This window comes from Vulpes lagopus, chromosome 20 (assembly GCF_018345385.1).
Source record: "Vulpes lagopus strain Blue_001 chromosome 20, ASM1834538v1, whole genome shotgun sequence".
Lineage (NCBI taxonomy): Eukaryota > Metazoa > Chordata > Mammalia > Carnivora > Canidae > Vulpes > Vulpes lagopus.
Window position 1 is genome coordinate 1,537,923 of NC_054843.1, and position 121,025 is coordinate 1,658,947.

The window sequence follows — 121,025 nt, forward strand, 5'->3', positions numbered from 1 at the left end:
CATGGGTCCAGAAGGAAACCCTGTCAATCACCAATCTGCTTCCTGTCTCTATGGACCTGCCTCGTCCACACACTGCCTGGAAGGGCTCACACAGTACGTGGCCCCATGTCTGACCTCTTTCACGGAGCGTGATGTTTGCCAGGCTCGTCCAGGTTGCAGCGTGTCCGCGCTTCACTCGTGCCACGGCCGAGTAATATTCCAGCAAATGGCCACCGCACATCTTATTTATCTGTTGTTCATCATCAGTCAGCGGACATTGGGGTTGTTACCACCTTTTGGCTGTTGTGAATAGCGCCGCCGTGGACGTTGTACACGGTTTTGTTCGAACACGTCTTTTCAGTTCGCCTGGGTGTCTACCTAGCAGTGGAGCTGCTGGATCAGATGGTGACTCTGCCTTTAACGTCCGAGGACCTGCCAGGCTGCCTTCCACAGCAGCTGCACTGTTTTGCATTTCCAACGGCAAGGTTCTTTCCACATGCTCCCCGACGTTGCTTCTGTTCTGGTTTATTTATTTATTTATTTATTTATTTATTTATTTATTTATTTATTTTTAAGGATTTATTTATTTATTTAATGATAGAGAGAGAGAGAGAGGCAGAGACACAGGAGGAGGGAGAAGCAGGCTCCATGCAGGGAGCCCGATGTGGGACTTGATCCTGGGACTCCAGGATCACGCCCTTGGCCGAAAGCAGGCGCTAAACCACTGAGCCACCCAGGGATCCCCTGTTCTGGTTAAAAAAAAAAATCATAGCCACCCTTGGCCACGATTGGCATTGTAATAAGACGCTGGCATCTTATTGCGGTTTTGACTTCCGTTTCCCTGACGACTGATACTCTTGGGCTTCCTTTCAAGTGCTTGTTGGCTGTCTGAATATTTTCTTTGGAGGAATGTCTGTCAAAGTGCTTTGCCCATTTTTAATTGGGTTATCTGTAGCTTTGTTGAGTTACAGGAGTACTTCATGTATTCTGGATATTAACTTATGCTTTGCAAATATTTTCTGTCATTCTGTGGGTTGCCTTTCACTCTCTCGATAGCATCCTTTGAAGCACAGAACTTTAACTTTCAATGAAATCCAACTCACCTGTTTCCTTTTGTTTAGTGTCATAACCAAAACAATCCCTTTGCCAAATCCAAGGTCATGCAGATTTTCCCCTGTTTCCTTCCAAGAGTTTTAGAGCATCAGCATGTATATTTACGTGTTTGATTGATGTTTGAGTTGATTTTTGTATATGGTGTGAGGTAGGGTCCAACTGTATTCTTTCACACGTGGATGTCCAGTTGTCCCAGCACCCTCTGTTGAAGAGACTGTTCTTTCCCCCACGAGATGATCTTGACGCCCTTGTTGAAAATCAATTGACCAGATAAGTATGGGTTTATTTCTACATTTTCAGTTTTATTCCACTGACTTCTACGTCTATCATTATGCCAGTACCACTGTTTCGATCACTGTAGCTTTGTAGTAACTTCTGTGTGTCCTTTCTAATTTGGACGTCTTTTGTTTGTTTTCCTTGCCAAATTGCTCTGGCTAGTGCTTGCAGCACAATGTTGAATAGAAGCGGTGAAAGAGGGCATCTTTGCCTGTTCCTGACTTAGGGGAAGGCTTTCTGTCCTACACTATGGAGGCTGATGTTCACTGTGGGGTTTTCATCTACTCTCTATTATGCTAGGGAAGTTCTCTTCTCATAGTTTGTTGATGGTTTTATTATGAGAGGGTGTTGGCTTTTGTCAGATGCTTTTTCTGCATCAGATAAGATCATCACGTTCCCCACCCCCCACCACACACACTTTATTCTATTAATGTGATGTATTAGTTTGATTGTTTTCCATATGTTGAATTACTCTTGCATTATTGGGATAAACCCACTTGGTCATGGTGTATAATTCTCTTAACATACTGCTAGATTTTGTTTGATAGTATTTGGGGGAAGTCTTAAAAATCTTTATCTATAAGGAATATTGGTCTGTAGTTTTCTTTTGTTTGTTTTTGCCTGGCTTTGATATCAGGATAATGCAGACTTCACAGAATGATTTAGGAAGTGTTCCCTCATCTTCCGTTTTTGGAAGAATTTGAGAACATTTAGTGTTAATTGTTCTATAAATGTTTAGCAAAACTCAGCATGAAACCATCTGGTCCTGGGGTTTACTTTTGGGGGAGGTTTTGGATTATATTGTAATCTCATTCCTTGTTTTATGTCTATTCAGTTTGCCTATTTCTTCTTGAGTCAGTTTACTCACTTGAGATTCAAAGACACAAAGAGATTGAAAGTGAAATGATAGAAAAAGATACTTCATGCAAATAATAACCAAACGAGAGCTGGATGGCTATAATAAAATCAGACAAAATAGACTTTGAGTCAAATTTGTTGTAAGAGACAAAAAAGGATATTAAGTATTGATAAGAGGGTCAACATATCAAGAAGAGATGACAATTATAAACACATATGCACCTACTAACAGACTTCCAAATATATAAGGCACAAATTACAGAATTAAAGAAATAATTTCAGTTCTATGATAATAGTTGGAGATTTCAATGTCTTTTCCACTAATAAAAAAAAATGACATAATAGAACAACTCGATCAAAGATCAAAATGAAACAGAGGCTTTGAAAAGCACTATAAACCAACTAAACCCAACATGTATACAAAATACTCAGCAACAGCAGAATGCATGTTCTTCTCAAGTCCCCATAGAATATTTTCCAGATTAGACTCTATGTTAGGCCACAAAACAAATCTCAGTAAATTTTAAAAGCTGAAATCGTACCAAGTATCTTCTCTGACCAAAATGAAAAGAAACCAATAACAGAAGAAAAATGGGAAAACTCACAAATAAATGGAAATTAAACACACAGTGAAACAACCAATGAGCCAAAGAAGAATTCACAAGAGAAGTTAGAAAATACTTTGATATGAAAGCAGATGACAACACAATGAGCCAGTACTTAGGGGATGGAGCAAAAACAGTGCTCAGAGGCAGATTCATAGTTGTCAACACTTGATTTAAAAAGAAGAAATATTTAAACCCACAACCTAACCCTTCATCTTAAGGAACTAGAAAAAGAAGAGCAGACCAAACCCAAAGCTGGGAGAGGAAGGAAACAGGGCACAGATTAATGAAACAGACACACTAGAACTACTACAGAGAGAATCGGTGAAACCAAAAGTTGGTTCTTTGAACAGAGCAACAGAATGGACAAACTTTTATCTAGACTAGGAAAAAAAAAGAGATAAGACTCAAATTAAATAAAAATGGGGACATCACTAGTGACCTTATGTATGTGAAAAAGGTTATATGAGAGTTCTAACTGGACACCAAAGACTTTGGTGTCCTGCAAAAATCCTTAGAAACACAGAAACTACCCAAACCAACGCCTTGAATGGAGTCCTTTATCTCCTACTATGGCTCCAAGTTACTGTTTAGTGTCCTTTTATTTCAGCCCAAATTATCATTTCTCCTAGGGCAGGTCTGTCCATGGGCAATGAAGCCTTTTAACTTTCATTTGCCTGGACGTATCTTAATCTTTGCTTCACTTGGCAGGTGCACATTTGTGGGGCATGGACTTCTTGGTTGGTGGTCCTTCTGCCAGGACTTTACACACGCCGTCCCACTGTCTCCCGCTCTCACATTTCTGATGAGGAGTTGGCTGCTAATCTTCCCTCTTACCGCTTTTAAGATTCTCTCTTTGTATAATTTGGTTATCATGTATTAGTGTGGTTGTCTCTAGGTTTATTCTATTTGGAGTTCACTGGGCTTCTTAGATGTGTAGACTCCTTTTTTAATTCAAAAAGGTTTTTTTGGCCATTATTTCTTCAACTTTTTTTTTTTCAGCCCCTCTTCTCTCCCCTCTCTTTAGGAGATTCCTGTCAAGTACATGTTGGTCTACTTGATGGCGTCCCACGGGTCTCGCAGCCTCTGTTCACTTATCCTTATTCCTTTTTCCCATCGACTCCTCAAACCAGAGTATTTCAACTGTCCTGTCTCCATATTTACTAATTCTTTCTTTTGCCTGCTCACATGTGCTATTGAACTCCTCTAGTAAAGTTATCGATTCAGTGATTGCAATTGGTTCAATAACCCTAGAATTTCTGTTTGGTTCCTTTTTTATACTTCTGTCTCTTTACTGATATTCTCAATTTCATGAACATTATGCTCTTGGTTTCTCTTAGTTCTTTGTTCATGATTTTTCTTGACTTTTAGAGTATATTAAGAGAGTTTGCTTAAAAGTTTTGTCTAGGGATGGCTGAGTGGCTCAGCGGTTGAATGTCTACCTTCGGCTCAGGGTGTGATCCCGGGATCTGGGATCTAGTCCCATATCAGTCTCCTTGCAGGAAGCCTACTTCTCCCTCTGCCTATGTCTCTGCCCTCTCCCTCTCTCTGTGTCTCTCATGAATAAATAAATAAAATCTTAAAAAAATAAAAGTTTTGTCTAGAGACGCCTGGGTGGCTCAGTTGGTGAAGCATCCTCCTTCTGTGTGTTAAATAAATAAATAAAATCTTTAAAAAAATAAAAGTTTTGTCTAGAAAGTTCAATCCCTGGGCTTTCTCAAGGGCATTTTCTGCTAATTGCTTTTTTTTTTTTTTTTACTTGTGAACGAGTCATCCTTTCTTCTTTCTTTACATTTTCTTTGCATCCTTCATATTTTTTGCTGAAAGCTGGACATTTTGAGTATCATCATGTGACAATTCTGGATATCAGATTCTCCCCTTCCCTATAGTTTTTGTTGCTGATTGCTGTGACCTGTCATTGTGTTTTTGTTCAGTGACCCTTCTAAACTATATTGTAATGACTGCACTCTTTGTCAGGTGTGCTCAGTGTTCCATTAGCCTAGTGGTCAGATACTGATTTGACAGAAACTTCCTTAAACACTTGGAGCCAAACAAGACTTTCCCCCAAGTCTTGGCGGCTGGGCTCTGCTTGTGTGTTGGGACGACGCCCACAGCCCTGGGCTGGACAGTTGACAGATCTGCCTTCACCTTCACATCATACCTGTCAGAGCTGGATGTGTAGCCAGTGGTGAGTGTCCAGGGCTTTCTCAGCTCCTTTCTGAGCATGGGCCCCTTGCGGGCATGTCTGGGGTCTTCTGGTCTCCCAGCCATCTGTGGAAGCCTGAAAACCTTATTCCTCCAAACATTTTATTCCCCAGCTTTCTGTCCTTGGCTTTTTGGGGTGTCTTCTGTTTGCCACAACTGATACCTTTTCCCCAGGCAGCAGTGGGTTCATTTGACAAACTCTCTCCATGTAGCTGCTTCTTTGCCTTGAAGTTATGAGAAATTAAGCCAAGCCCTTGGTGTGGGCATCTCCAGAGCCACTGCTCAGACAACCACACTTCTCATAGAATGGGGCTTGCTCTTGCCAGAACCAGGGCCCTCACTGGCACCCAGTCCACCAGGCTGCAACCACTTTGTTCTTGATGGAGCATTTCCTTGGTCGTTGTAACCCCTTGACCATTTGATTCTTTGCCAGTTTTTTTCAGTGTTTCTATGAGGGCATAGGGGTGGGCCCTTAGAGTTCCCTACTGCCCATCTTTTCTGATCACTCTTAGTAAGCACAACTTTTAAAAGTCCTTTAGAGAACATTTGTTGATATCTCTCAGAATTTAAAATCAGCAAACTCTGACCTGGAAGTCCCACTTCTGGGAATTTAGGCAAGGTGAAAACATACACCTGTGCACACAGGTAAGTGGTGAGGACCCTCATGGTGGCATTGTTTGTAATGATCAAAACTGGAGAGACTTCAGATGCCCATCCCCCTGTTTCTGCATAAACCCCTAACGGTGTATCACCCTTTGCGATTCTATGTGTCTAGGGACAAGGAGCAACCATAAGGTATTATTTCTCATCAAGTTGGCAAAGATAGAAAAAGGTAACCCCCATGCTGCTGTAAATCTATGCTCTTGCTTCCACCATTTGACCCATTGCTCTGCAGTTCCAGGACTTCATTCTCAGATTTGCTCAAGTATGTGGGAAGCTGCGTCTGGCTACATCTGGACATGTGACATTTGCTCCCACCCTCTGGTCTGGACATGTTTTCACACTGTTCTGGCCTTTCTCCACTATTGCTGTTTCCAGTCGTCCTTTCCCAGCTGCTCTCTGCCAACCCAGCCCAGTAGGTGGGAACCCCAGAGGCTGTGTCCTCTTCTCTGCTCTCTGCATTCCAGCAGCTGGCACGGTGCCCGAGCACACAGCATTCTGGTGTCTGTGAATGTAGGATGCCACCTGTCCCTAGAAGACTGTTTGGGCACCAGACAAGCCAAATGCCGGTCTTCCCTGTCCCTACTTCCCAACAGGACTGTGGCATGTGCTGATGTCGGGACAGGCCTCATCTGTGCGTGGGGAGGAGCTGCTTCTACTTACAGTGGGTTGGGGTCTTTGTTCTCAGCCCATTTGGTGCCCACAGGGTTTTCCTGGGAACAAAGTCTCAGACTATGATGGTGGCCAGACAGCAGAGCAACGACTGGAAGTAGACATGGCCCATGGCAGGCATCATGTGCAGGAGCTCCTGGTCCTCCAAAGATGACAATATAAGCCCCACAGAGGAGGGACAGAGGTCCTTGGGTGCTGGCTAATGATCACGTTGCTCCCCTGAGCTCCATGTTCCCAGATGAGTTGTGGGTCCCCTTTGTCAGTGAAACCACCACAGGAAACAGAAGGAAAGTGTGTGATACTCTAAAGTATTTGTTGGGGGTTATTCTGCAGGAAGCGAGTTGCATGGTTAGACTGGCCCAGGGGTCGTGTGGGGCTGAGGGAGTCGTCTGTTGCCTCTCTGGCCCAGAGGGGTCCCTGGGCTCTACCTTTCAGGGCATCCGGGTGTGCTTTGGGGCACTTTAGGCGGGGGGGATGCAGATGTGGGTGGGTCAGCCCTGGAAGGAGTCCACAGTGACAGACTCACTGGCTGTGAAAGGGAATGGTTGGCTGGGTGGCTTCCTCCTGAGTCAAGGGTGAGCTTGGGGAGGTTGGCTCCGCAGCAGGCAGGGGCCTTTAGGGGATAGTCTAGGTCAGGCAGGCAGGACCCTGAGGGGAAGCGCATGGAGTAGCCAGCTGGGCTGCAGGAGGAGGCGGGCTGCACAGGGGCCACCCCAGCAGAGCCCTGAGCCCCTGGGGGGCCCAGGAGCTCTCGTAGCCCAGAGGCGGGGGGTGGGAAGCAGGTGGCCCTGGGACACTCAGGCTGGAGGCCGTGAAGCAGGTGCTGTGGCACGTGGTGGCCTGGGGCTGGGTGGGGTCAGGGTGGAGGTCAGGGGTGCCCAGAGGAGCCTTTCCTGGGTGGCCTTTATGGCCTCCTGGCTACAGGCCCCATGGGTGTCTCTCTACTGTGTTTTCCCAACACTTCATCTCCCAGTAAAGAGGAGGTGAGGAGAGGATGAGGAGCTCAGACGTCAGAGAGCAGCTGTGAGTTTAAACCCCCGTCCTTTGGGTGCCTGCCGTAGTGCGAGCCCATGAGAACGGCTAGGGCTGGGTGAGGCCGGCGGTGTTTGTCACAAATAAATCAAAGGAATAACACATGGGCTCAGGGCACTCCACCCCACGGGCCCTCCGGAAGTGACACATGCCAGGCACAATCAGCAAAGCCCAGAGAGTCACAGGTCACTTGTGCAAACCACTGAGGACAAGCATTCCTGGGGTGAGGGCAGGGGCAGGGGCACGCTGGCGGGCAACATAGGGGGATGCCTCTGCCCTTGTCAACGAGTGTCAACCGTGACGCCAGTGCCATCCTGACATCAGAGCAGCGTTGTCCAGAGCACCAGGCATGTCCAGGGCTGACGGGGTTCCCAGCTTACTGGGGAGGCCCTGCCCCATAACTCCGTGTCCCTCCTGCTCCTAGGTGGAGTCCAGACCTACCAGCTGATGTCCTGAGTCCTGCCCAGGACGGGACCCTGGGGCTCCTGCCACCCACCCTGAAGATTGTGCTTCCAACCTAGTCGTTTCCTTTGGGGGCTTGGAGCAGTGCCTCCCCCAGCCCGCCACCTCTCCACGGGATGAGCAGAGCACACGGGAGGACCCCAGGGGGACCCCAGGAGGACCCCAGGCCCCAGGGGCTGTGTTGCCTGGGGCCCCCAGGCAGGCTTGGCTGGGCCGCTTTGCCCACCTGGGGCAGTGGGTGGAGATGGGCCTGGGGTGAGCCCCCTAGGCCGTGCCCCGTGTGCAGGTGGCCAGCCTCGGGAGCCCCAGAGACCCACTCGGGTGGGGCCCAGCAGCCCTGACCATCTCCGCCAGGGCATGAGTCCCACCCCGCGGCCCCGCCCAGAGCAGTTGGGCTGCGGCCCTTGGGGACCTCTCATCCCTCCTCCCAAAAATGTTCACGCGGGAAGGGACCACTGTTGGGTCCAAACCCCAGGACACCACCCCCGTGAGAGTCAGATGAAAGGAAGCAGGTCAGCGGGTGAAGTGAGTTTATTGGGGTGCCAGGGAGGTGCCCACAGGTCGGAGGGCGAGGTCAGGTGACCAAGCAGAGGAATTGGGAGGGAAGGCAGGTGACCCAGGGCAGGTGGAAGTGCATCCCTGGAGCAAGAGCCCCGGGGAGCCGCGGGGTCAGCGTTCTTGGGAGGGAGGAGGTGAAGGTCAGGTCAAGAGAGTGGATACCCGGGAGGACCCCATCGTGGGTGGGGGCAGCCACCTAGCACAGGTGAGGGCTGGGCTGAGGGGTGGTCGGGAGGCCCAGGGTCCCTGGGTGGGGCCTGAGCCCAGCAACGTGAGGGCACGTGCCCCATCAGTGGGAGCATACGGGGCGGCACAGCAGGGACACGCTGGAGGCCTGGGGGCAGCAGCTGGGCTGGCAGGGGGAGGGGGTGGTGCAGCAGGCGGGCCTGCACACGGGGCGGCAGAGGAGGGACATGCAGGAGGAGGGTCTGCAGGGGCTGGGCTGGCAGCAGGGGGAGGCCTGGCAGCAGATAGGCTTGCTGCAGACAGGGGTGCAGCAGACGGGCTTGCAGCAGACAGGGGTGCAGCAGACGGGCTTGCAGCAGACGGGGGTGCAGCAGACGGGCTTGCAGCAGACAGACATACAGCTGTCTTCCTGGCAGGGGGAGGAGCTGCAGCAGGAGGGCTGGCAGCTAGACTGCTGGCAGCAGGGGGAGGCTGAGCAAGGGGAGGCCTCACAGCAGACGGGCTTGCAGCAGACGGGGGTGCAGCACACGGGTTTGCAGCAGATGGGGGTGCAGCAGATGGGCTTGCAGCAGACAGACACACAGCTGTCTTCCTGGCAAGGGGAGGAGCTGCAGCAAGAGGGCTGACAGCTAGACTGCTGGCAGCAGGGGGAGGCTGAACAAGGGGAGGCCTCACAGCAGACGGGCTTGCAGCAGACAGGGGTGCAGCAGATGGGCTTGCAGCAGACAGGGGTGCAGCACACGGGCTTGCAGCAGACAGGGGTACAGCACACGGGCTTGCAGCAGACAGGGGTGCAGCACACGGGCTTGCAGCAGACAGGGGTGCAGCACACGGGCTTGCAGCAGACAGACACACAGCAGCCCTCCTGGCAGGGGGAGCAGCTGCCGCAAGAGGGCTGGCAGGAGCCGGGGCAGGCTGGTGGGCAGGGGCTGGACCCGCAGCTCGCAGGGGTGCAGAGGAGGGTCAGGCAGGAGGCGGGGGCGCAGCAGGGGGGCTCGCAGCAGGTCTCCTGGCAATCGTCCACCTGCCAGGAGGAGCTGGTGCAAGCGCTGGGCGAGCAGAGGCGGCCGCCGCAGCTCAGGTCGCTGGAGCAGACCGACAGGGTGGAGGCGGCAATAAGGCAGGTGCGGGAGCAGCAGGTGTCAGCCATGCTGGAGTTTTGTGCTGGGAGGTGAGCAGGACGGGGTGTGTGTGACAGGTGTGCGAGTGAGGTGCTCTGGGCGTCGGGGCTTTTATATCTGTCCCTGGGGTGCTGAGCCTCGCCTGAGCCTGCACCAGCCTTCCTTTTCCTTGTTGCTCAGCGTGTATTTCCTGACAACCCTTAGGGGTTTATTTGCGGTGCGATGTTTGTCCACCGTCCCCAAGGCTCTGAGTGTGTCCGGTGATGCCTGGTTGCTTGCGTGTGGAAACCCTGAGGTGCACAGTTCCTGTTGGTCGACCAGCTCAGGGTTGGGTGTGTCTGGACAGCCTGGGCTCCTCTTTCCATATTTGCTTGTGTGTCTTTGGTGTGAATTCTGGCCTCTGCAGATGCTCCACACGTGGCCGCAAACCCCTCACTGAATAAGAGTGTGTTGGCTCGGAGGAGCCCCCCCATCTCCTGCTCCACCTGCAGACTCTGGTGGGGTGACTCCCACAGTCCGCGCCCGACACTGTCCTTGTTCCGCTGTTTATTGCACGGTTCCCCAGTGATGTGCATATTCAGTACTCTCTTGAGTTTTCAGTTTTATTATTTATTTAAAATTTTAATTTTCAGAAGTCTTTATTTTAATCTTTTAATCGCACAGTGCTCATCATGACAAGTGCACCCCCTAGTCCCCATCACCTGTTTCCCCCAGGCCCCCACCCGCCTCCCCTCTGGTGACCATCAGTGTGTTCTCTAGAGTTATGAGTGTTTCTCGATTTGCCTCTCTTTCCTTCTATTTTTCCCCCCTTTGCTTCTTTGTTTTATTTCTTAAATTCCCCATATGAGGGAGGCCGTGCGATCATGTCTCTCCCTGGCCGACTCGCCCCCCTCGCATCACACCCTCCAGCTCCCCCCACGTCGGTGTAAATGGCGAGATCCCCCCCCCTCTGACGGCCGAGTGACACCTGGGGTGCACAAGGACCACGTCTCCTCCCTCCAGCATCTCTCCGTGGACGTCGAGGCTCCTCCCGGCACAGCCCCTGTGGACATCGGGGTGCAAATATCCCTTTGAATTAGTATTTTTATATCTTTGGGGTAAATACCCAATAGTACAATTGCTGGGTCGTAGGGTAGTTCTATTTTTAACCTTTTGAGGAACCTCCACAGTGTTTTCCAGGGCGGCTGCACCAGTTTGCGTTCCCACCAACATGCACAAGGGCTTCCTTCTCTGCACATCCTGGCCAACACCTGTTGTTTCTTGTGTTGTTGACGTTAGCCGTTCTGACAGGTGTGAGGTGGGATCTCATTATGGTTTGACGTGTGTTTCCTCCATGATGAGTCCTGCTGGGCATCTTTCATGGGCGCGTTGGCCATCTGGATGTCTTCTTCAGAAAAGTGCCTGTTCATGTCTTCTGCCCATTTTTGGATTGAATTATTTGGTTTTTGGGTATTGAGTAAATACAGACCCTTTATACATTTTGGAAACTAACCTTTTATCTGATATGTCACTTGGAAACTTGGAAATAGCCTCTTCCATTCTGCAGGTTGTCTTTTAGTTTTGTTGGTTGTTTCCTTGGCTGTGCAGAAGCTTTTTATCTCGGGGAAGTCCCAATAGTTCATTTTTACCTTTGTTTCTCTTGGCTTTGGAGACGTGTCTTGCAAGAAGTTACTGCAACCGAGGTCACAGAGGTTGCTGCCTGTGTTCTTCTCTAGGATTTTGATGGATTCCTGTCTCATTTAGGTCTTTCAACCATTTTGAGTCTATTTTTGTGTGTGGTGTAAGAAAATGGGCCAGTTCCATTCTCCTGCACGTGGCTGTCCAATTTCCCCAGCATCATTTATTGAAGAGACGTTTTTCCAGTGGATATTCTTTCCTGATTTGTCAAAGATGAGTTGACCATAGAGTTGAGGGTCCATTTCTAGGTTCTCTCTTCTGTTCCATTGATCTGTGTGTCTGTTTTTGTGCCAGTGCCAGACTGTCTTGATGATCACAACTTTGAAATGTAGCTTGAGGTCAGGCATTGTGATGCCCCCAGCTTTGCTTTGCTTTTTCAAGTTGCTTTGGCTATTTGGGGACTTTTGTGATTGCATATAAATGTTAGGACTGTTTGTTCCAGCTCTGTGAAAAATGCTGCTGGTACTTTGATAGGCATTGCATTGCTCTGGGTAATATGGACATTTAATGATGTTTGTTTTTCCAATCCACGAGCATGTCATCTTGAGTTCCTCACATCACCATTTTATAGTTTTCGGAATACGGGTCTTTCAACTCTTTGGTCAGGGTTATTTCTAAGTATCTTATCTTTTTTTTTTTTTAAGATTTATTTACTTATTTGAGAGAGAGAGAGCACGAGCAGTGAGGAGGGACAGAGGGAGAGAGAGTCTTAAGCAGACTCCGTGCTTAGTGAGGAGCCTGACTCAGGGCTTGATCTCATGACCCTGAGATCATGACCTGAGCCAAAATCAAGAGTTGGATCCTTAACTGACTGAGCCGCCCAAGCACCCCCGTATCTTATTATTTTTGATATAATTGTAAACGCGATCGGTTCCTTAACTTCTCTTTCTGCTGCTTCATTACTGATGCACAGAAATGGAACAGATTTCTCTACCTTGACTTTGTGTCCTGAGAGTTTCCCGAATTCCCGAATCAGTTCCAGCAGTTTTTTGGTGGAGACTTTCGGGTTTTCTGTATAGAGCGTCATGTCGTCTGCAAGTAGTGAAAGTTTGGCTTCTTCCTTGCCGATGTGGAGGACTTTTAGTTCTTTTTGTTGTCTGACTGCGGAGACTAGGACTTCCAGTTCTAGGTCGAACAACAGTGGTGAGAGTGGACGTGCCTGTCCTCCTCCTGACCTCAGGGGACAGGCTCTCAGTTCTTCCCCACTGAGGATGGTGTTCACTGTGGACTTTCTCATATGGCCTTTATTGGGTTGAGGTGGGTTCCCTCTAAACCTACCTTGTTGAGGGTTTTTATCATGAATGGATACTGTACTCTGTCAAATGCCTTTTCCGTGTCTACTGAAATGATCACATGGTTCTTCTCTTTTCTCTTATTGATGTGATGTATCACATGGATTGATTTGTGAATATTGAACTACGCTTTATATTGAATAAATCCCAGTTGATTATGATAAATTATTTTTTAAAAAGTGTTGGATTCAGTTTGCTAGTGTCTTATTGAGGATTTTTGCATCCATGTTCATCAGGGTTAATGGCCTGTAGTTCTCTTTTTTTAGCAGAGTCTTTTTTTTTTAAGATTTTATTTATTTATGAGAGAGAGAGAGAGAGGCAGAGACACAGGCAGAGGGAGAAGCAGGCGCCATGCAGGGACCCCGATGCGGGACTCGATCCCGGGTCTCCAGGATCACTCCCTGGGCTGAAGGCAGGTGCTAAACCACTGAGCCACCCAAGTTGCCCATTTAGTGTAGTCTTTATCTGGTTTTGGTATCAGGGTAGTGCTGGCCTCATAGAGTGAATTTGGAAGTTTTCCTTCCTTTTCTATTTTTTTGAAATAGTTTGAGAACAGGTATTAAATCTTCTTTAAATTTTTGGTGGAATTGCCCTGTGTCTGGTCTTTAACTTATGTTTGCTGGGAGATTCTTAATAACTGATTCAGTTTCTCTGCTGGTTATGGGTCTGTCCAGGTTTTCTATTTCTTCCTGTTTCAGTGTTGGTAGTTTGTACGTTTTCTGGATTAATCCATTTCTTCTAGGTTGTTACTGTTGGCATATAGTTTTTCATGATGTTCTCTTATTATTGTTTGGCTTTCTTGGGGGTTTGTTATTATTTCTCCTCTCTCAGCCGTGCTTTTATTTTTTGGATTCCTTTCTCTCTGTTTTTGCTGAGTCTGCCTAGGGATTTATCAGTATGTCAATTGTTGATTTTTGCAAAGAACCAGTTCCTCATTTCATTGATCTGTTCTCTGATTTTTTAGTTTCTATATCATTTATTTCTGCTCTAATCTTTATTATTTCCCTTCCTCTGCTGGCTTTAAGCTACATTTGTTGTTCTTTCTCCAGCTTCTTTAGGTGTAAGGTTAGGTTCTGTTGTTGAGATTTTCTTTCTTCTTGAGGTAGGCTTGTATTGCTATATACTTCCCTCTTGGGACACCCTTTGCTGCATCCCAAGATGCAAAGGTTCCGAACTGTCCCCCAGTTCCCCAAAGGTTCCGAAATGTTGTGTTTTCATTTTTATTTACTTCCATCTGTTTTACATTTCCTCCTTAATTTCCTGGTTGACCCATTCATTCTCTAGTAGGATGTCCTTTTTTTATTTTTTATTTTTTATGATGTCCTTTAACCTCCATGTATTTGAGGTCCTTCCAAATATTTCCTTGTGGCTGACTTCAAGTCTCACAGCACTGTGGTCTGAGAATATGCATGATATGATCTCAAGTTTTGTGTACATGTTGAGGGCTGATTTGTGACCCAGTGTGATCTATGCTGGAGACTGTTGCATGTGCCTCGAGAAGGATGTGTATTCTGCTGCTTTAGGATGGAATGTTCCTCATGTATCTGTGAAATCCACCTGGCCCAATGTGTCATCCAAAGCCCTTGTTTCCTTGTTGATTTTCTGCTTGGATGATCTGTCCATTGCTATGAATGGGGTGTTCAGTCCCCTACTATTATTGTGTTATTATCCACGAGTTCCTTTACATTTGTTATTAACTGTTTTATGTATTTGGCTGCTCCCAAGTTAGGGACATAAATATTTACAATTGTTAGATCTTCTGACCTTCTTGTTGGATTGTCCCCTTTATTATGACTTAACGTCCTTTTTTGGCTCTTGTTATGGTCTTTGGTTTAAAATCTAGTTTGTCTAGTATAAGTATGGCTACTCTGGCTTTCTTTTGACATCCATTTACATGGTAGATGTTTCTCCATCCCCTCACTTTCAATCTTCAGGTATCTTTATGTCTAAAATAAGTCTCTTGTAGGCAGAGTATGAATGGGTCTTTTTTTTTTTTCCCATTCTGACACCATATGTCTTTTGATTGTAGTGTTTAGTTCATTTACATTCAGAGTAATTATTGATAGGTATGTATTTAGTGCCATTTTAATGTTTTGTGATTGTTCCTGAAAATTTTCTGTGTTTTTTTAAATCTTCATATCTTTCATGGTTTGTTGGCTTTCTTTAGTGATATATTTGGATTCCTTTCTCTTTATTCTTTGCATATTTATTAATGGTTTTGATACATGGTTACCATTAGGCTTGTATATAACATCTTCTGCAAATAACAGTCCATATTAAGTTGATGGTCACTTAAGTTTGAAACCATTCTTTACTCCTCTCCTCCTCACATTTTAGGTATGTGTTGTTATATTTTACATCCTTTTATTTTCTAAGTTCCTTGACTGATTTTTTATAGAAATGTTTGTTTTTACTCCTTTTGTGTTTCCTGCCTTCATACTGTCATTTGGTCTTTCCCATTCAAAGAGTCCTCTTTAATATTTCCTGCAGGGCTAGTTTAGTTTTTCTTTGCCTGAAAAGCTCTTTATTTCTGCTTCTATTCTGAATGACAGCCTTACTGGACAGAGTATTCTTGGCTGAAGATTTTTCCTATTCAGCACTTTGAATACCTCATGCCCCTCTCTTCTGGCTTGCAAAGTTTGTGCTGAAAAGTCCCCTGCTAGCCTATGTGTTTTCCCTTACAATTTAATATTCAATGTCTTCTTTTGTCTTGCTGCTTTTAATATTTTTGTTGTCACTATGTTTCCTCATTTTAATTACAATATGTCTTGGTATTGAGTTGCTTTTTTGGTTTTGGTGGGAGTTCTCTACTTCCTGGATCGGAATGTCTGTTTCTTTCCTTAGATGAGAGAAGTTTTTGGCTATTCTATCTTTTTTTTAAAAAAAGATTTATTTATTAATTGATTGATTTGAGAGAGGGAGAGAGAGAGAATGAGCAGGGGTAGGAAGAGGGAGAAGCAGACCCCTCATTGTGCAGGAAGCCCAACACGGGCTCCATCCCAGGACCCTAGGATCATGACCTGAGTTGAAGGCAGCACTTAATCAACTGAGCCACCCAGGCATCCCTCAGCTATTATATTTTCAAATAAATTCTCTGGCCACTTTTCATCTTCTGGGACCCATTTAATATGAATGCTATTACATATGATGGAGTCACTGATTCCCTAAGTCTTTTTTTCTGTTTCATAATCCTTTTATCTCTCTTTTGTTCAGCTTCTTTATTTTCCAGAACTCTGTCTTCTAGGTCATTAATTTGTTCCTTTGCTTCTTCCAGCCTGTTGTTCATTTCATTTATTTCATTTATCCTTTATCTCTGTTGCTATTCCTTATCTCTGTGTTTATTGTCTCACTGATGCATTCCACTCTTCTATCTAGTTTAGTAAGTATCCTTATAATCACTGCTTTAAATTTTCCAACAGGTAGGGCACCTGGGTGGCTCAGTTAAGTGTGCAACTCTTGATTTCAGCTCACATCATGATCTCAGGGTCATGCTCAGCATGGAGCCTACTTATCCTTCTCCCTTTGCTCCTCCTCCCATGCATTCCCCCCCTCAATAAATAAATAAATATGTAAAAATATTTCTGTCAGGCATTTTTAGAAATATCTGTTTCACTTAGCTCTCCAGCTGTGGCCCTGTCTTTCATTTGGGACAAATTCCTCTGTCTTCTCATTTTGTCTAACTTTCTGTGCCTGTTTTCCTGTGTTAGGAAAGTCAGCTATATCTCCTGTTCTTATGAAGAAGAGGTCCTGTAGTCCCCTGCCACACAGTGTCCCCTATTCCCCAGGGCTCTGTGCTTCAAGGCCTGTCTCCTGTGTGTGTTGTGTGTGCTCTGCTCTTGTGTCCTGCCACTTTATCCTTCAGGCCAGTCGTCTCTAGGCTTTCTTTACCTGTTGTGGTTAGTGTTTGGTCCCTGGTCTGAATGTGGCATATTTTAATTAGTGTGTTCTGATCTGCTTGTGAAATGAGACCTATCACCACCACCACCAGAACTCAGCCTCCATGGAGTTCCTGAATTGGGAGGTGCAGTGTGAGCAGACATTTGGACTGGTCTTCTGGATGAGGGGGCCCACAGGACTGGAACTGAGATGAGCATGACTGGGAATGGTGATTCTTCAGGAGCACAGGGGATGTGGGGCTGGATGTGAGCAAGTTAGGTAGCCAGTGTCATCACTGGGCTGGTTTCTGCAGGTGGCTCTGTGCTTATACTGGAGGAGTGTGGAAGGGAAATGGTACTTGTCAGTTCCTTTGTTCACAGGCGCATCTTTCCATAAATGCTGCTTCTCCGGGTTGTGTTTCCAGATGAGCAAATAACCTCCCCACTGGTGCCCTAGGTGTTCTTCGGGTCACTGTTTCCGTGCTGTATGTCCAAGGGCTGTTTGCCCTGCATTTTCTCCACGAGGAGCAGCTCCAACTTCCTCCAGATTCCCCCAGAGCCAAGCACATTGATCATCCAAACTCCAGTCTCTAAGCTCTGCTGGTTGTAACAACTCATGAAATTCGGGCCCTCTCTCTTTCCATGCCAGTTGCCATGGGGATTCATCTTCCCCCTGTGCTCCCCTGTGTGCTAGTTTAGTCTGTTGCCCCTCTGCGTGGCCAGAGCTCCCTCCCCACTGTGGTGGCCATGGTCTGTTTCTCACCCAAGCCATGTCTCTGCACTTCTATCTTCTTTGGCTTCTTCTCTCCCATTAGTTGTGGAGTTTGTTTTGCCAGTCTTCAGATCAATTTCTGGGGGGTATTTAGGATGAATTATCTGATTATATTCATGGGATGAGGTGAGACTAGAGCTCTCCTACTCCACTGCCCTCTTTCCCCACCCCTTGAGTTTTCAGTTTTAAATAGGATGTGGTCTTGTGTCGTGAAGAAAGGCACTTTCTCTTGTCTGCCCCCCCAACCCCATGAAAAGTTCCTCTCCCCAGCCTCAGGAGATAGAAATATCCCAATATTTGGTTAAACCATTGTCAAATCTGTATCATTTAAACCAGAGCATGTTGCTCATAGGCAGGTCTACGTAGTGGAGCCAGATTTAATTTCCTCACTTGTACATGTTTTGTTTTTGCTTGTGTTTTTCCTTTTTTAGAGTTAACAATTGCTTCTTATGTTTATTTGCTTCTTTCTCTGTGTACCTATCATTAGATCATCACTAAATCCTCTAATTTATCTCCAAGCTCCACTCAAGAGGGTTGAACATATCAGGTAATCTACTGGCTCCCTTTATTTTGTGGAGATGTCTCTTCAAGAGCTCCATTTATGGGATGATGTCTGCTGTGTATTCCAGGAATCACCCATGGATCTCCTCTCATCACTGTCTTTGGATTTTCCTCCATCTCTCTCCTATAATGCGTCTCTTATTTCCTGAACATAGTGTCCTTTCCTTTCTGGGCTTATGTCTTTCTTTGGGTGGAGCACACCCTCTGGTAGCTTTCTGAAAATTGGTGCATAGGAGATAAATTTTGGAGCATAGAATAAGTAAAGATGACTTCATCCTGCTTTTATTCTTGATTGATAATTTAGCTGGGTATAATCTTCTGGATTGGAAAAATTATCCCTTAAGATATTTTGCTGAAGACATAAAATGTTCCCGGAATGTCAAATGTTCCCTTGTGCTGTGTCTCAGTTAACCCAACTCTCCCAAGGAATCACTAGTTCACCTTATTTCCCTATGGATTGGTTTCACCTGTTCTGTCTACTTCTTAGTTTATGGCCCCTTTTGCTCAACAGAGTGTCTGTGATAAGCAGCCACATGGGTGATGCATTATTGATCCACTCTCTTTTCCTGATGATACAAATTTAGACTACAGATTTTGGCTAATATTAATAATGCTGCTATAAGAATTATTGTACATTTTGAGGTTTTTTTTGGTGGATGTATTTAGCAATCTCTCTTCAGTGTGCACCCATGAGTGGAATTTCTGTGTCGAACGATAGGCACATGTGCTGTTTAGCATATATCTTGTCCCAACGGCTTTCTAAACAATTTGCATCCCTATTGGCCAATCTTATGACTTGTATAATGACTTGTCATTCTATATCCTTTGTAAAATGAGGTATTGTCAATCTTTTAAAATTTTATCCATTTTGGAAAGGGTGTAAGGATACCACATCATTGCATTAATTTGCATTCCCTGATGACTAAAGCTGCTCATTGAGCACCTGAATATATTTTCTTCTGAGGTTGCATGTTTAAGTCATTTGTGTGGCTTTTAAAAGTAGGATTATTTGTATTTCTCATTGGCTTATGCAAATTTATTATATTTTCCAAATATGAGTTAATTGTTGCATGTATACAGTGGTGTGTGATAAATGTTTGATAACTGGGAACCCTGGGTGGCACAGCGGTTTAGCGCCTGCCTTTGGCCCAGGGCGCAATCCTGGAGACCCAGGATCAAATCCCACATCAGGCTCCCGGTGCATGGAGCCTGCTTCTCCCTCTGCCTGTGTCTCTGCCTCTCTCTCTCTCTTTCTGTGACTATCATAAATAAATAAAAATTAAAAAAAATAAATAAATGTTTGATAACTGGCTGTCTGTAAAATGAAACCAAAAATCCCTAATTTATTGCATGTACCAGTTCCCATGATATAAATACACCACAGCTCTCATTGTGATGTTTTGAACGCAGAACTGGGAAGAAGTGGTACAAGCGTGCTTCAGCACTCCACCGGGTATAAGCGTTACACACGTCTCTTCCAAGTCAGGGACTTGTTTCTCTCATCCTCTGGATGGTATCCTTTTTAAAAAGTCAACTTGTTGAGGTGTGATTTGCATACTGTAACATGTACCTGTCTAAAGTTTCTATTTGCTTAGTTTTGAAAAAAATATGCACCAGAGTCACCACTGCCACAAGGAACGTATAGAACTTCTCCATCATCCTGAAAATTTCACGTGTGTTCTTAATCCCACCCTGTCACACCCTGGCCTCAGGAAACTACAGAACTCCTTCCCATCTAGGTTAGCTTTGTGTTCTCTACAGGTTCACGTAAATTATGTAATATGAATTCGTTTGGCTTCTTCTCCTGAGTGTATTGAGATATATGAGTATATATGTGGCTGCCTTCTTTTTGTGCTGCATAATTTTCCATTGTGTGGATATAATACAATTTATTCATCTGCTGAGCTGTTGATGCACACACAACTGGTATGAACGTTCATGAACAATTCCTCGTGTGGACTTATGTTGCCACTTGTCTTGGGTAAACAGCCAGGAGTGGGATGTCTGGGCCACATGATTGGTGTATGATTGACAGACTGCCCAACCGGTTCCCAAGTGACCACACGTGTTTACATTCCCTCCAGCAAATGTGTATGTTCTTTTCCATCTTTGCTGACACTCACGGTGGTTAGACTTTCTAACTTGAGGTGTCCTGACGGATGTGTTGTGATGTTCATGGTGTCCTTGATGAATAGAAGCTCCTAATTTTAATGAAGTCCAGTGTAATGACACTTTCTTTTGAAAAAGAAAAAATACATTTATTTATTTACTTTTGAGAGAGAGAGAGAGAGAAAGCGAGCAAGAGCGTGTGAGTGTGGGGAAGGGGCAGAGGGCCAGAACCTCCACACAGACTCTCTGCTGAGCAAGGAGCCCTACCAGGGGCTCAATCCCAGACCCATAAGATCATGACCTGAGCAGAAACCAAGCGTTAGATGCTGAACTGATTGAGCCACTCAGGCACCCCTGACTCTTGCCTTTTTTGTTTGTTTCTTTTTTTCTTTTTTCTTTTCATTTTTTCCCTCCTTTTTCTTTTTTACTTTTTTATAAACCCTTGTGTCGAGGGCTGATAACTCTTGCCTTTTGTGTTTAGTGTTCTTGGCATCCCATTGCCAGACTTTGCGTACCGCACGTTGTGAAGATACCCTCCCATGTATCCTTCTGGACCTCCACCATTTCGCCTTCTGCATTCAGTTCTGATATCCTTGTCCTCCCCTCGTTAATTGTGTACATGAAGTGAGGTAGACGGCAAAGTTTACTTTTTTGCCCTCGCATACAGACACCAGCTGGCCGGTCTCGTCACTACCCTACTAAGCTGTAGCGGCGCCCTGATTGGGAATCAGGGAATCAGTGACACTGAGGGCAAGGGTTGTTACTGGACCCCTGGGGCCTCTTGTTCTGCGCATCTGCTCTTGTGTCATCATCTGGATCTCGTACTTTTTGTGACGGAAAGTGTCACCCTGACCTTTCAAGTTCTCCCATGATTGCTGGCCTCCTCAAGGGTTTTACCTTTCCTTATATTTATTTCAGTGATACTTTCCTAGAAAATTGTTCTCTTAGTGCACAAAATCTGACTGTATTGATTGAAAGATGTATATTTCTTTCCATAATTTAAAATTTTCTCCATCTTTGGTCATGTGTCTGTTTTTATATTTAATATCCATTATTATCTCTTTTTTTTTAGGTTTTCCAACATTGTTCTCCTTTTATAGACTTAAAGAAAATAAATGCTTGGTTTCTTTGATTATATCTACTGCTGCTTTTTCTGCTTTAATTCATTAATTTTATTAATTTATTTCTTTTATTTCCTTTGGAAGTTTCTGAATTGAAATCTTATTTATTCTCAATTTTGCTTGTATTCTACTGTATATCCTTGAGGATTTTGTCACCCCTGAGTCCTGCTTCACCCAAGCCCCTGTGCTCTGAGGACCAGTACTTGCTTCATTTATTTCCTGGGAACTTGTAATTGTGCTTTGGTTTACTCCCCAGTTTGGAAGCACCTTAAATTTTCCAAACAAAACTTCCTTTTTATTTTTATAAGTTCATCTTAATGAATCTGTCACAGAAACTGGTTTGTATATAACATTTTTTACCTTTCTAGATAGTATTTTTATTATAAAATATTTCAGGAAACATAGAAAATAGTAGAATAAACATCCAAATATCTATGAGTTAACAGAAACCTTAACATTTTGCCATATTTGCAGAATATTCCACATGTTGTTGACACGCCATGTGTCCCCCCCCCTTGGGGTAGCCCCCTGTTTGGAGGCTGGCATTCACATTCCTGCACATGCTTTTGTAGTTTTTGTAGAGAAGTTTATAGTCATGAAGGCAAAGTATCACTTTGTGGTTTTAACCTTCCAGTGTGGGCTTTTCTGCACATATCAATCTGCAATGTGATTTTTATTTTTATTCGATGTTATGTTTCTGCCATTCATCTGTACTGCTGTGTTTCTCCCGGTTCAGTCACGCTAACTACCGCATGGTCTTTTCTTGTGTGCATAGACTGTGGTCTAGTTGTTCATTCTCCCACTAAAGGTGGTATTTAACTTTTAGGCTTTTCAGACTCCATTGTACAATAATCTATGTGGGCATCAAGTGCACATACATAAGTCTTCTCCAGGAGAGCTGCTCGGGGTATAGGATGTGCACAAGTTTCGCTTTTCCAGATGTTACCAACTTGCTTTGAAACATGACTCTCACCTGCAGCATAAGCAGACCTTGTTTCTACACTTCGGGCGATGCTTGTTGTCATCAGACTTGAACATTTCTGCATTGGGGTCCCCAGGATTTTGGTGATTTGCTGGGGGACCTCCCAGGACTCAGTATGTAGAGCGAAGTCAGCCCAGGGGAAAGGTGCGTGGGGAGACCCCAGTGATACTGGACACATTTCCAGAGCCCTTCCCAGTGGGATCACCCAGGACATGCTTAACTCCCCTGCTAGGAGCTGTGACAACATGTATGATGTATCACTCCCCAGGGAGCTCATCAGAGATTAGCACCTATGGTTTTTATCAGGGCCAGATCACATGGGCACCGTCTGCCTGGCTTGTACCAAAATTCCAGGCCTCCAGGAAGAGTGACTACTCAACACAAGCCATAGTATTTGTACAGTTTATGCCAGTGAGGCCCTCCTATCACATGGGTGGAAACTCTCCCAAAGTCTACATTCCCAGGCACCCCCTAAGGGCCTACCTTATGAGCAGGCCTAAAGACAGCTGCCCAAGGCCTGCGGTGCTGACTCTTAACTGCACAGGGCCTGTGGAGTCCATCCTTCTGGAGCGGGGGCTGGAGACAGTCTGGGTTCAGGGAAGTCGCCCCTGATGGGTGGCTCTTCCCCAGGGTAGGCACTGCCATCAGACTATTTAGCCTTTATGTCCTTGAAAATGTGTCCACAACCTGGACATACATGTAGCCAAAGGCACTTCTTGGACACTACTAAAGACAGGACATGGTGGTCCTAGGGCACAACCCGGACCATCCTTACGTGGGGGGTGTTAGGTGGGGATCTTTGTTGGAAACCACAGAAATGAATTCTGCTTAACTTGATCAAAAAGAGAATTTATTGGAGGGACTGACAGCTACAGAATGAGGGTTGGTGAAGAAATAAGCTCAGGAATCAGTGGAGGAGCCAGGGCCATACCGGGTCCAGGGGCAATAGTGAGAATCCAGCTCTGGAAAAGATACTTTATCTTGTCTCCTTTCGCTCCACGAGGTTCAAAGGCTTCGGGGAGCCCAGCTGGCCTTGCTGAAGTCACTGCCAATCCAGGTGGAGGAGGCAGGGCATATTGACTTGGGGAAAGTTAGTACCTGAAGAAAGTCAGTGGGACAAATGCACCATGGGAAACAGGTGACCAGTGTCCACTGCAGGAGCCCAGGAAAGAGGACTGGATACTTGACTTGGTGCTTAGTAAAGAATCCAGGGTGTGCAGGTGGGCTCTCGAGCTTTGGGTGCTCTTATGAAGATCACTTAGCAGCAGGACTTCTGGGCCGAGGAGGGGCCGCAGCAGGCCTGGCGGGAGCACACGGGGCGGCACAGCAGGGACACACTGGAGGCCTGGCGGCAGCAGCTGGGCTGACAGGGGGAGGGGGTGGCACAGCAGGTGGGCCTGCACACGGGGCGGCAGAGGAGGGACACGCAGGAGGAGGGTCTGCAGGGGCTGGGCTGGCAGCAGGGGGAGGCCTGGCAGCAGACAGGGGTGCAGCAGACGGGCTTGCAGCAGACAGGGGTGCAGCACATGGGCTTGCAGCAGACAGGGGTGCAGCAGACGGGCTTGCAGCAGACAGGGGTGCAGCAGACAGGCTTGCAGCAGATAGACACACAGCTGTCTTCCTGGCAGGGGGAGGAGCTGCAGCAGGAGGGCTGGCAGCTAGACTGCTGGCAGCAGGGGGAAGCTGAGCAAGGGGAGGCCTGGCAGCAGACAGGCTTGCAGCAGACAGGGGTGCAACAGACGGGCTTGCAGCAGACGGGCTTGCAGCAGACAGGGGTGCAGCACATGGGCTTGCAGCAGACAGACACACAGCTGTCTTCCTGGCAGGGGGAGGAGCTGCAGCAGGAGGGCTGGCAGCTAGACTGCTGGCAGCAGGGGGAGGCTGAGCAAGGGGATGCCTCACAGCAGACAGGCTTGCAGCAGACAGGGGTGCAGCAGACGGGCTTGCAGCAGACAGGGGTGCAGCAGACGGGCTTGCAGCAGACAGACACACAGCTGTCCTCCTGGCAGGGGGAGGAGCTGCTGCATGAGGGCTGGCAGCTAGACTGCTGGCAGCAAGGGGAGGACTCACAGCACATGGGCTTGCAGCAGACGGGGGTGCAACAGACAGGCTTGCAGCAGACAGACACACAGCTGTCTTCCTGGCAGGGGGAGGAGCTGCAGCAGGAGGGCTGGCAGCTAGACTGCTGGCAGCAGGGGGAGGCTGAGCAAGGGGATGCCTCACAGCAGACAGGCTTGCAGCAGACAGGGGTGCAGCACACGGGCTTGCAGCAGACGGGGGTGCAGCACACGGGCTTGCAGCAGACAGACACACAGCAGCCCTCCTGGCAGGGGGAGCAGCTGCCGCACGAGGGCTGGCAGGAGCTGAGGGAGGCTGGTGGGCAGGGGCTGGACCCGCAGCTCGCGGGGGTGCAGAGGAGGGTCAGGCAGGAGGCCGGGGTGCAGCAGGGGGGCTCGCAGTAGCTCTCGGGACAGTCGTCCAGCTGCCAGGAGGGGTCGGGGCAGGAGTCGCCGGAGCCGGGCAGGCAGACGCGGCCGCTGTAGCTCAGGTCGCTGGAGCAGACAGACAGGGTGGAGGCGGCCATGGTGTGGGTGCTGGGGCGGGGTGTGGGTGCGGGTGAGTGTGTGGGTGCGGGTGTGGCTGTGAGTGTGCGAGGTGCTGGGCCGGCGGCTTTTATACCCCTCCTGGTGCGTGCTGTCCAGCGACAGGCCCCGCATCCCTGCCTTCCTTGTTGGTGTTTGGAGCCCGGGACTCTCATTAGTGCCGGCTTTATGTTTGGTTCTATGAGGTGTTGCTTAGCTATAAAACTAGTATATTTTGGGATCTGTTAACACATCCTCTGTTTCCTTTGGTGCAGCACAGACGTTGAGCTAGTAAAGGTGTGAGTCTGCAAAAAGCATGTCCTGGGGCCAGGTTGGCTGCATAAGAAATCCATCCCTTGGAATCCTAAGTGCCCTTTGTTGACACCGGGGTGGATCTCGTACACACCAGTGGGGTGGGGTGGGGAGGGGTCTCTGCTAGCCAGGGTGGTGCAGCTTCCGGAGTGCCAGGCTGGAGAAGCCAGGGTCAAAGAAGCTGTGGGGCAAGAAGTGTTCTAGTTGTGACGCCCTGGTGCGGAGGGCTCCCCTGACGGCACCTGCAGGTGGGAAGCAGGTAACGGGACAGTCGGGTGGCCACTTCCATGTCCTTAGGTGGCCACCAGGCCTCTTATGCCTGACCACTCACTGAGGCCGTGGGTTCTGCATCTGCGCACAGCTTCTTATGCCCCAAACACCGCAAACCTGGAGTACAAACAGGCGTGCAGAAGGCGCAGCTCCGGCAAAGCCTCCATGTGGAAAACAGTGATCGCCTTTGTCTTTCTTATTGATTTTCTTGTTAGCTGAAAAATTCCTTGGGTCACCCCAGCCAGGAACCTGAATGTCATCCGAACCCCTTCCTTCCTTTCTTCTGGAAGTAATATCCAAGTGGCCACCAAGTGGTTTTGGTTTCCTCTGCTAAATAAATTTCCATCATCTCTGGTCCTTCTACCTTCCAAGTGTGAACTTACTCACTGGGGAGCCAGTCCCCCCACCATGTGCTGGGATGGTGCCAAGCTCGAGAATGCATGGGTGCCCAGGGCCTGGTGCATGGAGCCCCTGGGGGAGGGCTCTGGGGGCACTCAGGCAGCGTGTGGTGCCCCTGCTATGTCTGTGAGCTCCAGTCCTTGCCCTTACTGGCCATTCTGTTTGCAGCAGTGGTTCTCACCCCAGGCCCCTCAGCCACGAGGAAGTTCATGATGGGGCAGAGGGGTTCTAGGAATTCAATTAAACTGCAGACTGAGTTTCTTTATATCTTTTATTTATTTATTTTATTTTTTAAAAGATTTTATCTAGTCATGAAGACAGAAAGAGAGAGAGGCAGAGACACAGGCAGAGGGAGAAGCAGGCTCCACACAAGGAGCCTGATGCAGGACTGGATCCCTGGACCCGGGATCATGCCCTGAGCCGAAGGCAGATGCTCAACTGCTCAGCGACCCAGGTGTCCCTCTATATCTCTTTAAAAGGATTCTACTTATTTATTTGACAGAGAGAGAGAGAGAGAGAGAGAGAGAGAGAGAGAATGAGCAAGAGGCAGAGAAATAGAGAGAGAAGCAGACTCCACGCAAGGATCCCAGTGTAGGACTCGATCCCAGGACCCCAGGATCATGACCTGAGCTGAAGGCAGATGCTCAACCCACTGAGCCCCCCAGGCGCCCTTTCTTTATGTCTTGAGTTACAAAAATAGTACAGGTTGAGCCTGGCCTCCCGTGCTCAGGTCCCGGTCCCTCTGGAGGCACGGGAAGCGATCTGTCGGCTGGAAGTGCCTGGCAGAGACGGGGAGAGGAGAGGTTTGCTGTCTATGACAAGGCAGCCCTTGCCAGACATTTGTACCCAGCTGAGGACAGCTCGGAAGCTGGATAAAATACAAGAGTGTCTGTGCTAGCTTTTGAAGGTGGCTGATGAGACTGAGCATTAAGGGGCAACATGTGGAGATGCGCCGGGGGCGGGGGGGGGGGGGCCTCCAGAGAGGCGAGCTGGCATCTCCAAGTGGCTCTTCCCCAGGTGCAGCTGATGAATCTTGTGTGCGGTGTGAGGGGAAGTAAGTAGTATACAGAGAGGCCAGCGGAGCTTCTGGAAACCTGGGAGGGTGGAGATACTACATGGGAGTCTGCGACTGCGGAGGCCACATGGACCCAAGGGGACAAGACCCCAGGGAGGTGGCAGGCACGGAGACGAGGGAGCTCTAGAGCCACAGCTTATATCTCAGGGCATTTGCCAAATGTTTATGCTAGGCGGGAAAGACGCTAAGAAAGCCAGCGGAAAACCAGCAGAACCCAAGCAGAGCTTTTGCAGTCTCATTGCCAAGAAGACATGGCCAAGCAGGAGTGGCTCTCGGGTGGGACCCCTGGACAGCTCAGACCCAGGAGTGGGGAAGCCAGATGTAGGGCAGCCTCAGGTCAGTAGGGTCCTCTGCCCCTCTCAGGCCGCCAGCTAGCGCGGGGAGAGAAACTCATCCAGAGCTGCTAGAATTTTTCATAGACGATGTCAAACATTCGATCAAGAATTATAGGGCACCTGGGTGGCTCAGTGGCTGAGTGTCTGCCTTTGGCTCAGGGTGTGACCCTAGGGCCCTGGGATCGAGTCCCACATCGGGCTCCCCACAGAGAGCCTGCTTCTCCCTCTTCCTGTGTCTGCCTCTCTCTGTGTGTCTCTCATGAATAAATAAATAAAATCTTAAAACAATTTTTTTAAAAAAGTTTAATATAAGCCACCAGTGTGCTGATGAGTCTATAAAAATGCTGTAGTAATCTTAGTGTTATTAGTAAAGTATAACTTCAATTCTCCAAAAAAAGCAAGTGTAAAGTATTAGATATTTCAATTTACAAATAAAGATCGTTAGTCTGCACCAAGAAAAAAAAATTGTGTGCGAATTCCAAGACTGGGTCCTGAATACAAGGGCCCAGAGGATTGGAAGCACGAGGATGAGAAAGACACAAACACACAGGACAACGTGAAATTCTGTGCAGCTGCAAACAAGAAAGAGGAATCTTTGTATTTTCATAGGCAGGGGGCTCCATGTTATATTAAGTCGCAAAAAATCAGAGTGGATAGAATGTGGTACAATCCGTATTTTAAAAATGTATGCACACGCATACATTACGCACGCGTGTGTGCCCACACGGAGAGGAGAGTCTTCATTATTCACGGATTCTTCAGCTGGGATTCACTTACGTGCGACAGTTTATCTGTAACCCCAAATCCAGACTCGCAAAGTGTGCGTGGCCATCCGTGGACGTGGGCAGAGTGCCCCCAATTTAGGAGGCGGACGTGCAATCCCAGCTGAGCGGGAACAGGTTCTGCCTCCTGTGCCTCTGGGACTCTACACCTGTCCTTTCACTGTGTCCTTCACGCCGTGTTTTGTGCTTTATGTTGTGACTTAGTGGGTGGAAGTGGTCGCCGCCAGCACCGCCCCGAGGGTGTGGGGCTCTGAGCCCAGGAGGACTCGCGTCCTACAGCGAAAATCCCAGGTTAGCCGTGCTCAGGCGAGACTTGGGCCCTGAGTCCGATGTTACGTGAATGTGTATCGAGTACTTATTACCTAAGTCACTGTGAACAGAAACACGTCAAGCCAGGTAACGGATGAGGTTGCTGAAGGTGTGACCCGGGCTTGCAGGGCCCCGGCCCGCCTCACCCAGGGGTGCTGGTTCAGCATTCCCTGTATCTGCTCATGCCAGGTTTTCGGCGACTTTCTAGAACGTGGCTACTGTGATGAGAAAGCCCTGCGTGCGCGTGTGTGCCCCCGTGTGTGCAGACAGAGTGAGACCACGGAGAGACACACACAGAGATACGGGGGGTCGGGGGATGTGGCTGCGTCCTGAGAGGAGGGTGGGGCTGGCAGGCGGGGCTGAGGGTCGCTCACTGTCCCTGGCCCTGTTTCCTAACCTTCCCTGCGGTTCTGTGTCCCGGTGCTGCTCAGTGACACCCTGGGGTGTCTGGGGTCCTGAGGGGCTGGAAGAGGGGCAAGGTCGGGGCTGGCGGGGACTGTCCAGAACGGGGCTGGAGTAGTGACTGCACTGCCACTGCCAGGACCTGCTGCTTGGGGGCTCACCCACGACCACGGCCCTGGGAGGGGAGGGAGGCACACAGTTGAACACAAGCAGGGCCGTCCCCCGAGCACGTAGGCAGGTGCAAAGCAGACACACGGACAGGACGTGCTTTGGTGATGAGAAATGCTGCAGCGGGGTAGCCCCGGGAGACGCTGCCGCCCTGGCCTTGGGTCCCACCTTCACGGGGGCAACAGCCCTGCATCCCCAGGGGGCAGGTGTTAAGCTGCAGAGAAACGCGGCGGCCCAAAGCCGTCAGCCTCCGAGGGAGCACCTGCCCTGGGGCTGCCCCGCACACCGGATGGTCTCGACACTCACCTGACACCCCCATCCATCCCCTGCCCTGAGAACCCGGGCTGAGACCTTGTCACTGCACCCGGCTCCCCAGGGACACGTGGGCCACCTCCGGAGTCAGATGCTCCAGGGCATTTACGAGCTGCACAACGTGCCTGCAAATTAACATCCCTCGGGGCCTCAGAGCCGGAACTGCAGGCCGCTGGGCCCTGGGACGCAAGAGCCAGGATGGTATAAAAACCGACACCCCGGACCTCGCACACTCACACCCGCACCCGCACCCACACACACACCGGCACCCACACCCCGCCCCAGCACCCACACCATGGCCGCCTCCACCCTGTCCGTCTGCTCCAGCGACCTGAGCTACGGCGGCCGCGTCTGCCTGCCCGGCTCTGGCGACTCCTGCCCCGACCCCTCCTGGCAGCTGGACGACTGTCCCGAGAGCTACTGCGAGCCCCCCTGCTGCGCCCCAGCCTCCTGCCTGACCCTCCTCTGCACCCCTGCGAGCTGCGGGTCCAGCCCCTGCCCACCAGCCTGCCCTGGCTCCTGCCAGCCCCCGTGCGGCAGCTGCTCCCCCTGCCAGGAGGGCTGTGGTGCGTCTGTCTGCTGCAAGCCCGTGTGCTGCACCCCTGTCTGCTGCAAGCCCGTGTGCTGCACCCCTGTCTGCTGCAAGCCCGTGTGCTGCACCCCTATCTGCTGCAAGCCTGTGTGCTGTACCCCTGTCTGCTGCAAGCCGGTCTGCTGCACCCCTGTCTGCTGCAAGCCCGTGTGCTGCCAGGCCTCCCCTTGCTCAGCCTCCCCCTGCTGCCAGCAGTCTAGCTGCCAGTCCTCCTGCTGCAGCTCCTCCCCCTGCCAGGAAGACAGCTGTGTGTCTGTCTGCTGCAAGCCCATGTGCTGCACCCCCGTCTGCTGCAAGCCCCTCTGCTGCACCCCTGTCTGCTGCAAGCCCCTCTGCTGCACCCCTGTCTGCTGCAAGCCCATCTGCTGCAAGCCTGTCTGCTGCCAGGCCTCCCCCTGCTGCCAGCCCAGCCCCTGCAGACCCTCTTCCTGCGTGTCCCTCCTCTGCCGCCCCGTGTGCAGGCCCGCCTGCTGTACCACCCCCTCCCCCTGCCAGCCCAGCTGCTGCCCCCAGGCCTCCAGCATGTCCCTGCTGTGCCGCCCCGTGTGCTCCCGCTGATGGGGCACGTGCCCCTAGGGCGCTGGGCGCAGGCCCCACCCAGGGACCGTGGGCCTCCCGACCACCCCTCAGCCCAGCTGTCACCTGTGCTAGGTGGCTGCCCCCACCCAGGACGGGGTCCCCCTGGGTGTCCACTCTCCTGACCTGACCTTCACCTCCTTCCTCCCAAGAACGCTGACCCTGCGGCTCTCTGGGGCTCCTGCTCCCGGGTCGCACCTCCACCTGCCCTGGGTCACCTGCCTTCCTTCCCAGTTCCTCTGCTCGGGTCACCTGACCTTGCCCTCCAACCTGTGGGCCCCTCCCCAGCACCCCAATAAACTCACTTCACCCGCTAACCTGCTTCCTTTCATCTGACTCTCATGGGGGTGGTGTCCTGGGGTTTGGACCCGACAGTGGTCCCTTCCTGTGTGAACATTTCTGGGAGGAGCAATGAGAGGTCCCCATGGGCTGGGGCCCAACTGCTCTGGGCGGGGCCGCGGGGTGGGACTCACGGCCTCACACGGACGGTCAGTGCTGCTGGGCCCCGCGTGGGTCCTCGGGGCTCCCGAGGCTGGCCACCTGCACACGGGGCGCGGCCTGGGGGGCTCAGCCCACACCCGTCTCCACCCACTGATCCAGCTGGGCAAAGCGGCCCGGACAAGCCGGCCTGGGGGCTGTGGGCAGCACAGAGCCTGCGGCCTGGGGGCCTCCTGGGGTCCCCCTGGGGTCCTCCCGTGTGCTCTGCTCATCCCGTGGAGAAGCGGTGGGCTGGGGGAGGCACTGCTCCAAGCCCCCAAAGGAAACGACTAGGTTGGAAGCACAGTCTTCAGGGTGGCAGGAGCCCCAGGGTCCCGTCCTGGGCAGGACTCAGGACATCAGCTGGTAGGTCTGGACTCCACCTGGGAGCAGGAGGGACACGGAGTCACCGGGCAGGGCCTCCCCAGTGAGCTGGGAACCCCGTCAGGCCTGGATGTGCCTGGTGCTCTGGACAACGCTGCTGTGATGTCAGGATGGCACTGACGTCTCGTGAGGACACTCGTTGACAAAGGCAGAGGCATCCCCCTATGTCACCCGGCAGGGTTCCAGAACTCTTTCAAGCAGTGGCCCAGTGTCCCTTCCCCAGAAGGATCAGAGCTGGCTCCCCCGTCCCCCCAGCCTCCAGGTGGACCAGGTGCCCTCCCGCAGCTGTGTCCAGGGCCAGAACCCACAAAGCGAGCCCGGCCGGCCCGGCTCAGTGCCCTCCGTCACCCGCAGCCACCGCCCCCGGCACCACACCGCCCACCTGCTGCATGTTCCCTGCCTCCACGCCACCCTCCCCCCAACTAGCGCTTCCGTCTAAAATCTGTTTGAAATTCCCATATAATGGGACGCAGCCGATTTCATTGTACAGTTTGATGAGTTTTAAGAAAAACCCGCACCTTCACCCTCCACTCGGGTCAGGGTATAAGCTGTCCCTGCTGCCGAAGGTTCCGGGCGCCGGAGCCACCACGCCCCGCCTGGGCCCGGGAGCGGCTACTGGGCTCCGTCGCCAAGTTGATGGTTCCTGGAGCGTCCAGTACGGTGGGAGCACGACAGGTTTGCTCGGAGTCTGGCTTCACTCACTTGTCTCTTTTGTCGCCGCGTTCGCATTAACTCCGTTTTAATTGCTCAGGTGTGTTTGACCGCGTGGCCCGGCGGGATCCACCTGTTGAAGTACGTCCGGGCCTCTGGGCCGCCTCCAGCTTTGAACGATGATGAAGCCGCCTAAGCGCCTGCGCTCTGCAGGTTTTCGTTTCTCCTGGGGAAAGCCCTGGGGGAGGCTTGCGGGGTCACGTGGTAGTAGTGTGCAGAGCGGCCTGTGCACCTCCTGGCGGCTCCTGCGTGGGGCCGGGGGGCGGGGGGGGGGGGTGTCAGCTTCTCGTGCACCTGCCGGCCGTGGGTCTGTCTTCTGCAGGGAGGCGTCTGCTCAGATCCTCTGCCCACTGCTCTGCAATCAGACTGTTGGCAAGTGTTCCTTACGATGCCAGGCCCAGTCACTTATCCTACATGCAGGCTGCAAATTTCTCCGCCTGTGGCTTGGCTTTTCACTTTCCTTTTTTTTTTTTTTTTAAGGATTTTATTTATTTATTTATTCATGAGACGCAGAGACACAGGCAGAGGGAGAAGCAGGGTCTGTGCAGGGAGCCCAATGCGGGACTTGATCCCGGCGGGATCATGCCCTGAGTCGGAGGCAGACGCTTAACCCCTGAGCCTCGCAGGTGCCCCACTGAGGCTCTGTTAATTCAAATGTTTTTCCTTACCGCCTTTTGGCTTGGGTATTTTCTATGATTATGTCTTCTAGGTCACTGATCATCTGCAGTGTTTATTATGCCTTTAAACTCATCCTTTACATTTTTTATTGTTGATCTTATGTTCATCAGCTCTTGGAGTTCCATTTAGTTCTCTTTTATATCTTACATTTCTCTCTGCCTTGTGTTCATGGTTTCCTTAAAATCCTTGTACATATTTATTATAATTGTTTTAACTACCTTGTCTGCTAATTCCAGCAACGGTCATTTCTGGGCTTGTTTGTATAATCTATTTTGCCTCTTGATTATGGGTTAGCTTTTTCCTCTGAATGTGTCTAGTAATTTTGGGGCACCTGGGTGGCTCAGTCAGTTGAGCGTCCGACTCTTGCTTTCAGCTCAGGTCATGATCTCAGGGTCATGGGATGGAGCCCTGTGTTGGGCTCCATGCGTAGCACAGAGTCTCCTTGAGATTCTCTCTCCCTCTCCCTCCCCCTCTGCCCTGCCCCCACTCATGCTCACACACTCTCTCTCTCAAATAAATAAATAAATAAATAAATAAATAAATAAATAAAATCTTTTAAAGAAAAGTGTCTAGTAATTTTTTATTGGATGCTGGGTTTCAATAAAATAATAGTGTAATACTGTTGAGTGTTGTACTCTGTTTCCTTCCTCTAAACAGTGCTGGGCTTTGTTCCATCTGGCAGTTACCATCCGTGGACCGGCTTGATAATGGTGATGCTTCTGTGCTTGTTCCCACGTTTTGTTACGGGGGATCTAGAGAGGCTTTTACTCTCAGGCAGGGTTAGCACGGCTCTTGATATGTGACTTCTGGGATCTGTACTGAATGCCTCTGGTACCCAGTGAGGTCTCCACTCTGGTCGTTTGGAAACCCATTGCCTCTTAGCCTTGCTTAAGCTCTGGGACTTGTTCCCCTTCAAGCTCCATGATTGTTCTTGTCCAGACCCATGGGGTTCTGAGTTCTGACAAATGGCTGAGTATTGGGCAGTGGACTCAAGGTGTTCCCGTGGAGCTCTTTGCTGTATATCTCTCTCTTCTTCTGTGTCTGTCCCCACAAATTCTGGGTGCCTCAGCCTCTTTGACTCTGATTTCCCTCTCTTCAGCTCAGCAACCCCTATACTGACAGCATTCCCCTCCATATGCTGCAGCCCAGAAATCCAGCCAGGAGGCTGGGCCAATCATAGGGATCTCCTCCTGTTTGTCTTCTCTTAGGGATCCAAGTTCTGCATTGTCAGTTGTCCAATGTCTGAAAATGGGTTTCTTATATCTCTTGTCCCATTTTCTAGTTACTTAAGGTGAGAGGACAAGTCAGGTCCGTCATGTCCTGAAGCAAAGCCTCACTCCTTGTTTTTGAGACTTCTGTTCTTCCTCTAGCCAATCCCTTGCTTTCTTCTTTGACTACTCAAGATCTTCCCTGACTCTGAAACTGAGTCTTCCTTCTTCCACTCTGGGAAATGCTCCAGCCAGACTGAAGCCCAACCTGAGACTTACCTGCTGCCCCAGGACTGGAGCATGTAGCCAACAGTCTTCAAGTGGGAACTCTCATAGTGGATGCTGGAGCCTCAACCTAACTTCTCTGGGGCTCCGACCTCCATGAGAAACGACACCAGCCTTGCATCCCACGCAAGGTTCAATGGGGTCCTGTTTGCCTGTATCCCATAGTAAGTATGTCAAGCCCTAATTGAGGGCCCCATCTATGGAGTGATTCAGGCAAAATCCAGATATACAGCTAAGAATTTTGTGGGTAAGAGTGGCCAAGGGAGGACAGGGGATGCCCTGGTGGCTCAGGGGGTTGAGTGTCCAACACTTGGTTTTGGCTCAGGTCATGATCTCAGGGTCATGATCTCACAGGTGGCAAGATGGAGCCTCAAGTTGGGTTCCGCACTCATCAGGGAGTCTACTTGAAAGTTATATCCCTCTGCCTTTCCCCCAACTTGTGGTCTCTTCCTCTCTCTCTCTCTCAAATACATCAGTCTTTTTTTTAAGATTTTATTTATTTATTTATTCATGAGAGACACAGGGAGAGAGAGGCAGAGACACAGGCAAAGGGAGAGGCAGGCTCCATGCAGGGAGCCTGACGTGGGACTCGATCCCGGGTCTCCAGCATCAGGCCCTGGGCTGCAGGCAGGGCTAAACCGCTGAGCCACCCAAAATAAATCAGTCTTAAAAATAAAAGGAGTGGCCAAGAGAGGTACTTGGACTTGGATCCTGGTACTGCTGGTGAGTTCTAGTCAGTGAACAGAGAGCATTTTTAGGGATAAATGGCACCTGCATGAAGAGTCCGAAGCCGCTCTGAGAGGCCGAGGCATGTGCTTAGTCATGGACCTTACAGATTCCCTGGGTCAAATGTACTCCATCAGACTGGTCTATAGCAACAGAGAGGAACCCTCAGGCGTCTAAAACAAGCTAGGAAAGTGCTTGACCTGGTGATAATGGATTTCACAGATCGGGGTTCATTCGAGGGCATGGGAACATTGAGTCTTTACCCCAGGTTCAGAGGATGCAGACCTGGGGGACATCCCGGGGTCTTGGTCTCTGGGATCAGTGACCATCACCAGTTATTCAAGGTGGTACATATGACCTCTGGTCACAGTTTTTGTTTGTCCTTGAGTCTCCAACCTTTGTGTTATCACTAATTAAGTTAGAAATGGAAAGAATATCTCTTAGTGAATGCATTACCACTACAGGGATTTTGGTTTTTGTGAAATAAGTCTTCATGAGATGAGGCCCCTCCCAAATGGCCAGTGGAAGTGGGTGACAGTGTTGGATATCTTGCTGGGTTTTGCTTCCTCCTTCCTGCCCCCCACCTGCCAGCATGTTACCTTCTGCACTCAGAGTTGACTTTGGGAAGCCCCCTGGTTGCCGTGACTGGGAATGGCCATCTCTGCTGGGCCACTGAAGACCCCCCGCAGAATTCTCGTTCTCGGGATTATTGTTGCTCTCTTGTTCCACGTGTTAGAGTTGCCACATCGAGCTGTGTGGTGGGGACCCTGTGTGGTGAACACTCTCATCTACCTGGAACCAGGCTTTCCACATGGTGGGTGCTCCGGTGTCCCATACAACCTCCGCCTCTTCTGCAGTCAAGTTGTGGGCAAGCCTCAGACATCTTCACATCAAAATCCCTCTTGATTTTATCATCATTGGAAGAGAATCAGTACTTCCTCCAAGGACTCCAACACATCAGTATTCCAAGCCTAGTTTTTAAAGAGTTCTTAAAATACCCGGAGATCACCACAGTGTCTTTCTGTCCTGACCAGTCCGCCTGGGCCCTGCCTGTTCACTGTAATCAGAATGGACTTGCCCTTTGCCATTATTGCCAATCCTTGCAAATATTGCAAGAGTGAGTCCTATTACTCTGACCTTGGAGAGGACATGAAGACCCAGAGAGGGGAGGATGTAAGCGACAGATCACACGGTGAGCTCCGACGCCACACGGGGAATATCAGTGGCGCGTGAGAAGGTTTTAGGCAATACGGTGATAAAGATGGCTAATTTCAAAGTTAGGAGGACATCGGGACATGCTTTGGAGAAACATGGATCTAGCAGATCCTAGTCCTGATTGTCGTGAGGAGTGGCAGGGGCAAATCAAGGAAAAGAGCTATTCCATGGGTGACAGTACAGGAGGGAGAAGGATGAGCCCGGGAAGACCCCAAGTGGCCAAAGGGCTACAATAGCCACCCCCACCCTCTGCTGCCCAGCGGGGACCTCAGGGAGTCACAGGAAACCAACACAGGGTCCTGCAGGGCGGCAGTGTTGTGTGCAGAGGGGAGAAGAGGACGTGTGGTCGGGGTGGGGGGTAATGATAGGATGGACGGAGCCAGTGCTCTACTTGGTCTTCGGCGTTTATTGTTCAGTTTGCTTAAGTCAGTGTCCAGAGACTGGGGGTCTGAGGGTCTCTGAAGGGTCACTGAGCTGAAGAGGCTGGGCTGACCCTCCTGAGGGGTGGGAGATAAGGAGGGGAGGCTGCTGCCGTGGGGACTTCCTAGGAGACCTCCCCAGGGCCGCGGCACTGCATGTGGATGTTTAGTTTTTCTACATGTCCAGCTCAGCCGCACACTGGACCAGCAGACATTGGTCCATGTGCTAGAGCAGTTCAGGACGTGGTGGTCAGCTTCCAGGTGGGACTGGCCCCGTCCTCAGGAGCGGCAGCCCCTCAGCATGGGGCAAGACCAGATTGACGAGGGGTGGCTGGGAGGACCGCAGTCACTGGGTGGGGGGGGGCACGGCCAACTGCAGCAGGACTTCTGGGCTGAGGTGGGGCTGCAGCAGGTCAGGCACATGGGGCAGCAGAGCAGGGACACAGGAGGAGGGTCTGCAGCAGGAGGGGGCGCAGGGGCTGGGCTGGCAGCAGGGGGAGGCCTCATAGCACACGGGCTTGCAGCAGATGGGGGTGCAACAGACAGGCTTGCAGCAGACAGGGGTGCAGCAGACAGACACACAGCTGTCTTCCTGGCAGGGGGAGGAGCTGCAGCAGGAGGGCTGGCAGCTAGACTGCTGGCAGCAGGGGGAGGCTGAGCAAGGGGATGCCTCACAGCAGACGGGCTTACAGCAGACAGGGGTGCAGCACACGGGCTTGCAGCAGACAGACACACAGCAGCCCTCCTGGCAGGGGGAGCAGCTGCCGCAGGAGGGCTGGCAGGAGCCGGGGCAGGCTGGTGGGCAGCAGCTGGACCCGCAGCTCGCGGGGGTGCAGAGGAGGGTCAGGCAGGAGGCCGGGGCGCAGCAGGGGGGCTCACAGTCTCCTCGCAGTAGCCAGGAGGGGTCGGGGCAGGAGTCGCAGGAGCTGGGCAGGGAGACGTGGCCGCCGTAGCTCAGGTCGCTGGAGCAGACGGACAGGGTGGAGGCGGCCCTGGTGTGGGTGCTGGGGCGGGGTGTGGGTGCGGGTGAGTGTGCAGGTGCAGGTGCGGGTGGGTGTGGGTGTGCCAGCTGCCCTGACTTTCTCTTCGTACCCTCCTGGCTTGTGCTGTCCCAGCAGTCGTCTCCGCTGCCCTTCCCTCCTCGGTGCTAAGTGCTGGGTCCTGCAGAACCAGCCACAGCTTTTTACTTCCAAGAGTCCTTGCTCAGTTCATGAAACTCTGGAATCTGGCCTGGGAGTCTCTACCTGTTTTTAGTCCTAGAAAACAAACTTGGGGGTGGAGTGCAGGTTTCTTGTCGTTTTAGTGGGGTTGTTGGGGGCCCCGGGGTGGAATACCTGGGGGCGGGTGCTGGCTCCTAGGCCCTGGGCTGAGCGCTCTGCTGGCCGAGCACCGGCCTGTGCCTCGTGCGGGAGGTTCATTCTCTCACAGGACGTCCGAGATCAAGGATGGGCAGGGTTGGCTCTTCCTGGGACCGTGAGGGAGAAGCTGTCCCATGCTCTCTTAGCTTTGGGGGTTTGCTGGCAACCCTGGGGTTCCTTGGCTTGGAGAAGCATCTCCCGCTCTCTGCCTGCATTCTCCCACCGCATCCTCCCTGGGTGCCTGTCTGCGTCCACATTTTCTCTTTTTAACAAGGACGCCAGTTGTATTGGATTAGGACTCCTCTCCCCCAGTGACCTCACTGGATCTCGACCATCTGTGAAGACTGTCACTTCCCAGGTACTAGGGGTTAGGACTTCGACTCTTAGCAAGCACCTGCTCGGAAGCAGACAAGGCCAGGATCTGGGATGGGAGAAAATGTGGAACGGGCCTCCTTTCTTGGGGACTGTGGTCTGCGGCAGGGAAGGATGGGGCGCAGGTAGCACGTGGCCTGACAGGCCAGCCACGTACGCACATCTCCTGCTTGTCCAGGCACAGCTGAGCTCATGGGACACTTACCCGTGTGCTTACCCATGCCTTCGCCCAGCTTCCTCTAGTAATATCTTACATATCCATAGATCGATGACAAATCCTAGAAATCAGCATTGGCACCTATCCTATTTCCCGTGAATGGCCCCTCTCCGGCCTAGGACTCCCCGCAGCATTGGTAAGGTCTCCCCGGTCTTCTCTAGTCTGAGAGAGCTTCTTGGTCCTTCCTTATCCTTTATGTCTTGTTGCTTGTGAAGAACCCGTGTGTTGCAGAAGAAATTTGGGGTTTTCTGAAGTTTCTTCGCTGTTAGACGGAGGTTATTGTGTTTGGGGAAGAATCTCGCAGAAGTAATGAGTCCAGGGAAGCCGGGGTACATGATGAAGATGTGTCTCGTCCCTGGGGATATGGTTGTTTTTCCCTCCGTAATTAATACATATTTGGGGTGGGGGGAGATTCTATGAGACTTTGCAAATGTCCTGTTTCTGCCATAATGTTTGCCCAATGGTTTTAGCGTCCCTCTGGGGGCCGTGCCTGCAGCAAGGCCACTGTGGTGTTCTGAGGGTGAGCTTCTACGTCCGCCTTCCACCTCCACTTACTAACTAGAATCCTTCTATAAGGAGGAGTTATCCCATCTCCTCCATTTATTTACCTGTTCTGTTTTATTTCATTATGGACCAAAGAATATTTGTTTTTGTTATTTGACTTATAGTTCACTCTTCTATTATTTTGTTGTTCAGATTGTCCCAGCGTTGAGCATTGAGACCTCCTTCATTTTGGGTCTGGTAACTTTCAGCAGGCTTCCAGCTCCCCGACATCTCACTTCTGGCCCCAGCTCCTCTGAAATTCTCCCTGTCGCATCCCTGGAATCCACCACTTCTCCAAGGAGCCCTGCTCCTTTTAGTGGATGATGGTATTTAGAAACCAAGATCTGGAGCAAGGTGCGCTCATTGCTGCTGGGGTGTCACCTCTTCGTGGGCAGAGCAAGGAAGTGTACGAACGGGTGCTTGCCCTTAGGGGGAGGCATTCAGTCTTCATGCTGGCTGGCTGGTGGTCGCTGAGGCTTTGTCTGGATCAGCTTTCTCAGGCTAAAAAGCTCCCTCTTATCACTGAAAGATTTTTATCATGAATGGATGTTGGATTTCACGGAATGTTTTTTATACATTTGTTGAAATGAATATTTTCTTTTTTAGTCTGTCAATATGGTGAATTACACTAATTTTTAAAAAATATTTTTATTTATTTATTCATGAGAGACGCAGAGAGAGAGAGAGGCAGAGAGAGATATAGGGAAAGGGAGAAGCAGGCTCCACTCAGGGAGCCTGATGTGGGACTCAATCCCAGACGCCAGGATCAGGTCCTGAGCCGAAGGCAGAAGCTCAAATGCTGAGCCACCCAGGCATCCCAAATTACATTAATTGATTTTTAAAGCTTTTTATTTTGAAATAATTAGAGATGAAAGGACATTGCTGAGCCAGTACACAGAGGTGCCATGTACTTAAATGACTTGATTTTTCAATGTTGAACCAGCCTTGAATTCCCAGATAAACCCTACTTGGTTGTGATGTATCATCCTTTTTCTATGTTGTTGGACTTGACTTGCTAATATCTTATTCAGGATTTTCGTGTCTGTTTTCGTGAGGACATTGGTCTGTAGCCTTCTTTTATTTCAATGTGTTCAGTTTTGATAATGCCACCCTTGTAAAAGGTGTTAGTAAGGGTTTCTTCCTCTTATACTTTCTAGAAAAGATTGTATAGAGTCAGTATTTGGTCTTCTTTAAATATTTAGGAGATTTTCCTGAGAAACTGAAGTTTTCTTTAATAGAAATAGGACTTTCTGGTCATCTGTTTCCTCTTTAATGAAGAGCCTACTGAAGAGTTGGTCCATTTCACTCAAGGTTTTTTTTTTTTAAGATTTTATTTATTTATTCATGAGAGATACAGAGAGGCAGAGACACAAGCAGAGGGAGAAGCAGGCCCCATGTGGGGAGCCCGATGCGGGACTCGATCCCGGGACCCCGGGGTCATGCCCTGAGCTGAAGGCAGGCGCTCAACTGCTGAGCCACCCAGGTGCCCCCTCACAAGGTTTTGAATACATAGGCATAATGTTGTTTATAGAGCTCCTCACTATCCTTTTAATTTGTGAAAAATGGTTCTAATATCCCATCTTTTATTCTTGGTATTGGTAAATTATTTCTTCTTGTTTTTTTTCCCCCTCGTCAGTCTAGCTGGAAGTTTATCAATTTTATTCATCTTCTCAAAGAACTAGCTTTGTTTCAATTGATCTCCTCTGTTTTTCTTGTTTTCATGTACACTGAGTTGTATTATATGCAATCACACTGACTTATCCTTCCATTTTCAAGTTTCTTAAGTCAAAGTTTAGATGGTTGATCTGACTCCTGTCATCTCTTCTAATGGAAACACTTAGTACTGTAAACCTCCTCCTCCTTTAGCTGCCCCCGACCAGCCCTGTCTGCGTCGATAGCCCTGATCTATTGGCCATTTCCAGCTCCGATTCTGTGATTCCTGGACTCAGTGCTTGTATTTGAAGGGCAATAGAGTTGATGAGGACGCTCACACAATGGGATTGGAAGGCAGGTAAAGCTCTAGGTGCTGACGTTTGGACTTCCACATCCCTGAGGCCACTATAGCCGGATTCATCCTCTGTTCCTGTTCTCACTCGCCAGGAGGACGTGAGATAAGGGAGCATGGAAAGCTGGCTGGATTGCAGAGATAATCATGCCTGGCAGGAGAGAGCAGTGTTTTTATTACAAAGGTCCCCTGGGGGCAGGGACTGCTGCTTCATCTTCGCCTCTCCCACCTCTCAGCTCCTGGCAGAGGAGACTAAGAGGTGGCATTTTGGATCATCAGAGACAAGTTCTGTGGGTGGGACCCTGAGGGCAGCTGAGCATCCTGTCTCGGGAAGAGCTCAGATCAAACCCCCTGTCCCTGTGCCAGGTCTGTGTGATGTGTGCATTGTCTTTTGCCTCCTGAATGTCCACGTGCCCAGAGAGGCCAAGTGCTTGTTATCCCTAATGGACAACATGCGAGAAAGGTGAGAAAAGAAGGTTCTGGTTTGGGGCTGGCCAGTGTGAGTCCAGCAAGTGGGCCTGTTCCCAGACTGCGTGCGGATTTTTCTGTGTCAGCTGATTAAGGCACCCGGATGCCCCACTGCCGATTTATGTAAAGTGAACTTAACATCAGCTGTGTACGAGCCGCGTGGGTCTTACTCAAGAGTCCTGCTTCGCCAGCCCTGGCCGCCTGCATTCCCGCAGGCAAACACAAATCCTCCCACAGACTCATGCAGGAAGTTAATAGTTGAGCGAAAATGTGGCCCACACAAGGCTGACTGCATCCCGAGGGATGGGTCATCCATTTCCAGTTCAGTCACTGTAGTCTGCCTCTGGGGAGCGACTTCTGCCTGCCAGACAGTATTTTCCAGTCCCTCCCACAGCCCTACAAGAAAGGAGGGTACATCCCCTTTTGCTGATGAGGTGACGGAGCCTCTGAAAGGCTGATGACAGAAACCGCAGGACATAGCGCGTCCCAGGACAGCTGGGGGCAAAGGCCGCGGTCCTTGCTATACTGTCTGCTTGACCCCTTGGGCAGTGTGGTGCATCCTGAGAACGCTCTGGCTCTGCCGGGTGACTGAAGGGGACGAGTGTGGTTTTGAAAGCGTTGATGTGTGTGGAGCGCGTAGCGCCGGCTGGCCACAGAGCACTCTATGACGCCTTTGTGAGGTTATTGGTGTCGCTGCTACTTTGGTGCCTCCCTGAGGCTTCAGCGGCCTGATGGCCACACTGCCTTTGCCTTCCCAGGCATCCATGCATCCATGCTGCAGCCCCAGAGAGTCCAGGAGTCCCGCTCAAAGCCCAGTGTGCCAACGTGTTCCACATCCTATGGTTTCCTTTAAAACAGGTTTTAAAAAAGCAGGTTTGAACACACAAAAGGGACATGAGTTATTTTCCCATGCATGCTCCATCTTACATTGTTTTCCTATTTCCTTTTAAAAACCAGTATAGTAGGAGAAAAGTGATCACTTATTACTGTTCTAATTTGCATTTCTCTGACTCGTATTGACTTGAGCATTTTGTCATATGTGGGCCATTTGGGTTTCTTCTTTTTTAGGTTGCCTTTTTTTTTTTTTGTTAGGGATTGTTCTGATGTTCTCCTTGTTGGTTTTCAGGGGTTCCCTGTTCCTTCTGTACCTCTCGTGTTATGGCAAATACTTTCTCATTCTGTCCCAGGACCACTGGCCTTGCCCATGGTGTTCTTTGCGAGCAGAAGGTCTTGTTTTGATGTGAGCAAGTGTAATGACTTCTTTCTGATGGTTTGTGCTTATTGAGCTTGTTGTAATCATCTGTACCCCAAAGTCACAGAAATGGCTTCCAACCACCCCTCCTGGAGAGGTGAACTGAACTGTGTATCCTGATTGGAGAGGAGTTCAGCCTGGTTTTCTCCCCATAGACACTCAGCTTTGCAATAACTTTCTCCCAATGACCCTGGCCTCCTCACTGATCTGCGTGGACTACTGGCCGTGGGTGTTCCAGATCTCCATCTCTTCTCTCCATGGGTCCACCTGCCTCTTCCTGGGCCCAAACTGGCCTGTTTTGTGATGATGGCTATACATTCGGTCTTACTGTCCAGTGGGGCAACCCTTACAATACCCTAACCTAAATTCCTGGAAATAAACTCCTCCGGGGCCCTGGGCACACAATTTAAATTGGTGAAATCCACAGAGTAAGGAGGATTTTCTTGGCCATTTCGTTCTGCCTCCCTTCCCACCCCAGTGGAGGGGCCCCTCCCTAGAGACTGTCTAGAGTGTGCAGAGTCTACTGGCTGAGGGGCTGTGGCTCACACCTGGACCCCCAGCCAAGGCAGGTGGCTTCTTCTGAATAATCTGGGTCTTGATTGGCTCCAATATAGAAAGTCTTTCCAGGAACCAGTTCTGGGGCACGAGGAGTCTGGCTCCTGGCCAAAAATCCTATGCGTGATCTATCAGGCCCAGCCACAGGCGATCATAAGGTCTTCATCCAGCGGACAGCACACAGCCCCACCACACACCAGGCTTGGGACGCAGCCAGGGCACTGCTGTCCTGGGGGAAACGTGGCAGGGACCCAGGCCTGCCTGCCATGCTCGGATGTACATCTGCATCTGTAGCCCTGGTGCCTCCATTAGAGGCCTCCTTGTGGGGTGCCTTGAAGCTACTCTCCCCTGTCCGCACCCCGCTCTGACTCAGTACCCGGTATTTTTCTACACCCAGCCCTCCTTCCTCCTTCCTGGGCCCCAGGGCTCATCAACCCACGGCAGGCTTTCATCCTGGGCTCCTGGGCATGACCCCCACCACATGTCCTTCCGTGGGGGGTGGGGGGTCAGGACTTCCTGTGCTTTTAGCCTCTTGAGATAAGTGACTAAAGCTTTCACTGTTTCTTCCAGTTTGGCTTGCTGCTGTAATGGGTTCCCCCAATATCCGGCTGCTCATCTGGGTCCCTGACGGGGGAGGTCACTGCCATCCTATCTTACAGATGAGCAAATGGAGGTTCTGAGCGGCACAGTGAGTCAGTTGTGGGCCAGACCTTAAGACCTTGAGGCTAGTTCAGGACCTTCTGTGCAGCCAGTTTTGAGTTAATGTATTTGTGGCTTCCATTGCATCTTCTCTGCTAAACTCTAGGTACCTTGAGAACAAAAACGATTTCTGAAGCTGCCCTTTCAAGAAGCCTTTGTAGAACAAACAGAGACCACCTAGATGAGAAGAAGCAAGTTGGCTGTAGCAGGGGGTCCCCCACAGCACTGGGTTTGGCAGAGACTCCAAGCAGGGGAGGGGGAGAACCTACAGTGGAAAAAGAGAGACTCAGTCCTTGGCCAGGTCCCGGGTGGTGTGGGGGCCCTGTGTCAGGGTTCGGCTACTGTGCGCAGGTGGCTCGGTCACGGTCTGCTTGTGTAGACAGCCTCTCGGCATGAATATAGCAGCTGCGGTGAACGTGTGTCTAACGGATTAGAATTAATTTGCAGAGCTTCATCGCCGTGTGTGTCTGAACCTCCAGTGGGGGCTTTGACTTTGTGGACTCGGTCACCCCGCATCCCTGTAACCAGCAGGATGGTTTCTGGGGAGGTACAAAACCTTGGAAACCCTCCAACTGTGTGTGCAGACTGCAGACAAGGTGTGGGTGGGGAGCCGGATACCGTAGACTGAGCATCTGTCAGAGCAAAGCCTGCTCATCTGCATGGGCTGGAGGGGCAGGGGTGGGGCGAGGGGAAGAGGCTGCTCAGCCAAACAATGGAGGGAGAGGCTCTCCCTGGGATTAGCCGCATTCGGGGTTCCCCTTGCTGCTCATGCACCCTGATTGCCTGTGCCCGGGGCTCAGCCAGGCTGAGGCATGTTCTCGGCGCTGGCAGCCTGCCTGGCAGTGGACCCGCGGGTCCTGAATGAGGGGCCAGGCCCTGGGGGGCGTCCGCTTAAACCGCCACGCCGGGCCCAGTGTCTCACAGTGGGCTGAGGGTGGATTTAGGGCATGGTGGCTACTGGAGCCTCACACCCTCCAGGGACCCCGACCAGACCCATCCGCCCAGGACCCGGACTCCGAGCCTGGTGCCCGCCAGCCCGAGGCTCGCCAGGGTCAGGTCCCGGAGCACAGGCTCGCCCCAGCCCGCGGTGCCAGCAAGCTCCCTCTAGGCAGTGTGGGACCTCAGCGCGACCTACACAGCTGCCTCCAGGGTGACCCCTCAGTGTTCGGAAACCTGGAAGACGCAGGCCATCGTCCCGCAAACGCCGCGCTGTCGCTCCACGGAGCTGCTGTGCTCCAGCGTCCCTCCGTCTGTGTGTCCCTCCGGGCGCCTGTCCCCTTGCTCTCTGCTTGCAGATGCAACACGTGAATAAGAACGACTGCGAATCTGTCCGCCCGTCCTCACAGCGCACCCCAGAGGTCATCGGGCAGTGTCCTCCCGACAGTTCAGCCCCCACTCCCACCCCACCGTCCTCTCGCCACCTGACGGCCACCAGCAGTGCGCTCGGGATGGCCATTCGTCCACACCCCTGTCAAGCCCCCTCCGGAAGGACCTCAGTGTCCCCTGCTGCGCCCAGGCTGGTGACCCGCTCCATACCTGCAGTCGGTCACAGGGGATGGGCAGGTGTGACCTCAGTCACCCTCCTTGCGTGCAGTGGGCAAGGCTGGGCCGTGTCCAGTGCGCTTCCTGCCCCGGGGCTCCTGCCCTGTGAGGCCCTGTGAGGCCCTGGGCGCACAGCCCGGAGGGCTTCCCGCGGGGGGTTATTAGGTGGTAGGAGCGTCTACACTCACCGTGGATCATTCTGTCTCCAGCCCCCTCCCTCTCCCCTGCGTCCTGATGTTGCCCCTTGTGCCGCAGCCTCCAGGGCCCTCGGGACGGGGCTCCCCCTGACTCTGACCACTCCCCCGCAGCTCACGTTAGGGGGTCCCGTCATTTCTCTGCCCTTGGGTGCCTGCCCTCTGGCACTTTTTCTAAATTCCCTGGATTTATGGAAGAAACTGTGCTATACCTTCCACTGCCGGGCCCACCCACCCTCATCCCAGGCTGCGTTCCCGCTGTGTTCACCCCTGCAGGGAGTGGCCGCTGGAGGGGCAGGGGCTCCGGGCTCAGCCCGCCCTGTCCTGGGAGAGGCGTGGGGTGTGTGCAGCGGGGTCTGTCTGCTGAGCCGCAGAGCCGCAGAGCCCGCGGGCCTCAGGGCCCCTCTGCCACGTGGGTGGCCACCGCCATTCTCACGGCGCTGCCGTCTGACTGTGCTTCCTGCAAAAACAGGGTTGGGGCCCTTGTGTCACCTCCCTGCACCCCCACAAGCTGGAAGTGACCCAGGACCCCCACACCCACTTGGGCCACGGCCATGGGTGCTTCGAGGAAGAGCATGGGTTCGACCCCTAAGTGGGGGTGTCTCTGGGGTTTCTGGGTCCTTCTGCGGGCTGCCTGGGAGCTGTAGGCTGGTCCTTCTGCAGGCTGGTCCCACATGACCCCGTGGGTGGTCGCGCGTCTCAGGCCCCCGAGAGGAGTGATGCTCCCCAGCCTCACTGAGGAGGGGCCCTCGGCTCTGCCACGAGGTGTCCTTGCCCAGGTTCAGGGGGCGGGGGGCTGAGCGCCCTTTCTGCCCCCTGCTGAGGGCCTTGGAGGCCTTCCTGGGGTCGGAGACTCAGCCGCACCCTCGAAGCCACACGAGCCGGGGCTGTGCGGGGGTGCCCAGAAGCTGGCGGACACCCGCTCCCCCAAACACTGGCCATCTGTCATTGCCAGCAGGCCCGGGGGTCAGAGCCACACAGACAGGAAGAGTGCCCGTCCGCCCAGCGCCCGTGGGGACAGAGCCCGCCGGCTCCCTAATGGCCGGGGTAGGCTACGGTTCCCTGGATTCTGTTGGTGACAGTGACCCCACTGGGAAGAGCCGCTTCCCTTGGACCAGGCAGTGACCGGCCGAATTTCCTTCGGCGTCAAGCCCACAGGTAACCCGGATGGCACTGCGGGCTCACGGGAGCCGGGGTCCGGATGCCTGGGTCCAGACGGCTCCAGATGGCTCTCGCCGCGGGGCTGGTCCCGGTCCTCGGCCCGCAGCCGGGCCCTGGAGGCTCCTTGCTTCAGTCTGGGAGACGTTTACTTAGCAGGTACTGCCCGCCGGGCGCTGGCCGCGCTCTTCTGGGAACGTGGAGTCGCCAGGTGCGCGATGTGCACAGGCCCCACTGTCGGGAGCACTGTGCCCCACGCCCACGCGAGCGGGAACGTGCTGGGAGCCTCGCTGGGCTGTCACTGCCCAGAAAGCCCCTGAAGGCCCTGGTCACAGGGCCTGTTGTCCTGGCGAGGCTGCTCCCTCCTGGGAGTGACCCTGCATCGAGGGACAGTGGCTCCGGGAGGCGGGGAAGGGCATCCCTGATGCACCACCGTGGGCTCAGGTCAGCTCCACTGTGATCACTGCTACCTGCTGACCACGGGCCGTGGGCCCAGCACCCCCGTGTGAGGCCCAGGCCCTCAGCAGGCCCCCGGGCCCAGGGGCGGCTCCAGAAGCGGCTAATTCATTCTGGCTCCGTACCTAGCCAGGCACGCGGTGGCTGGGTCGGGGTCGGGTCGGGCAGGGTCCAGGTGGGGGTCCAGGAGGTGGCCGTGGCTCCGCTCCAGGGAAGCCCCTCCCTTCCCTTCCGGAGGCTGGGCCCCGCTGGCCCCTGGCACTGCGTGGGCTCCCCACTTCCCTTCCCGTCGTGGGCCCCGGCGGAGGCCGGCCCGCCCATCAGCCACGCTCCGACGACCTTGAAGAGCAGGCAGAGGTTCTCCGGCGCCGTATCTGCCTCCCTACGGTGCGCGCGAGGAGCAGTGCCCGGTCCCGGGCGGCCTGTGGTGCACAGGGGAGGCTGCACGCTTCCACGGCACGCGGGAACACAGGTCACGGAGCCCCACGTGGAGCACGGGGCATGCCCTCCCCGGGCCGTCCTCCCTCTGTCCCCTCGCATGCCCAGCATGGTGCGAGGCCATCGGCCGGGAGGCAGCGAGCCCCGGAAAGTGCGAGTGTAGCTCCCTCTGGGAAAGCCGGGGTGGGGGGGTCCCTGCAGACCCAGGGGTGCTGACCCTCGCCGGCAGAGGGGACACTCGCGGGGCGCGTCTAACCCACCTGTGGTTTCCCCGACACAGACCTGCGCCCCCTGGACATCCTGGCAGAGGCCGTCCCTCCGAATGGCGCTGCGGGCGGAATCAGGGTGACCCAGGCCCACGGCGTGCGAGGACTCCAGCTCTCGGCCGCCGCCCCCCACGCCGTCAGCTTCCCTGCCTCGAGGATTTTCTTCCGGTGCGACCTCTTCCCTGAAGAGTTTTCAATCGTCATAACCTTGAAAGTTCCCAGTCTTCCCCCGAAGGTCAGTGACGCTCCTTACTCCCCCCCCCCCCCACCGCGGCCAGGCCTCTCCTGTGGGCTCCGGGGCATCTTCGGGGTTAAGCGGCTGTCCCCATAGGTAGTGAGGTCCCCATCACAGCCCGCGTGCTGGCGGAGCCCGTGGCACCATCGCGAGGTGGGCTGACCGGTCCAAGGCTCGGGGACAATGCTTGGACTTCTCAGTTTGACATCTGTCCTCGGGAAATGGAGAGCGTGCCCTTCGGGGCCCGATGACCCCTGGCTTGCGGCCCCTTCAGCCCAGATGCAGCCAGCATTCCCGCCCCCTCGGCCCGCCGCCCCCAAAGCTGAGGACCCTCGGTGCCCAGCCCTGCTCCCCCGCGGGGCCCCGGACCGTGCCGCACGTAGGCCTGGGACCCACTCGGAATCTCAGATAAGGACGGAAAGGCCGTCCGCCCTGGCCGCGATCCTCCCCGTGGGCTTGCTCCACGCCCCGGGGACGTCTGCTCACGAAAGCCCTCTCTTCGTGCCTTCGACTCGGCTGCGTTTTCTCTCCCAAGTCTTTGCGTTTTCCCTGTTCCATAATTTCCATTTTCTTCTATTTTATATAAATTCCACTTCTCAGCTTAAAGACTCCATCTTCTAAGCTATGTCCTGAGCACGACTCCAAATATTTGGACGCAAGGACTCCATTCTGTGGACGATTCCCACGCGTGTATTGCCATTAAAGAGTTTTTTTTTTTTTTTTAAGTTTTAATTTAAATTCCAAGTAGTTGGGCAGCCCCGGTGGCGCAGCGGTTTGGCGCTGCCTGCAGCCCAGGGCGTGATCCTGGGGACCCCGGATCGAGTCCCACGTGGGCTCCCTGCATGGAGCCTGCTTCTCCCTCTGCCTGTGTCTCTGCCTCTCTCTCTCTCTCTCTGTCTCTATGAATAAATAAATCTTTAAAAAATAATAAATTCCAGGTAGTTGCCATACAGGGTAATATTAGTTTCGGGCTTGCAATGGATGATTCAACATTTGCAACAGAACCCAGTGCCCATCAGGACAGGTGCACGCCCGACTCCCCATCTCCTCCCCCGCCTCCCCTCTGGTGACCGGCAGCATGTTCTCTGGGGCTGCATCTGTTTCTTGGTTTGTCTCTCTCTCCCTTTGCCCCCCTTGCTCCTTTGTTCTGTCTCTTAAATACCCCGTGTGAGGGGGCCGTGCGATCATGTCTCTCCCCGGCCGACTCGCCCCCCTCGGCATCACGCCCTCGGCTCCCCCCACGTCAGTGTAAATGGCGAGATCTCCCCGCTCTGACGGCCGAGTGACACCCGGGGTGCGCAGGGACCACGTCTTCCTCCAGCATGTGTCCGTGGACATCGAGGCTCCTCCCGCGGCACGGCCCCCGTGGACACGGCCGCAGGGAACGCGGGGGTGCAGGTGCCCCTGCAGCTCACCGCCTCTGGGCTGCAGGGTCGGTACCCAGCAGTGCAACTGCCAGGTCGGAGGGCAGCTCCGTGTCGGGCTCCCTGAGGCCACCCCCCCCACCCCGTCCCCACCGTGGCCCCCCCACCTGCGTTCCCACCAGCCGCAGAGAGGCTCCCCTTTCTCCACATCCTCCCTGCACCTGTCGCCTCCCGACGGTGGCCGTCCTGCTGGGCCTGCGGGATGGGGTGGGGGGTCCCACGTGGTGTTGGTGTGTGTGTCCAGGACAGCGAGGGACGTGGAGCATCTTCCCACGTGTCTGGGGCCCTGTGTGGGTCTCCACTGGAGACGTGTCTGCTCACGTCTTCCGCCCATTTTTTAATTGGATTTTTTACATTTTGGGGTTGTTGAGTTCTTCATGGATCTTGGACACCAGCCCTTTACCCGATCTGTCTTTACAAATACCTTCTCCCATCCTGTAGGTTGTCCTTTAGTTTTGTTGGCTGTTTCCTTTGCTGTGAGGAAGCGTTTCATCTTGACGACGTCCCAGTAGCTTCCCTCGCCTCCGGAGACTTATCTAGAAACATGTTATGGCAGATGTCAGAGAAATTACTCCCTGTGCTCTCTTCCAGGATTTTTATGGTTTCAGGTGTCACATTTAGGTATTTAACCCATTTTGAATGTATTTGTGTCTGGTATAAGGAAACGGTCCAGTTCCACTCCTCTGCTGTCCGGTTTCCCCAGCACCATTTGTTGAAGACACTGTCTTTTTTCTTTTTCTTTTTCTTTTTTTTTTTTAAGATTTTATTTATTTATTCATGAGAGACACAGAGAGAGAGAGAGAGGCAGAGACACAGGCAGAGGGAGAGAAGCAGGCTCCCTGCAGGGAGCCTGATGTGGGACTCGATCCCGGGACTCCAGGATCACACCTTGGGCCGAAAGCAGGCACTAAACCGCTGAGCCACCCAGGGATCCCGACACTGTCTTTTTTCAACTGGATATTCTTTCCTGCTTTGTCAAAAATGAGCTGACCATAGAGTTGAGGGTCCATGTTTAGGTTCTCTCTTCTGTTCCATTGGTCTGTGAGTCGGCTGTTGTGCCAGCACCAGGTTGTCTTGATGATCGCAGCCTTGTAGTGCAGCTGGAAGTCTGCAGTTGTGATGCTTCCGGCTTCGGTTTTCTTTTTATTTTATTTTTATTTTTTTTATTTTTTAATTTTTTTTTAATTTTTTTTATTTATTTATGATAGTCACAGAGAGAGAGAGAGAGGCAGAGACACAGGCGGAGGGAGAAGCAGGCACCATGCACCGGGAGCCTGATGTGGGATTCGATCCCGGGTCTCCAGGATCGCGCCCTGGGCCAAAGGCAGGCGCCAAACCGCTGCGCCACCCAGGGATCCCTTCGGTTTTCTTTTTAGGGCTGCTTTGGCTATTTGGGGTCTTTCGTGGTTCCACCCAAATGTTAGGATTGCTTGTTCCAGCTCTGTGAAAAATGCTGCTGGTATTTTGATAGGCATTGCCCTGAATGTGTAGATCGCTCTGGGTAGCACGGACATGTTAACAATATTTGGTCTTCCAATCCGTGAGCGTGGAATGCCTTTCATTTCTTTGTGTCATCTTCAATTTCTTTCATGAGTGTTCTGTAGTTTTCAGATCTTTTACGTCTTTGGTTAGGCTTATTCCTGGGTAGCTTCTTGATTTTTGGTGCAATTATAAATGGGGTTGATTCCTTAACTTCTCTTTCTGCTGCTTCATTACTGATGCACAGAAATGGAACAGATTTCTCTACCTTGACTTTGTGTCCTGAGAGTTTCCCGAATTCCCGAATCAGTTCCAGCAGTTTTTTTGGTGGAGACTTTCGGGTTTTCTGTATAGAGCGTCATGTCGTCTGCAAGTAGTGAAAGTTTGGCTTCTTCCTTGCCGATGTGGAGGCCTTTTAGTTCTTTTTGTTGTCTGACCATGGAGACTAGGACTTCCAGTTCTAGGTCGAACAACAGTGGTGAGAGTGGACGTGCCTGTCCTCCTCCTGACCTCAGGGGACAGGCTCTCAGTTCTTCCCCACTGAGGATGGTGTTCACTGTGGACTTTCTCATATGGCCTTTATTGGGTTGAGGTGGGTTCCCTCTAAACCTACCTTGTTGAGGGTTTTTATCATGAATGGATACTGTACTCTGTCAAATGCCTTTTCCGTGTCTATTGAAATGATCACATGGTTCTTCTCTTTTCTCTTATTGATGTGATGTATCGCATGGATTGATTTGTGAATATTGAACCACCCCTCAGTCCAGGAATAAATCCCACTTGATTGTGGTGAATGACTTTTTAAATATCTTGTGGATTTGATTTGCTAGTGTCTTGTTGAGGATTTTTGCATCCATGTTCATCAGGGTTAATGGCCTGTAGTTCTCTTTTTTAGCGGCGTCTTTATCTGGTTTTGGTATCAGGGTAATGCTGGCCTCATAGAGTGAATTTGGACATTTTCCTTCCTTTTCTGTCTTTTGGAATAGTTCAAGAAGAATAGGTATTAACTCTTCTTTCAATGTTTCATAGAGGGATCCCTGGGTGGCGCAGCGGTTTAGCGCCTGCCTTTGGCCCAGGGCGCGATCCTGGAGACCTGGGATCGAATCCCACATCGGGCTCCCGGTGCATGGAGCCTGCTTCTCCCTCTGCCTATGTCTCTGCCTCTCTCTCTCTGTGTGTGTGTGACTATCATAAATAAAAAATTAAAAAAAAAACTTAAAAAAAATGTTTCATAGAATTCCCCTGGGAAGCCATCTGGCCCAGGACTTTTGTTTGTTGGGAGGTGTTTGGTTATGGATTCATTTTCTTTGCTGGTTATTGATCTGTTCAAATTTTCCAGAAATTTCTTTCTGTTTCAGTGTCGGTAGTTTGTATGTTTCTAGGAATTTATCCATTTCATCTAGGTTGTTAATTTGTTGGCATATGGTGTTTCATAATATTCTCTTATGATTATTTTTTGTGGTGTTGGTTGTGATCTTTCCTCTTTCATTCATGATTCATTTATTTTGGTCCTTTCTCTTTTCTTTTTGATAAGACTGGCTAGGGATTTATCAATTTTATTAATTCTTTCAAAGAACCAGCTCTTGGTTTCATTGATCTGTTCTACTGGGTTTTTGTTTGTTTCTGTATTGTTTATTTCTGATCTAATATTTTATTTATTTATTTATTTATTTATTTATTTATTTATTTATTTAAGGGGGGAGAGAGAGAAAGAATGGCAGGGGGAGGGGTGGAGGAAGAGAGAGAAGCAGACTCCCTGCTGAGTAGGGTGCGTGAAGCTGGACTGGATCCCAGAACCCTGAGATCATGACCTGAGCTGAAGGCAGATGTTTCACCAGCTGAGCCACCCAGACACCCCTATTTTTGCTCTAATTTTTATTATTTCTCTTCTCTTGTTGGATTTAGGCTTTATTTGTTGTTCTTTCTCCAGCTCCTTTAAGGTGTAAGGTTAGGTTCTGTAGTTGAGATTTTCTTCCTTCTTGAGGTAGGCTTGCATTGCTGTATACTTCCCTCTTGGGACAGCCGTTGCTGCATCCCAAACGTTCCAACCTGTTGTGTTTTCATTTTCATTTACTTCCATGTGTTTTAAACTTCCTCCTTAATTCCCAGTTGACTCATTCATTCTCTAGTAGGATGTCCTTTAACCTCCACGTATTTGTGGTCTTTCCAAATATTTTCTTGTGGCTGACTTCAAGTCTCACAGCGCTGTGGTCTGAGAATGCACATGAAAAGATCTCAGTCTTTGTGTACGTGTTGAGGGCTGATTTGTGACCCAGTGTGATCTGTGCTGGAGACTGTTGCGTGTGCCTCGAGAAGGATGTGTATTCTGCTGCTTTAGGATGGAATGTTCCTCATATATCTGTGAAATCCACCTGGCCCAATGTGTCATCCAAAGCCCTTGTTTCCTTGTTGATTTTCTGCTTGGATGATCTGTCCATTGCTGTGAGGGGGATGTTCAGTCCCCTACTATTATTGTATCGTTATCCACGAGTTCCTTTATGTTTGTGATTAGCTGTTGTATGTATTTGGCTGCTCGCTCCCAAGTTAGGGACACAAATATTTACAGTTGTTACATCTTGTTGATGGGTTGTCCCCTTTGTTATGACATGGTGTCCTTCTTCGTCTCTTGTTATGGGCTTTGTTTTAAAGTCGGTGTCCATCGAAAGATGACTGGATAGAGAAGATGTGGTCTATGTATACAATGGAATATTCCTCAGCCATTAGAAATGACAAATACCCACCATTTGCTTCAACGTGGATGGAACTGGAGGGTATTATGCTGAGTGAAGTAAGTCAATCGGAGAAGGACAAACAGTGTATGTTCTCATTCATTTGGGGAATATAAATAATAGTGAAAGGGAATATAAAGGAAGGGAGAAGAAATGTGTGGGAAATACCAGAAAGGGAGACAGAACATAGAGACTCCTAACTCTGGGAAACGAACTAGGGGTGGTGGAAGGGGAGGAGGGCGGGGGGTGGGGGTGAATGGGTGACGGGCACTGAGGGGGGCACTTGACGGGATGAGCACTGGGTGTTACTCTGTATGTTGGTAAATTGAACACCAATAAAAATTAATTTATTTAAAAAAATAAATAAAGTCTATTTTGTCCCATCTAAGTATGGCTACTCCAGCTTTCTTTTGGCATCCATTTGCATGATAGATATTTCTCCATCCCTTCACTTTCAATCTCTGTGCATTTTTAGGTCTGAAAGATGATTTTTTTTTAACAGCTTCTTTGAGCTACACTTCCCATACCACACCATTCCCTAATTCTCTGTGCCAAGTGCGCAGTTTGGTGATGTTCAGTGTCCCCAACTATGTGTGCAACCCTTCTGTGGGCAATTTGCCACTTGCCACCACTTCAGGAAGACCCCCCCCCCCATGCCCCTGGGTTACCCCACCCCCTGTAACCAGCAACAACTAGTTGACTTTATGTCCTACTTGTTTGCCTACTCTGGACATTTCATGTAAATGGATCCATTCACATATATATGGTCTTGCTCCTGGCTTCTTTCATGTAGCGTGTCTTCAAGGTTCATGTGTGTGGAGCATTCATCAGTACTTCCTTCCTTTCTTGGCTAAATCATTTTCAACTGCATGGACATATGACTATTTGTTTATCCATTCATCAGTGGATGGACATTTGGGCCGTTTCTACCCTTTGGCCCCAGTGAATAGTGCTCCTATAAACCTTACATACATAGTTTCGTATGGACATATATTTTTAATTCTCTTGGGTATATAGTTAGGTGTGGACTTGCTGGGTCATATGGCGACTCTATGATTACATTTTTAAGGGGGGGTGCAAAGGGAAAGGGAGAGAGAGAATCTTAAGTGGGCTCTGAGCTCAGCCTGGAGCTCAACATGGGGGTTGATCTCACAACCCTGAGACCATGACCTGAGCTGAAATCAAGAGTCAGATGCTTAACCAACTGAGCCACCCAGGCATCCCTCTATGATTAACTTTTTAGGACTTGCCAGACTGTTTTCCGAGGTAGCTGCACTATCTTGCAATTTGTCCACATCCTTGTCAACACTTCTTATGATCTTATTTTTTTAATCTAGCCATCTTCATGGGCAGCAAGTGGCATCTCATGGGGTCCTGATTTTCATTCTGTGATGAATAATAATGTTTTATGTTTTTTCATGTGTGTGTTGGCTGTTTGTCCATCTTTTTGGAGAAATACATATCCAAGTCCCTTGCCTAATTTTTTTTTTTAAAGAAAGAAAGAGACCTTGGCCAGGTATGATGAAAGAAGGACATAGCATTGTTAATTAATTTTTAACATTTTGTGAGCACTTAAAGTGTACCAAGCCCTAGGCAATATCCCATTTCTTTTTTTTTAATTTTTATTTATTTATGATAGTCACACACACACACAGAGAGAGAGAGAGAGGCAGAGGGAGAGGCAGGCTCCATGCACCGGGAGTCTGACGTGGGATTCGATCCCGGGTCTCCAGGATCGCGCCCTGGGCCAAAGGCAGGTGCTAAACCGCTGCACCACCCAGGGATCCCCCTTGCCTAATTTTAACTGAATTTTTTCTTGTTGTGGAGTGATGAATTTTCTATGTATTTTAAATTGAAGCCCCATATCATATATGACTTGCAAATATTTTCTCCTCTTTTGTAGATTGTCTTTTCACCTTTGTAGTGTTCTTTGAAGCACAAAACCTTTTAATTTTTATGAAGCCAGATTTATCTTTTTTTTTCTTTTCTTGCTTATACTTTTAACATCATATCTTAGAATCCACTGCCAAATCTGAGGTCAAGAAAACCTACCCCAATGTTTACTTCTAATAGTTTTATAACTTTAGTGATTTTATTTTAGTCTTTGGTCCATGTGAGTTTGTGAGTTAATTTTTGTAATTAATTTTGGTGAGAGGTAGTGGCCCACTTCCTTCTTTTGCACACAGATGTCCAGCAGTCCCACCACTATTTGTTGAAGAGACCATACTTTCCCTATTGATTGGTCTTAATCCCTTGTTGAAGTCAATTGACCATAGATATATGGATTTACTTTTGGACTCTCAATTGTATTCCATTGATGAATCAATAAATACCAATTTATTGTCTATCCTTATGCCAGTACCATACTGTCTTAGTAAGTATAGCTTTGTAGTAAATTTTGAAATTGGTAAATGTGTGTCTTCCAATTTTTAAAAGATTTTATTTATTTATTTGAGAGAGAGAGAGAGGGGGAAGGAGAGAGAGAGAGAGAGAGAGAGAGAGAGAAAGCACGTGCACACAAGCAGGGGGAAAGGGGGAAGGAGAGAGGCAGAGGGAGAAGCAGGCTCCACTGAGCAAGGACCCTGATGCAGGGCTTCATTCCAGGATCCTGGGATCATGACCTGAGCTGAAGGCAGATGCTTAATCAACTGAGCCACCCAGGGGCCCCCAAATTTGTTCTTATTCAAGGTTGTTTGGGCTATTCTGCTCTGGCTTATTCTGCATTCCATATGAATTTTAACAACAACTTTCAATTTGTACTAAGAAGTCAACTTGGATTCTGATAAGGATTGCATAAGTGTGTAAATGGGAGACAACTGCCATCTGCATAGTGTCAGGTCTTCTCATCCTTGAATTGGGATGTTTTCCCATGGATTTAGATTTTCTTTAACAAAACAAAACTTGGGGCACCTGGGTGGCTCAGTGGTTGAGCATCTGCCATTGCCTCAGGTCATGATCCTGGGATCTGGGTTCAAGTCCTGCATTGGGCTCCCCGCAGGGAGCCTGCTTCTCCCTCTGCCTGTGTCTCTGCCTCTTTCTCTGTGTCTCACATTTATACACAAATAAAAATCTTTAAAATATATATATCTTAAAAAAAACAAAACTGATTCTCTAGAGCTCTCAGAGTAACTACTTTTGCAGTTATCTTGTTCTCAAGTATCCATTTAATCTAATTTATATACTTTATTGGCATATAGTTGTTCATAGCATTTCTCTGTAATCCTTTTTATTTCTGTAAGGCTGATAGCAGTGTCCCCTCTTTCATTTGTGATTCTCATTATTTGAGTCTTCTCCACCTCTCTTTTTCATGATCAATGTAGCTAAAATGTTGTCAATTTTATCTTTTCAAAGAGCCAATTTTATTGATTTTCTCACTTTTCTAGTCTCTATCTCACTTATTTATGCCCTAATCTTTATTATTTCCTTCCTTCTGCTTGTCTGCAGTGCCTTAAAGTGAAAGTTTAGGTAATTGATTTGAGGCCTTTCTTCTTTCTTAGTATAGGTGCTTACAGCTGTAAATCTCTAAGAAGTGTTATAGCTGCATTCCATAAATTATAGTATTTTGTTTTTCACTTTCATTCATTTAAAAGTATTGTATGATTTTCTTTTTGATTCTGCTTTGATCTTTTGGTTATTTAGGAGTGTGTTGTTTAATTTCCACATGTTTATGAATCCCTCCAATTTTTTCTGGTACTAATTTCTTTTTTTAAGATATTATTTATCTATTCATGAGAGACACAAAGAATGGCAGAGGCACAGGCAGAGGGAGAAGTGGACTCCCTGTGGGGAGCCAGATGAGGGACTCGATCCCACGACCCCAGGATCAAAACCTGAGTTGAAGGCAGATACTCAGCCACTGAGCCACCCAGGAGCCCTCTGTTACTAATTTCTAATATCACTCCATTGTGGCCAGAAAACACAGTTTGTGTTATTTCTATCCATTTTAACATATTGGGGTTTGTTTTATGGCCTAGCCTATGTTCCATTCTGAGGATACTGTGTGCATTTCTGAAGAGGCTATACTCTGCTGTTGGTGGCGGAGGTGTCTGACAGATGTCCATTAGGTCTTGCTGGTTTGCAGCGCTGTTCTTTGTGACCTTATTGACCTTCTTTCAGGTTGTTCTGTCCATTGTTGAAATTGGGATATTGAGGTCTTCAATGAATATTATTCTGTTTTTTCCTGTATGTCTGTTAGCTTTTGATTGTGTATTTTGGTGCTGTTATTATTTGCGTGTATGTTTATAATTATTATATATTCCTCATGGATTGACTTTTTATCACTATAAAATGTCACTCTGTCTCCAGTAGCAATTTTTTTAAAGTCTACTTTATCTGATGTTAGTAAAATATTAATATCTTCTTGTGGTTGCTGTTTCCATGGTATATCTTTTTCTATCATTTTACTTTCAATCTAGCTGTATCTTTTACTATAAAAGTGCATTTCCTATAGTGAGTGTATAGTTGAATCAATTTTATTCAGTAGAACAATCTTCCCTTTGATTGTATTAATTCATAATTGATGTTATTATTAATGTATAGTTGATCCTCTTTATTCATGAATATCGCATTTACAAGTTCACCTACTCACTAAAATTGATTTGTAGCCTCAAAGTCAGTACTCACGGTGGCTTCACATTCATTTGTGGACATGCACAGAACAGCAAAACATTGGGTGTCCCCACATGCGTGTTCCCAGCTGAGGTCAAACAAGATGCTCCACGTCTTATTTCAGTTAATGCTGCAAACAAGTGTCCTGTGATGTCTATTTAGTGCCACACTTTCCATGTTCTTGTGCTTCTCTTTGGTGATGTCACTGTTTGAAATGGCCTCATAAATCAGGAAGGCTGTGATGTGCCTCACAGAGAAAATTCATGTGATAGATAAGCTTCGTTCAGGTGTGTTATGTTGCTGTTGGAAGGGACTTCAGTGTTAAAGAGTCAGCAATGAATATTAAGTATTCACTGTGAAATAATAATGTATTTTGACATATTATATATATATGGTAAAATATATATATGTCTCTGTCCTTGGTTTTCACTAAAGTTTGGTCTCTGACCACAGTTTCTAACACTGCACTCCTAAATCCCTTGGAATTTCTTGGGTGATAGGAATGAATTTGTTATAATGAGGTAATTCTTAGTTGGCTTCAGGATGGGGGCTACTCACCAGAAAGACCAAGCTCTGATTAGAAGCCTGGTGCTTTCAGCCCCATCCCTGTCCTCAAGAAAGGGGAGAGGGGCTAGAAATTGAATTAATAATCAACCATGCCTACACAGTGAAGCTTCCCTAAAAATCCAAATGTATGGAATTCTGAGAGCTTCCAGTTTGATGAACATGTCCACGTGCCAGGAGGGTGGCGCACCCCAGTTCTGCAGGGAGAGAAGCTCCTTCACCCAGGACCCGCGCAGCCCTCGCCCTGTGTATCCCTCCACGTGGCTGTCTGTCTGCAAAATATCCTTTGCAATAAGGTCACCAATAGGAAGTCAGCTCTTTTCCTGGGTTCCGTGAGGTGCCCTAGCAGAGGATTGAACCCGAGGAGGAGGTCATGGGAACCTCTGATTTGTAGCTGAGTCAGATGGAAGTTGTGGGTGACAGGGTGTCTACTGCTGGCATCTGAAGTGGAGCCAGTCTTGCGGGCCTGAGTCCTTAACCTGGGAATCTGCCTGCACTAGGTTAGGGTTGGATTGGAACTGAGTCGTGGGACACCCAGAGGGCATCAGAGGGCTGGTCGGTGGGAAAAACCCACACACCTGCTGTCACAAGCATTACAGTGAAGGAAGACGCTGAGATTCTCCTAGACACACATACAAGGCTCCGTATTGATCGGTTGATGAAGATGGGACCAGGGGCCCACAGGAACCTAACTCTAGTTCTAACGCTGGGAGCTCTGGGCTAACCCAGCCTGCGTGGCGATTGTCCGTAACACGCTCTCCACCAGTGGCGCGAGTTGGCTGCAGCTGCATCTTGCCTGCTGCTTTGCTGTTCCGCTTTCTCTGTCCCGTGTCTTCTCGTGTGGGCTCCTCTCTCTCTCCTTTGACACACTCTTTTGCACTTAGTGAATATTTTCTCATTCAGCATTTTGTATCTTTAATGGTTTTTCTTTCTTTCTTTCTTTCTTTTTAGTTTTTTTCCTAGTTTTGCTCTAGGGCTTCCATATATTTAAACTTAGTAGAATCAGCTTCCTGTTTACACTAAGTCAATTCCAGTGGCGTAAAAACACGCTGTTTCTACAGACCTCCATCCCTTCCTATCTCTTTGTGGTCTTGCTCTTACATATACTCCATCTGTCAATGTTGAAAACCACTCAATATATTGTCATAATTATTACCTAAGATGCTTTTATGACTTCTAAGAAGCTGAGAGAAGACGGGAAAGTGAGTATTCTATTTACAGCCTTTTATCGTTTCTAGTTCTTTTCACGTTTTCCTGTGCATCTGAGTTGCCATCTAGGGTCATTTCCTCTGCTGGATGCGGCTTTGCTCCCACCTGCCTCGTTGGTCCCATGTTGTCAAATACATCACATCACACACAGGCCCAGCAAAGGGGTACGTGCAATTCCGTGTAGGCAGCTGCTTTCCAACTTAGCAAGCCGTCTAAGACTCAGTGAGGGAGAAAAGCACGCATCTGCACCGTCCGTTGTAATCACGTGACCACCTTCACTGGTGTGCTTCCTGTCCCCCTGGGGATCAGAATTCCCAGCTGGGGTTGCTCCCCTTCAGCCTGAGGGACTCCCCTCACTGCATCTTCTATGGGGGGCCTGCCAACATCAAATTCCCTCCGTTTTTATTTCCCTGGGAATGTATTCTGACTCATTTGTAAAACTAGCCTTGTTGGACAGACGATTCCTGATTGACACTTCTTTTCTCTTGAGCACTTTGACGACCTCATCCCCCGTCTATGATGAGAACTTGGCTGTGGAACTCACGGTGTGCCCTCGTGGGTGACTCGATGCTTTTCTCCTGCCTTCGACTGTCAGCACCCTCACCGCGATGGGTCCGTTTGTGGGTCTTTGCGCCTGCCCCATTAGCAGTGCATTGAGTTCCTGGATGTGTAGATTAAAGTTTTTCAATAGATTTGGAAAGTTTTAAGTCATTATTTCTTTGAGATGATACCATTTCTCCACTGAGGATTGACTGCCCTGCCGCCCCCAGGGCAGCCCCCAGTCCCACCCATCAGAGCTGATGAGGCTTTAAACCCTGACGCCCACTGTCCACACGAGTCTTGATGGAGCCCTGCAGCTCAAAGCATCACCAAGGCCCTGCCCTCGCCGCTTCAGGGGCTCGGCAGAGGATGGCGGCCAAGTGTCCGTGAGGGCATGGGGGCCGTGCAGGTGTTGCATACTCACTACGTCTCAGGCATGGAACCAAGCATCTGGGCAGGAAGCAATGAAGCAAATGCATTGCCCATCATGGTTATTCCTACTGTGCTAACCTGCATCCGGGTCCTTGGCCCTGTCTATGCGCCAGTCTCTGCCCCCAGGACGCTTTTCTCACACCTGCCCTAGGGCTCTGTCCTGGGAGACCCATGCCCCATCAACACCCACTACAACCAGCAACATCAGCCCACAGCCCACAAACCCCATGGCCAGGCCACTTGAGCCTCATCAGAACTGTCCAGGGCTAAACATCTCACTCCCGCTCAAAGCCCACGTTCCAAGATTGCTCCAGCCTCAGCCCTTCCCTTGGAGGAGAACGGCGCCCCGGCCCCCCACCGTGGGAGGGAGCACAAGCTGTCACTTTAAGAAAATCACCTATTGCTATGGTCTCCACAAAAGCATCAAGGCATTTCCACGGTCTTTCCTCTGAGGACAAATGCAGGTCGGGAGCCCTACAAACCAGGGGCAGACGGTGACCAGCCCGTGGGAATAAACAAGCTGAACAATAAGGAAGGGGAGGCTTCACTAAGCCTGTTGTTGGGACAAAACAAGCACCAGGAGGGCTATAAAAGCCAACAGCCCAGCACCTCACACACTCACACCCGCACCCGCACCCACACACTCACCCGCACCCACACCCCGCTCCAGCACCCACACCATGGCCGCCTCCACCCTGTCCGTCTGCTCCAGCGACCTGAGCTACGACAGCCGTGTCTGCCTGCCTGGCTCCGGTGACTCCTGCCCCGACTCCTCCTGGCAGGTGGATGACTGTCCTGAGAGCTACTGCGAGCCCCCCTGCTGCGCCCCGACCTCCTGCCTGACCCTCCTCTGCACCCCTGCGAGCTGCGGGTCCAGCTCCTGCCCATCAGCCTGCCCCGGCTCCTGCCAGCCCTCGTGCTGCAGCTGCTCACCGTGCCAGGAGGGCTGCGGTGCATCTGTCTGCTGCAAGCCCGTGTGCTGCACCCCTGTCTGCTGCACCCCTCTCTGCTGCACCCCCGTCTGCTGCAAGCCCGTGTGCTGCACCCCTGTCTGCTGCAAGCCCGTCTGCTGTGAGGCATCCCCTTGCTCAGCCTCCCCCTGCTGCCAGCAGTCTAGCTGCCAGCCCTCCTGCTGCAGCTCCTCCCCCTGCCAGGAAGACAGCTGTGTGTCTGTCTGCTGCAAGCCCATGTGCTGCACCCCTGTCTGCTGCAAGCCCGTCTGCTGCACCCCTGTCTGCTGCAAGCCTGTCTGCTGTACCCCTGTCTGCTGCAAGCCCGTGTGCTGCACCCCTGTCTGCTGCAAGCCCATCTGCTGCAAGCCCGTCTGCTGCCAGAACTCCCCCTGCTGCCAGCCCAGCCCCTGCAGACCCTCTTCCTGCATGTCCCTTCTCTGCCGCCCTGTGTGCAGACCCGCCTGCTGCTCATCCTCCTCCCCTTGTCAGCCCAGCTGCTGCCGCCAGGCCTCTAGCATGTCCCTGCTGTGCCGCCCCGTGTGCTCCCGCTGATGGGGCACGTGCCCCTGGGGCGCTGGGCTCAGGCCCCAACCCAGGGATGGTGGGCCTCCCGGACACCCCTCAGCCCAGCCCTCACCTGTGCTAGGTAGCTGCCCCCACCCAGGACGGGGTCCCCCTGGGTGTCCACTCTCCTGAGCTGACTTCACCTCTTCCATCCTAAGAACGCTGATCCTGTGGCTCTCCGGGGCTCCTGCTCCCGGGACGCATCTCCACCTGCCCTGGGTCACCTACCTTCCCTCCCAGTTCCTCAGCTCGACTCTGGTCACCAGGCCTCACCCTCTGACCTGTTGGCAAATCTCCAAAACCCCAATAAACTCACTTCACCTGCTGACCTGTTTCCTTTCAAATGACTCTCACAGGGGCAGGGTCCCGGGGTTTGGACCCAACAGTGGTCCCTTCCAGCGTGAACATTTTTGGGAGGAGGGATGAGAGGTCCCCAAGGGCCAGGGCCAGCTACTCTGGGCATGGCTGTGGGGTGGGACTCATGCCCGGGTGCAGGATGGTCAGCGCTGCAGGGCCCCACATGCATCCCCAGGGCTCCCGAGGCTGGACACCTGCACACGGGGCATGGCTTGGGAGGCTCAGCCCCGGGCCCATCTCCACCCACCACCCCAGCTGGGCAAAGCGGCCCAGATAAGCCGGCCTTGGGGCTGCGGGCAGCACAGCCCCTAGGGGCCTGGGGGCCTCCTGGGATCCCCCTGTGGTCCTCCCGAGTGCTGTGCTCATCCCCTGGAGAGGTGGCGGGCTGGGGTGGCACTGTTGCTGCCAAGGTGGGGTAATAGGGACTGGATACCTTCCCACCTGGGCCAACCCAGAGCCCTGACAAGACCCTGAAGCCAGCATGTCAGGTTCAGGACCCGAGGAGCACCAGACAAGCACAGCGGGGAAGGAAAGGCACGAGGTGCTTATCGCCGTTGGGGCTGTCACCCCCTGGAGAATATTTCTGGCCCCATGCAGGAGGGTCACCCCAGCGGAACTCCGGGCACCCTCAAGTTCACAGATGGCCTTGGGCGCTGGAGGAGGCACAGGCAGCCAGTATTTGGGTCTGGGGTCCCCGTCACGGTCCGGGGTCGCTCTGTGGCCCCCCCCCCCAGCCCTTCCCGTGCAACCCGCGGCACCTGTTACCGTAGTGTCTCCACCCTGGGTCCTTCCAGGGACCTCCTAGGGCAGGACGCACAGACCACGCGGGGACTCCGTGGATGGCTTTTTCATTCCCACCCGAGTGTGTAAATTTCCTCTGCGTCTCTTCACAGTGTGATCGCTCATATTCTTCTTTTTTAAAATGTGTCTTTATTGATGCCACATGCACGTAACACCACGTCTACTGTCTTAACCATCTTCAAGCATACAGTTCAGGGGTGATAAGCACATTCTTGACGTGGGGCGACCATCCTGCCGCCCGTCCCCAGACTCTTCCATTCTTGGGAAAATGAAGCCGTGTCCCCATGGGACATAGACTCGCCTCTGCCCATCCCGCCGCCCCTGGAGCCCACCCTCCCTCCTCTGTCCCTGAAGCACCTCAGGGAAAGGGGGGGTCACGTCGTAGTTGTCTCTCTGTGACTGGCCTGCGTCTCCGGCCGCGAGGTCCTCATGCCTCACCCACATTGGAGTCAGACTCGCTTCCTCTTTAAGGCTGAACACGGTTCCGCGGGCGGGACCGCGTTTGCTTCTCTACTCATGCCTCGGTGGACGCTTGGGCCGCTCGACTCTTTAGCTCTTGTGAATGATGCCGCTGTGACCACGGCTGTCAGGGATCTCCTTGAAGGCCTGCTTCCAGTTCTCTTGAGCATATGCCCATATAAGTGCTGGACCGTGTGGTAATTCTACTGTTCATCTTTTCAAGAACCATCGTACTGATTTCCACAGTGGCCATGGCCAGTTCACGTTCCCACTCACAACCCCCAAGGGCTTCAATTTCTCCACATCCTCATCAACACTTGCTGTCTTCTTCTTGCATATATATCATATACACTATCTCCTCGTTGTGATAATATTTACATAAATATTATATATTGATCCTAATGGGTGTAAACTGGCTTCTCATTGGACTTTTGATGTGCATTTCCTTATGATGATGAGTCATGTTGAGCATCTTTTCATCTACTCATTGGTCACATACTTTGTGTGTCTTTGGAAAACCGTCTATTCAAGTCCATTGCTTGTTTCTGAATGGAATGGTTGGGCTTTTTGTTATTTGGTTTTGGGAATTCTCTGAACATTTTAGATACGAATCCCTTAGCGGAACATGATTTTCAAATGTTTTCTCCCATTTCTCTGGGTTACCTTTTATTCTCCATTGGTATTGACTTCTGAGGTGAAAATCTTTAAAATTTTCGTGAAGTCCAAGTTTTGTATTTTTCGTGTTGCCTGTGCCTTGCTATCATATCCAGGACATCAGTGTGGAACCCAGTGTTGTGAGGCTTTCATCCTGTGTTTCTGTTTTCTTCCAAGAGTTTATAGTTTTAGATCTTCCATTTATGTCATGGATACGTTTTGAGTTCATTTTGTGTGTGGTTTGGGGTAGGGGTCCTTCATTTGCTTGCATGTGGATAGTCGGTTTTCCTGGCACCATTTTTTGAAAAGACTGTCCTTTCTCCATTGAATGGACTTGGTGCCCTTGTGAAAAATGGTTTGACCTGAATGTGGAGGTTTATTTCTGGACTCTATGCTATTCCATTAGTTTACATGGCCGCCCGTTTTATGCCGGTACCACCCTGTGGTAAATATTGTAGCTTTGTGCCTTTGAAATCAGGATGTGTATGTCCTCTGGCCTTGTTTTTTCAGAATTGTTCTGACTATACAGAGATTCCATGTGAGTTTGAGGGGTTTAATGTTTCTGTAAAAAACATCATAGAGGGCAGCCTGGGTGGCTCAGCAGTTTAGCGCCACCTTCAGCCCAGGGCCTGATCCTGGAGACCTGAGATTGAGTCCCGCTTTGGGCTCCCTGCATGGAGCCTGCTTCTCCCTCTGCCTCTCTCTCTGTCTGTCTCTCTCTCTCTCTCATGAATAAATAAATAAAAATGTTTAAAAAAATCATTGAGATTTCAATAGCGATTGTATTACCTCCGTAGATTGCTTTGGGTAGTATTGACGTCTTAGCAATCCTGAGCCTTCCAACCTGTGAACATGGAATGTCTTCCCTTTGAATCATGTCTTCTTTACCATCTGTCAGCAACGTTTTTTAGTTTTCATCATACAGGCTTTTGCCTCCGTGGTTAATTCCCTTTATTTTATTCTTTGTGGATGCAGTTGTAAGTGGAATTGTTTTTATAATTTCCTTTTTGGGCTGTTCATTATTAGTGTATAGAAATGCAACTGATTTTTGTGTGTTGACTTTGTATCCTGCCGTTTTTCTGAATTCATTCCTAGTACAAACAGGTCTTTAGGATTTCCTACATATAAGATCATAGCATCTGTGAACAGAGGTGATTTCATTTTTTCCTTTCTAATTTAGACTGCTTTTATTTATTATTGCGTAACTACTCTCCTAGAGCCTCCAGCACTGTGGTGATTAGAAGCAGCAAAAGTGGGCATCCTGTGTTGTTTTTGATCTTAGAAGAAAAGCTGTCTTAACCATTGAGTGTGCTGTGTGCTGTGGGGTTTTCACATATATATTTTATTATGTTGAGAGAGTTCCTTCTATTCCTAATTTGTTGAATGTTTTCACCATGAAAGAGTTTTGAATTTTGTCAGATGCTTTTTCTGTATCAGTTGAGAGGATCGTGTACTTTCTTCTTTACTCTGAGAATGTGGGGTTTTCTATTGACTGATTTTCATATGTGAACCGTCCTTGAATTCCAGTAGTAGATACAACTTTTTGGTTGTGGCATATAATCCTTTGACTATGCTGCTGAATACAGTTTGCTAGATTATTGTTGAGGTCTTTGGCATCATTGTTCATGAGGGATATTGGTTTGTGGTTTTCTGTTCTTATCATGTCTTTGACTGGCTTTGTTATCAGGGGAATGTAAACCTCATAGAATGAATAGGGGACTGTTCCACCGTGTTTAATCTTTTTAAAAAAAGATTGAAGTGAACAAGGAATAATTAGGAAAAAACTGTGATCCTGATATAAGGCATCTGTTGAAAACTTACAGCCAAAAAAAAAAAAAAAAAAAAAAAAAAAGAAGAAGAAAGAAAAAAAAGAAAAGAAAACTTACAGCCAACACCATGCCTAGCTGTAAAAGACTGAGAGCTTTCCTCTAAAGATGAGGAAGAGGATACAGACGTCCTCTCTCACTGCTCCTACTCAACACCATACCGAAGTCCTATCCATGCAATAAGCAAGAAATAGAAATAAAAGGCATACATGTCAGAAATTACGAAATACGATGGTCTCAGGGATCCGTGGGCGGCCACCAGTGTAGCACCTGCCTTCAGCCCAGGGCATGATCCTGGGTTCCGGGGATCGAGTCCCACATCAGGCTCCCTGCATGGAGCCTGATTCTCCTTCTGCCTCTGTCTCTGCCTCTTCCTCTGTCTCTCTGTCTCTCATGAATATATAAATACAATCGTAAAAAAAAAAATACAATGCTCTTTATTCACAGAGGATATGACTGTCCACATGGAAAATCCCCAAGAATCAACACAAATCTCCTAGAACTATCAGAGAGTTTAGCAAGGTTGAAGTGTGCAAGTCTAAAAGAATTAAAATTAATTGCATTTCTCTATAGTAGCAACAAGTAATTGGAATTGAAAATTTTTGTTTAGAGGTGTGATTTGCAATAGAATAAATAATGAAAACTTAGGTATACATCTCATGAATATGGACATAATGAGGACTATCAAAATACTGATGAGAGAAACTAAACAAGATGTGAGTAAAGGGAGAGCTAGACCATGTTCACAGGCTGGAATATTGTTATGGTGTCAGTGACCTCCAGCCTGGTCTATAATAGGGTCAAGGCAATCCCGATGCACATCCCAGTAGGAGCTTCCCGTCCATATGAGCAAGCTAACTCTAAAATTATTTGGAAAGGCAAAGGAGCTCAAGTATCCACATCATTTGAAAATGAAGAACAAAGTTGGAAGACTTCACCACTTGACTTCAAGGTTTCCTATAAAGTTACAGTAATCAAGACGACGTGATGTTGGCGAAGGGATATAATTACGTAGACTAATGAAACAGAATAGACACATACATCCCCATGAATACAGTCAGCTGATTTTTGACAGAATTGCAAAGTCAAGTTAAAGAAAGAAGTGTACTGGGAACAATTGGACGACCCAAACGCAAAAACAAAAACAAAAACAGAAAAAGGAGACTTGACCCATACCTCACACGTAGTATAAAGATTCAATAAAAATGGATCATAGACCTAAATGTAAAATGTAAACATGTTAAGCATTTGGAAGAAAACACTAGAGGGAATCCTGCTGAAATCTCTGTGTTGAGCAGAGTTCTTAGGCTTAAGAACCAAAAGCGTGATCTGAAAAAGAAGAAAACTGATAAGTTGGTCTTTACCAATATTAAACCATTTTGCTCTTGAAACCACGCTGTGAAGAGCGTGGAGAGAGAAGCCACGGAGTTGCAGAAATATTTGCAAGTCACATCTGAGCAAAGCACAGCTGACCCTTGAGCAACACGGGTGTGGACGGCTGGTGCCCACTCAGACGCGGTGTTCCCAGGAAATACACGTCCTTCCGTGCATGTGTTTTCTCTTCCTGTTGACTTTTGTACGAACATTTTCTTCTCTGGCTCACGAGTCGATGTGTCCATGGACTCTGCGTTGTCAGTACGGCTCCGGGTCCACAGGACGCTGTGAGCAGTCAGGTTTCTGGGCAGTCAGAGCTCGAGGCGGTTGGCACCCTACACTCCCACATTATTCGAGGGTCAACTGTACTCATATTCCAAAATGCGGAAAGAGCTCTCAAAATGCAATGTCAAGGAAAGCTAAAAAAGGAAGAGGCCTGAACTTTGAAGAAACGTCCAAAAGACGCCCGAGATGGCAAATACGCACGTGAAAAAGGCCCAACACCATTACTCATCAGGGAGATGCAAACTGAAGGCGCAGTGAGACACCCTAGAGGCCTCTCAGAAGGGCCACCGGGGACAAGGCTGACCACGCCCGGCGCTGGCGGGGACGTGGGGAGTGGGGCGCTCGAACAGCGCCGGGGGACTGCAGTGTCACACAGCCCCTGGGGACACATCGTGGCAAGTCAGCGTGGTAAGGAATCTCGGCTCGGCAATGGCCATCAGGGCATCGCACACTAAATCCGGTAAGATGCCAGCGCACACCAATGGCTAATATGTAATAATTATAAAAAGCTGGCACGTCCAGGCCGGCAAGGATGCAGAGGACCGGGAACTGCCCTGCACCGCGAATGGGTGCTGGGGTGGAGGGACGGGGACTCAGGGGACTTCAGCATGGCACGTGGTGGCCTTCGGGCGTCCACCAGGTCTCAGCGCTGCGCACCTGCCAGCGCCTCCCCTGTGGGGGGAGGAGGGCGGACGGGAGCACCTGCTTGGCTCGGGGAGGTCACGCGGGCAAAATTCCTCTCCCTGAAGAAGCTGAAGACCGCAAAGTTTTGGCAGATAGTTTTTTTTTTTTTTTTTTTTTTTTTTTTTTGCTCTTGATTATCTTTTATGTTCTACCTCTCTTCGTTTTTGCTGGTTGAGTTTTACCAGACCTGGTGGTCCCGAGATGCTTTCCGGGGCGGTGCACCCGAGGCAGTTTCCAGAACAGCTGTAGTGTCCCAAGGGCTTTACCTTCCGGACCCAGGATGGCTCCGGGGACCCAGAATTGAACTCACCTCCCCTGGTCGCCGGGTTGCAGTGCGGTGCCGATCTCTCTGGAAGCACCTGGGGTGCTCGGGGTGCTGGGATGTTGGGACTCAGCAGCGGGCCTCGACCCGCACGTTCCCTGCACCTCATCCCACGTCTGCTCAGCGGTCCCCATCTGAAGACCCCATTTCCCTCTGTTGGGAGAATTGTTCCCCGTGGTGGATCTTTCTGGAAATCCTGATGAAGGTTGGATTTGGACGACATCGTGCACTCCCCTCGTGGCCTCCACATCCCACCTGCGAGCCCCTCATCCGCCCCCCACCGCCCTGGCCACCGGGCGCCCTCCGTGGGTGCAGGGGGCACCCCACAGCTCACGAGCTCCCCGTGGCCCACACGGAGGCTGTGGCCCTCGGGGCCCGCGGGCAACTATCCCTCACCCAAAGGGCGGCCTCGGCGGCTGCACGGCCCATAGCCTCTGGGGTCCGCGGTGCCCCTGGCTGTTTGCTCCCCGACGGACATCCTTGCGGTCCGCAGCCCCGACGGGCATTATACGGGCAGCAAAGTCCTTCCTGTAAATACAGCAGAATAATAAGCACTCGCAGGACTCGGGCAAAACACCAACGAGGAAGGGGAAGTCTCTGGAGCCTGCCGCTGGACAGCTCGCGCCCGGGCCGTATAAAAGCCGCCGGCCCAGCACCTCGCACAATCACACCCGCACCCGCACCCGCACCCACACACTCACCCGCACCCACACCCCGCCCCAGCACCCACACCATGGCCGCCTCCACCCTTTCCGTCTGCTCCAGCGACCTGAGCTACGGCGGCCGCGTCTGCCTGCCCGGCTCCGGTGACTCCTGCCTCGACCCCTCCTGGCAGGTGGACGACTGTCCCGAGAGCTACTGCGAGCCCCCCTGCTGCGCCCCGACCTCCTGCCTGACCCTCCTCTGCACCCCTGCGAGCTGCGGGTCCAGCCCCTGCCCACCAGCCTGCCCCGGCTCCTGCCAGCCCTCCTGTGGCAGCTGGTCCCCCTGCCAGGAGGGCTGCTGTGTGTCTGTCTGCTGCAAGCCCGTGTGCTGCACCCCCGTCTGCTGCAAGCCCCTCTGCTGTGAGGCCTCCCCCTGCTGCCAGCTCAGCCCCTGCACCCCCTCCTGCTGCAAACCTGCGTGCTGCACCCCTGTCTGCTGCAAGCCCGTGTGCTGCACCCCTGTCTGCTGCAAGCCCGTCTGCTGTGAGGCATCCCCTTGCTCAGCCTCCCCCTGCTGCCAGCAGTCTAGCTGCCAGCTCTCCTGCTGCAGCTCTTCCCCCTGCCAGGAAGACAGCTGTGTGTCTGTCTGCTGCAAGCCCGTCTGCTGCACCCCCATCTGCTGCAAGCCCGTCTGCTGCACCCCTGTCTGCTGCAAGCCTATCTGCTGCACCCCTGTCTGCTGCAAGCCTTTGTGCTGCACCCCTGTCTGCTGCAAACCCGTGTGCTGCCAGGCCTCCCCCTGCTGCCAGCCCAGCCCCTGCAGACCCTCTTCCTGCCTGTCCCTCCTCTGCCGCCCCGTGTGCAGGCCCGCCTGCTGTTCATCCCCCTCCCTATGCCAGCCCAGCTGCCGCCCCCAGACCTCCAGCGTGTCCCTACTGTGCCGTCCCGTGTGCTCCCGCTGATGGGACACATGACCCTGGGGCGCTGGGCTTAGGCCCCACCCAGGGATGGTTGGCCTCCCGGGTACCCCTCAGCCCAGTCTCAACTGTGCTAGGTGGCTGTCCCCACCCACGACGGGGTCCCCCCAGGTGTCCACTCTTCTGACCTGACTTCACCTCCTCCCTCCCAAGAACGCTGACCCTGCGGCTCTCCGGGGCTCCTGCTCCTGGGACGCACCTCCACCTGCCTGGGTCACCTGCCTTCCCTCCCAGTTTCTCAGCTCGGTTCTGGTCACCTGGCCTCACCCTCCAACCTGTTGGCACCTCTCCAGACTCCAATAAACTCACTTCACCCGCTGACCTGCTTCCTTTCATCTGACTCTCACGGGGGTGGGGTGCCGGGGTTTGGACCCCACAGTGGTCTATTCCTGCCTGAACATCTCTGGGAGGAGGGATGAGAGGTCCCCAAGGGCCAGGGCCCAACTGCTCTGGGCAGGGCTGTGGGGTGGGACTCCCGCCCTGGCGTAGGATGGTCAGGGCTGCTGGGCACCACATGCGTCCCCGGGTGTCCTGAAGCTGGCCACCTGCACATGGGGCGAGGCTTGGGGCGCCGGGCCGGGGCTCATCTCCACCCACCACCCCAGCTGGGCAAAGCTGCCCAGACAAGCGGCCTTGGGGCTGCGGGCAGCACAACTCCTGGGGGCCTGGGGTCCTCCCGAGTGCTGTGCTCATCCCCTGGAGAGGTGGCGGGCTGGGGTGGCACTGTTGCTGCCAAGATGGGGTAACAGGGACTGGATACCTTCCCACCTGGGCCAACTCAGAGCCCTGACAAGACCCTGAAGCCAGCGTGTCAGGTTCAGGACCCGAGGAGCACCAGACAAGCACAGCGGGGAAGGAAAGGCACAAGGTGCTTATCGCCGTTGGGGCTGTCACCCCCTGGAGAATATTTCCGGCCCCATGCAGGAGGGTCACCCCAGTGGAGCTCCGGGCACCCTCAAGTTCACAGATGGCCTTGGGAGCTGGAGGAGGCACAGGCAGCCATTGTTTGGGTCTGGGGACCCCGTCACAGTCCGGGGTCGCTCTGTGCCCCCCCCTTCCCATTCAGCCCGCAGCACCTGCTGGCATAGTCTCCACCCTGGGTCCTTCCAGGGACCTCCTAGGGCAGGACGCACAGATCACGTGGGGACCCGGGATGGCTTTTTCATTCCCATCCAAGTGTGTAAGTTTCCTCCGCGTCTCTTCACGGTGTGATAGCTCTTATTCTTCTTTTTAAAAATTTGTCTTTATTGATGCCAAATGCACGTAACACCACGTCTACCGTCTTAACCATCTTCAAGCATACAGTTCAGGGGTGATAAGCACATTCTTGACGTGGGGCGACCATCCTGCCGCCCGTCCCCAGACTCTTCCATTCTTGGGAAAATGAAGCCGCGTCCACGGGACACAGACTCAGCATCGCCCGTCCTGCCGCCCCTGGCGCCCACCCTCCCTCCTCTGTCCCCGAAGCACCTCAGAGAAAGGGGGGGTTACGTCGTAGTTGTCTCTCTGTGACTGGCCTGCGTCTCCGGCCGCGGGGTCCTCAAGCCTCACCCACATTGGAGTCAGACTCGCTTCCTCTTTAAGGCTGAACACGGTTCCGCGGGCGGGACCGCGTTTGCTTCTCTACTCATGCCTCGGTGGACGCTTGGGCCGCTCGACTCTTTAGCTCTTGTGAATGATGCCGCTGTGACCACGGCTGTCAGGGATCTCCTTGAAGGCCTGCTTCCAGTTCTCTTGAGCATATGCCCGTATAATTGCTGGACCGTGTGGTAATTCTACTGTTCATCTTTTCAAGAACCATCGTACTGATTTCCACAGTGGCCGTGGCCAGTTCACGTTCCCACTCACAACCCCCAAGGGCTTCAATTTCTCCACATCCTCATCAACACTTGCTGTCTTCTTCTTGCATATATATCATATACACTATCTCCTCGTTGTGATAATATTTACATAAATATTATATATTGATCCTAATGGGTGTAAACTGGCTTCTCATTGGACTTTTGAGGCGCATTTCTCTAATGATGAGCCATGTTGAGCATCTTTTCATCTACTCATTGGTCACATACCTTGTGTGTCTTTGGAAAACCGTCTATTCAAGTCCATTGCTTGTTTCTGAATGGAATGGTTTGGCTTTTTGTTATTGGGTTTTGGGAATTCTCTGAACATTTTAGATACGAATCCCTTAGCGGAACGTGATTTTCAAATGTTTTCTCCCATTTCTCTGGGTTACCTTTTATTCTCCATTGGTATTGTCTTCTGAGGTGAAAATATTTAAAACTTCATGAAGTCCAAGTTTTGTATTTTTCGTGTTGCCTGTGCCTTGCTCTCATTTCCAGGACATCAGTGTGGAACCCAGTGTTGTGAGGCTTTCATCCTGTGTTTCTGTTTTCTTCCAAGAGTTTATAGTTTTAGGTCTTCCATTTATGTCATGGATCCGTTTTGAGTTCATTTTGTGTGTGGTGTGAGGTAGGGGTCCTTCATTCTCTTGCATGTGGATAGTCGGTTTTCCTGGCACCATTTTTTGAAAAGACTGTCCTTTCTCCATTGAATGGACGTGGTGCCCTTGTGAAAAATGGTTTGACCTGAATGTGGAGGTTTATTTCTGGACTCTGTGCTATTCCATTAGTTTACATGGCCGCCCGTTTTATGCCGGTACCACCCTGTGGTAATTATTGTAGCTTTGTGCCTTTGAAATCAGGATGTGTATGTCCTCTGGCCTTGTTTTTTCAGAATTGTTCTGACTATACAGAGATTCCATGTGAGTTTGAGGGGTTTAATGTTTCTGTAAAAAACATCAATGAGGGCAGCCCGGGTGGCTCAGCAGGTTAGCGCCACCTTCAGCCCAGGGCCTGATCCTGGAGACCCAGGATTGAGTCTAGCTTCTGGCTCCCTGCATGGAGCCTGCTTCTCCCTCTGCTTCTCTGTCTGTCTGTCTCTCTCTCTCTCTCTCTCATGAATAAATAAATAAAAATCTTTAAAAAAAATCATTGAGATTTCAATAGCGATTGTATTACCTCCGTAGATTGCTTTGGGTAGTATTGATGTCTTAGCAATCCTGAGCCTTCCAACCTGTGAACATGGAATGTCTTCCCTTTGAATCATGTCTTCTTTACCATCTGTCAGCAACGTTTTTTAGTTTTCATCATACAGGCTTTTGCCTCCGTGGTTAATTCCCTTTATTTTATTCTTTGTGGATGCAGTTGTAAGTGGAATTGTTTTTATAATTTCCTTTTTGGGCTGTTCATTATTAGTGCATAGAAATGCAACTGATTTTTGTGTGTTGACTTTGTATCCTGCCGTTTTTCTCAATTCATTCTTAGTACAAACAGGTCTTTAGGATTTCCTACATATAAGATCATAGCATCGGGATCCCTGAGTGGCGCAGCGGTTTGGCGCCTGCCTTTGGCCCAGGGCGCGATCCTGGAGACCCGGGATCGAATCCCACATCGGGCTTCCGGTGCATGGAGCCTGCTTCTCCCTCTGCCTGTGTCTCTGCCTCTCTCTCTCTCTCCCTGTGTGACTATCATAAATAAATAAAAATTAAAAAAAAATACCTTTAAAAAAAAAAAAAAAAAGATCATAGCATCTGTGAGCAGAGGTGATTTCATTTTTTCCTTTCTAATTTAGACTGCTTTTATTTATTATTGCGTAACTACTCTCCTAGAGCCTCCAGTACTGTGGTGATTAGAAGCAGCAAAAGTGGGCATCCTGTGTTGTTTTGATCTTAGAAGAAAACCTGTCTTAACCATTGAGTGTGCTGTGTGCTGTGGGGTTTTCACATATATATTTTATTATGTTGATATAGTTCCTTCTATTCCTAATTTATTGAATGTTTTCACCATGAAAGAGTTTTGAATTTTGTCAGATGCTTTTTCTGTATCAGTTGAGAGGATGGTGTACTTTCTTCTTTACTCTGAGAATGTGGGGTTTTCTATTGACTGATTCATATGTGAACTGTCCTTGAATTCCAGAAGTATGCAACATTTTGGTTGTGGCATATAATCCTTTGACTATGCTGCTGAATTCAGTCTGCTAGTATCTTTTGTGAGGTCTTTAGCATCATTGTTCATGAGGGATATTGGTTTGTAGTTTTCTGTTCTTATCATGTCTTTGACTGGCTTTGTTATCAGGGGGATGTAAACCTCATAGAATGAATAGGGGACTGTTCCACCGTGTTTAATCTTTTTAAAAAAAGATTGAAGTGAACAAGGAATAATTAGGAAAAAACTGTGATCCTGATATAAGGCATCAGTTGAAAACTTACAGCCAAAAAAAAAAAAAAAAAAGAAAGAAAGAAAGAAAGAAAGAAAGAAAGAAAGAAAGAAAGAAACAGAAAACTTACAGCCAACACCATGCCTAGCTGTAAAAGACTGAGAGCTTTCCTCTAAAGATGAGGAAGAGGATACAGACGTCCTCTCTCACTGCTCCTACTCAACACCATACCGAAGTTTTATCCATGCAACAAGCAAGAAAAAGAAATAAAAGGCATACATGTCAGAAATTAAGAAATACGATGGTCTCAGGGATCCGTTGGTGGCTCACCAGTGTAGCACCTGCCTTCAGCCCGGGGCATGATCCTGGGTTCCCGGGATCGAGTCCCACATCAGGCTCCCTGCATGGAGCCTGATTCTCCTTCTGCCTCTGCCGCTACCTCTGTCTCTCTCTGTCTCTCCGTCTCTCATGAATAAATAAATAGAATCTTTTTTTTTTTAATAAATAGAATCTTAAAAAAAAATACAATGCTCTCTATTCACAGAGGATATGACTGTCAACATGGAATATCCCCAAGAATCCACACAAATCTCCTAGAACTATCAGAGAGTTTAGCAAGGTTGAAGTGTGCAAGTCTAAAATAATTAAAATTAATTGCATTTCTCTATAGTAGCAACAAGTAATTGGAATTGAAAATTTTTGTTTAGAGGTGTGATTTGCAATAGAATAAATAATGAAAACTTAGGTATACATCTCATGAATATGGACATAATGAGGACTATCAATATACTGATGAGAGAAACTAAACAAGATGTGAGTAAAGGGAGAGCTAGACCATGTTCACAGGCTGGAATATTGTTATGGTGTCAGTGACCTCCAGCCTGGTCTATAATAGGGTCAAGGCAATCCCGATGCACATCCCAGTAGGAGCTTCCCGTCCATATGAGCAAGCTAACTCTAAAATTATTTGGAAAGGCAAAGGAGCTCAAGTATCCACATCATTTGAAAATGAAGAACAAAGTTGGAAGACTTCACCTCTTGACTTCAAAGTTTCCTATAAAGTTACAGTAATCAAGACGACGTGATGTTGACAAAGGGATATAATAACGTAGACTAATGAAACAGAATAGACACACACATCTCCATGAATACAGTCAGCTGATTTTTGACAGAATTGCAAAGTCAAGTTAAAGAAAGAAGTGTACTGGGAACAATTGGACGACCCAAACGCAAAAACAAAAACAAAAACAAAAACAGAAAAAGGAGACTTGACCCATACCTCACACGTAGTATAAAGATTCAATAAAAATGGATCATAGACCTAAATGTAAAATGTAAACATGTTAAGCATTTGGAAGAAAACACTAGAGGGAATCCTGCTGAAATCTCTGTGTTGAGCAGAGTTCTTAGGCTTAAGAACCAAAAGCGTGATCTGAAAAAGAAGAAAACTGATAAGTTGGTCTTTACCAATATTAAACCATTTTGCTCTTGAAACCACGCTGTGAAGAGCGTGGAGAGAGAAGCCACGGAGTTGCAGAAAATATTCGCAAGTCACATCTGAGCAAAGCACAGCTGACCCTTGAGCAACACGGGTGTGGACGGCTGGTGCCCACTCAGACGCGGTGTTCCCAGGAAATACACGTCCTTCCGTGCATGTGTTTTCTCTTCCTGTTGACTTTTTTTTTTAATTTTTTTATTTATTTATGATAGTCACACACAGAGAGAGAGAGAGAGGCAGAGACATAGGCAGAGGGAGAAGCTGGCTCCATGCACCGGGAGCCCAACGTGGAATTCGATCCCGGGTCTCCAGGATCGCGCCCTGGGCCAAAGGCAGGCGCCAAACCGCTGCGCCACCCAGGGATCCCCTCCTGTTGACTTTTGTACGAACATTTTCTTCTCTGGCTCACGAGTCGATGTGTCCATGGACTCTGCGTTGTCAGTAGGGCTCCGGGTCCACAGGACGCTGTGAGCAGTCAGGTTTCTGGGCAGTCAGAGCTCGAGGCGGTTGGCACCCTACACTCCCACATTATTCGAGGGTCAACTGTACTCATATTCCAAAATGCGGAAAGAGCTCTCAAAATGCAATGTCAAGGAAACCTAAAAAAGGAAGAGGCCTGAACTTTGAAGAAACGTCCAAAAGACGCCCGAGATGGCAAATACGCATGTGAAAAAGGCCCAACACCATTACTCATCAGGGAGATGCAAACTGAAGGCGCAGTGAGACACCCTAGAGGCCTCTCAGAAGGGCCACCGGGGACAAGGCTGACCACGCCCGGCGCTGGCAGGGACGCGGGGAGTGGGGCACTCGAACAGCGCAGGGGGACTGCAGTGTCACACAGCCCCTGGGGACACATCGTGGCAAGTCAGCACGGTAAGGAATCTCGGCTCGGCAATGGCCATCAGGGCATCGCACACTAAATCCAGTAAGATGCCAGCGCACACCAATGGCTAATATGTAATAATTTTAAAAAGCTGGCACGTCCCGGCCGGCAAGGATGCAGAGGACCGGGAACTGCCCTGCGCCGCGAATGGGGGCTGGGGTGGAGGGACGGGGACGCAAGGAGACTTCGGCAGGCACGTGTCGGCCTTGGGCGTCCACCAGGTCTCAGCACTCGCACCTGCCAGTGCGACCCGTGTTGGGGGAGGAGGGCGGACGGGAGCACCTGCTCGGCTCAGGGAGGTCACGCGGGCAAAATTCCTCTCCCTGAAGAAGCTGAGGACCGCAAGGTTTTGGCAGATTTTTTTTTTTTTTTTTTTGCTCTTGATTATCTTTTATGTTCTACCTCTCTTCGTTTTTGTTGGTTGAGTTTTACCAGACCTGGTGGTCCCGAGATGCTTTCCGGGGCGGTGCACCCAAGGCCGTTTCCAGAACAGCTGTAGTGTCCCAAGGGCTTTACCTTCTGGACCCAGGATGGCTCCGGGGACCCAGAATTGAACTCACCTCCCCCGGTCGCCGGGTTGCAGTGCGGTGCCGATCTCTCTGGAAGCACCTGGGGTGCTCGGGGTGCTGGGATGTTGGGACTCAGCAGCGGGCCTGGACCCGCACGTTCCCTGCACCTCATCCCACGTCTGCTCAGCGGTCCCCATCTGAAGACCCCATTTCCCTCTGTTGGGAGAATTGTTCCCGGTGTTGGATCATTCTGGAAATCTCCTGATGAAGGTTGGATTTGGACGACATCGTGCACTCCCCTCGTGGCCTCCACATCCCACCTGAGAGCCCCTCATCCGCCCCCGACCGCCCTGGCCACCGGGCGCCCTCTGTGGGTGCAGGGGGCGCCCCGCAGCTCACGAGCACCCCGTAGCCCTCACGGAGGCTGTGGCCCTCGGAGCCCGCAGACAACCGTCCTTCACCCAGAGGGCGGCCTCGGCGGGCGGCACGACTCATAGCTCTGGTGTCCGCGGTGCCCCCGGCTGTTTGCTCCCTGACAGACACCCTTGGGGTCCTCGGCCCTGACGGGCATTTTAAGGGCAGCAAAGTCCTTCCTGTAAATACAGCAGAATAATAAGCACTCGCAGGACTCGGGCAAAACACCAACGAGGAAGGGGAAGTCTCGGGCGCCTGACACTGGACAGCACGCGCCAGGGCCGTATAAAAGCCGCCGGCCCAGCACCTCGCACACTCACACCTGCACCCGCACCCACACACTCACCCGCACCCACACCCCGCTCCAGCACCCACACCATGGCCGCCTCCACCCTGTCCGTCTGCTCCAGCGACCTGAGCTACGGCGGCCGTGTCTGCCTGCCCGGCTCCGGTGACTCCTGCCCCGACTCCTCCTGGCAGGTGGACGACTGTCCCGAGAGCTACTGCGAGCCCCCCTGCTGCGCCCCGGCCTCCTGCCTGACCCTCCTCTGCACCCCTGCGAGCTGCGGGTCCAGCCCCTGCCCACCAGCCTGCCCCGGCTCCTGCCAGCCCTCGTGTGGCAGCTGCTCCCCCTGCCAGGAGGGCTGCTGTGTGTCTGTCTGCTGCAAGCCCGTGTGCTGCACCCCCGTCTGCTGCACCCCTGTCTGCTGCAAGCCTGTGTGCTGCACCCCTGTCTGCTGCAAGCCCATTTGCTGCACCCCTGTCTGCTGCAAGCCCATGTGCTGTGAGACCTCCCCTTGCTCAGCCTCCCCCTGCTGCCAGCAGTCTAGCTGCCAGCCCTCCTGCTGCAGCTCCTCCCCCTGCCAGGAGGACAGCTGTGTGTCAGTCTGCTGCAAGCCCGTCTGCTGCAAGCCCGTCTGCTGCAAGCCCATCTGCTGCACCCCCGTCTGCTGCACCCCTGTCTGCTGCAAGCCTGTCTGCTGCACCCCCGTGTGCTGCCCAGGCCTCCCCTTGCTGCCAGCCCAGCCCCTGCAGACCCTCTTCCTGCGTGTCCCTCCTCTGCCGCCCCGTGTGCAGACCTGCCTGCTGTGCATCCCCCTCCCCCTGCCAGCCCAGCTGCCGCCCCCAGGCCTCCAGCGTGTCCCTCCTGTGTCGCCCCGTGTGCTCCCGATGATGGGGCATGTGCCCCCGGGGCGCTGGGCTCAGGCCCCTCCTAGGGACCCTGGGCCTCCTGGCCACCCCTCAGCCCAGCCCTCACCTGTGCTAGGTGGCTGCCCCCACCCATGACGGGGTCCCCCCAGGTGTCCACTCTCCTGAGTTGACTTCACCTCCTCCCTCCCAAGAACGCTGACCCAGCGGCTCTCCGGGGCTCCTGCTCCCGGGACGCACCTCCACCTGTCCTGGGTCACCTGCCTTCCCTCCCAGTCCCTCTGCTGGGTCACCTGGCCTTGCTCTCCGCTGCACCCCTGTCTGCTGCAAGCCTGTGTGCTGCACCCCTGTCTGCTGCAAGCCTGTGTGCTGCACCCCTGTCTGCTGCAAGCCCGTCTGCTGCAAGCCCGTCTGCTGCAAGCCCGTCTGCTGCAAGCCCGTCTGCTGCAAGCCCGTCTGCTGCAAGCCCGTGTGCTGCACCCCCGTCTGCTGCACCCCTGTCTGCTGCAAGCCTGTGTGCTGCACCCCTGTCTGCTGCAAGCCTGTCTGCTGCACCCCCGTCTGCTGCACCCCTGTCTGCTGCAAGCCTGTGTGCTGCACCCCTGTCTGCTGCAAGCCTGTCTGCTGCACCCCCGTCTGCTGCACCCCTGTCTGCTGCAAGCCCGTCTGCTGCAAGCCCGTCTGCTGCAAGCCCGTCTGCTGCAAGCCCGTCTGCTGCAAGCCCGTCTGCTGCAAGCCCGTCTGCTGCAAGCCCGTCTGCTGCAAGCCCGTCTGCTGCAAGCCCGTCTGCTGCAAGCCCGTCTGCTGCAAGCCCGTCTGCTGCAAGCCCGTCTGCTGCAAGCCCGTCTGCTGCAAGCCCGTCTGCTGCAAGCCCGTCTGCTGCAAGCCCGTCTGCTGCAAGCCCGTCTGCTGCAAGCCCGTCTGCTGCAAGCCCGTCTGCTGCAAGCCCGTGTGCTGCACCCCCGTCTGCTGCACCCCTGTCTGCTGCAAGCCTGTGTGCTGCACCCCTGTCTGCTGCAAGCCTGTGTGCTGCACCCCTGTCTGCTGCAAGCCTGTCTGCTGCACCCCCGTCTGCTGCACCCCTGTCTGCTGCAAGCCTGTGTGCTGCACCCCTGTCTGCTGCAAGCCTGTCTGCTGCACCCCCGTCTGCTGCACCCCCGTCTGCTGCACCCCTGTCTGCTGCAAGCCTGTGTGCTGCACCCCTGTCTGCTGCAAGCCCGTCTGCTGCAAGCCCGTCTGCTGCAAGCCCGTCTGCTGCAAGCCCGTCTGCTGCAAGCCCGTCTGCTGCAAGCCCGTCTGCTGCAAGCCCGTCTGCTGCAAGCCCGTCTGCTGCAAGCCCGTCTGCTGCAAGCCCGTCTGCTGCAAGCCCGTCTGCTGCAAGCCCGTCTGCTGCAAGCCCGTCTGCTGCAAGCCCGTCTGCTGCAAGCCCGTCTGCTGCAAGCCCGTCTGCTGCAAGCCCGTCTGCTGCAAGCCCGTCTGCTGCAAGCCCGTCTGCTGCAAGCCCGTCTGCTGCAAGCCCGTCTGCTGCAAGCCCGTCTGCTGCAAGCCCGTCTGCTGCAAGCCCGTCTGCTGCAAGCCCGTGTGCTGCACCCCCGTCTGCTGCACCCCTGTCTGCTGCAAGCCTGTGTGCTGCACCCCTGTCTGCTGCAAGCCCGTCTGCTGCAAGCCCGTCTGCTGCAAGCCCGTCTGCTGCAAGCCCGTCTGCTGCAAGCCCGTCTGCTGCAAGCCCGTCTGCTGCAAGCCCGTCTGCTGCAAGCCCGTCTGCTGCAAGCCCGTCTGCTGCAAGCCCGTCTGCTGCAAGCCCGTCTGAGCTGAGGTCGTACTGGAGTAGGGCAGGCCCTGGTCCAGAGTCTGGGGTCCTTATAAGAGGAGGAGAGGCACAGAGAATGCCACGTGAAGACAGAGGCAGCAGGGGGTCGGGGGGGGGGGACGTGGGCTACAGCCAGGGAAGACCAGAAGCCCCCAGAAGTTGGAAAAGCCTAGAGAAACTTCCCCCGGAGCCTCCAGCAGGAGCACGGCCCTGCAACACCTTGATCTCACCCTTCTGGCCTCCAGATCCGTGGACCAGCTGCCGTCTGAGCCCAGACGATGAGCGTGTAGAGTTCATCACAGCCACCCCGGGAAACTGAGACCCCTCACGTGCTGCTTCTCCCTGTCCTTTTCTGTGTAAACGGGCCGTGACCCTGCTCCCCACGGCCCTAAAACCAAACTCAAATGTTTTCAGAATGGCCGACGTGCCCTTCCCGGCCACCCTGTCGGTGCGAGGAGCCCGATTCTTCATCGGCAGCCGGAAGAGGACCAAAGGCCTGTTCACGGTAAGGAAGGAAGGGGCTGCCTGTCTGGCCTCCCAACAGCAGTGCTCACAGAGGGACTGTCACTACAGGCCTGGTGTCCTCACGCTCTGATTCAAAAGATGGGTGTGCGTGCCACGCAGGACCAGGAGCCCTGGGGTGCACTAGGGCCCCGTTCTTGCCAGGCACATTTCCCCATGTTCTTTCTTCCTGGCACACTCACCCCACTGCCAGCGCGGCTCGCACCCTACACCCTCAGGGCCCTGCTCCATGTCCCCTTCCATGGACACCTTCTCCTGCCACTTAGAGAAGATGAGACTTGTACCCAGCCCCTTCCCCTGGTTGTCTTCTCCCCCGTATCCCTGACGGTCCTCAGACCAGCTGTGTATTTGCTCATTTCCTATCTCTCCCCTAGAGTGCAGGTGAGGGACCTTGTTGCATGAGTGTAGGGGCTCTTGTTCCTGCTCTGTCCAGTGCCTAGCTCCATGCCTGATACATAGCAGGTGCTTGGTGAATATTTATGGATGATGCGCTTGGGTGGATGGATAGATGGGTAGCTGGAGGGGTGGGCGGATGGACATCTGGATGAGTGAGTGATGGATGACTGAATGGGTGGGTGGGTGAACATACAGAAGAGGGATGGATGGATGGACACATGGATGGATGGATGGACACATGGATGGATGGATGGATGGATGGATGGATGGACACATGGATGGATGGATGGATGGATGGATGGATGGATGGATGGACACATGGATGGATGAGTGAGTGACAGATGGCTGAATGAGTGGTTGGGTGAGTGAATATATGGAAGAGTGATGGATGGATGAATGAGTGGATGGGCATATGGTGGATGGATGGATGGGTGGGTAGATGGATGGATGGATGGGTCAGATGGATGGACACATGGATGGATGAGTGAGTGACGGATGGATAGATGGATGGACAGATGGATGGATGGACATATGGATGGATGAATGAGTGATGAATAGACATATAGTGGATGGATGGATGGGTGGATGGATGGATGGATGGACATATGAATGGATGGATGAATGATGGATGGACATATGGTGGATGGATGGATGGATGGATGGATGGACATATGAATGGATGGATGAATGATGGATGGACATATGGTGGATGGATGGATGGATGGGTTAGATGGATGGATGAGTGAGTGATGGATGGATGGACATATGGATGAACAGATAAGTGAGTGGTGGATGGATGGATGGGTGAGTGATGGAAGGACATATGGTGGATGGATGGATGGGTGGATGGACAGACAGATGGACAGATGGATGGATGAGCAATGCAGCCCAGTCACCCGAGGTTGGTTCACAGGGAAAACCCCTTCTGTGACCTCATTACCTTAGAATGGTGTATAGTTCTCTGCCCTTGCTCCAGTGCTCCCCACCCCCACAGCCAATTAGCGGGTTCTTCTCTCGTAGCTCTAGAGGTGGCTAGACCCTCATCCCCATTCCCACCTGGCCCCCAGGCTCTGGACAGGCTGAGTGAGCCCAGTGGCCCAGGTCCTCTGAGGTGAGGTTCTAAACACGCTGTCCCTCTCTCTGCAGGGCCTGGTGAGGCAGCTGGTGTTGCTGCCCGGCTCGGACGCCACCCCAAGGCTCTGTCCCTGCAGGAGTGCCGAGCTGGCTGTCCTGTCCATCCCCCCTGTCCTGCAAGGTCTCTCGGGGAGGCCAGAAGATAATGAGGTGCTGAAATACCCCTATGGTTAGTAGGTCAAAGCCACCCACTGCCCCACACTGACGGTAGACCCCAAGAGCTTTGTCACTTTCCGACCGCCCCTGGTAGCAAAGACGGGGGTGATTATCCAACTGACCTCCGAGGGTCCCCTCGCGGCTCTCCTTAGTGTGTGCTTGCGGGTTCTCCACGGGAAGTCACAGTTTGGACCGGTTATGTAATTTCTGTAAGCAGCAGCCCCTGGAGCAGCCGAATCTCTCCCACCACCCCTCAGCCCGCCCCTCCCAGGCTTCCCGGCCATGCTTCCCCACTCAGGGGAGCCCCTCAACGGTGTCGGCCCTCACGGTCCAGTCCCGGGGTGGCTTCCAAACTCCAGAAGCACCGGCTGCTGCTCTTTATGTGCTCACGTTGGAGAGGCTAGAGACTGGGGCGCCTCGGTGACTCAGTCGGTTCAGTGGCCGCCTCTTGATTTCGGGTCAGGTCGTGATCTCAGGGTCGTGGTGAGGCCTGCATCAGGCTCTGTGCTCAGTGGGGAGTCTGGGGTTCTCTCTCTCCCTCCTTCCTTTCCCCCTGCTCCCATGTGAGCTCACGCTCTCTCTCTTTCTCCCTAAAATAAATAAACCTTGGAGAAAATAGTCTACAGATTGATGCAGTTTATTGTCATGACACTTTGAATAATTTTATAGCAAAAGTACGATTTTGAATGATTCCTTAGTTAACAGTACAATTTTGAATCATCTTTAAGTAAAAGAAGAGACACAGAGGAAAAGAATTTCCCCGCACAGAGAAAATTTTCAGGCCCTAAATGGGAATTTGCCACATCTGTCCAGTCCCTGCCCAGAACAACAGGCAGGAGGCAGGAGTGCGAGCCCAGGCCTCCACTGGGCGCTGCATCCGGCCCAGGTGCTCTGGTCACAGCATTGGCCGTCGGGTGCAGCACCCACGTCGCTGTAAGTCGGCTGCGCAGCATCTTCAGGATGAGTGGGCCTGGCCCTAGAGGAGGTGTGACCACCAGAGGACGGGGTCAGACGCCAAGAACTGGGCAACCACCAAACTTAGGTAAACTGGCACCACAGAGTGACCGGTCTGGGAGGAGGGCAGGGCAGCCGTCTAACGGCCAAGGCTTTTCTTGTTTCCTTTTTGTTTTTAAAGATTTTATTTATTTATTCCTGAGACACAGAGAGAGACACACACACACAGGCAGAGGGAGAAGCAGGCTCCACGCAGGGAACCCGATGCAGGACTCGATCCCAGGACCCTGGGGTCACGCCCTGAGCTGAAGGCAGATGCTCAACCACTGAGGCTCCCAGGTGCCCCTGGCCAAGGATTTTCCAAAGGGAGGAGGGCCGTGGCCCGCAGTGGGCGGGGAGGCGGCAGGGAGGCCTCGCACCGTCCGCCCCACTGTGCGGGGGCCTCGCTCCCTCCCCGGGGCCACGTGGAGACCCGTGTGTCCTCATGGGCCCCACATGCAGAGGCAAAGGCAGGACCGCCTGGGCCAGGGGCCATCCCCCAGCTCCTGTACTCTGGACCCTCCTTGTCTCCCCCTAGAAACCGACTTGAAGGTGACGCTGGGGTCCCGGCCCCCGTGCACCAAAGCGGAGGACGCCCAGTTCTGGTTTGACGCCAGCCGGAAGGGGCTGTTCCTGTGTGTGGGCAGCGAGTGGGTCTCCGTGTTAGCAGGTGAGGCGGGCGGCGGGCTCCCCGGCCCGGGAGTCAGGGTTACCTGGGAATAGGGAGCGGCCCCCCAGGACAGCAGGCCCGTGCACGATTTCATTGGATCGTGTGTCTTCTGGGCACGGCACGTGGGGGGCGGGCTCGTCGTGCTCCCCTCGTCCAGGTCGAGTCTCCGAGGCCCCGAGGGGGCAGCCTCGTGGCGCTGCGTGTGCCCCTGAGATCTCAGATGCTGGAGCCCGGAAGCACATCTTCCCGAGTGTGTCCCGTGGGGCCTTCCTGCATGGGGACAAGGGCGCTCGGGACCGTTGCCCACAGGGATCGGGAGCTGCCTGCAGCGCCGTTCACCCGCCTGGAGCCCAGTCCCTCGGGCACCGAGCAGTGAGCGTGGGAAGCGCGGGGAAGGGACCCAGGCCACCCCGTCATGTCACGGGGGCTCCGCACACCCCACACCCGTGCAGGCGCCAGGGCCCCTCTGCCGGCCTCTGTGCGGGTGAGACGCGCTCGGGGCAGCTCGCCGTCCGGAGAGCCCCAACGGGGGCCAGGGCCGTGGCCTCAGGGCTCGGGCTCGGGGCTCGGGGCTCAGGGCCTGGGGCCTGGGTCGCGCTCCCCGACGGCCGGCGGCCTCCGCTCCGGGCGGCATGACCAGGGCTGCACGGTTCTCTCACCAGCCAAAGAAAAGCTGGACTATGTGGAGGAGTACCAGAGCCTGTTCACCAGCTCGGAGACGCTGGGCATCGAGGTCTTTGCCATCCCCGAGGCCGGGCTCTTCGTAGCAGCCGCCAACCGGAAGGCCACGTCTGCCATCTACAAGTGGACGGACGGAAAGTTCGCCTCGTACCAGAACATTCGCACGCACCAAGCGCAGTCCTGGCGACATTTCACCATCGGGAAAAAGGCAAGTCTGCTTCCAGCCACTTTCTTTTTCTTTAAGAATTTTTATTCATTCATGAGAGACACAGAGAGAGGCAGAGGCACAGGCAGAGGGAGAAGCAGGCTCATGCAGGGAGCCGGACGCGGGACTCGATCCCGGGCCCCCAGGATCATGCTCCGGGCTGCAGGCGGCGCTAAACCGCTGAGCCACGCGGGCTGCCCTCCAGCGACTTTCTCGATCCTTTTTATCTTGGAAAAATCCCGAGTCCAGACGTTGGCTCTGCTCGTGTAGTCGGCAAAGTATTTCTCGTGGTTTCAAAGTCCTGCTCCGGTTCTAAGCAGCTCTCACAGTCACTTAGCGGGGCCTCTAAGTCCAGGATGTGAAGTCTGGTTTGCTACAAAATAGGAGGCACGACCGTTCCCGAGTGGCCGCCCGGGTCCAGGTAACCCCTCGGGGCTAAATTAACAGCTTGTGGGCTCCTAGGAGCCGGTCCACAGCGTGGAAATCACTGGCGACAGAGACACTCACTCCGTGGACTCTGTATCCAAACGGAGGGGGCCGGGCCCAGAGGTGAGGGTGTGGGACCCCCCCGCGGGCAGCCCCGGCACAGCCACGGCCGGATGGGGCCAAGGGCATGGGCGTGGGGCCGAGGGCTGCCCCCAGCACGACGCATTCTCTGATCAGCGCCCCCTGCCCCCTGGACCCCAGGGGGAGAGTCCTAGGCCGCCCTCCGGCGCCCCCCGCATCGCTCGCTGACCGGAGCCAGGTGCGGCCTGCCCTCAGCTGGGCCCACCCGAGCATGAGCAGGAGCGGGACGGACAGGCCTCTGCGCTCCTGTTGCTCACGGAGCCCCCCGCCCCGCGGCCCAGCCGTGCCCGAGCCCAGCGTGGCGGATGGCTGGCCGGCGCTCTGGCCTTTCAGTTGGCGACATTTTTTTTTTAAAGATTTTATTTATTTATTCATGAGACACCCAGACTGACAGGCAGAGACACGGGCAGAGGGAGAAGCAGGCTCCCTGCGGAGAGCCCGATGCAGGACTCGATCCCAGAACCCGGGGTCACGTCCTGAGCCAAAGGCCCCGGGTGCCCCAGTTGGCAACATTTTCATTACAAAAAATGCTGACTTCCCATCAAAGAAATACCAGGAAATTCAGAAAAACAAGGTGGGGCAGGTCTGTCCCATCCCCGTTCAGGTGTGGGGCTTACTGAGCGCACACTTGCTTCCGTGCTCCGCGGGTGTGCCCCCTGCGCCCAGCCAGCTTGGCCCGGGGTCCGTTACAGGGGAGGGGAGGGGAGGGGAGGGGAGGGGAGGGAGAGGAGGGAGGGGAAGGGAGTTTTTTGTCTGTTTTTAAAGAAATGCTGATGAGGTACGGGCACCTGTGTGCCACACTCGGCCACGCGACAGGCGCGTGCTTCCCAGCGGAGGCGGCCCGGGGCTCTCTGCTCATCCCGGGGACAAGGACCACCCTGTGCATGAAGCGTCCCTGAGTCTGGGGACCACGGGCCGGCGAAGAGACATGTTAGGGGCGGATCCGCAGAGACGGGGCGGGCGGACAGGGACGCGGGTGCCGAGGCCTCAGGCCGGCCCGGGCACAGACGGCAGGACCCAGGGTCCCGGGCGTGTGTTTCAGGTGTTCCTGGCCGTGGCTAATTTTGAGCCGAACGAGAAGGGTCAGGAGTTCTCCGTCATTTACAAATGGAGCCAGAGAAAGCTGAGGTTCACGCCGTACCAGCGGGTCCCCACCCACAGCGCCCGGGACTGGGAGGCCTTCCAGGTGGCCGGGGAGCACTTCCTGGCCGTGGCCAACCACCGGGAAGGTAGGCTGCGGCCTTGCGCGGGAGGAGACCACGGCGGGGGGCTGGCTCCCCCCGCCCCCCAGGGCCTGCTTTCACCCCGCTAACAGACTACAGTAAACCGCACCTGGCCCGGGTCTCTGGGCTTGGCCCTCTGACAGCGGCGTCCCGGGCCAAGGCACCTGAGCACCTTCTCCCCGTCCAGGTGGGGAGACTGAGGCAGTGTGTGGGCGCCTGCCCAGGCCGGGGGCCATGGGAACGGGGGCCACCTGGCCGCGCACACCGCCTCATCTCAAACTAACCGACTAACCAACTAACTAAGTAACTGGCCTCCTCGTGGGAGGAGTTGGCTGCAATCGGTGTGGAGGCGAGCGGTTGCCCGGCAGCCGGTGTCCTGCAGAGGGACGGTGGTGGGGACGCCGTACTGGAGAGTCAGTGCAGGCTGTTGTCTCCTTGGGGACAGGCTCCTGCCTTCTGGACGCAGGCTCCGTGATGCAGGGGGTGCAGGGGGTGCAGGGACACAGGCCCGGCAGAGGCCAGGGGGCTGGTTTCTGGCCCAGCGACAGCTTGCGTGAGCACAGCTGGCCCCTCCTGGAGAATGGGAGAGGGCAGGGTCGGAGGCAGCGGGCCCTGGAGGGCATCTCTGGCCAGGCCTCGGCCACAACAGGCCAGGGAGCTCCATAGGGGCCTGGGAGGAGCGCCTGTCCCCCCGCTCCTGGGCAGGGGGACCCCAGAGGCCTGCTAACCAGTGCTCCTCGGGAAGTGGGTGTCCTGGGAGAGGCTGGCCCAGCCAGGGGGGCTCCAGGGAGAGTGATGTAGGGACGGGGCTTCTGGGTAGAGGAACAGAAGGTGCGAAGGCCTGACCTGTGGGTGACAGCGAGAGCTGCGGGGTCCTGGGCAGTGTGAGAGGGGAGGCAGGGAGGGTGGGGTCCCATCTCTAAGGGACACAGGGAGGACTTTCATCTGGGCACAGGGGCAGGGAGCGTGGGGGTGGCCAGGGGGATGAGTGCCATGGAGGGATCCCCAGGGCCTGGGGCAGGGCCAGGGCAGGGCTGCACCGAGGCCACTGCAGGGCCTCAGTCATCTGCCTCCCTCCCTCACCGGCCACTCGGCTTGCAGGTGACAACCACAACATCGACAGTGTCATCTACAAGTGGAACCCGAGGACCCGCCTCTTCGAGGCCAACCAGACCATTGCCACGTCAGGCGCCTACGACTGGGAGTTCTTCACCGTGGGGCCCTACTCCTTCCTGGTGGTGGCCAACGCCTTCAATGGCACGTCCACGAAGGTGCACTCCCACCTGTATGTCTGGCTCCTTGGCTCCTTCCAGCTGTTTCAGGCCTTCCTGGTAAGGAGCCGGGGGGGGGGGACCCCCATGTCGAGCCTCCGGCAGGCCGCGTGGCAGTGGGAGACAGATGACACAGGACTGGGGCCCCAAGAACCAGGACAAGCGCCCGGCCCCTGACCCTCACCCCAGACCCTCTCCACCAGATCACTGCCCCCTGCATATGGCTCAGGCTGAGATGTTCCCTGTTACCCCGAGTGAGCCCTAAAGCGAGGCAGGAGGGTGCCCTGGCCCTGCCTTCCCTCTGGCACAGAGCTTTTCCGGGCAGTGCTGGGGGCTCAGTGGGCCTTGTGGCCCCTGGGCAGGCCTCAGCCAATGACTGGCCCTTCCATGAGTGTCAGGCTCCCGCCTGGGGCAGGCGGGCAGCAGGCCCCTGACCTGACCCCGACCTGGCCCCGACCTGGCCCTGACCTGGCCCTTCACCTGGCCTGACCCAACCCTGACCTGGCCCCTGACCTGGCCTGACCTGGCCCCGACCTGGCCCTGACCTGGCATGTGCGGGGGAGAGGCAGCACGACCCACTTCCCCTCAGACCTCCGTGCACACGCCGGTGAAAACTTTGAGTCGAGCGAGGCACAAGTGTCTCTCTGGGCGGGATGGCGCTGGGCGCCCGGGGGAGCCATCGTGCTGGCCCTGGTCCTGGCTCGAGGGCCGAGGATCTTGGAGGGCCGCACAGGTGCCGGGCGGGGTGCACATGGGCCATCTCGGGAGGCGGGGCTGGCGCTGGCGGCCCACCTGTGTTCCTGATGGAGCTGTGGGCACTCCCTCTACGTGCTGGGATCGTCATGGAGAGGCTGTCACCGCCAGCATGACGCCTTCCTCCCTGGATCCTTCCGGAACACCCCTTTGCTCGTTTATCTGCCCCTCATTCACCCAGCAGAAATGCTTGAGGGCTCCCTGAGCCTTGGGGTGGGGACCCCGTTGGCGTTCGACGTCACTGGTGGAGGAGGGAACGTGCGGAACCCCCTCCCGTCGGGTCTGCAGGGAAACGGGGAGGGCGGTGGGGGCTTTGCTAGGCAGCCCCTGCACGGAGGCCCCGAAGCCCGGAGGCCGCCCTCGGGGCGGGCAAGGAGGGATGAGGTCCCGGAGCGCAGGCTCCTCCGCGGGCCCTTCCCTCCGCCATCCAGGTGACACCCACTCGCTGCCCCGCATCCCTCAGAGCACACAGTGTGGTCAGGGCACCCTGTCCAGGGTCCGCGGCAGGTGGCTCCCTCGGGCAGGGATGTGAGGACCAGCCCCCGAGGGGGAGGGCCGCTGCGGGAGGGCAGTCGGGGCGCGGTGCCCCGCAGGTGGAAGGCGGCCTCTGCCAAGGCGCGAGGGTGCCCGCACCGTGCTATGGCCAGGACGGCCGTGCCCAGTGTGCATGGGGCGGGGCAGCGCCAGGGCGAGACAAGCACGTCGGGGGAGCCGGTTCCCGAGGGCCGTGGTGGGACCAGGGGGCCCGATGTGAGCAGGGAGGCAGCACGACCCCAAGATTGCTGGCAGGAGGATGACCCTCCTGGGGCTGCCGATTCCCGAGAGGGACCCCCGGGAGGAGTGGGACTGGGGTGGGCACGAGTCCTCGCACCGCGTGCCTTCCTGTGGGCTCGGGGCTAAGCGGGGGGAGCGGTGCAGCCGAAAGTGCCCGAACCCGGGGCTTCATCCACCTCTTCCCGCTCCATTCTCTCGGCCTCCCTGGGAGCTGGGTGCTGCCCCTCATCTCGCCTCACGCCCGGGGACACTGAGGCACGGGGGTCCGGCACTGGCACCTGGCCGCACGGCGCCGTCGCTCTGGTCAGCGTTGCACAGAGCCGTCGAGGACGAGCACCTTCCGAGGACTCCGCCGTCGCTGCGACGCCCTGACAGAGCCAAGGTCCAGAAAACAGCGCGGGCGGCCTGGCCAGAGCCGCCCCAACCACCGGCCTGGCCGCGGGCTCGCCGTTTGAAAGGCGATCGGTGATGGGCCGGCCTGGGAGCCCTCCCGTCCCCCCCGTCGGATGCCCCCGTGGAACCAGCCCCCAGGCCTGTGAGACCGAAGACGCACGAGAGTCTGGGAGTGGACGTCAGGATTCGCACGCAGGCCTGGGGAGCGGGGACAGTGGCTGAGGACGGCGACACGGCACGGAGCAGCTGAGCACGGGCCGCGTGGAGGCCGGCGCCGGTGACAGGCTGACGGCAGCGCATGTGGAGCCCCCGTGGGCTCTAAGCTACCTCCCGCGTCACCAGGGTCGCACGGACGCCCAGCCCGAGGGGCCTGGTTCTCAAGGAAGATCCAGGGTGATGCTTCCGGGCGCTACGGGGCGGGTGGGGGCCGGGGACAGACCCCTGCGGGGTCCCCGGGGCAGGTCCTGCAGCCCGGTGTGGAAGGCGCGGCCCGCGGCTTTCTGGTCCCCACGCCGGGTTTGGGCAGGGCCGTGGCCTGCGTTTGGCATGAACACGGTTCCTGCCACGGGTCGGAGCGCACGTTGAGATCATCGCCCCGCGGCTCCCACGCCGTGATCCTCCGCCTCCCCCGCGGGAGCCGAAGGCCAGGTCCGGAAGCTGTTCTTCCTCGCGGCACTTCGGGGCGGCGAGCAGGTGCCGCGGCTCCCGGGGCCCGGCCCACCAGGGACACATGCCACCCGCCGCCATCCTCACTCATCACGGGGCAGACGGCGAGGGGTCTCCGGGATTTGATAAAGGACCCGAAACTGTGGTAGTCGGGCTGCAGTGTAGACACGCGCCCGCCCTGGACAAAGCCGAGCCAGGCCCAGAAACACGAGGGAGGCTGAAGCCTGGTCATCGCCGTCAGAGGTATCCAAGCGGACTCCGTGTTTATAAAGTGGCTGCGGTGCCATGAAAGGACAGTCCTCGGGTCTTAAAAATACGGTCGCTGCCCATGTAAGAAGATACTCGTCAACCGCACTGGAAAATGAAGACGGGGGAGACTTCTAGAATGTGGAGCAAGAAGGTGAGGGAGGGAGAGGGGATCCACCCAGGAAACCCGGATGGAGTGACGCGGGAGCAGAGAGCAACGGGCCCATGGGGGGGCCCGGAACGCGCCTTCAGCCGGGGGCGCTGGCCCTGGACACCACATCACGCGGGGCTGGCTGTGAGGCAACGGGAAGACCCGAACCTTCCAGAGACGCCAGGACAGCTCCGGAGAGGCTCAGGCTGCGGCGCAGGGCGGGTTCCTCTCCCGCAGCCCTCTGGGTTCCGAGGGAGCCCACTCCCGCCTGAATCCTGCGTGCGGCCCCCACGAGGCTCCCCGGGTCTCCTCGGCCCTGCGGCTGCTCCGTCGGAGCCACGGTCAGGGCCAGGAGAGGCGGGATGCCACACTGGCTGTCACCCGCGCTGCTCAGGGTCAGCCCCGGTCACATGAGCCACACGGGGCACGAGTGGGGCACGTGCTGTCCTGAGGTGTAGACGCGGCGTGTGTAGACGCGGCGTCCACAGGGAGCAGCTGGCCTCGCCGAGCCGCGGGAAGAGCGGTCACCTTCCAAGGAGGGGCTGCTTGACCTGCATGCGGGGACTGTCCCCAGGGGCCGGGGGTGGGGTGTTGCTCTGAGCTCCTCCTGCTGCCAAAACACCCCGGGAAGGGCTGGGCTCTGCAAGAGTGACGTCGTGATGTGGCCAGAACCCCGTAAGTGCTGACACTCACATCTCGAGTCTAGAGTCATCCTGCGGATGATGTCCAGGGGCTGGGGCTGGGGTCGGACCCTGCGTGCATATGTTGGGGTTTGTTGGCGGGACAAGGGCGAGGGGAGGTGAAGGAGGGGAGGGGCCTCATATCTTCCTCCTAGAGCTCCAGTGGGGTGTGCGGCGCAGACCAGGCATTACAGGGGTCTCCCCGGGCCCCAGGTGGGGGCAGCTCTGTGTCCCGGTGCCCGGGGCAGGCACGGCGGGCCGGGCTCCCCAACAAGCAGGACCCAGTGGCCGTGGGCCCCACCTGTGCACGGGGCACGGCTGCCCTGCTCCCCACGGCCTCGCCCCAAAGCCCTGGGGTTGCCGCTGGTGGGCAACCTCTCTCGCGTCCCCTTTTGAAAAACCTTCCTGGTGTTTGCAGAAGTGCTTGAGGGGAGGTCCGCGGCTGCACTTGCTCAGTGGGCTCGTGATCGCACGTCACATCCGCTTCACAAGTGAGGACACGGAGGTGGGAGGTGAGGGGACCCAGCGGGGGGCGCAGGTTGCGCGGAGCCTGGGGTGTGGGCCGGGGCCCTGGGAGGGGTGCGTTCTGGACTCCACGCTCGGCGGCGCTGGTGGTGCTGGTGGCGCTGGTGGCGCTGGGCCAGCAGTGCCCGAAGGTGGCGTTTGCAGGGGGGATCCAGGATCTGGGATCCGGGATCCAGCCCTGTTCTGTGCCCAGCCCTGCAGGCGGGGCTGACCCAGGACACCGCCACCCCCCAGCCCTGCAGGCCGCCAATGGAGGCCCGGGGTAGCCAGAGCTTCACGCCCTGCCCAGGGGCCTTCCCTTCGACGCCGCCGTCTCCTCACAGCTCCGTGACACCTCAGTCCCCGCAGAACCCCACTTTCATGTTTTGCCAGCATTTTTCACATTGTGTTCAAATCCTTCTAGGCCCTGGCATCGCCTTACTGTGCCGGGTGCTCTGAAAGCACACGTGGTGGAGAGGAGCTGACCTCGCAGGGGCCTTTGCTGGGGGGCTGGGCTGGCCGTAGGGGGCGGGGAGTGTCACCAGGAAGCCCTGGCCCTACAGGGTCCGGCCTGTGGCTGGTGTGAGGGGGAGGAGGGCTGCTCACCCTCAGGCACGTTCCCAACCCCACCCTCTGCATCTCCCCACCTCTCCCACCGGGAATTCCAGAACCTTCCTGCAGACAGCAGAGACCAAGGCCCCAGTGACTTGGCCTCGTAGTCTTAGAGCCAAGGAGGCCGGAGCTGGGTGTGTCCAGGAAGCCATGGCCTCGGTCCACGGGGAGTCCGGCCTCCAGCTGCTGGAATCTCTGCGCCCTGAGCTCTTAACTGACTACAGGGCCTGTGGTCACAGCGTGGGAGGGGGGCAGGTGGCCGAGTCGGGGTTGGTTGTCCTGGAGATGAGCTGCTGGAAATGACAACCAAGGGCACAAGGGGCTGGCCGAGTGCCCACGGGACGCAGGGGGGAGAGAGCGAAGCGCTAGGGAAGCAGTTCGGCCGGCGAAATTGGGGGCTTGTCGGAAACCTAGTGTCTACCAAGCGGGTACGTGTGCAGGCAGGAAGTGGAAGTGGGGGGGGGGTTGGAGCCACAGCTGTGGGCTGGGTGGTGCGGGAGCGCCCCTGGGTGGTCAGCACTGCCCGGCGGCCCCGGGAAGGGGCTTCCTCCTGGGGACTTCTGTTTGCTCAGTGGCAGGAGCCTGGGGGGGGCATCCAGAAGTCAGCCAGGGAGGGCGCCGCCTCCTGCAGCCTCCTGGGTCTGGTGGGACGCTCGCCCACCTGGCCAGCTGCCCGCCTGAGGACAGCAGCCCCCCCTGGCCCTTTGGGGGGCAGCCTGCCCTCCCGGCAGCACGCTCTACCTCCCCGCCCTGTCCCCCAGGCGCTCCCAGGCCTTGATTCTTTGCTCCATCAAAGCCAGAACCCAAGAGCCTCCTGATCCTCTGATTAGAGGAGCCCCCCCCCGCCCTCGGGGAGGGAGGCTGTCGGGGGCTCCAGGTGCACCCGCCGCCGAGCCCCAGAAGCGCTGTCGCCCCTTGCCTGCGCGGCCTGCCAGACACCGTGCCGGGAGCTTTGGGGCGGGTGGCAGGGGAATTCCGGGGGGGGGGCGGCGCCCAGCCCAGCAGGTGCCTGGCTGCCCTGCTCGGTGCCAGGCAGGGTTTGGCAGGGCTGTTTGATGTGGGGATTTCTTCTCTCTCTGATGAGTCCCTAATGTACCCAGAACCGGGGCCTCTTGCAGCAGGCCCGGGGCCCGCACCCCCTGCCCGGGCTGGTGCCGCCTCGGGCGCGCTGTCCCCACCCTCACTTCTGAGCTGGAAGAGCCTGGGCTCTGGCTGAGGGCGCGGGGGTGGGCCCTGTTCCTCTGGGTGGGAGGAGGGCTCCTCGACGGCCCGCGGCCCCAGCCTCATGTGGGTCCCTGCCACCCTCCGCCCAGATAAAACCCCGATGCCTAGTTCAGTTTGAATTCTGGGTAAACAATGAATAACTTGTTAGTAAAAGCACCCCAAGTAGTGCGTGGGACACTCACAGACTGAAGAGTCATGGTCTGGAATTCAAATCGAATGAGGCACCCCCGTACTTGCCGTATCAGGTGGGCACGTGGCACCGAGGCAGGATGAGCACCCCTCTGCCCACACGCACCTGAGCGCTCCTCCCTGCCTCCTGCTCCGGCCACACCCTTGGCGTCGTCTCCGGATCCTCCACAGCCCCTCCTCACCCCCCCCCCCGCTGTACGCCCCTCCGTGACGAGTGAGTGGTCTGAGGTCACGTGGCTCAGCGCCCGAAGGAAGCCTGGCAGCTAGGGAGATGCTCTCCTCAGGCCACCTGCTGGCCACTTGTACTGCAAGGGTGTGCACGTGTGCATGCAGACGTGTGCATGTGGGTACACAGGTGCGTGTGTGTGCATGGAGGCATGTGTAGGTGGGTGTGGGTACGTGTACACAGGTGCATGAGTGTGCATATGGGTGTGTGCTTTGTGTGTGCAGGCATGTGTACACAGGTGCATGAGGGTGCATGCAGGCATGTGTAGGTGTGTGTACAGAGGTGCATATGTGTGCATGCAGGAGTGTGCATTGTGTGTGCAGGTGTGTGTACATGGGTGCATGAGTGCATATGGGTGTGTGCTTTGTGTGTGCAGGCATGTGTACACAGGTGCGTGAGGGTGCATGCAGGCATGGGTAGGTGTGCGTATACAGGTGCATGTGTGTGCAGGTGTGTGTACACAGGTGCATGTGTGTGCAGGCAGGCGTGTGCATTGTGTGTACACAGGAGCACGAGGGTGCATGCAGGCGTGTGCATTGTGTGTGCACGTGTGCATGTGTGTCCATGAATGTGTGCAGGCTTGTGCACTTACAGGTTGCGGTTTCCCAGCCGCGTGGATTCCTCAGCACAGGGTTGGAGGGAGCCTGTGGTCTGGCGGTCTGACGCCTCCTGTTTGGTTTCTCAGGAGTCACAGAGCCGCCACGTGTGACCCCTCGCGGGTGTGGGCCCCCAGCACTTGTCCCGGGGAGCAGCCGCAGAACGGATGACGCTGAAGGCTCCGTGGACCCCAGTGTGTGTGAGCCTGCTCAGGTGCTGTGAGCCGGCCCCAGGGGACAGACAGTGCCACCTCATGGAGCCACATGAGCAGAGGACACGCTAATCCAATAAAGCCCTAGCCCAGCTCCTGGCGCCCGCATGGAGTCAGTGACCCGCAGGTGTCCTGGTCCCCTGGTCCTTGTCCTGGTGATTCTTGTTCTTTAGCCGGAAGTTCCCGATCCGTCCCCTCGGGACAGGGCCAGACCCGTCCTAGAGCCGCTGGACTAGGCAGCGCCAAGACGTCTCAGTAGGGCCAGGCCGGCTGGGCCACGGCAATGGCACCCTCTGCTGGGCCTGGAGAAAATGCCACCTCGACGGCAGAATGTTCTTTGCCCGTGGTTGAGGTTGGCCAAGCAGGGAGTGAGGCCACCGAGGGCCAAGCAGGTGGGCTGGGCCGCACATCCTGGATTTGCATGTGGGGACAGCGGCATCCCAGCAGGCGGCAGATGTGCCGAGGAGGGGCAGGCACGTGAGGCTGTCCATGGCTGGTCAGGGATGTGGGGTGTCCCTCAGGCACGGGCCTCGCTGGGCACTGGGAAGCAGGGAGGAAGGCAGCGGTCGGCCCGGGGTGCCCCTGCCGTGTAGCCAGCTCTGGCCCGGCCAGGACCACCCGGGGCCACTCAGGGATGACCTATCCCCAGGGAGGAAGCCCGGTCCCCAGCCTGCCCACTGTGGGGCTGTGGGCATCCCTGTGTCCCCGGGGCCGGGCCCTGGTTCACGCAACGGAAATCCTCCTGGAGCCTGGCCCTGAGCGTGACCCCCGACGTGTACGGGGGGGGGTGCTAACAACCACCTGCTGCCCCAGCATGAGAGCGTCGCAGTGTCGGGGGCACAGCAGCCAGCGGGGATGCCCCCTCTGAGGTGCGGGGCGACTCCCTGTCCTCAGCTTGCTGCAGGACTTGCTACCCAGCAAAGCATGTGCCCCGACGGATCTAACGTCCTGAAAGCACGTCTCTTTCTTGCTTCGGGGGAGGCCGGGGAGCAGGGATCCCGGGCCCCATATCCCGGGCCCCTCTCTGGGCGGCTGGAAAGCTGAGGGCTGCCTTTGGGCCCCACCCGCCCTCCCCTCCCTCCGGGGAGCAGGTGGAGCTTGGATGCGGAGCAAGCGCGTCCTTGGCCACGCGGAGGATCCAAGATGCGGGGAAACGTCTGCTTTCGCCAGGACTTTTGGTTTTACACGTTGGGTGTGAGGTGGTGTCTTGGGTGCTTTAAGCTTCCCCGGGGACTGCAGACCTCGGACACGTCCCCACCGGTTTCCTGGCTTTCTGTAGTTTCACTTGTGAGATGCCTGTTCAAGTCTTTTGCCCACATTTTATCTTTCTTTTTTCTTCTTTCTTTTTTATTTATTTTTTTGCATCGTCATTACTGATACGTAGGAATGACAGCCCGTGACAACACCGCGTCCCCGCCTGGCCATCGGGTGCTGTGTGCGTGTGTATCCTCACGCGGCTTCTGGTCACAGGAGCCCTGCGGACGCCCCGCGGTCCGTGTGTGCCCCGAGCTCGCCTCCCCTTGCCCCGGCCGCGTGGCCGCCCGCACTCCCACCGCCTCCAGCCTGTCCTGTCCCACTGCCTCCAGCCTGTCAGGCCCCCTGGCAATTCCTTCTGTCACTGTTCTCTGAAAATGACCTTATTTTTACCTTCACTTGCGAAAGCTGTTTTCACCGGTTTTGGGATTCAGGGCTCACACGTTTGCCGTTCGATTACTCTGCGGACGTCTTGCCATTGACGCCGAGCCTCCCCGGTCTCGGGTGTTGCTGCGCCGCTGTCCCCGCACCGTGCAGCCTGGGACGTGTCTTCTCCATCCCCTCTAGGCTTCCCGCTTCGTCCTGTCAGCTCCCGGAACGGGACACGTTGGGTCTCTGGTCCTCTTGGATCTGTGGTTCGGTGTCTTCAACCGCATTTGGAAACATTCTAGCCCTCGTGCATTTGAGCGTTTGCTTCTCTCTCCTCCTCTTCTCCTTCCCTTCCGGCTCCACTCGTGGGCTCACCTGGGGACCCCCACCCCGGGTCACTGGCCGCACCCGCCGAGCGCCGTGCCCATGCACCATGGGGTGAGGACAGTCCTCAGAGGAAAGGTCGGATAAGCAGGCGCCCCGTGCACGTGATTCCCTTCATTCGGGGGTCGCGGCCCCTCCAGTGCCCACTCCCCAGAACCGTCGTGTTGCACGGTGACCCACACAGTTGCGCTCACAACTGCCATCAGCAGGGGGGCCGGACCGGACGCTAGCGGCCCTCTGCCGCTATCAGAAGCTGAAAGTCGGGGGGCAAACATTTAAAGACAACTTGAAGGCCAAGTGTGCCGCTGGAGCTTCTGCAGCCATCAGCAGCCCACGGGGACAGATGGGGTCTCTGCTGACACGGGAACCGAGAGCCCGGCAGCGTCCACTCCCTGTGGTTCAGGCTCCCCGGGGGCAGTGACACACGCCGCAGACCCCGCCACAGGGAGCAGCCACACTCTCCTCCTGTGCCACCCACACCATCTGCCTCCTTCCTGTGGGGACGTCCAGACGGCCTCCCCCTGGGCCCCCCCTCGTTTCCCCGGGGAAATGTGTCTGTTTCTGTCCCCGTCCTTTCTCCTGAGGGCTCAGGTCAGGGCCTGGATCTGGACCCCCCCGACCTCTCTGCCGCCCTGCACGGCCCCACCAGAACCCCTGAGATGCTGGCCGTAGGCTGGACACAAACCTCCTCCACGTGGGTCCCCGCGGGGGCCCCGTTCATGCGGCTCCGGGTCGGGACAAGGGCTCCCGGGCTCGCCGTTCGTGCATAAACGCAGCCTCGCTGCCCGTGCGCCCCTCGCCCTCCTCGAGGGTGATACGTGATTCCCAGAGGAGCAGCACGGGGAAGCCAGAGGTGGGGCTGCTGATGGAGCCCAGGGAAAGCCTCGGGCCAGGGGCAGCCTGTGGCTGGAAACACACATATCTAGAGGCTGCTGAGGAGCTCAGAGCCAGGACTGGGGGGAGCAGGGAGGGCTGCCTGGAGCAGGTGTTTCAGCAGCTGCACCTTCAGGACGGGAGCCCCGGGGGGAAGAGCACAGAAGGCCAAGAAGCACTTTGCAGGGATGATCTCTCCGGGTGAGGGCACACTCGTGCGGGCAGGGGGCAAAGCCAGGCGGGGGGGGGGGGGGACCCTATTTGCCCGCGGCAGCGCCAGGATGTCCTGAGGGTCGCTGTTCCCGCACACCCCCTCCCCACCCCTCACTCCTTCTCGCTCTGTCTGTCGCAGACGTTCGGGGCTGCCGACTGGGAAGTGTTCCGCATTGGAGAGAGGGTGTTCCTGGCTGTGGCCAACAGCCACAGCTACGACGTGGAGGCGCAGGTGCACAATGACTCCTATGTTGTCAACTCGGTCATCTACGAGCTGAACGTCACCGCGCAGGCGTTCGTCAAGTTCCAAGAGATCCCCACGTGCAGGTGTGCCTGGGGCGGGCGGCCGGGAGGGCGGGCACGGGAGGGCTGCCCCGGAGCCAGCGCCTGAAGGCCGCGCGAGATCCCCAGAGCCACACGCGATGGCAGTGGCGGCGAGGCCTCGTCCCTGCCCTTGGGGTGTGATGTGGCCTCCGGGGACCGTGGGCTGACTCTGGGGCTGCTATTTGGAACCTTGGCTCTAATTTCCTTCCAACACTGTGCTTTGTTTGCTGCAAGTCAGCGATTTTCTATTAAATGTGCAGGTTAAAAAAAAAAAAGTGCAGATATGTGTCACCACCAGCAGGTGATTTTAGAACATTTTCGGGCCAGCCCAGGGAGCAACCCCCACCCACTGGCGCTCACTCCTCCCCCCGCCCCACCCCGGCAGCCAGCAGCCTACTTTCCGCCTCCACGGAGCAACCAGCTCCGGACGCCGCGTGTGCGTGGAACCCGCAGGAGGCGACCCCGGTGCCCAGCTGCTCTCACTCAGCACAGGTCCTCACGGTTCCTCGGCGTAGGAGCGCCCGCCAACGCGTCGCGGCTTTTCACGGCCGAACGGTAGTCCATCACGCGGGCGGGTCCGTTCTGGTGACCCCAGCCGTCGCCCGCTGATGGACCTCTGACCAAATGGCGTGGCTCTGAACAGAACTACACCTGCTGTGGGGGCACAGCGGGAACTCACAGCGAGACGGCTCACTTTCTTTTTATTTCTTTTTAAAGATTTTATTTATTTATTCATGAGAGACACACAGAGAGAAGCAGAGACACAGGCAGAGGGAAAAGTAGGCTCCGTGTGGGGAGCCCGATGTGGGACTCGATCTCAGGACCCCGGGGTCACGCCCTGAGCCGAAGGCAAGACGCTCAACCACTGACCCCCCGGGTGCCCCTACTTCAACCTCTTTAAACTGAAAGATTTCGCCCTCGTTGCCCAGCAGCGCTGTGCGTGTGCAAGCCCACCGCCCACGGATGGATGGGTGGGCAGCTAACGGGTCCCTCCTCGTAGTGCACTGTCATCCAGCCTGAAAGGGAGGGGCTGTGACACAGGCCCCCGCACGGCAGGCCTTGAGGACACCATGCTCAGTGAGACTGAGGACACACGCGGTGTGATTCCACTCGTAAGGTCCCTGGAGCGTTCAACATCGGGGGCAGAGCATAGGGTGGGGGCGCCAGGGCTGGGGGAGCACGTTCGTGCTCCACGGGATAGAGGCTCAGTTTGGGGGAGTGAGGAAGGCCTGGAGATGGACGCCGGTGACGGCTGCACAGCGCTCTCGACGTACCTGTCACCACCGAACCACGTGAAAACAGTCAAGACGGCACATATCATGCTATTTGTATTTTATAATTTAAATTTTAAAATTGAAAAAAAAAAGGCAAACAAAAAAAAGTGGTTTGCACTTCCCTGGAGTGGACCCAGTTCGCTGTGCGGGAAAGTCGCCCTGGATTTGGGCTGCCACGGGGCCCTGGGTCCTGGGATTAGGAGAACCGGCCGGAGCCCGTGCCCGGGTGTGCTCACCTCTGCCCCCCTGTCTCCGCAGCGCTCTCGACTGGGAGTTTTTCTCGGTGGGAGAAGATTACTTCCTGGTGGTTGCAAACTCCTTTGATGGAAACACCTTCTCCGTAAACAGTATTATCTACAGGTAAAGAGCCTCCCGAGGCTGTCCCTTCCTCTCCGCCTGGGTTTACCTGGGAGGGAGGGGCTCACCTTCCGTGCAGGCGACCACCAGCCGCCGCGGGTCGCAGGCCGAGCCTGGGTCACGCCCCGAGGTCAGCCAGGTGGCCCCACCGGTCACGCGGGCGCTCACAGGTCTGGATTCCGGCCGGAGGTGTGCAGGTTTCCAGCACGGTTGGCAGTTTTCGAAGCGACCCCGTCCAGGAGTGCGGTGGTGTCTCCTTCCCGCTGCCACGCGCTTCAGTACAAGTTCCCAGGTCCTCGTCCGGGCCCTGGGCCACGGCCCTGGATTCGCTTCTGGGAGGCTTTCCGGTGTCGAGAGCACAGCACCTGGGATCTTTCCTTTCCATTTCCAGCTGCTCGTCATGACTCAACCTTAGCATCTAGCTGCCCAACCACGTTGTCATCTCAGTTCTGCTTTTTGTTTTCTTTTTTTTTTCTGCTAGTTTTCTTTAAGAAGAGTCTCGTGGAATTTCTAGGGGTATAATTACATCCATGAGTACAAGCAACTTTGCTCCTTATTTCCTTTTTTTTTTTTTTAAGATTTTATTTATTTATTCATGAGAGACACAGAGAAAGAGAGAGGCAGAGACACAGGCAGAGGGAGAAGCAGGCTCCATGCAGGGAGCCCGACGTGGGACTTGATCCCAGGACCCCAGTGCGCCCATGAACGGCATTTTCTTTTGGGGACTTACCTTTATCCCGTTTGATCTGGATCCTAACCTAATAAATACAGGTGCAGAGTCTTGCACCCGCACCTGCGGACTGAGAGGGTCCAGATGCAGGACCTGCTTTCTTTGCCGTTGGCTTAAACTCTGCTACAAAGCCGCCCGGGCCCTGTTCCTTGTCAGTGGTGTCTCTTGAGCAGCTGCCTCGGTGTTCCCCGCGGCCACCGGTGTAACCAGGCTTTTCACCTCTTCTCCAACAATCCCGGTTGTTCCCCGTCTCACTAGAAACGTCCCCGACCCTCTTCCGACTTCCTGACTTAGTAGAAAGTGGAATTTTCAACGTGACGAAGTAGCTGGAGAGCCCGTGTGGAAGACCACGTGTTCAGAGGTGGCCACCAAGACTTTGAAAAGGAAGAACAAAAAATTATAAAAAATTAAAAAAGAAAAAAAGAAAAAGAAAAAAAAAAGAAAAGGAAGAACAGCGAAGGCGGCCCTCGCAGCGTGGAGACCGCAGCTGGTTCCCGCCGAACGTGGGTGTGCAGGTGTGGTCGCAGCTGGGCCAAGAGAGATGGCGGTTTGCAGCCGCGTCACGCGGTAAATGCTGTGACTCAGTCAACGGGGAAGGGACGCATTATGTGTTACCTGGTAAAATATGTCATCTCCCATCCGTCTGGACGGGGACCACGATCTGCCCGGCTTCATATTTCACGTGGAAACGAACCTCCCAGGGGTTGAAAATCTAAGCGTAAAAAAACGGAAACAGCAGAAACATCAGCGGAAAGGCTAAGAGGGCCCCGACGGCCATGTGGCGCCGGCGCCACGACCTCCTCCAAGCAGGCGGCAGAGGGGCCGGGTGACTCCCTAAACCTCGGGGCTTCTGCGGAAAAGGCTTCGCGTTCAAAATCGGAGAGAACGACTGACCACACACGGGGCGGATAAAGCAACCCGTGCAAGCGGAGAAAAGGTTGTTTTAGTTTAGAGAAATGGGCGAGTTGTAGGCACAGGAATCACGGGGAGAAAATGACAACCGTGAGTCAGCGCGAGGAGTTGTTTTCCAGAAGCTGGAGGACGGCACTCGGGCGCGGGCAGGATGGGAGCCACCCCGGGAAGCGGCCGGGACAACTGCCCCAAGGGAAACCCTCGCACCCTATGGCCAGGCGCCGCCCTGGGGGCTCCACCCCATGAGAATGAACCACCCGCCGCGGGTCTGTTTGGGCCGGGAAAGCCTAGAACCATGGACTCTGCCGGCCGCACGACAGCTGTGTTTGGGGACAGGGGCCCACTGTCAAGGCCAGCCCGGGAGCGGGGAGGCCCAGGCTTGGCCCCTGCGGTTCACCTGGCATGACCGGGACCCACTGGGGGTGCCTGAAGGGGACTCTGGGCCGGGGCAGGACCCAGGCTGGACACGAGGCGCTGCAGGGTCTGAGGGCTGGGTGCCCGTTCCGGGTCTCAGTTTCCCTCTCTGCAGGCTGGGCATGGCGCGGGCGGAGGGGAGCTTGGGCAGCCCAGGGACACGTGGGAGCGGGGGATGGGGCGGGCTAGACAGGTGCCGTAGTGCAGGGCCTCGCGGCCCAGCTGACGGCGTGTCTCCTGCAGGTGGCAGGGCTACGAGGGCTTCGTGGCCGTGCACAGCCTCCCGACCTTCGGCTGCAGGGACTGGGAGGCCTTCCGCACCGCGGCCGGCTCCTACCTCGTCTACTCCAGCGCCAAGGAGCCCCGCTCCCGCGTGCTGAGGCTGAGGACCGGCTGACCCACACCCGCCGGGGACGCGCGTCCGCCTCTGGGCCCCGGTGACCGGCGGCCGGCCCGAAGCCCGGCGCTGCCCCGCAAGTCTGCGCCTCCTGCAGGGATTTGTCTTTCAAGGAAAAGCTCACACACAGGTTTACCTCAGAACCAGCGGGGCCTCCCCACCGCCCCCGGTGACCCTGCCCCCTGCCGCAGCCCGGACGGCAGCGGGCCTCATGCCGTCTTACGTGTTTTGTACCAGCTATTTATTGTATCCTAACTATACAGAAACATATTTATGACGCTCCTTACAGAGCACAGCAGCGTCTGTGTGTTTCTGGGGGGACGGCTCCCCGTGAACAGGTCCCGGGGCGGGGGGCGCACCCCTGGGGCCCTAGCCACCTCTGGCCTGCAGGGGGCAGCTTCCTCTGGCCTCATTTCCCCCGGGGATGCCCTGGGGGTGGGCTTAGGGGAGGGATCCCAAGGGGTGTGGGTCGTGTGTCCCTCCATGAGGACTGCGCCCGTCCACGGGGCCCCCATGGCTCTGCACGCAGGCGGGCTCCCCGGTCACTGCCGCTGGGCTCGTGGGCGTGCGGGATGGACTTGGAACGCCTCAGCTCCCCGCCGTGTCTAATGCCCCAGCCCTACACCGGGGCGGGGGGCCTCCTGCCTCCCCAGGACGGCCGCTGGGTGGGACCCGACGCCAGCCCCGGGAACTGGGCTGGACTGGAGCTGTGCATCCAGCCCTGCCGGGTGTCCCCAGGCTGGCAGCCCTCAGCAGCCCCTGCCATCCGAGCCCTCGTGACAAAGCTCTTGTCCCTCTGCCCGTCCTGTCCCGCCGGAGAGCCCTGGTCAGCACAACGGGCTCGCGGGCAAAGGCACTCGGGAGCCAGGACACCTTGTGTTTGGTTCTGCTTGCTTCTTCCCAATCACCGAGCCTCAGTTTACCCGTGCGGGAGGAGCCTGGGCGGCTTCCTGTTGGCCTGGCTGCTGTCGCTGTGGCGTCTGGCTCGCTGGGGGGCCAGAGGTGGCCCGGGGGGGGAGGAAAACGGCGGGTGACGCAGCAGCACACAGGGCCCGCGACCTCGCCGACAAACAGTGCCACCGCGTCCTTGGCACCATATCCGACCCGGGTGGTTCTACCGGGTGGAAAGGGAAAAATGTAAACCAAGACGTGTTTAAGCTGTGAGTGCAAACAAGCGGGGAATGGACGGAACGTGAAAATATTTACATCTTTCCGAGTGAGCTCTTCTGGGTCTCGTCCCGCGGCCGGACGTCTGCGAGGCGGCGTCGGTTCCACGTGAGTTTGCCTGTGCCGTGACGTGGCCGCGTTCCTGCCACGGTGGCAGCCGCACCGCCTCATCGCGTTGGCCACGCCGGGCCTCGTTCGTCCATCCATGCGAGGCGGTTCAAGGGTCTTCACTGTGACAAATAATTGAGGTGGTTTCTTCGAAGCCGGGGTTTCCCGGAGAGCTATGGCCCGTGGCAGTTTCTGCAGGGGCTCCCCACTCCCGGGCTCCCTCCCGAAACCCGAACGAGGCTCCGTGCGACCCGCCGTGCAGGCTCACACGTGCCCCCCGGTTGGACAAGATGGGACTCGCCCGATTCACCACCTGTCAGGTGAGTCAGTGCAGGCCTCCCGGCGAGGCTCCTGCTCACCGCGGCGCCGCTCTGGCGCGGGGGCTCCTCGTGCGCCGCCCTTGACCTCACCCCCAGCACGGCCCTCGCCCTCTGCCACACAGGTGTGCGCGCATACACGCTCGTGCACATCCCTACATACACACCCATCACGCACACGCATATGCACGTGTACACACGTACACATTCACACCCCCAGTCATCTGCACACGGACACATACATGCACACCCATACACGCACTCACATGTCCCCACACACACATGCACACCCCACATATACTCATCTACAGATGCACACACACAGATACTTGCACACATGCACAGACTGATGTGCACGCATCCATGCACACACACCGGCACATGTACACACATGCATGCACACTCTCACACGTGCACAAGCACACATACCCTACACCTGTGCACACACGTGCTCACACACACAGGTGTGCACACGTCTCCCAGTCCCTCTTAGCCGAAGGCTGTGTCTTGGGCAGTCCCCTGGGGCCTGGCTCAGCTGAAGTTCAGTGCCAGCTGATGCTCTGGGTGGCAGTGGCTGTCTGCTCACACAGTGCCCACTAAGTGCCAGCTGCCCTGCAGGGCCTGGGGGGACACACATGACCACACAGTCCCAGCCACCACTAAACTCTCCAGTGGTTAAAACCCGGATTTCTCAAGCTGAGCCTCAGGGTCCTGCATGACCCTGGCTGTCTTCTCCTCCCTCCTCTGCCCAATGCCCAAGCTCTCAGGCTGCACCCACACCCCACCCCGGGCCACCTGCCCCTCTCCAGGCTGGACACCTCTCTTGTGCTCTGTCTCAGCTTTTCCTCGCCCAGCCCCTCCAAGCTGCCCGCCCTGATTCATGTCAACAGAAGCCCCCACCCCATGCTCCATTGGGCACAAAACACCCCCTCACTTCACCTGCTGGCACCTCACTGCACAACACTTAGAGAAACTTGGAACGCGCATGTCTGCCAACTGACTCGTATCCAGCTCCTCCTCTGAAACTTTGGTGCAGATTCGGTAAGGGCTCCTCAGTGTTCCTCCCCAATGGTGCAGGTGCTCTGAGTGCTCCCAGCCTCTCTCACGGTGCAGGTGCTGCAGGTGCTCCCAACCCTCCCCATGGTGCAGGTGCTCCAGGTGCCCCTGGCCTCCCCCATGGTGCAGGTGCTCCAGGTGCTCCTAACCTTTCCCATGGTGTAGGTGCTCCAGGTGCTCCCAACCCTTCCCATGGTGCAGGTGCCTCAGGTGCTCCCGGCCTCCCCCACAGTGGAGGTGCTCCAGGTGCTCCCAACCCTTCCCATGGTGCAGGTGCCCAGGTGCTCCCGGCCTCCCCCACGGTGCAGGTGCTCTGGGTGCTCCCCAGCTCCAGGTGTACTTTGCTGAGAAGACAGTGCAGTGGGATTGTGAAGGGCTCAGCTTTCCAGTCAGACTGAGAGGGGTTCAAGCCCTGGTTCTTCCCCTTGCTGTTTGAATCGAGCAAGTCACCAAACCCCATTGGCCTTGGTCTCCTGAAGTCCCTTGGGTCTAAAATAGGGAGACCCCTCCCCTGGGACCGTGGCAGGATGGCACGGTATGGACGCCGCATGGCCCATAGCAGGGTTCGTGGAGGGGTGAGCGGGGAACGGCTGGATCTGCCTCATCGCCACCCACCTGCTCAGGCATGTTTCCCTAAACAACGTCGGAGTACTTCAGGTCACATTAGAAAGGAAAAGGCTATCCTATGTCTGAACATAGAATCATTGATTCAAACCACATCCAAGCAAATCACAGAAAGCCCAAGGGGGGGTTCTTTACTCCTGGAAGGACAGTTTCTTATTGGGAGAGCCCTTGCAGTGATCTGTCCTGCCAGGAGCACGCAAACGAGCCCGGAGTAGAGAAGGAGCATCTCGGCGAGGCGGTGGCTCTGTGACTCTGATGCATTTTTAAATTTTGTCCTTTTAAAAAAATCCTGACGCGTTACATCCCCAAGTCATCATGGATGTCACAGCGGCAGGTGCTCCTGGGCCTGTCGTGATGACAGGACTTGCGCAGTCGGTCCCGCGGGGCTGCTACACAGTTAAAACTGAGCGAGTGCTTCCTGTCCGTTGGCGATGCAAGTTACTGGCTTGGAAAACCTCAGGCTCGGTGTCCTAATTATTGTGACATCTGACTGACAGGCTCTGATTCTCAGCTCAGGGCAAGGACAGGAGGTCTGGCGTCCAATCTGAGCCCTCGCTCCAGCGAGTCCAGCAAGCGGCTCTGGAGAGACCACAGAGCAGGGGAGGCTGGTGGGGAACTGGCTCCGGCTGAGCGCACGCAGGGCTGCCCTCTGGTCAGCACCACTGACGCCGCAGAGACAGCGGGGCCAGCCTCCGGCCAAGCCAGGCCCACCCTGGCCGGTGCCCAGCAGTGGGCGCAGAGGGGGTGCGGGCTGTGAGGCGGCGGGAGGAGTGAGGCCTCAGGACAGCGTGCGCCTGTCCAAGGGGGCCACCTGCAGCACCCTGGTGGGGCCTGGCAGGGGCAGCACCTCAGAGCTGTGCCAGGGGGACTCACCCTGCACACGGCCTCAGACAACCAGCGCTCAGGGAAGTCAAGCACCGAGATGACCACGCTCAGAGATGCCCCGGGTCCTCCCTGCCCTTTGGAAAAGCCTGTGCTGGGCCTGGGGTTCAGGGGGAGGAGAGGGGGGTGCAGGGGGAGGAGGGGCAGGGGTGCAGGGGGAGGAAGAGGAGGTGCAAGGGGAGGAGGGAAGGGGTGCAGGGGGAGGAAGAGGAGGTGCAAGGGGAGGAGGGGCAGGGGTGCAGGGGAGGAAGAAGAGGTGCAGGAGGAGGAGGGGCAGGGGTGTAGGGGGAGGAGAGGAGGGGTGCAGGGGGAGGAAGAGAAGGTGCAGGGGGAGGAGGGGCAGGGGTGCAGGGGAGGAGGGGAGGGGTGCAAGGAGAGGAAGAGGAGGTGCAAGGGGAGGAGGGGCAGGGGTGCAGAGGAGGAAGAAGAGGTGCAGGGGGAGAAGGGGTGGGGGTGTAGGTGGAGGAAGAGGAGGTGCGGGGGGGGAGGAGGGGACGGGTGCAGTCCGCCTGGCTGCTGAGGTTTCAGGGTCGGTGCCGGTGTCTGTCTGCCGTCCGTTGCCCCCCGCAGCCGGGTCACACCCTGTGCCCCGTGCCCCCACTTGCTAACGTTGCCTGGCGGCCACCTGCCCTCACACCTGCCGGCCCCCCGTCCGCTGCGTCCGCGGCCCTCTCTCCAGACGCCCACCCTCTCCGAGAGCGTCTGGGCCACAGGAAAAGTGGGCCCGGTGGGCCCGTCGCTCCACCTCCTTTGTGCAGACGCCCAGGAGGCGCAGCCAACATCCCCAGCAGTGCCCAGTGGTGGCCTGGCAGTCCCCTGCGCCGCCCCCTCCAGCCGGGTGCCCCACGCAGGCCCCGCAGTCCAGGCTCACCGGCGCACGGACGGCTCCACTCCTGCTCGCACCTGGGTTCTGCCCCGGGGGAGGTCGAGGCCTCCCTCTGCTTCGACAGTGAGCACTTGCAGGCCTGGGTGTGGGGGGGCCTGGACCCCAGCCCAGCCTGGCCCCCGCAGCTGCCTCCCGGGCATCTGCCCGCCCCCCTCCGGCCGCCAGGTCTTGACTTCTCAGCTGAAAATGGAAAAATTCCCGGCCTGGGGGGCCGCCCGCGCGGGGTCCACCTGGGGCCTGGGGGCCACCCCCGACCTCCCCACCCCCTCCCGTAGGCCGCGCACCCTCTGACTCTGGTGCTCAGCTCCCATCCCCGCCCTCCCCAAAGCAGGGTCAAGCACCTGCTCCCCTGACATGCCCACCCTCCTCCAGCCGCACACCCAGCCCCCCCCCCGAGCCCCCACCCGCCTGCCCAGAGGCCCCAGGCCAGATGGTCGGCAGGGCTCTCCCTCGCCGCAGCCCCCGTGGGCGAGGCTGACGGGCTCCGAGGGAGAAATGATGACTGTGGGGGGGGCACACCGGTTGGGGGGGCCTGCATGAGAGGGAGAAGTGTGGCCCTGTGTGAGTGTGTGTGTGCACGTGTGGGACTAGGCATGTGAGGGGGTGCGCCTGGTACGCGTGCACCGTGAGCGTGAGTGTGTGCACACATGCATATAGGGCTATACGTGTGAACTTGTGTGCATCTGTCGCGGGGTGCAGGCGTGAGAGCGTGTGGTGTTGTGGGTACACCTGCTGCACCCCCACACTGCGGCCCGTGACTGCTCCTCTGCAGAGGGAGGGAGGCCCGCAGGCGAAGCGAGCTCCCCAGGGCGCCAAGTGCACCCTGACCGGAGAACGCAGACCCCGTGAGGTGAGGAGGGCAGCCACGGGGCTCGGCGGCCACGTGCTCGGGCCACAGCGGCCACTCACGAAGTGGGGAGCGTTCCCGTCCTGGGGCTGCAGAAACCAGAGCCACCCACCTCGGAGCCTCAACAGTGCAAGCTGATCGCCTGGATTCCGGAGGTCGCGCGGGGCTACCGCCGCGGTGTGGGCAGGACGGCTCCTCCGGGGGCCCCGGGGGGCTCCGGGGGGTCCGCCCCCGCCTCTCCGGCCCCCAGGGGCGCCTGCGTTCCTTCCCGCCTCCCGCGGCTCGTCCCTCTCCCCCGCTCCCGGGCCCCTGGGATGAGGACATGGGCGTCTGTGCGACTGGCACGAGGCGGGGAGCACACGAGAGCACAGCTGGCTCGCCGGGTGCCGGGCGGGGGGCGGGGGGGCACAGGGTCACCAGGCGGGGGTTTCGGGGCACGGGGTCGGGCCTCGAGGGCAAGCTCTCTCTGTGTCTCTCATGAATAAATACGTAAAATCTTTAAAAAAAAAAAAAATTCCTGGTCACTTTCCGAGGAAGCAACATCCTCTTGTGAAAATGGATAGAGACCCGCAGTCGCCTGCGGTTCCCACGTGCCCCGGGCACGGCCACGGGGCAGCAGACGTCTGGGGGAGCTGCTCCTCCCTGTGAGAACGGGCCGCGGGGCCGAGCACCAGCCCCGGGCCCCAGCAGACCTCAGTGCCCACATCCCGCCCCCCGTGAAGGGCCCCCGCGGGACACCCCCAGATGGGGAGGGCCACGGGACAGCACAGAACCGGGGAAACCGCGGCCGGAGCGACCGGGAGCCCTCACGGGAAAGGGCCGCGCCTCCTGGAGTCCCCGACTCCCAGCCACCAACCCGGGAACCGTCCGACGCCACCCGGGAGACGTGGCCGCTGAGTGGCATCGGTCGGGAGCCACTATAATTCTTCCGTGTGATGATGGTTTCGTGTTCACCCGAAACTTCTGGAGGAGGTAAAACTACAGAAAAAGGTTTCTCCTGGAGGAAGAATTCACCCTTCACAGAAAGGGGAGGGGCTCCCGGGCCGGGAGGGAGGGGCTGGCTCCCCGGGGCTGGGATCCCTCTGGGCGACACTGGAGGCAGGTGGGAGTCCCTGCAGGAGGCAGAGCGACCCCCCGCTGCCAGGGGCCGCGGGTGCGGGGGCACCGAGCACACGTGTGATCCAGCCAGAGCGGCCAGGGGCAGGAGCGGGGCGGGGACAGAGGCCCGGGCGCCGGGCGGTGGGACGCGGGAAGCCGGGGGGACGCTCGGGGACGCTCGGGAGGCCAGCACGCGCTGCGATCCCGAGAACCCGTCCCAGCAGGCGCACAGCGGTGCTCGCGGTGACCCTCGCGCCAGCCTGGTCCCCGGTGGCCACCGGCCTCCTGGCAGGAGCGGAGCCTGCTTCCGTCGCCTGCCGTGAAGACTCGGGCCGCCGTCAACCCCAAGCGACCCCGGTGATGTCGAGGGCTCGAGCCGGGACACACGGACTCCAGCAGCCGCCGCAGCCCAGACCCGGCTCCTCCACGCCGTGGGCTCACGGGTCTGACGCTCTGCGGGGAGGGGGGCAGGGGCTCCGGGGCAGGACGGGGGGCAGGAAGCAGAACACACTCCCACTCGTGTAAGCACAGAGGTTTATTGAGAGATGGGAGGCAGCGGGGAGGACAGGAGACCCCGACTCCACACCCGGCTTCCGGGACGGAGGACTCCAGAGAGCGTCCCAGGCGCCTGCGTTTGCAGGAAGCTGCCACCACTCCAGAACGTTCCATCTCTGCCGCGGTCTGCCCAAGCAGCCCTGCGTCCTCCCCAGGTGACTCAGTCCAGGGTCAGAGTCTGGGCTACAGGCATCCGTGGAGAAGGCAGCCCCCCGGGAACCCCGGCGCCCAGCCCCGCTGCTCCCAGCTCCCAGGGAAGTGCTCTGCACCCTGGCCTTGGCTGACCCCGGCTGACCCCCTGGGCCGCTGCTCAACTGGGCCTGGGCAGCCCCCGGCGGCAGGGAGCCCACCTGCACACATGCCTTGGACCTCGGGGGGACGCAGCCTCCCAGGGCGGCACCTGCCGAGCTCGGCTTTTAACTGCTGGACCCCCCTCGTCTCCTGCCTGCGGCCACCCCCAGGGCCACCCAATCTCACACCCGACTTAAAACTGTCAGCCACCCCACTGCAGGCCAGGCTGGGGGGCGGCCCCCGGTTCAAGGGCTTTAGGGCGGGGTCCACAGGAGGCTGTTCCACGCACCCACAGCAGCCGGAGCCCCCATCCCAGCCACACCGCAGCCCGGGGGGTACACGGCCTGCCCCCCACGGCCTGCAGGCAGCTCCCAGGGGAGGCTGTAGAAGGGTTTCTGGAGCCGAGCTGGGAGCCTCCTCACCAGGGAGAGCCCCCGAGGGTCAGGATGGCCCATCTTCGCCCCTGGGCCATCCGAGGGAGTGACCCCAAAGCCCAAACAGGAGGGAGGCTGGGGGGCCAGGAGGCCACGAGCATAGGGCGTCCCCTCCTAGGCTCAGGATTCCAGAGGCGTCCGCGGTGAGGCTGAGCACCAAGGGAGCAGGAAGCCCAACCACAGCAGCTGGGCAGGGACACCAGGCTCCGGAAGGGCTCCGGGAGCACCTCTCTGCACCCCTCACCAGCCCCCTGCACCCCTCACTGGTCCCCTGTACCCCTCACTGGCCCTCTGCACCCCTCCGCACCCCTCATTGGCCCCTTGTACCCTTCACTGGCCCCCTGTACCCCTCACTGGCCCCCTGCACCCCTCACTGGTTCCCCTGCACCCCTCTGCACTCCTCACCAGCCCCCTGTACCCTTCGCTGGCCCCCTGTACCCCTCACTGGCCCCCTGCACCCCTCACTGGTTCCCCTGCACCCCTCTGCACTCCTTACCAGCTCCCTGCACCCCTCACTGGACCCCTACCCCTCTGGCCCTAAGGCCTCCCTGGAAGCCAGATCCCCACCACTGACCCCCATGGGAAGGAGGTGAGGCCCAGTCCCCACCCCAAGTTGGGGTGTCTGTTCCCACAGGAAGCCCCAAAGTCACCCTGCCCTGACTTCGGCCTTGTGAAGTGTCACCTCCCATGACAAAAGGGCTTTGCACACCAGGCCGTGTGTGCACATAGTGCTTTGAAGGTCCCTTATCTGTATCACAGTGAGAGCCGGAGGCCACCCATGTCCCATAAGGCTGTGACCCCGCTGCCCTGGACAGATGGGCCAACTGAGGCACCCCTTTTGTCATGTGCTGGACACTGTCAACACTGATTTCCTCAATAAGGCCAGCCTGACCTCACCCAGCCCCCGCAGATTTGAGACGGGGTCAGCTACCCATGGGTGCAGGGGTGAGGGCTGAGGCAGCTGTAGGGCCCACGGGGTGTCCAGCTCACACATGGTGACAAGGAGGGGATGGGCCAGGCAGGTGTCATCTCCAGGGGTCCCTCGGGGGAGAGAAAGGCAGGGAAAAGGGGGAGAAGGTGGCTGTACCCCAGGAGAGCGAGGCTCCCAGGAGCAGGAGGGAGCTTCGTGGTCCTGCAGTTTAGGGACCCGCTGGTCTTCCCTGGAGGGAGGTGTCCGCTCGGGGACACTCCTGAAGTGTGAGGCTCCCAGAAAGGCCCAGAAGGAGGGCCCAGCAGCCCGACTCTGGGCTCAGGGTGATAGGGAGAGGACCCTTCTGGTGTGTCCAGGGTCCTCGGAAAGGGGCCAGGAGGGAAGGGGCCCCTCTGCACTCCCCATGCACCCCTGAAGAGCTGTGTTTGGGTGGAAACCAGGCTTTGGGCTAATTCTGGTGATAGAGGAAATGAGGAGCTCCACGGCAGCGTGACAGGGCCCCCACAGGGCTAAGGCTCCCCACGTGAAGGAGAGGCACCCCCAGACATGAGTGGCAGCCGCAGGACCCTGGCATCTGCCCCCGCACCTCTGTCGGGTCCCCTCCGTTGGGCACACCCATGGGTGGTGAGCTCCTTGGGTGGGGGGGCCCCTCTCCCCACAGCGTGCACCCTGGGATGGATGGGGAAGGAGGACCAAACCGCCCAAGGAGCCTGTGTGCCCTGCTGCTCGGCCAGCGGCAGTGCTTACCTGCGCCCGGAGAGGGACAGGCCACGGGGGTGTCGCCGGGCCCTGCCTCATGTCCCCCCACACCTGGTCTGGGGGGCGGGCGCAGGAGGGTATTTGGGACGTGTCGTTCCTTTTTAATCCACCATGATCGGCGAAGTCAGGACCTTCCTCGTTTGGATGGGCCTTTGGGGGTGTCCGCTGTGGGGTCTGGGTCTCTGAATCCGCGCAGACGGGATCCCGTGTTCACGGCCCACTTCAGGTCACGTGCCGCTCTCCAGGTACAAACCTCTTGTGACCTGTACACCTTAAGTTCATAAGCAATTTATCCCAATGTGTGCCTCCCCCTCCCCGGATATTCGAAGCAATTTAAAAATAAGCACTCATAAAAAAGACCTCAAAAAATAAAACTAGAGAGACGGCTTGCGGTTAGGTAGGTGGGGGTCACGGCCACCCCGAAGGTCACGCAGCACAGGTAAGAGTCGAGCGCCCAGCGAGTTCTGAGGCCAAGAGAGGGCGGGAGGCGGAGTCCCTGCTGCCGGCAGGAGGGCAGCAACCCGCTGCGGGGCCTTGGACACCCAGCGCCGGTCCTGCCGTCCTCGAGAGGGAGCCGCTTTCGGGGCCAAGGCGCGGCCCGAGCCAGGATGCGCGGCCCCCAAGCCGGGCACGCAGGGCGGGCCTCGGGGCAGGGGCACCGGCCTGGCCGCGGACGCTGCCCCCTGGGTGATCCGGACCTTTCTCCCGTTTCTGTCCGTGGTTTCCTTGGGTCTGGGGCTTTAGGTTCTTGCCCCACTCCCCGGAGTGGCGTTGGCCCCAGCGTCGCCCTTACCCAAGGCTCCGAGAATAAACAAGGCCGCTCGAAGCTTAGTTTGAAGGACACGTTGCACTTACCTGTCGAGTGTAACCCGGTCTCTACCATGCTCTGGAGACAGGCTGGCGCTCGGATGGGCTCGGGGAACGCTACCAGGGGGACAAGGCCAACGAGTTCTGCCGCGTAGGATGCTCTGTGCCTTCCACAGAGTAGTCGACACCCCACGGTCCGCAGGGCAGGCCTCACGCGCGTGGGCGAGCACACTCTTCTCGTGATGCCGTCACACCCTAGGGGCGCCACGTGGCCGAGGCCGCAGAGCGCAAGGGACATGGACAGACGGGCCGGGCTGGAGTCCCCGCTGGGAGGCCGCCCGACGGAGTGGTGGTGGGCAATGCCACTTCTCAGGCTCGGGCTTCCTGGCCCGTCCAGTGGGCGGATGGTAATGTTCTGGGTGGGAGCGGGGCGGGGTGGCTTGAAGGCAGCGCGAGGAGGGCTCTGTGGGGGTGGGGCGCTGCACAGGAGGGGCCGAGAGGTCCCCTGCTCCGCCGTGAAAGCACAGGTCGGTCGCCATCTGCTACCCGAGTGTCGGGGCCGGGGTCGGCGGTGCTCCGCTTCAGGCAGCGGGCACTAGGGCACGGGGCTGACGGGGTCCTTGGCCACGGGGGCGCTGGGCAGGGACTTCAGGTACTCCAGGTGCTTCCGGGCGTCCTCCTGGTTCTGGCGCACGTAGTACACGACGTAGGTGATCACCATGGCGAACCAGCCGAACATGGTGACCAGCATGGCCACGTCGGTGGTCTTGTGGTGGGTGCTGCAGAAGCTGACACCGGAGTCCAGGGCCTGGATCAGGGGCTTCCCCACGTACTCCTCGCGCGCCGCCGTGTGGCAGGCGATCTCGTCCACCGACTCGGGGTCCAGCTTCAGCTCCCACAGGGCCTCCTGCAGGGCACACTCGCAGTGCAGGGGGTTGTGGGACAGGCGGATCTTGGCGCTGAGCTTGCCCAGGGCGTCCTTCGGGATCCTGCGGATGCGGTTATGGGACAGGTCCAGCAGCCGCAGGCCCCCGGCCAGGCCGGCGAAGGCGGCGGGGCCGATGGTCTCGATGGTGTTCTGGGACAAGTCCAGCTCCCTGAGCTGGTTCAGGTGCTGGAAGGCTCCGTTAGGGACGTGGGCGATCCTGTTGGCGTCGAGCTTCAGGAGCACGGCGTTGGCCGGGATGTCCCTGGGGACCTCCTGCAGGCCCCTCGCGCTGCAGTGGACGGCCACGGCCCCCGCGTGCTCCGGGCACTGGCAGCTCTGCGGGCAGGGGGCGCCCAGCCGCAGGCAGAAGAGGAGGAGGAGGCAGGACCCGCCCGCGGGGCCGGGCAGGGGTGCGGGGCTGTGCCTCCCCGCGGGGCCCATGACCACACCGCGCCCCGGCGCCCGCTTCTTCCTCGCCTGCCCCGCCGCCGAGCGAGGGGCCGTCCGACCCGGGCATCCACTCCGGCTCCTTCCAGCTCTGAAAGAGAGCGCAGAGGGGAGCCCCGGGAGCGCCCTGACCCCGCAGCGCCCCACCGGCGCGGCCCCGCTGACCTCCTCCCGGGCATCCGCGAGGGCCCCCGGAGGGCGAGGGCAGGCGCCTCGGGCGGGGCGGGGCGCGGCGGGGCACGGTCCACCTGCTCGGCGCCGGCGCTCGGGGCTGCGGTCCGCGAAGGGGCGCTGCGGGCCCCGGGGCCGGCCCGAGGCCGGGGCGCGGCTGTCGGACCCCGCGGGGCTGCGGGCGCTCCGAGCCCTTTGTCCGCCCCGCGGGGACGAGCACGCGGCACCGGGGGCGGCGCCCCGCAAGTCTGCGCGCCGGAGGCCGGGGAAGCCGCGGGAGGCCAGTGCAGCCCGGGGCGCGGGGGCGGGGGGGGGGGGGGGGGCGGGGCGGGGGGGGGGCAGGGACCCCAGACCCCGGACCCCGGGGCGGGGCAGGGGCTTTACCTGCGCGGAGGTCCGGAGGCCGCTCTCGGCGAGGTCCCGGCCGCCCGCAGCCCGAGCCGAGCCACACCCGGCGCCGCGGCGCCCCCGGGCCTGCGCCCACCTCTGCGGCCGCTCGGGGCACACGCGGCTCGGCCTGCGGCTCGGCGGGGCGGGGCGGGGCGGGGGCGGGGCCTGGGCCGGGGGCGGGGCCTGGGCTGGGGGCGGGGCCTGGGCCGGGGGCGGGACCTAAGGCTGCCAGGGGCGGGACCTAAGGCTGCCAGGGGCGGGGCGGGGCCGGGGATGGGCGGGGCCCGGGGTGGGCGGGGCCCGGGGTGGGCGGGGCCAGAACCAAGCCGGGGCCCTGCGGGGCGGGAGGACCTGGGCGGGACTGGGCCTGGGGCGGCTGCGGGGCGGGGCGTGCATGGAGGCTGGGATCTGCGAGGCCGGAGCGTCGCTCTCACTCGGAGGGCGGGGTGTGTGGTCTCGGGCTGCGGCGGGGCTGAGGGCGGGCGTAGGACAACAGACCCCGCCCCTGCCCCGCGGTCCCGGCTGGGGCTGGGGCTGGGGCTGGGGCTGGGGCAGGGGGCCCTTGCCTTTCCCCCTGGGCCCGCCCGCCTCCAGGCAGGGGAAATGGGGCTCGGTGTCCGCGGGCCTGGGTCCTGCCGCAGACCCTTCCGTGTCCGGGGAGGGAAAGCAGGGGTGGGGTCAGCGTTGAAGCTGGAGCGGAGCCAGCTTGAGGTTTAAAAACAGCTTCATTGTGGTGTAAGGAGGTGCAGACCCTCGTGTTTGCAGTTGCCCTGTTTGGATCCCGGTACACCTGTGCAGCCCTTCCCAGGACCTACAAGGTGAACAGCGCAGTCTCCCTTACCTGCAGGTGCTCACCGGGCAGCACTGGTCTGCGGGGTCACTGCACAGGGTGGCACTGGTCTGCAGGGGTCACTGCACAGGGCGGCACTGGTCTGCGGGGGTCACTGCACAGGGCGGCACTGGTCTGCGGGGTCACTGCACAGGGCAGCACTGGTCTGCAAGGTCATTGCACATCAGTCTGCTTTTCCCATCAGTTGTATAAACAGAGCCGTGGTCTCGTCCGCCCTTGCCTAGCTCACGTCACTCCGCATAATTACTTCAAGTTTGCTCATGTTGATACAATAATCGATAGTTATTCCTTTTAGTGCAGAGTAGCAATGCATTATATGAATGTTCCGTGCTTTGTCCATTTTTCATCTCTTACCCGTTTGGAGTTAATTTTGGTGTGTGGTGTGAGATATAATTCAAGCTTGTTTTCTCTGCCTATGGCTATCTGGTTTCCAGGGCTGTCTGTTGAAATAGCCGTTCTTTCTCTGCTGCGCTGCCTTTCTACCTCTGTTGGAAAACAGTAGTCCTGTGTTTCTGTGAGTCTATTTATGTGCTCTCTGGGTTCCATCGATCTATTTGCCTATTTTTTTAAAAAGATTTTATTTATTTATTATTTATTTATTTATTTATTTATTTATTTGACTGATTTAGAGAGTGGGGGAAGGGGGAGGGAGAGAGAATATCAAGCAGACTCCCCCCTGAGCACAGAGCCCCACTAGGGGCTTGATCTCACCATGCTGAGATCATGACCTGAGCCAAAATCAAGAGCCAGATGCTCAATCGAGGAGCCACCCATGAACCCCTCTATTTGCCTATTTTTATGCAAATTTTCCAAGATATCTTTATTGCTATTGCTTTATAATAATTCTTGAATCAGATAGTATAATCTTCCACTTTTGGTCTTTCACAAAGTTCTCTCTGCCATCCTAGGTCCTCTGCACTTCCTCATGAATTTTAGAACCAGCTTGCCAACTTCTACCAAAAAAGCCTAGTGGGTTTTGTTTGGGATTGCATTGAATCTCTAGATCAGTTTGAGAGAATTAATATCTTGACAATATTGAGTCCTTCAGTCCATGAACATGGTATATCTTCTCACTTATTTAGAACTGCTTTTATTTCTTTCAGCCGTGTTTTGTAGTTTTTGGCTTACATATCTAGCATATCTCTTGTCAGACTTATTTCTCATAATTTTATGTTATTGATGATGGTATCTTCGTTTCAATTTCTGCTTGTTAAATGCAAATATAGAGAAATAAGGGTGATTCTTGCATACTGATCTTAACTTTACTAAAATCACTTATTTGTTCTAGTAACTCTTTTGAGATACCTGAGGATTTCCTACATATACAATCATGCTATCTGTAAATAAAAAAGAATATTCTGTTTTCCAGTCTGGATGCCTTTTACTTCAATCTGTGCCTAATTGCTTTGGCTACAGCCTCTCTAGTTCAATACTGAGTAAGAGGACTGAGAGCATATATCTTAATTCATCTCAATCTTAGGGAGAGAATATTCAGTCTTTTAAGAGTAATGTTGGTGATAGATTTTTTGGTTTGTAGCTGTTGTTATCAGTAATAGGAAGTTTCCTTTGTAAAAATGCAGGAAACTTTTTGAAAATGGAGTCAGGCAACCCCAAAGATGCACTGTTATGCATGTACCACTCCTTGCGGACTGCATCACCAGCAGGAAGAAGGAAGATAAGAATTATCTTGGAGGGAGAGGACATTTTTCCCATTGGAATTTAATCTCCTGCTTTAAAAAAAAAAAAAAAAAAGGAAGGAAGGAAGATCCCTCCCAGGCCTAGCAACAACACGCTAACTAGCCACCACTTACTGCCAATGAGGAAGTGTCATAACCTCGAACTCTTGTTCTTCTCCAATAGACTTCTGTTCAAAACAATCCTCCACAACTTCCTCCTGAGACTTAAAAAGAGCTGACCTTCCCTTTGTCTCTGGACCTGCCTATGGCTCGCTATAATTTGCCTTGTTCCAAATTGCAATTCCTCTGCTATTACTGAATAAACACATTTTGCTAGTAAAATAACTGGCTATTTTTTATTTTATTTTATTTTTAAGGATTATTTATTTATTTATTCATGAAAGGCACAGAGAGAGAGGCAGAGACACAGGCAGAGGGAGAAGCAGGCTCCATGCAGGGGGCCCGATGTGGGACTTGATCCCAGGACTCCAAGATCACACCCTGGGTCCAAGGTAGGCTGTAAACCGCTGAGCCACCCAGGCATCCCTGGCCATTTTATTTTTAAGGTTGTTACCTTCTATTTCTAGTTTGCTGAGAGTTTTTATCAGGAAGCATTTTGTCTTTTCTTCACCCATTGAGAAACTTGTTTAAAATTAATATGTTATTATGCAATATTGTATTAACTGATTTTTAAGTGTTGAGTAACCTTGTGTCCTTGGAATAAATCCCACTTGGTTATGATGTATCATCATTTTTATATGTTGTTAAATTATTTAATGGAGATAGAGCTGCTGAGGTTATATTTTTCCTTGACTGAATGTTGATAGTTCATCTCTCCCAAGGAATTGTCTGTTTCCGCATAGATCAATGGGACAGAATAGAAAACCCAGAAATAGACCCTCAACTCTATGGTCAACTAATATTTGACAAAGCAGAAAAGAATATCCAGTGGAAAAAAGAGAGTCTCTTCAACAAATGGTGTTGGGAAAATTGGACAGCTACATGCAGAACGATGAAACTGGACCACTCTCTTACACCATACACAAAAATAAACTCAAAATGGATGAAAGATCTAAATGTGAGACAGAAATCCATCAAAATCCTAGAGGAAAACACAGGCAGAAACTCCTTTGACCTTGGTCTCAGCAACTTCTTGCTAGACACGTCTCCAAAGACAAGAGAAACAAAGGCAAAAATGAACTATTGGGACTTCATCAAGATAAAAAGCTTCTGCACAGCTAAGGAAACAGTTGGCAAAACCAAAAGACAACCTACAGAATGGGAGAAGATGTTTGCAAGTGACATATCAGGTGAAGAACTGGTATCCAAGATCCATAAAGAACTTATCAAACTTGACACCCAAGAAACAAACAATCCAGTCAAGAAATGGGAAGAAGACATGAGCAGACATCTCTCCAGAAGAGCCCTACATGTGGCCACAGACACGTGGAAAGATGCTCCGCATCCCTCAGTGTCAGGGAAATGCACATCAACACCACAGTGGGACCCCACTTCACACCTGTCAGAATGGCTAAAATTAACAAGTCAGGAAACAACAGATGTTGGTGAGGATGTGGAGAAAGGGGAAGCTCTTACCTGCTGGTGGGAACCCAGGCTGGTGCAGCCACTCTGGAAATTAGTATGGAGGGTCCTCAAGGAGTTAAAAATAGAGCTACCCGATGACCCAGCAAATTGCACTACTAGGTATTTACCCCAAAGATACAAACATAGTGATCAAAGGGACACCTGCACCCCAATGATCACAGCAGCCATGTCCACAATAGCCAAACTGTGGAAAAAGC

At 54.8% G+C, this 121,025-nt stretch overlaps 8 protein-coding genes across 11 annotated transcripts; 4 read left to right on the forward strand and 4 right to left on the reverse strand.

The window, feature by feature from the left end:
• Positions 1–8,709: 8,709 nt before the first annotated feature.
• Positions 8,710–9,756, reverse strand: LOC121479218 (keratin-associated protein 10-8-like). Its single transcript, XM_041734683.1, has one exon. The coding sequence runs from the start codon at positions 9,754–9,756 to the stop codon at positions 8,710–8,712; it is 1,047 nt and encodes a 348-aa protein (XP_041590617.1).
• A 13,618-nt stretch (positions 9,757–23,374) lies between these two features.
• On the reverse strand, positions 23,375–24,700 carry LOC121479480 (keratin-associated protein 10-7-like). 2 transcript variants are annotated; one of them, XM_041735112.1, is made up of 4 exons: positions 24,428–24,700; positions 23,854–24,334; positions 23,705–23,799; positions 23,375–23,461 (listed from the first exon to the last, which is right to left on the reverse strand). In XM_041735112.1, the coding sequence occupies exons 1-4, from the start codon at positions 24,698–24,700 to the stop codon at positions 23,375–23,377; spliced, it is 936 nt and encodes a 311-aa protein (XP_041591046.1). The 2 variants fall into 2 exon arrangements, with proteins under 2 accessions (XP_041591046.1, XP_041591045.1); XM_041735111.1 differs by having other exon boundaries at positions 23,375–23,513; positions 23,643–24,334.
• Positions 24,701–29,357: 4,657 nt separating this feature from the next.
• Positions 29,358–30,212, forward strand: LOC121479441 (keratin-associated protein 10-12-like). 2 transcript variants are annotated; one of them, XM_041735043.1, is made up of 2 exons: positions 29,358–30,010; positions 30,074–30,212. In XM_041735043.1, exons 1-2 carry the CDS (start codon positions 29,358–29,360, stop codon positions 30,210–30,212), a joined length of 792 nt encoding a protein of 263 aa, XP_041590977.1. The 2 variants fall into 2 exon arrangements, with proteins under 2 accessions (XP_041590977.1, XP_041590976.1); XM_041735042.1 differs by having other exon boundaries at positions 29,358–30,212.
• Positions 30,213–36,612: 6,400 nt separating this feature from the next.
• On the reverse strand, positions 36,613–45,258 carry LOC121479220 (keratin-associated protein 10-8-like). Its single transcript, XM_041734684.1, is given in 4 exon segments — positions 36,613–36,778; positions 36,780–37,337; positions 44,586–44,730; positions 45,210–45,258. Coding segments are annotated over 4 exon segments (918 nt in total).
• A 3,112-nt stretch (positions 45,259–48,370) lies between these two features.
• Positions 48,371–62,581, forward strand: LOC121479221 (keratin-associated protein 10-7-like). Its single transcript, XM_041734685.1, has 4 exons — positions 48,371–48,470; positions 49,413–49,527; positions 61,747–62,349; positions 62,443–62,581. Exons 1-4 carry the CDS (start codon positions 48,371–48,373, stop codon positions 62,579–62,581), a joined length of 957 nt encoding a protein of 318 aa, XP_041590619.1.
• Positions 62,582–70,044: 7,463 nt separating this feature from the next.
• Positions 70,045–70,961, forward strand: LOC121479222 (keratin-associated protein 10-7-like). Its single transcript, XM_041734686.1, has one exon. The coding sequence runs from the start codon at positions 70,089–70,091 to the stop codon at positions 70,959–70,961; it is 873 nt and encodes a 290-aa protein (XP_041590620.1). The 5' UTR covers positions 70,045–70,088.
• Positions 70,962–78,873: 7,912 nt separating this feature from the next.
• Positions 78,874–81,723, forward strand: LOC121479223 (keratin-associated protein 10-8-like). The gene is made up of 4 exons (XM_041734688.1): positions 78,874–79,455; positions 79,499–79,564; positions 80,438–80,488; positions 81,700–81,723. The coding sequence occupies exons 1-4, from the start codon at positions 78,874–78,876 to the stop codon at positions 81,721–81,723; spliced, it is 723 nt and encodes a 240-aa protein (XP_041590622.1).
• Positions 81,724–112,668: 30,945 nt separating this feature from the next.
• Positions 112,669–116,830, reverse strand: LRRC3 (leucine rich repeat containing 3). 2 transcript variants are annotated; one of them, XR_005984701.1, is made up of 3 exons: positions 116,692–116,830; positions 114,810–116,227; positions 112,669–114,217 (listed from the first exon to the last, which is right to left on the reverse strand). XR_005984701.1 is itself a non-coding variant. In XM_041734700.1 (2 exons), exon 2 carries the CDS (start codon positions 116,128–116,130, stop codon positions 115,357–115,359), a length of 774 nt encoding a protein of 257 aa, XP_041590634.1. In that variant the 5' UTR covers positions 116,131–116,227; positions 116,692–116,830; the 3' UTR covers positions 112,669–115,356. The 2 variants fall into 2 exon arrangements, 1 of the variants encoding a protein (XP_041590634.1); XM_041734700.1 differs by having other exon boundaries at positions 112,669–116,227.
• Positions 116,831–121,025: the final 4,195 nt, after the last annotated feature.

Coding starts and splice junctions, on each gene's coding strand:
- LOC121479218 (XM_041734683.1), bottom strand. CDS start 9,756: ATGGCTGACACCTGCTGCTCCCGCACCTGCCTTATTGCCGCCTCCACC.
- LOC121479480 (XM_041735111.1), bottom strand. CDS start 24,700: ATGGCCGCCTCCACCCTGTCTGTCTGCTCCAGCGACCTGAGCTACAGC. Junction 24,335..24,427: donor CCTGCCAGGAGGGCTGCTGT/GTGTCTGTCTGC, acceptor GTCTGCTGTGAG/GCATCCCCTTGCTCAGCCTC. Junction 23,514..23,642: donor CCTGTCTGCTGCAAGCCCAT/GTGCTGCACCCC, acceptor CCCCGTGTGCAG/GCCCACCTGCTGTGCCACCC.
- LOC121479441 (XM_041735042.1), top strand. CDS start 29,358: ATGGCCGCCTCCACCCTGTCCGTCTGCTCCAGCGACCTGAGCTACGGC.
- LOC121479221 (XM_041734685.1), top strand. CDS start 48,371: ATGCAGCCAGCATTCCCGCCCCCTCGGCCCGCCGCCCCCAAAGCTGAG. Junction 48,471..49,412: donor GGCCCCGGACCGTGCCGCAC/GTAGGCCTGGGA, acceptor GTCTTCCTCCAG/CATGTGTCCGTGGACATCGA. Junction 49,528..61,746: donor GCCTCTGGGCTGCAGGGTCG/GTACCCAGCAGT, acceptor ACCCCGCTCCAG/CACCCACACCATGGCCGCCT.
- LOC121479222 (XM_041734686.1), top strand. CDS start 70,089: ATGGCCGCCTCCACCCTTTCCGTCTGCTCCAGCGACCTGAGCTACGGC.
- LOC121479223 (XM_041734688.1), top strand. CDS start 78,874: ATGGCCGCCTCCACCCTGTCCGTCTGCTCCAGCGACCTGAGCTACGGC. Junction 79,456..79,498: donor CCCCCGTCTGCTGCACCCCT/GTCTGCTGCAAG, acceptor TGTGCTGCCCAG/GCCTCCCCTTGCTGCCAGCC. Junction 80,489..81,699: donor AGCCCGTCTGCTGCAAGCCC/GTCTGCTGCAAG, acceptor TCTGGCCTCCAG/ATCCGTGGACCAGCTGCCGT.
- LRRC3 (XM_041734700.1), bottom strand. CDS start 116,130: ATGGGCCCCGCGGGGAGGCACAGCCCCGCACCCCTGCCCGGCCCCGCG.